At 43.2% G+C, this 144179-nt stretch overlaps 3 protein-coding genes, 1 long non-coding RNA gene and 1 other non-coding gene across 12 annotated transcripts; 2 read left to right on the forward strand and 3 right to left on the reverse strand.

The window, feature by feature from the left end:
* Positions 1-3617: 3617 nt before the first annotated feature.
* EIF4E3 (eukaryotic translation initiation factor 4E family member 3) lies at positions 3618-62188 on the reverse strand. 8 transcript variants are annotated; one of them, XR_005226154.2, is made up of 10 exons: positions 47097-47335; positions 33289-33361; positions 29049-29143; positions 26927-26987; positions 24923-24989; positions 22419-22574; positions 9799-9913; positions 7411-7811; positions 5506-6780; positions 3618-3895 (listed from the first exon to the last, which is right to left on the reverse strand). XR_005226154.2 is itself a non-coding variant. In XM_037904334.2 (8 exons), exons 2-8 carry the CDS (start codon positions 42838-42840, stop codon positions 21380-21382), a joined length of 534 nt encoding a protein of 177 aa, XP_037760262.1. In that variant the 5' UTR covers positions 42841-42921; positions 47097-47321; the 3' UTR covers positions 19982-21379. The 8 variants fall into 8 exon arrangements, 4 of the variants coding, with proteins under 4 accessions (XP_037760262.1, XP_043407414.1, XP_043407415.1 ...); XR_005226155.2 differs by lacking the exon at positions 5506-6780; XR_006292239.1 differs by having other exon boundaries at positions 5506-7811.
* Positions 62189-68178: 5990 nt separating this feature from the next.
* GPR27 (G protein-coupled receptor 27) lies at positions 68179-70785 on the forward strand. Its single transcript, XM_037905506.2, has one exon. The coding sequence runs from the start codon at positions 68802-68804 to the stop codon at positions 69945-69947; it is 1146 nt and encodes a 381-aa protein (XP_037761434.1). The 5' UTR covers positions 68179-68801; the 3' UTR covers positions 69948-70785.
* A 7279-nt stretch (positions 70786-78064) lies between these two features.
* LOC122466600 lies at positions 78065-84809 on the reverse strand. Its single transcript, XR_006292241.1, has 4 exons — positions 84512-84809; positions 83030-83124; positions 81435-82005; positions 78065-78190 (listed from the first exon to the last, which is right to left on the reverse strand). It is a non-coding gene; the product is annotated as an uncharacterized LOC122466600 (long non-coding RNA).
* A 2531-nt stretch (positions 84810-87340) lies between these two features.
* LOC114019871 lies at positions 87341-87529 on the forward strand. Its single transcript, XR_003564847.2, has one exon. It is a non-coding gene; the product is annotated as a U2 spliceosomal RNA (small nuclear RNA).
* Positions 87530-88971: 1442 nt separating this feature from the next.
* PROK2 (prokineticin 2) lies at positions 88972-102710 on the reverse strand. The gene is made up of 3 exons (XM_037905185.2): positions 102599-102710; positions 95875-96000; positions 88972-90532 (listed from the first exon to the last, which is right to left on the reverse strand). Exons 1-3 carry the CDS (start codon positions 102665-102667, stop codon positions 90407-90409), a joined length of 321 nt encoding a protein of 106 aa, XP_037761113.1. The 5' UTR covers positions 102668-102710; the 3' UTR covers positions 88972-90406.
* Between the last annotated feature and the right edge of the window lie 41469 nt (positions 102711-144179).

Below are 144179 nucleotides of genomic sequence, written 5' to 3' on the forward strand. Positions count from 1 at the left end.
CAATGACTTGGTCTAGTAGCTCCCACCTGGGCCACTCACAAACAGCCTTCCAGCATGCAAGTGTCTGTGTGTAACTGCAGCCTGACAGTTACACCCTGGCTCTCACCAGCCTGGGTTATACTGCAGGGTGACCCCAACACACCCCCAGTCCAGGCTTTCCCCCTGGAAATGTATGTCCTGTACTGCCCAGCCCTCTCCTGGACAGTACAAATATTTTAAATCCATTATTCCTTGAAAGGGATCATATATCAGTTTATAATCTTAACTAGAGTTACCCAGACACTTCAATTTAAACACACTGGATTAGATAAAACAAGTTTGTTACTTAAAATGTCTCCCTTTGAAGGTGAGTACAAGCTGTGAGGCATAACACTCAAACGTTTGCAAGAAAAATAAAGATAAAATCCTTACTAGTGCCTACCTTGACAAAACTATAATATATTCAAGCAAAATTTCTCACCACCTACTTCCAGCAAGTTTACTGACCAAACTTCAGGTCAGGATCTCTTCCTCTAAGCCCAACAGCTGTTTTCCTTTATCTTCTTAGGTGCAATGCCAGAAACAGACAGGGGGAGAGGGTGTCTTAGGGTGTTTGCCCTGATTTTTATAGACTCCTGTTCCACTTTGAAGAGCATTTCCAGCTGGAAACAGGTGACTAAGAATCTATGTGGAAGAATGTTCCCTGCTGGTTTTTCCTTCCACCTGTTGGAGTTTCCTTTGCTTCCCCTCCCTGCTTGATGACTCTGTTTACTGCTTAAATGCAAATTAAGGCAAGCACACATTCCTTCTTTTGTTTAGGACAGACTTGAGTTCTGTCTGGGCGGGGCTGTGGAACATGTTAACAACATCATAGAGGGGAATCGTATCATTTCACATAGAGCGTTGCCACACACATTTTACCAGAATACTGACCAGCAAATAAGTTTTGAAATGAAACCTTACAAAGCATACCTTTGTACAAAGATTCTTACAGTAGTGTGTAGGGAGATAATACAGACGGTGTATTCTGCAACAGACACAAAAGAGAAAAAAAGTGTTTCAAATCTGAGGATTCCTTGTTTTCATGGATGTCAAAAGGTTCAGGCTATAAGAGTACCTACTGTGCCACTCATATTCGCAGTGAGTAGCACTGTACTACAAAAATAGCTCCATTTGAATCTGTGGTTGAAGGTTGATCGTGGGTATTTGGAAAGCTACATTTCCGAAGAGCTTCCTTTCAAGAACACAACCTTATTCTTTCTAGAAGTAGAGAATAATTTACGGCCTAATACGGAAGATTTGCAGTGAAAAATGCAAGCAAGGTTTACAAAACAAAAAGGGAGAGAGAAGAAACAGGTCTGTTTTTTTATGTAGCTGTGCATGCACAGTATTGGCCCAGGTGGGGTGTTTTGCCTAAACATCAAGGCATAGAACAGGAAAATAAAACATATTTTTTTCCAGCCACCCCTGAACTCTAGTAAGAAAGGCAAACAACATTGCAATAGACTAGATGTTAGTGACAGAATCTACTCAATAGCTCAGCTGTGTAGAACATTAGTATCAGCTGGGGGCACAGCTCTAAATACAAATAACTTGAGTGAGCAGATGCAGTAATTCCTCCAGGAATCCTGCTGAGGCAATAGGATTTCCCCCATCCCAGTAAATGGACAGTAATTAATTACAGTAGAAACACTGGAGCCAAGAAAATAGGTTTCCCTGCAGCAAACGAAAATTAAATCCAATTTGAGCAAACAATAGCTGTGTGCGAGCTATTGTTAATAATAAACAAAACAACTCCTGTATTCTTTGTCAAAATACTGTGGGCAAAATCCTGACCCATTGAAGTCAACGACAAAACTCCTATTGACTTCAATGGGGCCACGGTTTCAGTGCATGAATGGGGTGTTTTAGAGCAGATTTCCGCAAAGTTACTTTACAGATTGTCTTGCTGTCTTAGGGCCCAATTCTGCCACCATGACACTGAGTGGCACCCTCCGGCCCAAGTAATGGCATCCAGTTCAGAGTAAAGGATGGCTCATTGTAACGCTGGCACCAACACTGCAGAGCTGTAGTCCCTGAGTCAAGACAGCTTCCTTTTAAAAGGACAGAATTTAAGCACACCCTTCATTTTTTGGTTGTCTGGGAGCGGGAAAGTGGGGAAATAAAAACTAAAACCTCAAAATTGATAAGTGAAAAATATTGGGGGGAAAAAAGGAAATACTAAAACATCTTTCAACCCTGAAAAAAAAAAAAAGCAGCTTCAAAATTGTGAACGATTTCATCACATTGTTTTTCAGCCAGCTTTACTTAGAAAGTTATTCCACTGAGTGCAATAAAACCTCAGAGTTACGTACCGACCAGCCAAACACACACAATCATTTTGAACCTGAAGTATGTGATCAGGCAGCAGAGACCAAAAAAAGCAAACACATCACAGTCCTGTGTGAAATGCAAACGACTACAAAATAAATGAAAAGTTTAAAAAAAGATTTGACAAGGGAAGGAAATTGCTTCTCTGTTTGTTTCATTTAAATTCAGATGGTTAAAAGCAGCATTTGTCTTTTGCATTGTAAAGTTGTAAAGCTGTATGAAGTCAATGTTCAGTTATAAACTTTTGAAGAACAACCATAACATTTTGTTCAGTTACAAACATTTCAGAGTTCCGAACAACCTCCATTCCCGAGGTGTTCATAGCTCTGAGGTTCTCCTGTAACTCGGGTCCGCCATGTTATAGGCTACAGTGCAATATTTCCAGCATGTGGGGTGAACATAACCCAAAGGGTCTGGACTGACAATTCAGCACAATTTAGGTCCTGTTAACTATGTGTGTCTGCCTGATGAGCAGAATGTTGGGAAGAGTCAGCAACCTTTTCGATACAATATACAAGTTAAAACTTTCACAGTGCTACACCATCCCAGGAAAGTGACGTTACTGCTATATTGCTTCTCTAAACATCTTTCCCCATAGGGAGTGCCTGTCTGTGTGCAAAAATAATACAAATGTCTTATCCAATTTAAAAATATTTTCCATACGTTCTCTCTCAAACTTACAGACATAACCACTAGCAGTTCCAAGACCAGACCCAAGACAAATATTTAAAGAGATAGTAATCTAACTGCCCTGTCTTTCAAAACAATTTCTCCAATTTGTGGGCCCAGATCCTCACGTCTAACTGCCTGCCTGCCTGTCTGCACAAACCAAGAAGTTAAATGTACAAATCGTTCTGTTTGCACATGTGAAACTGGGCAGAGAGTCGCGCCTGCTTTAAAAATGTTGCTCTAAAATAATTGTATTCCTTGCCTGACAATTTCCTCTGTGATGCTGGCATCATCAATACCAGGGGGAGAATATCAGTTCCACCGCCCATCTAGATTTAACAACTCTAGTCCCAGGAGTCTTATTTCAGCTCTAGTGAAACAACAAGAGTTGGCACTTAATAAATATCTAATCATTAATTAGTGCACACAAACACCCTGTGGGAGAGGGAATATGGTTTAGTCTGAGAAATTGGATGACTTGCTCAAGGCCAGATAAATCACTGGATTAGAATGCCGGAGTCCTGACTCACAGTCCCACGTGCAGCCCATTAGACCAGTGGTTCTCCATGATATTTATTCATATCACATATTTATTCATATTTATTCATATCACATTTATTCATGATATCCACAACCACAAGAGAGAGGAGTTTTCAGCCAAAGACCACGCAGTCTGAAAAAGTAACTGACATTTGTCAAAAATAGATTTTTCCAAGGAACAGTCAACGATGCTTTTTAAAAGCAAATATGATAGGAACTCATTTGTTAGGGTACCGATTTCTCTGGTAACCCAATGCTGCACGTGGTGACACCAGGGTCCTGCCAGGGCCGTGGTGGTGCAATGCCCCAGCAGCGATGGTTGAACTTGCCACTTGACCTAAAATTAAACAGATATTAAAAAAAAATGAGAGAATTTTTCCCCCTTTCCATAAAAGATTCTCATTGAAATTTAGAGCATTTCAAAGTTTTCATCCTGCTCGGCCCAAAAGCCAGACACGGTAGGTCCCTGGTCCAAGATACCCTGGTTGGCACATGCATGATGAAAATTATTCAGAAGAATAATGATCATATACGGAAAGAGAAGAGCACACAGCTCCGGGCAGCATGTGAGTACGTGCCTAACCAAGCAAGGACAGTGTGGATCTTTGTTGCCCTCCATTAGCTACATACAGGTAATGGATTTAGGCCCAGGTCCACAAAGGTACTTAGGCACTTTACCCACAGATGTATATGCCTAAATCCTTATTAAGTGCCACTGCAATCAGTAAAACCCCTGCTCGGCTGCTGCCAAACCCTGTAGGTGCTTAAATTCACTCGAGCCAAAGTTTTTGCGGTAGGTTTCCCTAGGTGCCAGTTTCCGCCTCTGAGCGTGTGCAGTGCTGCCTTCCTCTCGGCATCTGGACAGCTATCTCCCACCTAAGTCCCAGAGCAATCTGTGCGCCGGGGGGAAGACAGGCATTCCTCTGCCTAAATTGCATGCAGGACCCAATCCAGTGGGCGTGCTCAGACGCCCCCTAACTCCATACAAAATAGCTGGGCAGGGGGAGGAGGAGAGAGCAGCCCTAGGGTTGCCAACTTTCTGATTGCAGAAAACTGAACACCCTTGCTTGGCCCTGCCCCTTCCCCGAGCCCCCGCCCCGCTGCTTCCCCCTCCCTCCGTCACTCGCTGCCCTCCACCCTCACTCATTTTCACCAGGTGGGGACAGAGGGTTGTGGTGAAGGAGGGGATGAGGGCTCCGGCTGGGGGTGTGGAATCTGGGGGGGGGACAGGAATGAGGGGTTTGGGGTGCAGGAGTGGGCTCTGGGCTTGGGGGGGGGGTAAAGGGTTCAGAGTGTGGGAGGGGGGCTCCAGGCTGGGGCAGGGATTTGGGGGTGTTGAGGGCTCTGGCTGGGGATGCAGGCTCTGGGGTGGGGCTGGCGATGAGATGTTTGGGGTGCAGGAGGGGCCTCCGGGTTGGGGCAAAGGGATTCAGAGTGCGGGAGGGGGTGCGGGGTCTGGAAGGGAGTTTGGGTGTGGGAGGGGACTCAGGGCTGGGGCAGGAGTTTGGATTGTGGGAGGGGGTGTGGGGTGCGGGCTCCAGGCAGCACTTACCTCAGGCAGCTCCTGGAAGCGGTGCACGTCTCTCCAGCTCCTAGGCGCAGGGGCAGCCAGGGGGCTCTGTGTGCTGCCCCCGTCCATAGGTGCCACCCCCGCAGCTCCCATTGGCCACAGTTCCCAGCCAATGGGAGCTGTGGGGCCAGCACTCTGGGAGGCACCTGTGCCATGGGCAGGGGCAGTACGTGCGGGGCCGTCCTTACCCATATGCAAAGTACGCAGTTGCGTAGGGCACCAGGAAATTTGGGGCATCAAATTTCCTGGTGCCCTATGCAGCTACACGCTGCTCCAGCCCCTGCTCCACCTCTTCCCCAGGGCCCTCACCCCCGCTCCACTCCCCCACCCCTGCTCCAGCCCCACCCCTGCTCTGCCCCAGCCCCGCCCCCACTCACCTGAGGACTCCAGAAGCGGTCGGGCCTGCACTCACCGGTAAGTAGAGCAACCTGGCCCCAGCCTGCTCCGCTCTTCTGGCTCCCAGCCATGCCGCTGGCGAGTGCTGGGGGTAGGTTCCCTGCTGTCCCCCAAGCCTGGGAGTGAGAGGAGCAGAACCTGGGGCTGGGTCACTTCACTTCTGACTGCGTAGAGCACCAAAATAGCTAGGGACGGCCCTGAGTACGCGGATCCCCCTGACCACCTTTGTGCCTAGGAACTGGAGAGACATGCTGGCCACTTCCAGGAGCTGGCTGCTCTAGCCAACTGGACTTTTACTAGCCCGGTCAACTGTGCTGACCAGAGCCGCCAGGTCAGTCGAAAACTGGATGCCTGGCAACCCTAAGCAGCCCTCCTGCGTAAATTTGGGACTAGTGGTTATAGCACTTATCCAGGAAGCAGGAGACACTCTTCTCCCCCTGTAAGTCCTCCTCTGGCTGATGAGAAGGAGTTTGAACAGGGGTCTCTCACCTCTCTAACCACGGGGCTGTTATTTAAGATCTCACATGATGTTCTTTGCTGTCAGGTAGGTATTCCACAAAACCAGCCTGGCTGATTGACTGGAAGGAGTTCCAGGGAGGATTTGCAATAACCCTTTTAAAGCTCTCTCAGTGATCGATAACTGGTACACCTAGACCATGTAAATGACAAGCCAGGTGCTCTTTTACTAGCCCATTTATGGGAGGCAGCAGGTACAGGGGCCACTCTTTGTTTTCATCAGGCTGCTGGTTCCTTGCAGAGGAATGAATCCTATCTTGATTGTACAGGGATTGTACTAGCATCACTATTTCAGTAAAACAATCACACCCTTAATTGGCATAAGCACCCTCATGTGGACACACCTCTACCGGCAGAAAGGTACTTACCCTGGAGCAACCGATCCTAATACATTTCAGGGTAAAAGCTATCCCAGTATATGACACATTCATACTGGTATAACTGTGTCCACTTCAGGGATTGTACGAGCATCACTATTTCAGTAAAACAATCACACCCCTAACTGGAATAGTTACACCAGTACAAAGTCTGTAGCCTCGGCCTCCACGTTCAAGTCATTTCAAGAGATTAATTTTCACTCTCATTGAAAATGACGACGACTTAACGCCAAACCTAGTCGTAGGACAGTGGTTCCCACACCATGATCAGGAGGAGACAACTCCATGTACTTGCCGGTCATCGGTGGAGTTACTGGTGACCTGATTTATTGCAAAGATGAGCCTGCATGCCCAGAAAAGCAACTGCAAAAAAACAGAACAAGACAGCCTAGATGCCTTCACTAGACGCTGCTGTGCCAGCGGGGGGGGGGGGGGGGGGGGGGGGGGATAGAAACAGGGTTTGCCCTTGAAGCCCTGAGCTACCAATGAGAGGGATGTTTGGAGGAGAAAGAGAAGGGCCAGGCAGCATGTGCAGAGGGGGAGTAAGGAAGTTAAGTGACAGAGAAGCATATGCTGGGGAAGAGGAGGACTAGGCATCAGGGAAGCATTAGCAAGTGCGGAGGATGGGAAGGGGAGCAGGTGGCAGTGAAGCAAGTGCCAGGGAGCAGAGGGAGAGAGGAAGAGGACAGATGGGAGGAAGAAAGAAAAGCAGGAGCAAAGCAGGCAGGATGATTAACCGAATCAAGTGCCTTTAAGTCAGCTCCAAATGCATGGAATACTTCCCCACCATGTTCCCACAGGGATGTTATACTACTGTGGGGCAGGAGCAAGCAAGGACAGCTCTCCAGTAACACATTGTCTGCACGGGGGGTAAGGCTGAACACCATCTGACACGCTAACTGGGAGGAGCATTTCACAGCTGGCTGCAGGTTAGAGCTGTGTGGGAGGGCCTGCTGGTAGCTCCCACCACTGTCAGCTACACAATTTACTTACCCTGCGCATAACCCCAGGCAGCAGCAGGGCCTCTGGCAAAGGCTGCACGTTCAGTTTTGAGAGCTCTTCTTACACTGTTCTCCGTACAGTGCTCTGGCCACTTTGTCCTCTGGTAGGAAGAATCGCAGTGGGGGTTTGGCAGAGTCCCACTGTACTCAGCTGGGAGATTTAGAGAATGGTGGAAAGCAGCGTCCTGTTAAACTCAGAGCAGTGAGCACTTCAGTCCTGTACGGATCCTTCTCTTGAACCCTCCTTCACTGGGTTATAAAGGAGTAGCCCTGATCCTGACAGGTGGTGCTGATTGGGTCTGAATCAGGTGGTGCAGAGATGAGTCAAGAGGCTTCCAGGTTAACTGGACTGGGAGATTTTCTTCTATGGCATTCCAGAGTAGTGGTATATTCCTGGTGGGATCTATGACCCTTATTATAGGAACAGGATACAACAGAGAGGTTGACTTCTTTGCAAAGAGAGAGCCAGGGTTCAGCTTGACAGCAAGATGATGTTGCTTCCTTTGGTGTTATTGATTTAGACTGCCCTGAGATCTTGCAGTCAGACAATCTATTCGAGATACTTATATGGCTGCCATCACCATAGTGTCTGAATGCCTAAGTCTTTCGTGTATTTATTCTCACACAACCAATGCTAGGTAGGGCACGTGCTGTTACCATCGTTTCAGAGGTGGGAAACTGAGGCACAGTGGGCACAGCTAAATTGCAGCTGGGAGGTGTGATTCCCAGCACCGGTAGACAGACTGAAGCCAGCATGCTAAAAATGCTGCAGCACTGGTGACAGCGCAGGTCCACTGCCTGAGCTCAGATCCAGCAGACAGGTAGGTTTGGACCCAGGCTGCTGCATTAGCACGCTGGCTCGAGCCGGTCTCCCCAGCCTGGGAATCATATCTCCCAGCCACAGTGTAGGCTAAGCTCCAGGCTCCCATTGGCTTCAGTGGGCATTAGGATTCTAAATACCTTTGAGGAGCTGGGCCTAAGTGAGTTGCCCAAGGTCCCACAGGAAGTCTGTGGCAAAGCTGGCACCCCAACCAAGGGACCATCCTGCTCTCCCCCCCACCTCCGAAAATCCTGGCCTAATCCCAGCAATACATATCAGTGGTAAGAGGAATCAGTATTTTGTGGGCTCTAATTTAATAAGGCAGATGTTATTCAGCTGCTCCTGGAAGGGGTGTGTAACTTTGGAAAGTTCCCGAGGGTTTGTCTTCACTGCCACATCAGCTTGAGCTATAAATTGAGTTTTGCCCCAACCTGATGCCCATTCCCCCCCCCCCCCCACACACACACAAGTCAAAGGGTCTGTCTACACGGCAATAACACACCCACAGCTGGCACACCTCATCTGACTCAGGGGCTATGAAACTGCAATGCAGACATCCAGGTTCAGGCTGGATCCCGGGCTCTGGGACCCTCCAGCCCAAGCTCTGACTTCTGTGCTGCCATTTTAAAGCCTCATGAGCCCAGGACCCGGGCCAGTTGCATGTGTTTTATTGCAGAGTAGACTTGCCCTCACTTGAGTGTACAGCACCTAGCACCTTGGAGTCCTGGTCCAGAAGTGCACACGCATTTTGGGTGCCCCCTACTCGAGAGCCAGGGCTTATCTGCCTGTGGGGCTGAGCACCTGCAGCTCCTGTGGACATGAGCTGGATTTGTCGATTAGATGCTTGGCACCTCTGAAAACTGGACCTCTTTCAGATGCCTCCCATTTGGGCACCCAAACATAGAAGCATCCAAAAATTGAATGAACATTTCTGAAACTGTGACCCTAAATAGTTACACTGGTGCTAGGGAAGCTACTAGCTTGATATTAACTTGGGGAGCGTATGCTGATACAAACTATGCCCCTGACCCTTCAATGGAATTCACTCATAGGGAGCCAAACCTGTATGAAGCCTTACTGAAGTCAATGGGGCCCTGCCTGGGCAAAAGGAACCATGCTAGTCGACCCCTTTTGCAGGACTGGGCCATACGTTAAAATATATTTTAGCTCCCCTCCCCACAACACCAAGCAATCCATCACACAGAAGTGTGGTGCTGTAACTTGGGGATGTGCCAAATCATTGACTGAGGTTTTGGATCTGTACCAACAGGCCTGAGAATCTTTGCAGGCTCCCTGATAATGTAGGAGTTTCAGAGTCATTTGCCACCTGCCACATATTCTAACTGACCCAGGCCTGTTTAGTGCAATTTTGAATCCCTACAGGCACCTGAACCCTGTAATGACTTAGACCTCTTTGTGCCTCAGTTTTCTTACTTGTAAAATGGGGACAATATTTATCCCTTTCCAAGTGCTTTGAGGTCTACGGATGAAAAATGCCCTATGGGAGCTGGGTGTTATCATTAATAGAACAGTGCTTCCCTACGGGATTTCAAGACAAACCTGTCTCCTGCAGTGGGAGATTTCCAAGTTCCTGCCATCTCAGATGATTTCCCTGGGCATCCTCAATCCTGGGAATGCAGCCAAAGGCATCCTCATGTGATTCCGGAGATGCTGCCTGCAACAGGGTGAAAGCTGTCAGTGCCTATGGTGTGTACAGCGGGTAGGGCTTTGCCCATCCCCTGCAACTTTGTATTAATGCTGCGCTGTTAGAAGCCAGTTGGCTTTTGTTTTTTTTAACTGTTCAGCCTCTGCTATGGTATTTCCAGGCTGTGCCAGCCACAAGCAGGAATGGTCCTCCCTGTCCAGCAGCTGTCACGGGATGTAGCAATAAAGGGGGAGCGCCACATACTGTGTGCTGAAGCTCACGGCCTCAGCTCTTTGTCCGCTGGCAGGAGCTGAAAGGTGTAGCCACAGCGGGATCTGGCAGGCTGTTCATATTTCCAGGCCCTTTGAGGAGTTAACACATACAAGCCACACAGACGCTTGGCCACTGTCTTGGTGGCAGGTGCCTGGGCTGGCAGAAGCACAGAGGTGCTGCACTAAAGCATCAAGACAATGAAAATGAACCTTTCACTTCTGCATTGGTGGGCTTCAGCAACGTGGAAGCAAAGGAAGGCTGCAGTGTGGCTTAGTTCCTGGATGCTCTGTTTTAAGTGCTTTCCTCAAGACAATGGCAGTGTATCAGAAAAGAACTACCAGGCCTGGTGAGGGCATCCTGAGCTATGGGGTGTTGTTTTATATGGGGCAGCTATCACTTGTAAACAGGGCTGGATTACCCAATAGGCAGACTAAGCACATGCTCAGGGCACCAGCAAAGCAGGGGGCACCAAAAAAAAAAAGATTTTTTTTGGAAAAAATTTGATATTTGATATTTCAAAAAAAGCATTGAAGTAGTCATCATGGGAAAAATCAGAACTTTGTTAGACTTCTTTATACTCTACTACACACTCTTCTCCCATTTTTCTGTTCTCTTTTTTATTACTTATCCCCACCTAAACCAGGGGGGCATCCTACTAACATAGATTGAAATAATGAGAGGAAATCAGATCCTGTCATGTATTGCAATAAATTTATGTTTTATTATTGATATATTCTTCTAAGTTATACGTACGATTAGTTTTTTTCTTTCATATATATATATATATATACACACACACACACACACAGTGTACATTGTGTAATTTTTTTTTTTTTTTAAGTTCAGATAACTGAGATAAGGGGCAGGGTGAAACATAACCAACTGAGTGGAGCATAGAAACGTAAACTGGTGGAAGAAAAGAAACAAAAAACTAGTGAAATTTTCCAAAATCATCCAAAGCTGACATCATTTTTCAAAGCGAATCCATCAGAAGCAACATCTTCTCACAGTAGCACAGACATCGTTCCAAAACCTGTTGGTGTTTCAGAGACTGACCCTTCTTCTATTGGTGAAACAAACACCATTCCAGAACATGTGGATGTGTCAGAGACTGTAACTGATCATCCTACTCCTGGTGGTAAAACAGACTTTGTTCTAGAAGGTGTGGATGTGTCAGAGACTGAACCTGCTCATGCTGTAAATAATAGGAGAAAAGATCCTGGTATATGGGTTGATTTCAGTACCAATGATGTAGCTTACTGGATAGATTGTGGACCAAATGACTGTCAGCACCACACTGGGCTATTTGAGAAATCACGTTGGACTTTTACCAAAGGCAAACAAACAAGGTATTGTCCACAAAAAATATTTTTTGGCATGAAAGCGAATGGTGAGAAATACACTCAAGAATGGCTACTGTATTCACCATCAACAGGGTCTGTGTACTGTTTTGTTTGCAAACTTTTTCCATATAATCCTTCAACATTCCGGTTTGCTGCAGATGGATTTAGTGACTGTTTTAATTGAACAACATGAAAATAGCACTACTCACAGAGATTCAATGTTGACATATTTAAATCGAAGACAGGGCTTTGGATTGACACAAAAATTGGAAGAACAAATGAAAGGAGAGCGTGTTATAGCTGTTATTCAAACATTAGCTGAACGTGGTCTGCCTTTCCGGGGATCAAATGACACATTTGGATCATTGCAGAATGGAAATTTCTTGGGATTGTTGGAGCTTGTGACTCAGTTTGACCCATTTTTAGCAGGCCATATCTCAAAATATGGGAATGCTGGCAAAGGTAACCCATCATACTTATCCAAGACAATACGTGATGAACTCATTGGTCTAATGCGTGACAAAGTTCGTTCAGCTATTGTGGATGAAGTAAGTACTGCTGCGTACTTCAGTTTATCTGACGACTCTACACCTGATCTTTCACATATTGATCAGTTGAGTATTGTACTAAGACATGTGATTCCCACAGATGGAAAACCAGTTGAACGATTTATAACACTACTCAATCTGAAAAGCCACACTGGTGACGAAATGGCAAATCAAGTACTGCATTATCTGTGCCAAGCTTGCAAAATAGATTTCTCAAAGTGCAGAGGTCAATCTTACGACAACGCTGCCAACATGTCAGGGCGTTATCAAGGAATGCAGAAGAAGCTTTTAGAACAGAACAAATATGCCATATTCATACCATGTGCTGCACACTCTCTCCATCTTGTTGGCCGCGGTGCTGTTGATTGTTGTCCGGTGGCAGTAAGTTTTTTCTCAACAGTCCAGTTACTTTATACATTTTTCTCTGCCTCAACAAACCGATGGGCAGTTCTTAAAACATACTTGGGCCATGATCGTGTGTTGAAATCTCTTTCTAATACTTGCTGGGAGACACACGCAGTGGCAACAGGTGCAATTCTGGAGTCCTACTCAAAAATTGTGGATGCATTAGAAAGTATAGCTGAAGACCAATCACAAAAGGGAGAAACTATATGAGTGGCAGAAAACATTGCAAACAAGATGCAAGAACTAGAGTTTGTGTTCATGTTGACCATGTGGAATGAAATTTTACAACACTTTGACCACACAAGTCAAGCTCTCCAAGAAAAAGAATTGGATTTGAAAACACATGCAGACCTCTGTCAATCATTAGCAGATCACTTACACACTTTGAGGAATGATTTCGAAAGATTTGAAGACATATCAAAAGATATCTTGCCTAATACTAACTACAAAGAAGCCCAGTCCTGCAAGCGAATCAGGAAAAAACAAGCAAATGATAGCAGTGCAACAGAAACAGCATTGAATCCTAGAGACAAATTTCGCTTATCTACTTACTACGCTATAATCGATACACTTGAAGCTCATATGAAGAGGAGAGGTGAAGTGTACAAAGAAGTATCAAGTAGATTTTCTTTTCTAAACTATATGGACTTATCTGATGAACAATATTCACAAGGCTCCCAAAAGCTAGTTGAGTCATACCCTGTTGACTTGAACATGAATCTCTGTGGAGAAGTATGGCAGTTCCACGGTTATATGTGCACAAAGTTTAATGAAACAGGAAAAATGAAATTCAGTCACATTGATCTTCATGACACAATACTGAAAGATGGACTACAACGTGTATTTCCAAATGTAGAGATCGCACTATGTATTTTTCTAACATTGATGATTACTAACCGCTCCGGAGAACGCTCTTTTTCTCAGCTGAAAAGAATAAAAAACCCTTAGAGAACAACAATGTGTCAGGACAGACGTGATTCACTTTTTCTATTGTGTATGGAAGCGGACATGCTTCGTCGAGTCAGCTTCAATGAACTTATCCAGAATTTTGCAATCAGAAAATCTAGAAAGAAGCTATTTTAATTTCAGCATACATGTAAGTTTTGTGTCATTTTGAAAAATAAAATTTTATTTTACGGTATAGTATTGTTTTTATTTTGAATTACATATGCGGGTGGGGGGCACCATAATCTTTTCAGTGTTTAGGGCCTCTAAAGGTCTTAATCCGGCCCTGCTTGTAAAACTAACCACTGTTTTGATGCGGCACACGGACGTCGAGATTTTTTTTTTTTTCAACTACGAAGCATTCCTAGGACCTCGGCCCTGGCTTGTAAACCTGGTGGTGAGTGATCTCTGTAGGAAAGAATGCCCCACTACATTATACAAATTGTTTGATATGCTGATTACACAGATTCACAACCCAAGAGTAAGTGGATTCAGCCCCTCCCTACTGATAACCCTGCCTTTCCTTGCAGACTAGGAGCATAAACATGCTCCAGGCCGCCTTGCGTTTCAACCTGTGGTCCGCAAACCGCTTGGGGTCTGCAGACTAGGTCTAAGATTTCAAAGGGGTCCGCATCTCCATTCAAAAATATTAGGGGTTTGCAAATAAAAAAAAGAGGCTGGAAACCACCGGTCTAGTGCCATTAATATTGTGACTCTCCTGTTCCCATACAAATTACTCAGTCTGCAGAAGCCGGTATTAAAAAACAGACAGCACAACATTTGAGAGAGTTGACTTGGAGGAGACAAGTCTCAGTATGCAGCAGTGTCCTGTTTAAATCCATGATAACTGCAGATGTGTAGGGCCTCCTGTTGAAGAAAATGTAATGTGCTTTATAAGTTGCATACAGGAATCACTTCACCTGGGTTTGAGCCTAGAGATGAGTAAAATGTTTCATAGCGCAAAACACTGCACAACACTTCAGTGCGAATTGTGTGAGAAAACTCTCTCCACCACTGAGTTTACACAGGGTAAGCAAAAAGCAGTTATTCAGACTGAAATCTGGCTAGAACACCAGGGCTAACACCATTAAATTTGCAAAAGATCGGTCAGGATTTTTTGAACAAGGAATACATCCCTCAGTATTAACATCCGATGGTGCAAATAGCTCCGCAGAGTCACTCATAGTGCCTTCTAGCACCATGCTGGGACACACGGTTAAGGAGAAATACTTTCTGTCTACAACTTCCTGCAATCCCCTGGATAAAAGACTGGCAGCCAAGTACTGCCTTGGCTTGATTTTGTTTAGTTTGTGAGATCTGATAATAGCCAGAGGCAGTACTGGCTGCAGGTACCACGGCATAACAAGGCTACCAAGGTGAGCCAGTTGGTAATAATACTGCTCATCGAGACATTAGTGAACAAAGAGGATAACTGATATCAGTTGATGGAGGAAGAATAACTTGTTCAAGAAATTCAAAACCCAAGAACCATTTAAAATGCTGAGAAGAATCCATACCGAAAGCTCTTGCTCCAACAGCGGGAGAAGGGGAATTCGTGGTCAAATAATATTGCTGAAAAAGTATACATAAAACAGACACAGCTAGATACGTTTACGGGGAGGGAGGATTAAAGGATAAGTGACAAGCGGGGAGTTGAGGTTTTGAGGCAAAGTGGCCTTTTCCTGCCTCTTCATTCTTAGGTCTTCACTGATTTCATCAAACAAGTGGTGTTCAGTAAACTGCTGCTTATTTATTACAGTAGAATCCTGTTAAGTAGGCTTCCCCAGAAGACAGCGTTTCAGCCCCATGAAGTGAAACTTACAATTAACAGTCACCATAGTAGCAGTAATGCTGCTGTCTAGAGCGCTGAAGAGTCCCCTCAGAGAGGCCCAGGAAGCTGGGCGGAAGCACGACCAGAGACACAGCTTAGAGCCTGGCCACTGGCACGTGGCTCGGTGGGCCAGCAGCCAATAAAGCTGTGAAAACAACAGCTGTATAAGACAGCCAGGTAGCCAGCGATCCTCATTCTGCACGTATCCCCGCAGGAGGAGGATTCAAAGCTGATAGAGGAGCCCGGTCAGAACAAGCGTGAGACAAACACCAAAAATCCCAACTATCACTAAAGCATTCAGCAGGACGCTCATCAGCTTTAAACGCCGCCACTAAAAACCAGCTCTGCCGGGCCTCCCTCGGTCCTCTGGAAAAAGCCTACTACTATTATTTATTGTTTGTATTATCGTAGCACCTGCGGCCCCAGTCAGAGACCTGGACCCCTTTGCGCCAGGTGCTGAACAAACAGAACAAAAAGACAGTCTGTGTGTACAAGTGACAACAGATGGCTACAGACAGATGGGCGACTACAAGGAAACCCTGAGACCAGATTGTCTACAGTAGTCAGGACAGACACGGGGTGGGGGAGGAGCTGTAACAAGCAGAGTGAACAATGTGATAGCAGCAAGTGTCATGGGAGTCCAGAATTTTCCGGGGGTGGGTGGGGTTTACTTAGGAGGGGATCAGCTAAATGGAAAGAAGAGAGAAGTGAAGAGTGGATGGGGGGTAGGGTAGAGAAGAAGAGGGTAGGAGGGGAAGATGTAGAGTGAAGCTGAGGTGAAGAGATGAGGGAGGGTTGGAGCAAATTGTCCATCAGCACAGGGCAGAGAAAGTCTGAAATTCCAACAGCTCTGCCCTGAATGCCCAGAGGCATGGTATCCAGTAATCCCTGCTTTGGCTGCTCCTGTTCCTACGGGTTGGAGTTTACGCAGATTTCCCAGTTATCTCGAGCGTAACGCAGAGGGACTTCTTGAGCTGCTCATGCATCACTAATGGTCAACAGGCGAGCTCTAGAGCAGGTGAGAGCCTGGACAGCTTCTCAAGAAGGGCCAACCTTCCCTTACAAGTCCCTGCCACCACCCATTCCTGGGGCAACTCCCACAACTGATTATACTTAAAAATAATCATCCAAGGCTGTTCCTCTCACCCCTCTTCCTCTGTTCTCCTCACTGCAACTCCTTCGCCTTCCCGCCCACTTGCTCTGCTTCAGCAGCAGGCCACAGGCCCTTCCCCTGCTCTCTCCCACACCCCTGTGCTCCGCAGCATGCCAGCAGGAGATCCGTGCTCCTGTTCCCTCTGCACACGGCAGTGCATTCCCCCCTCAGAACACTGATCCACCTGGCTCCCTTTCCCTGCCTTATGCATGTGGTTCCACACTTCTCCAGCCAGTGTAACTACTCCCTAGCTAAGCTCTTCTCTTCCTCCCACCCCTGCAGAGATTGCTCAGCTCCTGGGTTTCTCTTCCGTTGGAGGCTGCAGTGGTAACCTCTTATTCAGATGGTAAGAACAGTTCCCAGAGAAGGCAACTCGTCATCACCTCCTGACAATAGCAGTGACTCCTTTGCTTTTGTTTCTTTCCCTTCCTCCCTTTCAAGAATATTTATAGACGATCTCTGGTGCTATTAATACTTAGCTGATCTATCAGAATTGGCAATTCATTTTACTAGGAATTTGTTCATGGTCTATTTTGAGATTCTTTTGAATAGTCTGCGGTTATTTTACAGCAGTGCACTGTTCGTTTAATCGTGTTCAATGAAGCTCAACTCTAGGTACAATAAGAAAAATACTTACGACACTTATGGAGTGTCCACTTTTCTGAACATTACTGTAACATATTTCAGAAAACATCAGACAGGTTAGTCTGAACTAAAGACCAATTGACTCAAATTCTGGAAGCTCGCTCGACTGAGGCCTGGTCTACACCACAGCGTTAGGTCTACATAAGGCAGCTTATGTCAACTTAATTATGGCAGTGTACACATTACAGCCTTGCTCTCCCCAATGTAAGTGACTTACTACACCGACAAAACTGCAGCTCCACGAGAGGCGTAGGGCTTATGTTGGCTTAGTTAGGGCGATTCAGGGTCTGTGGAGACACTGCGTTACTTACTTTGGATGGTGGCTGTCATTCTGGTCAATTTCACGGCTCCATGCTGGAGATGTGAAATTGACGAGTGGGGCCGTCACCAGGGTGGGGGCGGGCTCCAGCTAGAGCCTGACTGCCCCCGGGCTCCCCGTTGCTGGCCGTGCTGTACCTGCTCCGCTCCTCGCTCGGAGCCCAGCTTCCTTCTGAGCCCCAGCTCCCCACTCCCAGCTCCACTGGTGCCTGAGCTCCCCTATCTGGCTTGCGCCTCCCAGCTCCCTGCTGGGCTGCTGCCCGGAGGCTCTCTGCTTGGATCCCCAGTTGCTGCCCAGAGTATCTCCACTCCCTGCAGAGAGCCTGGGTGCTGCCTGGAGGCTCATGACTCCCCACTGGAAGCCCCCCGGACTCCAGGCAGGGAGCTCCCCACCGTGAGCCTGGCGGGACAGCCAGGCTCCTGGCAGCAGGGAGCCGAGAGCCCAGGGCCAGCAGGGCTCCCAGAGGCAGGGAGCTGAGAGGGGAAGCTGAGCTCCCGTCTAAGAGGGGCAATGTGGGGGGCTGAAAGTCAGTGGAAGCGCTCCTAGTGAGGACATGTGCCACGGATAGAATAGGGTAGTGTGGGCATCAACCACTATAGTAATTGCTGCGGTGGTTGTAAGTCGACCTACCACAGGTTGACTTAAGTTTTTAGTGTAGACATGCCCTGAGCATTGCAAGCATAAAAATATACATAAAATGAACATCAGTGTTGTCATGTAGACTTACATTATGGATTTTGATCCAACCCTAATTTTAATTTATAGACACGCAATTTAATGAATTTGAGCCTAAGCACTACATTTTAGAATGAAAGGATCCTTATTAATTTCAGCCCGGGAACCAAAGTTACCCTGTGGATGTTATGGAAGTTATATATAGGGTTTATTAAAATCAGAAAGAAATGTGAATGAATGAAGGTGGAAAGGATACTGACGGTCTGGCTGAAATATTAAAAAACATGGAAATTTATAGTTAATGATTAAGCCTGTTCTAATTAGTAAAAACAGGAAGTAGAATACCCACTTCCTCCCAGCAGTATGCCCAATATTCAGCTATGCTGGACAAACCGAAGATATATTATGCTGCTTGCAGGATAGCTGAATGTCTAACTTCCACATAGCTTCCAACTCATGCTAGCTCAGAGACTCAATGCAATTCCCTAAGTAGAAGCATTGTGCTAGGCTGGCAGTGTTCAATTGCATTATCTTGCAAACACTAATTAGTGTTGTCTCATTGAAATCAATGCACATATGCACTGTATAGAATAAGCACTATGCAGGACTGAACCCTATTTTACCAGTTTATGCAGGACTGAACCCTAATTTATCAATTTATTTAACCTTGTATTAAATAACCCGACGAATTATAATATTATAATTATATTATTTAAGTAACAATAAGAATTTTTGCTACAAATCACAGATCAAGCAGAAAAAACCCAAAGCTGGTAAGTAAGCAGGAAATCATATACTAGGCCATTATATAGTGGGCATTCAGAACAATGCAATCTCTAATAAATTTCACACAAATGAGACACAAATGAGTACACTTCAGAGGGAGAGAAAGGTACATTTCTTCTGCCAGTCAATGCATTTTCAGCACAGCCTCAAAATGCAGTACTAGAATAACGTTGCTAACTACTTTCTTTTTAGGATGGAAAAACAAATAAGAACTGCAAGCACACTTAGGGACTGACATCACAGGGAGTCTTTCCACTGACTTCAGTGGACTCTGGATGGCCCATATGGAGATATGAGATAAGGTGGGCAGAAGTAGGCCAAAATACGGACCTGTGACAATGTCTCTTGCACAATGTGTATGATTTCCAGCACATTGTAAGGAGAGTGATCACTTTAGATAAGCTATTACCAGCAGGAGAGTGGGGTGGGGGGAGAGAAAACCTTTTGTAGTGGTAAACACCCATTTTTTCATGCTTTGTGTATATAAAAAGATCTTCTATACTTTCCACAGTATGCATCCGATGAAGTGAGCTGTAGCTCACGAAAGCTTATGCTCAAATAAATTGGTTAGTCTCTAAGGTGCCACAAGTACTCCTTTTCTTTTTATTTTAAGTTAAATATTGAATTTTAAAATTTCTGAAACAAATTTAAAGATTTCAGACAGATATGGGGTAACCAAGAGAATTCAACTTAATGGAAGGAAATCCTTGAAATTTGTAACTAGACTTTAGAATAGCACAGGTGTTAAAGCTCATTTAGACAAACAGTAACTAGTAAATTTCATATTCTGAGACACTGAAACAATGCGAACTGTAAAATATCAAGTCATTAACGTAAGCACAAAGTCTCTCTGCTTTTATTTCAGATCAAACTACATGCAAAGTTTAATAGCACATATAAAGAAATACAAGTCTTTCAAAATAAAAAAAATCCTAAAATCAGATTTACTACTGAAAATACGAGACAGTTCTGATAAAGATTAATCAAACATTCCCTTTCTTCATATGTTAAAAAAAATATATATATTTGAATTTTTAAAAATAAAGATTTTGATGTATGTTCAGGATTAGATGTATAGTTTCTTGGAGATGATTTTTCATCTGACTATATCTAGTTTAAGAAAGCAGTTCTAGTAACACAATCTCAGAAAGCAATTATTGAAGCGAGTCTTTTGATTTTAGAAAAATTTTGTTTAATAATCCTCATTAACCGCACAATTATAATTCATAAATACAGATGAAGTAAAAAAATTCAAAGGGAATTTTTAATTTATAAGTGTAATTAATTCCAATGGTTGCCTCTTAATATACTAAATATGTGGAAATCAGTGCAATCTGAACAATTTCCAAACACACACACCAATCCAGTAATACTCAGTGGAGTATACATTCATTTTTACTTTGAAGCTTCCTTCAGTAAAAAGAACTAACTCAATAAATCTTTGGTACTATAATAAAACATACTGAAACCTCCAATAATTAATATAGACAAAAACACACTTGGAGTTTAATATTGTAAATATTCACATTCATGCTGTAAAATGTTAATCAACTTCATTTTTCTAAATTAAGAACAACCTCACTTAAGGTGTCACCATATCTTGAAACTAAACACAGTGGGGGTTATCTGTTTGCACTGAAGCCAACAGGAGTTTTGGTACTGACCTTTATGGGTGCAGGTAGAGGCCAAATATGATCAAAGCATGGTGAGAGAAGGATCTATTTAGTAAAATGTGTTGGAATTGACTTGTGAAACCTTTTTTTTTTTAAGTGAGTGCACTGAAAAACTTCATAAGAAAGCATATAAAACTATTTCAATATCATCTCCTCTAAAATAAGAGGTGAAGGGTTTTCTATTGACAGATCTCCCATTCTAGGCTGAATGTGGTTTTTTTTTGAGATAGCTTAAATTAAACACTGGATAACAACTCAGAGAATTTAAGTCAGTCCCAATACAAATGTGCTCTTTGTTTGCAGGATCTCATTCAGTGATTATTATTTATTTTTACAGTATGTGTGCTATTATCAGTGCATGACCACATGACTTGATATTAGAATAATGCAGTGCAATTTCTCTCTCTCGGGACAAAGACAGTGAGTAAATCTTAACATGATAGGAATGTTTCAAAACAAATACTGAAAACACGTTTGACCAAGCCAAGATTCCTCTATGTACAGCAAATCTAGAAAAAGCAGCATATCATGTTTGTGCATATTTGCAATTTACTAAGTACAGTACAACTACTTCAAAAGAAAGGAAAGTCTTCTAAGTTTAACAAAACAGAAATACAAATACAGTCTGAACAAAAGAAAAACAAGCGGCCAATTCCCCCCCCAACAAGGAAACTAAACTGAGACTGTAGAAAGCTAAGAAAGTAAGGAGCACCATGTTTAGTAATCAAGGCAACCATTTTCCTCATTTTGAGTAATAATGGCCCAATTTGAAAGCATTAGAAACAAACTGAAAATGACGAGCAGATGTGGTGCTTCTGCAAGGCTTCTGCCCATCCATCTCCCTGCTTAGACCACTTCCCAAACTCAGACTACAAAGTATGAGTTTTTTACAGGGTGCAGTTAATGTCTTCTACGTCCACCTTCAAAAGCATGATGCTCTCTGTGAGCTAACGGGGAAAAAAGGAAAAAAACTCAACTTTTAAATTGACTATATGAACAAGTACTAAGTAAAAAGATGCTAAGGGATGGAAATTTGGGGACTGAGGTATATTTTAATGGATAAGAAGTATTCCTACTGTTGCTTTTACTATTAGTAAGAAATAGTCTGTTTCCATTAAGGCATTAAGCTTTTTGTTACAAATGCCTGTACGCTTAAGGCATAATGCAAGATCTAACATGACTGTACTTACGAGCCTGGCCCTGCAACCTTTACTCATATGGATATGAGTTGCTATATCAGGTCCTAAGTTTTTTTTGTGCTGCAGCTTGATCCAAAACTCTCATTGACTTCTATGGGCTTTGGATCAGACCCTGGAGGAATTCCCCCATTCTCTTCTCCTTCCCAGTCCAGCACCATGAATTAGCAAAATAGCACCCTGACTTCAACAAAGGCAAGAATTTCACCCAGAGTCCCTACCTGGAAGAGTTTACAGTTTAAATTAAGATGAGAATAACAGGAGAAGACAATAATAAGGATGAGTGGTCAGGGAGGACAAGAGAAAAGACAACAACCATTTTTACTAGTGTGTTTATATAGAGCTTAGCAGAAGCCCCTCTCCTCCCCAAATCCTGACTGTAGTTGCTACAATACCAATAAATATATTAATTAACAATAGCTCACAATCTTGAGGGTTATGCAGGCATTTTTTTTATTATTGCATTTGCAGACCAAAAATACCTTGTGAATCTGACAAACCAATTTGTTAAAACTTAACTACGAAAGCCATTCTCACGATTTTGTACAGAGGAAAAAAAATCTCCAATAATTAGACAGTAAAAATCCTCATGCAACAAGAGATGCTACATTTCTGAATGCTAAAAATTCAGTCAGTCAGTCACTTAACAAGGTTATCCTATAGCATACATCTCATCTGCGATCACTTTCGGTAACAAAAACTGGAAATCCTGCTATGAGGAAATAAATTGACAAGATACTCACGCTTATAAAATACTGCTTTAAAGGAGGTGTGTGGCAGAAGTTCATAGATCTTTTCTAAAACTGTTGCTTCACTTGCCAAAGATGCATTCACATTCCAGACTTGAACAACATCTTCTCGGTCACGAACACTGACACTAACCCCTATTACTTCATCATCTGTACAGAGGAAGAAGTGTTGAAGAAATAATCAGTTTTTTTAAAAGGGAGAAGAGTCTATTCTGGCTAGTTATGCTACTGTGGAACATTTTGTACAAAAAAATAAATAAATCAAACATGAAATGAAAACGAGCGGTCTAGAATGAAGGGAATACCAGTGTAGAAACCATAGGTATGCTTACTTGCAGCAGTTATTGTAAATAGTACCTGACAGTGAAATGGTGCAGTTCATAATCTATAGCTATGGCTTAATTCTGTGTTGCAATAATATAAGGAATTTATGATGAGGGATTTAAAAAAAAAAAAAAATCTGTCATCACTATGTAGAAAGCATTATTTTTTGAAGTATGATGGAGACTGTAAAGTTTCCAGAATGTAAGCTTCAATAGGGCTGCCACACAGTTTCCTCAAGCAGTAGCAGGATGAAATTAACAAGACTATGGTCAGTTTCACACAGCTGCTCCCAGCATTCAGAACTCTGTGTTCTACTGCTGAATCACTGAGATTGGGACAGAATTCTGCACAGAGGATTAAGTGTAAATGGCATACATGCTTTTTCACTTCCTGATGTCAGCTTAACTACGCATATGACTGAACAGGCACAGATTTAAAAAGTTTCTTACTGTGGAAGGATGTGGGGCACCTTTATTCTGTTTCCTATAATGCAAGCAGTCAGAGAAGTTTATTATCTGTATACTAGCTCAACAAACTGTTGCTGGAAAAAAATCCAAGACAATGACCAAGCCAAACACACCAAAAAGAGAGACAAATACTACTTTCCTGCTCTACTGTACTGATCAGGCTGGAGAGAAATTCCCTGGTTTGAAAGGTCTTTGTTGAACTTCATTATGGAATTAAGAAACCAAGTTCTTTTCTACTGAATGATAAATCAGAAATGGAACAACTTCAAAATGTAATATTCAGGGCATTAAATAAACATCTGTCTAACCAGATGTTTGTGTTTAGGACATATAAATGTAGTTATAAACATATATTTTTATTTTTCCTTGATCAAACAGAAAAGTTAGCTTAGTAACAATTTTTGAGCATTTATTTCCTAGCTCAGTGGACTGACAAGTTAGCCAAGCATTTGCCTTCTCCAGTAACTATGGACAATTCCTATAACTCAGCCTTATATTCTGAAACAGACAGATCTCTACCAGTGTTTGATGACTGGAATATGTAAAATATGATAATATGTCTTAGGCAAGGTTACACTCACAATCCCTCTGCAGTCCATTCCTAAATAAAGCATGCAATCTCAAGTATATTTTTAGGGACTAGATTTAGTTTGAAAATACGGTCATTAAATTATTGCATCTGAACAATATCACTTATTGAGTGAATTTAGTGGTTCCATGTAACAGGCAACCTATTTCAAGTACATTTTGTGTAAAATTAACACTAACAACTAATTTGGTTCAAGCGATATCAAATGAGAAAAAGGGTGGTCCACTGATTAGGTTGCTAACCTAGCACTCAGGAGAGCCCGGTTCATTCCCAGCTCTGCCACAGAATTCCTTTGTGACCCTGGACAAATCATTTAACCTCTCTGTGCCTCCATTCCTTATTTGTTAAATGGGAAAACAGTACTTCCTTACCCCACAAAGGTGTTGCAAGGATAAATACATTAAAGATTGTGGGGCATACAAATACTACAGTAATGAGGGCCATAAAAGTGCTTAGGATAGATAGATTCTCAGCAGTAATGGTACAAAACACCCCATAACAAGCAAATGGATGCCTGCTGAGACTTCCAGAATCCTGGCACCATGGCATTAGTATTAAACTATTAGAACACCTGCTGATACACAGATGTTTAAAACCTAGAACATTTGCCAGTCCCCAAGGGATTCAAGCTGGGCCATTGGAGGCAGGCAAGAACAATAATCTAGAGCAGAGGTTCTCAACCGGAGGTGGGAGGGGGGCGTTGCAGCCTCCTCAAGCTCCAGCGGCACCCCATAGGACAGAAGTCCCAAACCCTCAGCCCCATCCCCCCACCCCTCCTGGCTGAAGCCCGGAGCCCTGAAGCGTCCCCACCCCGGCTGAAGCACCTGTTGGGCCCTGGAATTTTTATAGCATGTGGGGGAGAGGGGGGGCTCAGAAAGAAAAACATTAAGAACCCCGATCTAGAGCTAACTCTGTCCCACATAGCTAGCCAGGAAACCTTGTCTGTCCTCTTTTGACCTGTGTTCATGACAGGGAGAATAAGTATGCTTATATACTGTGACACAATTTTTAAGTGTTAGATGTTTTAATATTTTGAGCAAGAACCTACTGCTTGGGACAGGGGCTTAAAATAAATCTACAGAAATAAGAAGAAAACACGAAGAAAATGATCTCTTTACCTGCTGCAGAGCAATCTGTAAACTGTTCCCCAATAGTTGCCAGCAATAACTCTTTCCAAACTGCAGACTAACAAGAAAAAAAAATCAGTTATTATTCTAGGTTATTGATCTTTCAGTGTATGTGTAAGGTTTGCTTGCTCAGCCTTGAGTGCAGTTTCTGAGGCTGTGTGTTATAAGTGCCTCTTATGTTATACTATTCCTTATTTGCACAGAGTTGGAGCAAGAATTTATAATACTTATAAGTAGCATAACTTGACATTCTTCTATTAAATGTTTAAATATAAATTTACCTTCTCTAAATTTGTGTCAACCTAAATAGTTAATTAATGTAAAGTACAAACGTAGATTTCTCTCAAGTATTTCTCCTGCTTATGCAAGATAGAAGACCATTAAACTGCATTTGTGAATGCTTGTTTCTATCAAAAATAAGTACTGTTCATCTAAGAACCAATCTGTACTAGAAAAATTGATAAATTTATATTTAAATCTCATGTCTTACTGTCCTTTGACTATGAAAAAAGTTTCTTTCAACAAATTCAAACGCTAACTAGAGAATTACAATTTTTTGAAAAAGTCTACCTATCACACAGTTGTCTTTGGCTATGTTAGACAGACGATACTGTTATTTCCTTTTTGTTACTATCTAAGCCAAAAAAGCATTCAAAACTTAGAACCCTATTGCTGATAAATCACATGCAACTCTGGGCTAATAAATTAAATAATATGTTCCAAGGTGTGTGCTTACTGGGAAATAATCATATTTCTGGAGCATATGGCAACATCTATCTTTGTCTATACAGCCATAATGGCTTTTGCATATGCTGCTTTTAAACAAACCATGGCCTCACTATTATTTCAATTTAGTTTGTGCTTTTTAGTACTATTAAAAATGATAAATTAAAACAGATAAATTAAAACAAAATAAGGTTAAAACCACAAAGCACAAACACAATGAGCCAAGAAAACTTTCCCTTTGTTTCTGAACATTCTTATCCACCTTTGAGGATGCAAAGAATTAGCATAAAACATTTCATTGGTTCATTATCAGCTAATACAGGGTACTGTATCAATCTATAGTAAGGAAAGACAAATTGGAGGTCATGCAACAAGATGCAGTCTGAAGATGTCAATCTGACAATCTTTGAATTGATGTGTTTTTTCTGTCAATGGAGCGATTCATATATTAATGTAGAGACTGATCCTGCAAACTCTCATTACCAGCGCAGAGCATAAGCCACCAAGCATAAACTCGCTCCTGTGAGTTGTCCTATGGTCTTGTGTGCAGGAAGCATTCCATCCCATAAAAAATGTTTGCTGGATCAGGCTTATGAGAATAAAAAGCACATTAGGTTGTGTGTTGAAAAACTAATATTATTATGCAGTACTTATGGCAGTGAAGAACATGACTGGTTAGTGACAGTGTGGTCCTCGCTATTTAGGCCCTACTCCTAAAACACTTACCTAGATGAGTATTGTTGTGCACGAGTAATTCTACTGAGTTCACGTCAGTGGGGCTACTCACATGTGAGAGTTTTGCAGGACTGGTCAATCATTGCTGCTCCAGCTATAATTAACTATTAACTTTCAATCACAATGACAATTGTTAAATTTTATCTTGTGTATCCGTAAGTGAATAAATCAAGTCTTGAGATGGAAGTTAAAAATGACCAAATAGTAGGTCTGCCAAATGGAGATGCTATATGAAACCTTTCACTATAGCTTTTATTTAAATTAATAAAATATTGTCAAATATTGTTATAAGCAAAAAATAAAAATAAAAAAATCAAGTACTGAATTATCTACACTAACACATTTTCTCACCTTCGTAACATAAAAGGTGTTAGACTTTATAATGGTGTACTGACATCACTCAACACAGTTCAACAACCAAACTAAGAACTCCACGAAAGGAACTTTTATAAAGAAAACTGTCATCATTTTATATATGGAAATTAAGCTGAAACCCTGACTAGTCATTTCCAGATAGAAATGAACATTTCATACCGTACTTTCTTTAGGGACCTTCATTTTCCATACACCTCCTTTGGCGTTGCTTTCCTCTTCCCTGGTTGTGGGAAATATATCAAAGAAAACAAACCATTCAAAACCATATGTAGGTAAAGTTTACATACAGTGTGCTTTTCATAGTATGATAAAAATTTAAACCTATTTATGGGGTTAATTTTTCCAGGACAATCCCATTTGAAATGTGAGCACTAATTCCAGGTAACAAGGCTTGTGCTAGGAATTCTGACACCAGAGAGAAATCATTCATTCTTCGTGTGAAGCACACCTGTCGACATCCAATCCCTCTCCTATGTGGTGTGTGTTAGGAAATAATTTTATTTTCCCTGATCACAGGGCACCTTTGAAATGGCTGCAAATTCTTAGAGAACACATGACCACAAAACATTTCATGGTTTATTGCGGTAACCTCGTACTTCGGCAGTTCGTTTCTTCTCAGGTTCTTACTAGTGAAAACAGGAGCTTGTACATATTTCAGTTAAGTTCTGTGATCACTGGAAATTAATCGTCCTTCAAAAAAAATCAAGTGATCTGGAGTTAGGGCTGACAACATTTTTAAACCATGCTTCGTAATGCTACAGTTATTAGTCACAGCCTTTTCCAATTTGTTCTGTTGCAGCTAATTTATAAACTTGAATTCGTATTTTCAGTCACGGCTCCACAAAAGAAAAAGTGCAAGAACCAGTTTTTAAAAGGTATACACTAATATGTTTAATGTACAATGTCTGAACTGCTGAAAACTGTTTGCAGCCTCTAAAGATTCCCCAGCCAAAATGGACTCCCATCAATGGGGGTGAGTGTTGAGGGAAGGCTTGGGAAGGACATAAATCAAGGAAAGCACATTTTTAAACACCCACAAAAATAGATTGGTATTTATAAAAACATGGCCATAATTAGCCAAAAACCACATTTTAAACCCTAATTAATCTGAGAATCTCAATAAGACCCTTGCTTCCTATGCAATAATTTATTAATACTGACTAAGACAGCGACTTAGTGATGAGATCAACATTGAGCATTCCTTTCCTTAAATATAGTACACTGAATTTCTTTGACAGAGGAGTTTTAAAATAGACCCGCATCATCTTCAGAGAAGGTCTTTGAAGTGCACCCCCCCCAAAATCACTGACCAAATCAAAACTAAAAATAGAGAAGAACAAAACCAGAAAGTTCTCTCGCTTATCCTTTGACATTGCCAGCAAAAATATCAAGGCTGGTATATGCATATCCCAGTGTCGACATTTACTTAAAACCAATTTAACCTACACTGTTCAGCAGTAATATCTTTTAAAAGGAGTTCTTGTGCGGACTCGCTAGTCACTTGAACCTACAGTAGTCTGTCAAAATTCAGTGAAACATTTTATGGTCTATTGTTAATATGTAAAGAATTGTAATTCGATCACAAGCCAAACTAATAGGAAACCGTGCAAAAAAGTAGCCAGCCTAATCAGAAGGTTCCTAATCCATCTAACTAAAAAGTGCATGAACTATATGAGTGGGAAGAGAAATTAAACTCAGTTTATAAAGAAAAAATTGATGGTTTATAGTTTTGAGTTCCATTCTACGAACAATAAGTTATCAAATTGGAATGAGCTGCAATGTACTGTTAAAAAACTTGATAGTCAATCTTCCCTGATCTAAGCCTAAAGGAATGTGTGTGTATGTCTACAGGTATGTGCATATGTGCACATATGGAGCATACTTGGCTCAGTGAATATTACCAACGAATATTAGTCAGTTGCATTAATGTCCCCCTATTTTGTGTGGAGAGAAAAGAAAAATCAGTAAATTATAAATAATTCAAATACAATTAATCAACATAAATGTGTACTATACTATTAGCCCATATTTCTTTTTCTTATAGCCCATATTTCCACATGCTAATTTTTAATAAATGCTCAATTTAAGATAATTAGCTTTTAAGCTAAACAAGATCTTTAGTGATACATGAAAGTTACTTTTGAATCCCAAGTCGAGCTGATTAAAGGCAGTACAGTACAGACATGCAACTCTTTGCTCTCTCCTTCCACCCATTATTTATTATTTCCACAACAACATAAGTGTCCCTATCCCCAGGAGCTTACAATGATAAGATACTTACCAAAGTGGCCGTCTTTCTCCCCGCATTAAATGGTAACTACATCTCAGAGGCAAATTTGTCACAGCAGGAATATTATTATAGACACTCCAGAAAATCTTTAAAGAAAAAAAAAGAAAGGTTCTAGTATCATTCACGTATGACAGTGAACTGTATACAGATTTACTTGCTTTGCTTGTACTTCATAAAATTATCAAGATTCTTGCTCACAGAAAACTATAATTTACCCTTGTTATGTATTTAAGCTCTTTAAAGTTAAAGCTCATCACAATTTCACTTTCAGCTTTTTTGTTGAAGAGAACATAATTCAGAAGTGGTAATATTTTAATTACAAGTCACTAAAACTATGACAAGTTGTGTCCTATTAGGAAGCCACTGTTGCTTAGCAAATGCATATTTCTATGAAGGGTGAAGGTGGAGAGAAGGGAAACAACTGCTCTGTAATGAAGTTCCCAAAGTGCAGAATACTCCACACTCCGTGTCCTCATACGTGAATGTGGAATAGAAGTAGCAGCTCTTAAATCTACTATTTTAACCGAGGCTATGTCTACACTACCACGGTAAGTTGACCTACGCTACGCAACTTCAGCTACGTGAATATCGTAGCTGGAGTCGACGTACCTTCGGTCGAGTTACTGTGGGGTCTACACCGCAGGGGGTCGATGGGAGAAACTCTCCTGTCGACTTACCTTATTCTTCTCGTAGGAGGTAGAGTACAGGGGTTGACTAGACAGTGATCTGCTGTCGAGTTGGCAGGTCTTCTCTAGACCCGCTAAATCGACCGTGGGTGGATCGATCTCAGAGCATCAATCCCGGCTGTAGTGTAGACCTGCCCCTAGTAGCATGCTGTATGTGCTGAAGCGACGTGTGCTGTATCACAACCTCCAACCGACACCTTTTTACCCTAACAACAGAGCCTTTGATACTAAAGCATAATGGGTGTGAGGAAGAAAACAAATATATTAAATATTATCTAAATCTGAGTTACAGTGGAACATATATCCAAAGCAGTTTGAGTAAAACTTCCTTAACATGCTTTTTAAAAAGAAACAAACACTTATTCTGTCCATTTACTAAACAGTATACCATAGAACAGTAATCCTCTAGCTCTTCTGTCTAGAGATTCAGATCACACCACTCGTCATGGTAACTTGTATCACAAGATTACATTACAGCTCTTATGAGCATCATGCCTAGTTGGTGATCCACCTATTTTGTCAGAGCTCAGGCAGAAAGAGTACTGCCTATGACAAAATATGATATAGCATGGTAATGCAAGATTAGGGATTTCTGAACAGACCAAGTAGCAGGGGAACCATCAGACTCTACTTCTCAGAGGCAGGTAAGAGAGGAAGCCACCATTGAGGGGATGAGGTGGAAAAAGAGCAGGAATAATCCCATTTTAGCCCCCAGAAATGGTAGTGGGGGTTGGAGGAGAACAAAGAGATCCCTCCTTCCCAGCAGACAGGTAAAGGAGAAGCAACAAAGATGTTAAGTCATTATGTTGCATCATAATCATGCATTAGTGCAACTTTACAAAACAAACTTTGCAACATTATAATACGATTTTGTGGCTCTCTGCAATTCCATCTGAAAGCTACTTTGTTATCCAGCTGTTAAAAGTTGAGTACTACTACCTAAAGCCATGAGAACTGATAATAGAAAAGTCTGACAGAAACAGAACAACTGGGTGAGTTTAGATTGTCTTCTGCGCCCTCCTTTCACCAGTCTAGTAGTAAGCAATAATCTGCCGAAATTGAAAGAATAAGGGAAACCCTTTGTGTCTCCAAGGTTTTGGCTCACACCTATAATATTCTTGAACTTGTATAGGCTACTATGTTCTGTACCAACTACCTTTGATGAGATAGCAAATTCTAAAGAGTACAGAGAAAGTCACTGAACATTTCTTTTGTTTTCCACAGGGCAGTCTTATCAGATATAGGTTAGTAAATACTGAGGCTAAACCTATCAATAGACAAGTTATAGGCCAAGCTGCTGGCCTGCGATAATTCATCTAGTGGAAACAGCCTTCTCAGGGGACCTGAAGGAATTCTCTAAAACTTCAACAACCTGATGGGAGGAAACCAATGTAGCTCTTCAATATAATAAGGTCCAGTTTAGTTAATTGTGTCTGGATTAAGAGTGGAAAAGGCAATGATAAGTGACGCTATGTACACCATACTCTGGGCTTAAGCAGTGCTCTCTTCAGTTGTCAGAGTAAGATCCATTTCAACCAGTTTAGACAGGGGCACAGTTATCCTGTTAAACTTAATTCCCTGGGGAGAAATCTCTACAGAAATCACCTGAACGATGTGCATATTCTCCTTCGTAGGTAGGGCAACAGACACCTGCAATAAAGGTCTGCAAAGCACAACCGCAAGCTACCCAATTGCACCCTGTTTGCCAGAGCTCTGACCGACACCCTCATTTTCTGAACATTTCTAAAGCTAATTGCCTCAGAGTGAACAGAGGGAAAGTGTGGCTGGGAAGGGACAACTGATACAAGGCACAAACAAAACAATACAAATGTCAAGGCAGTTTTATTTCAAAACATAGCCACCAAGACAGTGCCCCTTTAAAGTCAGGGTTCTAGCCTCATCTCCAAATTGCCTGGCTTTTGTCACACAGCCCTTGTAAAGCCTTCTCTCCTTGACATTCACCAGGCTGCGATGTATGGGTCCCACCACACTGGGCCCAGATATTCTTAAGCTTCCCTTGGTCTGAGGAGGCTGCAGCGCTCTCTCGCTCTCTCTCCTTGGTCTCTCTGGCGTACTTCCTGGACACACGTGCTCTGTCTCTATCCCTTCACAGAAATTGACCCTTTTGGTCCAGCTGGCCTAGGCCTGCAGGACAATGTGCTAACACTGCTCCCCCTCACCCTGCTGGATGCCCCAACACATGATAGTAGAAGCAAACCGACACACACGATTTGCCAAGGGTTCAAAAGCTAATCCCTCTTCAGGTAGCACAAGAATATACAGACCTAGACAAAACAATAAAAGAACCCTCTCTCTGAACTCAGCTGTCAGTGCCCAGCTTCCCTTACTGCCTGCCAAAAAAAAAGACTGATGAGAGACCCTTTCTTTTATAACCTCCTGTCCCTTATGTCAGGTGACCCTCTCATCAGCCTTGTTATGCGATAAAATCCCCTACTAGATGGCCCTTTGTTTCACTACTACCTCCTGGAGTTCAGACTTGAAAAAAAAACTCATTTGCCCTGAGCGGTATCCACCTAAAGGCACTCCATTTGAATGGGCAATCATCAAAGTTTAGCAACCATCCATTGTTAATCTTGTACCAGGTGCAAGAACTTCTCCTGCCACCTCCAGTGGGTTTTAGCTCTATATGGAGTTAAAAGACAGCAGAAAAGGTGAATAAGATCCACATTCAAAAGGGAATTTGCAGTCTGACACACATACGCAGAGTCTCCAGTATCAACCAGAAGTCATAAGCTGTAAATAGATCCCCCAAATTGCCACCACAGAGTTTTAGCCTCATATCAGAATATCCTGGCTTTTTGTGAATTAAAGCCAGACTTTTAATATTATGTAAGAAAAACCCAACAACAGATACTTCATGCCTGCTCCAGCACTAATATGGACCCACACTCCTAATAAGGTTATTTCCATTCAGAATACAGAGTGCATGTGTTACCCACTGACTTTCTGCAGATACAAAGTTATATGACAGGTAAAAGGGAAAACACGGAATGATATTATGCAGAATCTCTCATCTGCTGCAAGCGTTCTGGAAAAAAGACAAAGCCTTAACATAACAAATCAGTTCACAAGAAAAAAAGTCACAAACCGGGTACTCAAAGAGAAGACTTCAGTGTACTATATCTTCCATTGCTCATATAATAATTTATTACACTGGAGAATAGCTGGAGAAAAGGCAGACAAATACTTAAAGTAAATCAAGTTTCATGATCCAATTTAGAGGCACAGCCTGAGGCTCTGAAATCTTCTAGAAAGACAGAGTATCTGGCAAAAACAAGTGTATTACCCTGCAACTCACCCCTTTATGAGCCTTAGAAACCACCCAGGAATCAAACACGCCACCAGTGAAATTCTAGGGAAGCCTAAGGAACAGCATATACTATCAACTGATACTTACATTTTGTACCTCAGAGAAGTGAAAGCATGAGAATTACTCATCTGGCACATGGTTGCCAATATAACCTCATAACTTGAGTGTTATTTCTCGTGTGTAGCAATTTCTGTAGTTCTAACTTTAATCTTACCTGTACTGTCTGTACTGTATAGATCTTCTTGAGATTTGATGCACATTCAGCTGCTGTGGTACCTGGAAGTGACCTAAAAAAAAGTTTATGTTAATAAAATACTTTATCCAAAAAATGATTACTTGATTGTCTTAGCAAATGACTGACACATTTACAAACATATCAAAGTTATACAATCAACTCCAATCACTATAAAAATTACTATAAAAAGTTTTAAAAGTAAAGGCTGAGCATTCTTATGTTTAGTTTAATTTGAGAGTTGTCAGGATATTTTAAAAATATTTATGTTCCAATTAAACTGTACATTAAATATTTAAAACAAAGATCCAGCTGCTTGTTCTAAAAAGGGACCCACCCACTTTAATTATGCAAGAACACCGGTCTGTAATTATAGGATTGTTCACACTTGCTAGATTACTGGTGTGGATTTTGAGAAAGGGAAAGAGTAGCTAAGTGGGTTTTCTATTTGTTTATAATCAAAAGGAGTCCTCGGAAATAAGAAAAAATCCAGATCAAATTTTGAACCATGGGTACTGAGACTGTTCCTTTAAATCAAATTTCAGGGTTAATGTTTTTAAATTTCAACTAGATTTACATCTGATTTATCTTTGAATACTTATTAAAATATTGAAATGTCATACTTTAATGTTCTCTTATTAAGGAGTTTTAGCTGTATTAACAATGCAGTTCAAAGCAATAATTATGTTTTTTTTTTTTTTTTTTTTTTTTTTTTTACAGAAATCACCTTTAATTTACATACACACCCCACTAGATGGCAACATATTACAAACTCTTACAGCTAATATAGTACCTGAAATTAAAAAAAAAAAAAAAAAACAACAACAACAAAAAACGACACCACACTTTAAAAAAAAAAGAAAAAAGGCAGCTAATTTTACCAACTGTTAGCTGTAATTTCTCTTAGGGGAAACAGAAGCACTTTTAGTCAGATGCCACTTTTTAAAAATGGCATTGATTACACAGAGATCAAACAGGTAGATCCAGCACATAGGGCTACCTCTTTGGCTGCAATGCCAGCAGTTAAAGTTGCAGAAAATTTACACAGGGTCTTGTTAGCGTTACGCTTAATTATTTTGAAAATACGCTGACATTCCACCAAAACCTTGATACTTAAATTCTCCCTCAATTGTGCACAACCAAATGAAGAAAGATAAAACAGACATACATAGAGAAAAGTGGAAAAGAAACAAATGATACAGGAAGTCTCCCTGCAAAAACCAGGCAGATTTCACATTAACAAGAAACATACAGTACATATGCACCGATGCAAGTATAAACCCTAAATGGTCAGCTCTCTAGTTTTTCCTTCTTGTGATCCATGCAATGCATTCAGTCTGTGTCTACACAGAGAATTTCAGATAATTCTCCCACCATTGGCCTAATGGCTGATACAGCTCCAGCATCAACACCACAGACTAGCCCACTAGCATTTCACCCCACCCCACCCCCCGAGTTGTCTAGCTCTTTATGACATGGAAGTGAAACACCTTAGCCCTGCATATGTTGGTGTTTACACCATTGCTATCACAGATACAGTTGCATTGTTGATAGCAGTTGCAGTTGTAAAGGCACTATCTTCATCTAGTGAAGCCACAGGGCAAGGTCCTCAGCTGATAAGAGTCGGTGTAACCTCACTGTAGTAATGGAACTATGTTGATTTACATCAGGTGAGGAGCTGAACTAATTCCTCTCAGCTTCTCCAAACAACTTCCATACTATTTTCATTCCCTTAAAATAGCCTTAAGATTTTATAAGGTGAAATGCATGCAAACTCAGATGCAAAAGACTGCAGAAACTTGAAACAAAACAAGTAATCAGGAAAACAGGAGACAGTGAACAGAGTAGTCAATTGGCATGGCATAGGAGACTGTGGGCCTGTACTGAGAGGATCAGTTACAACGGTGCAAATTCAGCACTAATGGTTTTTGTGTACATTAGCACCACAACAATGCCCAGTGACTTAATGCAAAATACGAGAGTGGTGGATCTTGCAGGCTGAGCCTGAACAAGTGAATAGTGTAGCTATTATTTCTTTGCGGCTCCACAGCGTAAAACACTCAAACAAATATCACTGAATGGCAGGTGTGTATTTTCTGATATTGCTACTGCCGGTGGAGCTGCACAAGTGCTGTGCAAAACTGCAAACAACTGTGTGTGCGGATGACACACGTTACAAGAATGACAGGTGCGTTCAATGGACAGAAGGCAGAGAGAAGACAGCACATTGCTCTGTCTGTGCTTTTGTCTATCTTGCCTCCCAAATCCTGAAATGCTTTGTCTTCTTCTTTGATCTGGACAACTCAAATTGGTCTCTCTCTTCAAACCAATGAGTGCTGTCAAAATTCTTATTTCTCTCTTCTTACTGGCAGTAATACATTTTACATTATTTGTGTCTTTAATCACCACCGGGTTAAAATGGTAACTTCATGAAAGTCATACTGAGAAAGCAATAAGGAGAAAAGAAAGATTGTACTTTGTCTCTGTTTCAGGAATACATGCTGAAGATACAGCTACAAAGCTGAATTTTTTTTAAAAACACACAAAAGATAGCTTAGAACAATTATTTATTTCTTCAATGCAGAGCAGATAGCAACGTATGTTTGACTCTTTTATCTGTTGATGACAATGGCATAGACATTGCATTGTGCTGATGGACCCAATGAGAAAACTGTGTTTAAATAAATGAGTTAGAACAGTTACACTGGTGTCGCCTTGTTTCTAAAGTAGTCATGGATTCAGTACAATGTAGATTATTTCTAATGGCAGTGTGTTTTATACACTATGAAAAATTTACTGGAAGTGACATTCTGTCAGCAGATCTGCTAAATTAAAAAGAAATATTTGCCCTATGTCCCTTGAATGAATTATTACAGTGACAAATGAAGATTTGCTTCACATACACACACCACAACTTACTTCTCAAGTATTTTAAGTCCAGTGAACCTGCCTTAATTGAGCAACAAAAATCATTTTCATGACAAAGATTTTTCTAATAAATGGAGAGTAGGCTGACAGCAATATATTTGGCAATACACAGAAGTAGTCTCTGAAGCCACAAGATTGCTTAATAAGGGTAGTAGTCCTTTCACAACTTTTACTGCATTCACACAGCTCTTTAATAATCAGTGTAAAATACTGTGGCTATACATTTGAAACAATGCTATTTTGTCTCTTCTCACATCTTAAGAGTCTCTAACATGTTGTGTTTCTTATATTGTAATTCCGTGGTCAAAAGACATGGGTGGATTGTTTTGTTTTTAAATGCATCAGATAGATAACAGTCGGAAAAATTAGTTTTGACATACTTTCCTTTTGCCTGTTTCCTAACTTCACAGTCATACATGGACATAATTTTGCCTTACTATACATTACATCATCATCCCCACGTACGTTCGCTGATGTTGCTGTTGGAGCGTTGTGATAAGATGAAAACCTATTCCCATGAATGGTAAATAAGCATTATGAAATAGTAAACTTCAAAAGCCAGCAGGGTGTCAGCAGTGGATATTTATCACATTTTTATGCCACTTCAAGAATCTCTTGGGGAATAAAGAACAGAGTACTCCACTTTGGGGCCATAAAATCATTCATTTTGATAGCTACAAATCACACGTTCCAGAGAAACAACATTCACAACATTACAAGCTGGCAGAGAACAACCACCAACCACCACATTACTCATTTTAAGGTTTAGGTGGAAGACTATTCACTGCTTATTTTTAGCAACTTGACTGACAAGTACTACAGGTGCTGTGTGGACAAGCTTGCATAGCATATTTCAGCATTACACCCAACTCTAGCAAATGACATCAATCTTCTGTCATGAGCACGAACACAAACTAAAGAACAGAAAAATCTCTGAGCTGCAAAGAAAAAATTAACACTTAAAGAAAAGCGATCACCATAACTATATTAAAATGACCCACTAATCTTGATTGAGTTGCTATCTAACTCACTTTAAAATAATTTTCAAAGTCCTTAAGAATACGCCTCTGTACTTCTAGATTGTTTATTTGTGAAAATTTTGTTTTTCTACAAAAAAGCATTATTGGATTAGTGAGAAAAAAAACTGCTGAAAGTCCTAAAATGCAAGCAATGGTCAATCTGGAAGTTTTAGCTTTGCGCTAGTTGCCACACGAAATGGAATTACACATTTGTTTATGGGACAGAAAAGAGTAGCCCAAGCCACAACTTGGAGAAGAAGAAAAAGTATCCAAAATACAGACAACAGCTAGAAGAATGGAGAAATGTCTAATTTGCTGCAAAATGTACAGAAAACACTGACAGAATTTGGGGTGCCTTTTATAGTGTTTCAATACCCGGAAGTGCAAGAGCTCAGTCTAGATTATCAGAATGGTTCCTCCTGGGCCTTAAATCTATTAAACTATTAACTTTTGTTGTAGAATGCACAGGAAGAAAGTTTAGATCATTTATAAATTGGCACAAACAATTATGAAAAAAACGAACAAAAAACTTAGAAAACTCCTTTTTCTGAATTCTTCCAAGAAATGATGCAACATACAATTATACTGATTCACAAATTCACAGATTATAAAGCCAGAAGAGACCAGTGGGATCTAGTCTGACTTTCTGCATATGAACTAATGGAGTCTACATACAGAAATAGGAGCCCTAAGGAGATCTAACTGCCCCTTTCATATAAAGAGTTTAATTCTGGAGCCTAATGTTGATAAATTAATAGCTATTAGTTACCTTTCTACAACTTGAATAAAGTCCCACCAATTTCTCCTCCCTAGTTCTTATTAACCACTGCTCCAATCACAATCCTTCTCTATACAATTTTAAAATTTCCCTCATGGAATTCTTCAGTTTTGCTTCATGTTTGTTCTCACACAAGTTAATATAAAATTATCTAGCCCTTTAGTTACCTTTCTTGCGCTTTCTCTTGATAAATAAGGCCCTTATGCCAGAGAAGTTTAAATAGCTTACATAGGAAATTACTTTTCCTTTCTGTGAAAACACAGAAAAACAGCTGGTCTAACCATAAAATTATCAAGACTATTCCTATAACACTGAGGTCTTTTAATTTATTTAAGGCTATCATCAAGTATTGAAAAAGAGGAGGTCATTTCCCTGAATTCATATGATAAATGTGTGACCCTTAGTATAGTTTTCCACAGCACATCAGAGACAGAAAAGTTTTGTATCAGCTGACAAATTCTAATTTTAAAATGTACCCTTGACTTTCTTTGAGGTTGCTATAGTAGGCTCAAACCAGGGCTCTCAATCATCTCCAGACTCCCTCAGGGTGTGTAATGGATGGTCAGAGCCACGGTAGTCAGGTCAGTCAACAATGTAACAGATTTATGATGAGTACCTCTAATGTATCTATGTTATAAACTGGACAAATTGCAAAAATATTCCTATGCTGGATAGGGAAGATGTGAGGTTCTAGTCAGAGGCAATGAGAGCCTCTATTGGTGTTCCAAGAGTAGGGCAACTGTCATATGCCAAGACTCAACATATAGGCCTCCTCACTATCCATTCAGGTAGACTCAGCACATCGTATTCTGATCAAAAGGTTCTTAGACACCACAGAGATGATTACAAGATAGATTAAGTTATGTTAGTTATATGTTATAGGCTTTCTTTAGGATCATAGAATTGTAGGATAGGAAGGGACCTTGATAGTCACCTCGTCCCCTGTCCTGCACTGAGGCAGGACTAAGTATTATCCGGACCAGTGATACTCAGACTGAGGCTTGGGAACTGTAAGTGACGCTTTAATGTGTCTCCTGCAGTTCTTTGCAGCATGTGATATTAACCAGTCAGGAGGCTTTTACTCTGTTATTAACCAATTGTAGTTGATAAAATAATAATACAGGGTCAGTCATGTTGCTATGAGATATATATAAACTAAATATTTCCCAGCCATACTATAGTAAATGAAACAACGAATTCTCACTACTGTGGCTCTTTTGGGTAAGGCTGATCACTAACTTGGCTCCTGAACCACTGAGGTCTGAGTCTCACTGATCTAGACCAGTGATTCTCAAAATGTTTTTTTTACTGGTGACCTCTTTCACATAGCAAGCCTCTGAGTGAGACCTCCCTATAAATTAAAAGCACTTTTAAATATATTTAACACCATTATAAATGCTGGAGGCAATGCGAGGTTGGGGTGGAGGTTGACAGCTCGCAACCCCCCCATGTAATAACCTCGCAACCCCTGAGGGGTCCTGATCCACCATTTGAGAACCCCTGATCTAGACCATTCCTGACAGGTGTTTGTCTAACCTGTTCTTAAAAATCTCCAAGAATGGAGATTGCACAACCTCCCTAGGTAATTTGTTCCAATCCTTACAGTTAGGAAGTTTTTCCCGATGTCTAACCTAAATCTTCCTTACTGCAATTTAAGCCCATTACTTTTTGTCCTGTCCTCAGTAGCTAAGGAGAACGATTTATCACCCTCCTCCTTGTAACAACCTTTTATGTACTTGAAGGCTGAAAAAATTGGGGAGGGGGGAATATGATAATCTTTCCTCATAGGTCATGATTTCTAGACCTTTAATAGTTTTTGTTGCTCTCCTTTGGGCACCAATTTGTTCACATCTTTCCTGAAGTAGGGTGCCCAGAACTGGACACAATACTCCATTTGAGACCTTATCAGTGCTGAGTAGAAGAATTAATTCCTGTGTCTTGCATACAACTCTGCTGCTAATATACCCCTAAATGATGTTTGCTCTTTTTTGCAACAGTACTACATTGTTGACCCATATTTAGTTTATGATCCCCTATAACCCCCAGTGCATCAACAGCCACTTTCTGAAGCATACGGCAAGAGGGCTTATCAGGCTTATTTACCACCAAAAAGCTCGTGGTTTTTGTGCATGTGGTTCTAAGAAGCAGTGTATTTTATATAAGACATTAATGCACTGAGATATATCCTTGTGCTCTCTATCGTCCAGTTTATGCACCAACTTATTATAATATATGTGCATCAGTATTTATTTTGTTTTAGGTTAGTACCACAGTAAATATCAATTCTAAAAAATGTTTGTGGGGGTGATTTTGCTAGTTATCACAACTATTATTGCTGTTCAATATGGGGGTGGCGACCGATTGCCCACTGTTATCTCCCCTAAATCTTTGATGCAAGACTAAAATACAGGACAGCTTTCCAGCTCTTAATGTCTAATCACCTTAACATTTTCAAAATAGGTAAAGCAAAAGTGCCATTCACTTTTCTGTGAAGGCCAGAAATTAATCTTTGTAGCTCTTCATTGCTAAATTCTATGTATTAAGAAACAACATAATTTTTAAGCACCGAATTACAGAAGTTGAAGGATAAGACTAATATTAGGCCATTCAGATCATCTATCTGGCAATGAAGGATTTATCCTAATGTTAATAATACATACAGACAAGAGCAGAGATTGACAACAAATGCCTTGAAAATTGTTTGCGATGGCAAAACAGTGCCTTTCATTTGCACCTCTTACGGAAGTAGTTACAACATCCCTTGCCCCACTCCTATCGGTTAGGATACTGTTTTATTCCCTTATAAGGTGGCATAGACAAAAAGTCTCTCTCATACTTATGTGAAAAAAAAATGTACTATCAACAATATTATCATTAATAAAAAGTCAGTAACTAAAATATTTACTTGGCCAATAAGACATCAACTGTTTAAACATAGGACGTTTCATGATTTTTGTTTTTGGGTCTGGTTACTATCTTATTTCACTTCTTTATATATGCCATATAAGTGTTAAATCCACAATTGTATTATTTCAAAATGGTCACTAAAATACAGATTTAATTGATTGGTGGAAATATTTAAAACTATATTCTAAACTCCTTTATTTGTAATTACAAAGCTCATAATAACGTTTAAGGGAAAAGGGAAATCTAAATTTTTGACAGGATAAGTGCTGGAAATAAAAGTTTTCACTTCCCTGGAGTGGACTAACAACACTGCACTAAATTTGTCTATGTTTAGTCACAAGAAACTACAGCCACTGATATTTTTTCTTTTTTTAAAACAAAAAAGGTTTGTGGTTTTTTTGGTTACAGTAGTATTAATCTATGCTTATAACATAAGTAATTTAGCTCAAAACCACTGCTTTTGCAGTCATGCAGGAACAGAATTAAGTCATGATCCTACCATCTAACCTACATAGCGGATCCTTGCACCCATGTGGAGTTCCACTGAAATAACTGGGGCTCTGGAGAAGTTACCCACAGATCAGATTGCTGGATCCAGCTGCAGTCTTTTCCTAGCACAGCTTGAAAACTAGCAGCTAGTGCTACTAGCATATTATTTTAGTTATTCATTAGAAAGGCTTTTACTCGGGGTATGTTTACACTACCCACTGGATCAGCGGGCAGTGACTGATCCAGCGGGGATCAATTTACTGCATCTAGTCTAGATGCAATAAATCGACCCCCGAGCGCTCTCCCATTTACTCCTGTACTCCAGCTCCATGAGAGGCGCAGGCGGAGTCGACGGGAGAGCGGCAGCAGTCGACTCACCATGGTGAAGACACCATGGTAAGTCGATCTAAGTACGTCGACTTCAACTACGTCATTCATGTAGCTGAAGTTGCGTAACTTAGATCGATCCCCACCCCCTAGTGTAGACCAGGCCTCAGTGTAGCATTAGCCATAAATTGTTGTACATTGGTCATATTATAGGCTGTGTTCAAGTTTTCTGGGGCTTATTAACTGCTATAAAATTTGCTCAGTACTGACATATGAAATTGATATACATGTGTAAATGGGTATATATATTAGTTTCAGTTGTAGCTTTGTTTTTTATACAAAGATGATCTGCAGATCTAAATTCCAAGATCAAATGAAAAAATTGTTCTGAACACCTCCAGCCACCTTAGTATTGGGGGCATCCATGCTCCTTACTTACTATTTTCTTTTCTTTTTCTGCAAGACCCAAATTCTTTGGAACTGTCGAATTCTCATTTAACACAATAACCCAGACATCACATGCACCAGGAAACTGCTAACTGCCTAACGAGAGTCTTCAGTTTTTAAAGCATTGTTTTTAAAATGCTTATACCCTATGGAATATGATCATTTTTGAAAACTTGCAAGACTGCAGATTATTGTAAAAACCACAAGACTTCCTTTCACTCAAAGGCTCAAGATCCTGAAAGCTGATTCATGTGGGCAGAACCCTACACCTGTGCAGAGCCTCGGCCCCATGTGGGCATAAGGGTGCATTGCTGAGTTGGAGTGACAGGCATCTGTAAGACCCAATGGAGGTCCATGGGCAATACAATGTCACCAACACAGTTCATGCTGCAGCATTGCAACAAACAACAAAAGCAGGTAAACTACAGCAGGTGCAGACTAGGGATCCTGCAAAAGGAGGAGGAAAACAGTTTAATTTTCATGTGCTAAATGCTCCTCTCTAGTTTCGGAACACTTAGAACATAACCTAAAAGTAGAATTTAGCATCACTTTTTAAAAAGTTATATCGTCTTTAAAAAAAAAAAAAAAAAAAGCTGGAAGCTACCTTGATCTTTTATGATGCAGCTGAATTATTAACATTTGAAGATCATACACATGACCTTCCTTGTCCGACTGCTGAATAATAATTTTCTCCAAGATACTTCCATCATTCTCATTTTCCTAAAATAAATATGGGGCAAGATATCAGCACACAATATCTAATGAGGAATACTGTAGTCAAACATACTGAAAAAGGCTTACTGCCTGTGAGAATTGCAAGTGTACAACTTTACATATATGAATGAGATAATACTCAGCTTCTAGGCGGAGGCGTGGCCAGGCAGCTCTGTGTGGTATCTCCGCCCAGAGCGCTGGCTTCGCAGCTCACGGCCCGCGCCACCCTCCTTCAGACCCCCCGTCCAAAGTTTTAGTTAGGGGTATAGTAAAAGTCATGGACAGGTCACGGGCCATGAATTTTTGTTTACTGCCCGGGACCTATCCGTGACTTTTACTAAAAATACCCATGACTAAAACGTAGCCTTACCCATGTTTCAGCTACAGAATAAGGTAAAGTTCCTAAAAACGGTCAAGTAGGTAAAATGTTAGGTGACCATTAGATATTCACTTTGCTTAACTAATGTAAGATTTAGCTACTTCCTCAAAAAAGCTCACTTCTGCTGGACCATCTAGAAGAAGTGATACAGTTTTTAAAAGATTACAAATTTAGGCCACAGTCCTTCAAATAACTCAGTGTTGGTAGATCCCTGCACCCACATAAAATCACGCTAAAGTCGGGGGAGGAGGCATTGCCCATGTTGAGTCAGTTTTTCAGGATCAGGGCATTAAAGAAACTATAAAGGTGTGTACATGACTTAAGTGAAATAACAGCACGATCTTAAAAATATAACCATTAGCCTGCTATTATTTCCCTTACAACCATTATGTCTAAATTTAGGGCTTGAAACAACACTATTACCTGAATCAATGTTTATTATACTACGAACAAAAGGCATTTCTGAAATGTATTTTCTTAATGTTATGACTACAGTATTAGAAAATGTTAAAGCTACCCAACTAGTGGTATATAAAAATGTTTCATTTATTTAATGTCTATACTACCTACATATAGAAAGTTTTCCCATGTGTAGTACACATGAAAGTCAGGGTGAGACAAATAACCCATCATCGTTCAACCTGTGTTACAAGAGACACTGGTGAAGATCAGAGCTGTTTTTGAAATGTTTTTATGCTTATTTTTAAAAAGAACATCATATCAAAACCCTAGAGTATTCTGTGAGTAATAGCAGTGATCAATGGATACCTATTTGCCAAAATACTCTAGGTTGTTTACCATAAAACAAATAAAACTTAAATTGCTAAAACGTTATATATAGACGGCCTGTAGCATCTGAACTGCATTGTCAGTACTCAATTTAGATCGTAAACACTACGGCACTGGGACAATTTCTTCTTCTGTACTGCACTCAGTGCACTGCAGGTGCTCAATAATTAGCAATAAGAGTATTTCAGGAAACTTGGTGAGCTCTTACTCCTTTAAAAATTCATTTATGATCTTATTAAGTGTCAGCATTACAAACAAGTTTTGTTTTTATTACTGTCGTCCTTCACTTCATGTTCTAATTTGTTGTTCTGAGAGCTGTTGTGCACATGTTAAACAGCTGCCATAAGCATGGCAACATTTCAGCAGCAGCTGAAATGATCCCTGCATACAGGTTGAAGATTCGTTTGTAAAGCCCTGTGGGGGGAAATGTGCTAATGAAATCCAAGATGTTGTAAGAAATTGTATTAGTTTCAGGCCACAGCTGACTAATAGGAAGAAGCTTTTTATTTATGGCTCCTGGACTCATTCTCTGTTTACAACCCAGTTCTGTAGGATAACAAGCCAATCTCACATTATGAAGTTTGGGTACAGATGTGTGTATTAGAGGGTGGGTTTCAGGATTTCATTCTGACATGGGGTAAAAGCAGTGAGCGTGAACCAGTTAGGAATGGGGTGAAGGGATCAAGCTTTGACTTTAGGGTGAGGCAGTCAAAAATGGGGGCAGGCATTAAACTCTGACTCTAAGCTGGGCAGTCAGGAATGGAGTGGTGTCAGGCGGTGGGTCTGGACTGGGGCAGTTAGGAGTGTGGGGGTGAGTGGGCTGGGACAGTTGGGAGCAGTGGGGTGCTTGTACTCTGCACTAGGAGAGGTCGTCCCTGCCCCCCACGGCTCAGCCCCATGTATTTGGGGTTGGGGGTTATGGAGCTGGTCTCTCCCCCCCGGCAGAGCCTGCAAGGCAGAGAAGACCAGACCCACCACCTATCCCCGGTCTGAGAGACACAGCAGCGCTGGGCCCTGGGCCTGGGGGTCTAGCAAGGCCCCGCTCAGGACAGGGGTCTCTATGCTGGGGGGGGGGGGGGGGGTCTCATGGGGCCTGGCGGAGAGTCCCTGGGCCCGGGGGGAAGCGGGGAGTCAGGCAGAGGGTTCCTAGGCCCAGGCGGATCTTGCGGGGGGCCGGAGGAGGGGGGATGGTGGTATTGCGGAGGGTTCCTGGGCGAAGAGTTCCTGGGCCCCAGGGCTAGGGATCAAGCAGACAGTCCCGAGGCCCAGGTGGGTCTGATGGGGGGTATCGCGCAGGGTCCCTGTGCCCTGGGGTGGGGGGGCTCATAGGTCCTGGCCAGGGGGTACCGCACAGGGTCCCCGGGCGGGGGGAGAGAGGGGCTCATAGGGCCTAGCTAGGGGGTACCGTGGAGAGTCCTCGGGTCCAGAGGGGCTCATAGGGCCTGGCTAGGGGGTACCGTGGAGAGTCCTCGGGTCCAGAGGGGCTCATAGGGCCTGGCCAGGCGGTAAGGTGGAGGGTCCCCGGGTCCAGGGGGGCTCACAGGGCCTGGCCAGGGGGTACCGCGGAGGGTCCCCGGGTCCAGGGGGGCTCACAGGGCCTGGCCAGGGGGTACCGCGGAGGGTCCCCGGGGGCTCCTAGGGCCTGGCCAGCGGGTACCGCGGAGGGTCCCCGGGGGCTCCTAGGGCCTGGCCAGCGGGTACCGCGCAGGGTCCCCGGGGGCTCCTAGGGCCTGGCCAGCGGGTACCGCGCAGGGTCCCCGGGGGCTCCTAGGGCCTGGCCAGCGGGTACCGCGCAGGGTCCCCGGGGGCTCCTAGGGCCTGGCCAGCGGGTACCGCGCAGGGTCCCCGGGGGCTCCTAGGGCCTGGCCAGCGGGTACCGCGCAGGGTCCCCGGGGGCTCCTAGGGCCTGGCCAGCGGGTACCGCGCAGGGTCCCCGGGGGCTCCTAGGGCCTGGCCAGCGGGTACCGCGCAGGGTCCCCGGGGGCTCCTAGGGCCTGGCCAGCGGGTACCGCGCAGGGTCCCCGGGGGCTCCTAGGGCCTGGCCAGCGGGTACCGCGCAGGGTCCCCGGGGGCTCCTAGGGCCTGGCCAGCGGGTACCGCGCAGGGTCCCCGGGGGCTCCTAGGGCCTGGCCAGCGGGTACCGCGCAGGGTCCCCGGGGGCTCCTAGGGCCTGGCCAGCGGGTACCGCGCAGGGTCCCCGGGGGCTCCTAGGGCCTGGCCAGCGGGTACCGCGCAGGGTCCCCGGGGGCTCCTAGGGCCTGGCCAGCGGGTACCGCGCAGGGTCCCCGGGGGCTCCTAGGGCCTGGCCAGCGGGTACCGCGCAGGGTCCCCGGGGGCTCCTAGGGCCTGGCCAGCGGGTACCGCGCAGGGTCCCCGGGGGCTCCTAGGGCCTGGCCAGCGGGTACCGCGCAGGGTCCCCGGGGGCTCCTAGGGCCTGGCCAGCGGGTACCGCGCAGGGTCCCCGGGGGCTCCTAGGGCCTGGCCAGCGGGTACCGCGCAGGGTCCCCGGGGGCTCCTAGGGCCTGGCCAGCGGGTACCGCGCAGGGTCCCCGGGGGCTCCTAGGGCCTGGCCAGCGGGTACCGCGCAGGGTCCCCGGGGGCTCCTAGGGCCTGGCCAGCGGGTACCGCGCAGGGTCCCCGGGGGCTCCTAGGGCCTGGCCAGCGGGTACCGCGCAGGGTCCCCGGGGGCTCACAGGGCCTGGCCAGGGGGTACCGCGGAGGGTCCAGGGGGGCTCACAGGGCCTGGCCAGGGGGTACCGCGGAGGGTCCCCGGGGGCTCACAGGGCCTGGCCAGGGGGTACCGCGCAGGGTCCCCGGGGGCTCCTAGGGCCTGGCCAGGGGGTACCGCGCAGGGTCCCCGGGGGCTCCTAGGGCCTGGCCAGCGGGTACCGCGCAGGGTCCCCGGGGGGCTCATAGGGCCTGGCCAGCGGGTACCGCGCAGGGTCCCCGGGGGCTCCTAGGGCCTGGCCAGGGGGTACCGCGCAGGGTCCCCAGGCCCCGGCCCCGCACTCACTTGTCCAGCCAGAAGGTCCACGGCGAGTGCAGCGGGATCCCGCCCGGCTCGGGCTCCAGGCTGCGCAGCTGCTGGTGGTTGATGGGCACCGGGTCCTCGTCGCCCTCCTGCTCGGGCGGCGGGTGCGGGGGCTCCGGGCCCGGCTGGCTCTCGGGGGGGCTCAGCGCCATCGCCCTGCGCTTCCTGCCGCCGGCCGAGGCTGTCAGGGCCTCCGCTCGCCGGCGCCAGCCTGCCACCCCCGCGCCGGGCAGCAGGGGGCGCCGCGCCCCAGGGACACACGGACGGGGAGGGGAGGAGATAGGCGGGCGGGGGCAGCCATCGGGACCCATAGAAGGAGGGGGACAGACACACAGACAAGGGGACAGGCAGGCAGACAAGGGCGGGCGGGGATGCCGGGGGAAGAGGCACACAGACAAGGAGGGAGACTCAGACAAGGAGAAGGACAGACACCCAGAGCCTAGTAGCGTTGCCAGCCCTCCAGGATTTAAAAATTAAATCTTTCCTTAAAGATTATGTCCTGTGATGAAACCTCCAAGGAATGCGTCCAACCTAAATTGGCAACCTTAAGCCTAATGGAAGGGGACAGACAGACAGACAGGGGAAGGGGGGAGGACACACCGACAGAGGGACACAGACCAGTCAGTGCACCACGCCAGGACACCGACCCCTACCGAAAAGGAGAAAGACACACAAAGACACCCCCACAAAGGCAGGGACATCGAAGGGTGCACACGTCACTGTCCTCATAAATGAGGGCGAACCATTGTTTAAAGTACATGATCCATTTTCCATTATGGCACTTCCTATACCTGGGAAGTTTGCCAGATGCATTACAGTTGGAGAAGACAGATTCCCTGTCCCAAAGAACTCCCAGCCTAAGGCCCTGATCCCGCAGTAGGCTCTGCGAGCAGGCCAATTCACACATGTTGACCTCATTGTCAATGGGACTTTAGCTCCTAAGTCCCCTTTCAAAAATGAGACTTGGGGTATGTCTAGACCCTCATAGGGCAGACAGCCTACATTAACAAAAGGATTTTTCCTGTTAGTGTAATGACACCACATCCCTCAACGATATTAGGTATAAGTACATTGATGGAAGAACTCTTCCATCAACATAGCTGCATCTGCAATGGAAGTTGTCAGCATAGCTACAGTCAATAAGAATGCATTTTTTCCCACACCTCTGATGGATTGTAACTATGCAGATATAACTTTCAAATGTAGACCAAACCGTAGGCTCCTAAATCACTTAGATCTTGCAAGGCTGAGCAGAGCTGTGCCTAAATACCTTTAAAATCTGGACTTTAGGGCCTAATCCTGCAAACACCTGGGTAACAAATGCATGTTTCATCCCATGGAGTGAAAGGGGACTGCTCATGTGTATCTTCAGGATAAAGGCATAAGTAGACCACATATAGGCAATGGGAGGGATACAGCATATGACAAATCTTTAGTTCATTTTATTTTTATTCTCTATATACCTTTTTGATCACCCTTTTTTATTGAATGTATTTACCTTTGTCTATGGAAAGCTGTTCCTTATGTTTCAGAAAGCACACATGCTAGAACCTTACTCTAATAAAAAGTAAATACAAAATAATTTTACTCATAGTAAAGTTAAGCAGGTGCATAAGCAATAGCACGATTGGAGACTATGAATCATATAGGATTCTTCGAAAGCATATTTAATGGGCTGAATAATTTCATATATACCTCATCCTAAAAGATCAATAAAACCATTTTCCTTTTAAAAAACGAACCCATCAGTAAGGTCACCCATAAAAAACAGGATGTACTTTACCAGGGAAACAAAGTTAATGATTATACTGTGCAGATGGAAATTGCTAACTGCTTTGTCAAATCAAATAAGATCTGGAAAACTAGTTGCATCATCTCTTGTTATTTAATTTACTCTTCAAATAGAAGGCAGAAGATAATGACCATTTGGAATAGTTTGGATTCCTGTATCCATAGATATGCCTGCTGTGGACTCTCCTTTTATTTTGGCACTGAACATCAAAAATTGTAATCTTGCAAAAACAACACAACATGGGGCTTTATCCAGCCAAAATAACCCATGTGGTGTTTTTTTCCTCAGAAGGAGTAGGGGATGGGGAAGGGGCCAATGTCTCTTGACCTAGAAGGACCATATCAAGGCCCTATGACTGCAGTAGTTCAGTCACCATGCCTATTAAATTATTGGTATGCCTTTCTGAGATTCCCATCAAACATGTCCATCGGTGCCAACAGATGTGGTGATTTTCTCATATGCACAGCTGTTACCCTAGAAACGAGGCTGAGACCACCAACTCATTTCACAAAATCCAGCAGATTACTAGTTGTTACTAGCCATCAACCTAGACCAGACTGAAACCAGTGGCCTCATCGTGGTGAAATGTTCCATATTCCATTAGCACTGAGCTATCCAGCCTGCAAACCCTATTTCTCAGTTTTAAAAGAAATTGCTGTTATCATGAACTCTGTAAGTAACAGTACACAAAAAGACTCCAGAAATAGAGAGAACCAAATCACACCAATTCAGGGCTTGTCTACGTGGGAAAGCTATTACAAAATAAGCTAGTAGTGAATTTAAAGCGCAATAGATATTCTGCTACAACTTTCCTTCTGGACACTGGCACGGATGCTGTTTTATGGTTTAGCTTAATCCCCTTCCAAAATTGATTAAGCCAGGGATTCTCAAACTGTGCGTTATGACCCCAAAATGGGTTGTGACCCCATTTTAATGGGGTCGCCAGGGCTGGTGTTAGACTTGCTGGGACCTGGGGCCGAAGCCCGAAGGCTAAAGCCCTGGGTGGTGGTGCTTAGGCTTCAGCTTTAGCCCTAGGCAGCGGGGGCTCCGTTTACAGGCCCCTTGCCTGGGGCTGAAGCCCTTGGGCTTGGGCCCCCCACCTGGAGTGGCGGGCTCAGGCTTCAGTCCCCACCTCCTGAGGTCTTGTAGTAATTTTAGTTGTCAGAAGGGGATCGGTGTGCAATGAAGTTTGAGAACCGCTGGATTAACTTAAATCACAAAAAGACACTCTTAGTGTCCAGAATAAGAGCATCTACCGGGGGAGCTCGTGCAGATTGGCTATTTCCCCATGCAGACAAGCCCTCAGCCATTTTTCCAAGATGTGTACAATCTAAATTCACCCCTAGTTTATACCAGTGCAAATGAGGGCTGCCAGTGACAAAAGTCTACTGTGGGGGACAGAGGATACAACGAATGCTGGAAATCCCATATAAGAGGGTGAATCTGGCTGGGGAGGCGGAATGCAGTCAGATGATGCACTGGATTAGCGCATCCTTTATCTACGAGGCTTGTATGGAGCCTCTGATAGAAGCTAAAGCCACCTTCCTGGGTTGGATCAAACAAAGAACAACTATGAAAACACTCCACCGAATAAGTTTTTTGTTATTTTCCATGGCAGTATGAAGCCACTGTAGCGCAGCATGGTCGGTTTGCAGGTGGAAACGCCGTCCACAAACATATGGGTGTAGCTTTTCCAGAGCGTAGATAATGGCGTAACAGTCTTTTTCACTGACTGACCAGTTGCTTTCCCTCTCAGACAGCTTCTTGCTGAGAAACACTACAGGGTGGAATTCTTGATACGGTCCTTCCTGCATTAAAACTGCTCCCACAGCACGTTCGGACCCATCTGAGGTTACTAGGAACAGTTTGTCAAAGTCTGGGGCCCTTAGCACAGGGTCAGACATGAGTGTCGCTTTAAGCTGGTTAAAGGCCTTCTGACACTCTTTGGTCCACTGAACGGCATTTGGCTGTTTCTTTTTTGGTTAGGTCTGTCAGTGGGGCGGCGATTTGGCTGTATTGCGGTACAAATCGCCTGTAATATCCGGCCAGGCCTAAGAAGGATTGGACCTATTTCTTTGACTTTGGGACAGGCCACTTTTGTATAGCATCCACTTTGGCCTGTAGGGAGTTGATAGTTCCTTGAACCACCTGGTGTCCAAGGAAAGTCACTCTGTTTAGGCTGATTTGACACTTCTCAGCCTTAACTGTTAGTCCTGCCTCCCTTATGCGCTTGAAGACTTTTTGTAGATGTTCCAGGTGTTCTGCCCAGGAATCCGAAAATATGGCCACATCGTCAAGGTAGGCGACTGCATATTCCCCCAATCCTGCTAGCAGACCATCTACAAGTTTTTGGAAGGTGGTGGGTGCATTCCGCAGCCCGAAAGGGAGTACATTAAATTCATACAGCCCAACATGTGTGATGAAGGCTGACCTTTCCTTGGCGGATTCATCTAGCAGTACCTGCCAGTACCCCTTGGTTAAGTCCAAGGTAGAGATGAACTGGGCCTGTCCCAGTTTCTCTAATAGTTCATCTGTGCGTGGCATTGGATAGTTGTCTGGGTGAATTACAGCATTTAGCTTACGGTAGTCCACGCAGAAATGTATCTCCCCATCTGAATTTACGAATTTACGTATCATGGCCCCCAAAGTCCCATTAAATTTCTCTACCAGGCCACTTGTTTGATGATGGTAAGGGGTGGCAACCAAGTGATTCACCCCATGAGCTTCCCAAAGGCTTTCCATAGTTCCTGCCAGGAAATTAGTTCCTGCATCTGTGAGGATGTCGGAGGGCCAACCTAGCCTAGCAAAAATTGTTCGGGGGAACCAGACTGAGGCGCTGGGACTTGCTGGGGCGTCTGAAAAAGTTAGAACTGCCTAGGTCACCATCAGGTGATAGTAAGGCACAGACATGCGTAGACTGTTTTAAAAAGCCTTTTTTCTTTAACGCTTTGTTCTTCCTGCTAAAATAACTAATAGTTTGGTTTTAAGAAAGCTGCCTTGATCGCTGTACGTCACAGATGTTGAACAAGTTAGACCAGCTGAATAAGCACAGCTGATACACAGGCTACTGTAGCCAAGGGCGAGACTGAGAGAACTTCAAAATTCCACCCTGGAATAGGTAAAGGCCAAGGCCTGGCACCACTCAGAGAGATCCGGGATGCAATAGAGGTGCAGCTAGCTCTGTAACTGTAGCAGCGTGCCTCTACCATCACTTTCCTGTGCCTAATTTGAGTTCTTGCACCTCTCTGCCATAGCAGAGCCTCAACCAATTTCATGCTGCGGGCAGGTGATTAGACACACACAGTGCTGGAGTAGGCTCTTTGGAAGCATCAGGAATGACTGATGTACAGTCAGTTGGGAAAGACCTTTTGTGATAGACAAATGTAACCTAATTGTGAGCTCACCTGTAAAAAGTATATGAACATTCATTAGATTTTACAATAACCTACAAGAAAAAAGTTGATGGAAAGTAGGTCAAGTTTTTTTCAGTAATGAATGTTATAAACAGGTGCAAGAGAACCAGACAGAGACTAAATCAATTCAAACAAAAAGGGCCACATTGTTGTAATTCAAGACTATCTTGAAATCATGCTTGGTAAAAACAGAAGATGTGGAACCAGAAATTAATGAACCAATACTAGTGTGCCAGATTGTACTCTAGCTAATTGCTAGAATGATTACTGTAATACTACCCTATGTATTATTGTGCATTCATTTATTTTCCCCAGCACATATCTAGTAATATTAGCACTTAATTTAACTAAAGACATATTATTAATTTTACATAACATATTTAAGGACATGAATATTATCAATGATCTAAGGACATTTATTCTACACCATTTATTCTACCGTCTATAGACATGGTACCAAGTTATTTCTTAATCTACCTAATCATGAAGGATCTTCCAAACAAGGGTTGCAGATCTAACATCACTAGTTTCAGGCCCATTACATGATGGTGGACTACATTTGATCTATTCTGGCCTCTGGTTGTTTTTTCAGGCACATAACACTATATAAGTTCATTAGTTTCTTTTTAAAAGGCCTCTGGTTAATGAGTTCTATACTATTCAGTTTCTAACTAGACATTAGTTGGTTTTACTTGCAATATACTAGTTCTCTTTTCCTCTTTGTGTTCTCAGGCCTACATAACTGATACCTGCCAACTAACTGAGGCTGAACCCTCGTTAAAATTGCTTTAAAAAAAAAAAAATAGATGTCACCTCCATTCTAAGCCAACTTGGGGTCTCCTATCATCAATGGCCTGAAGTCAAAGAAAACATCCCCTGACTCCAATGAGACTTGAATCAGGCTCCAAGTTGAATGGATCCGCTTGCTGATACCGCTTACAATTCAGTTGTTGATTCTGGTATTCTTGAGGCTCAGAGAATGGGCCAGCAGCCATGAAAGCTAATTTCTACTGGATATAAACCTTATGTTACAGTCACTACTGAATCATTGACTGCGACAGTGCTGTGGGTTGAGGCATTGTGAGAAACAAAAGACTTGCTGATGGTAGGTGGAAAGAGTGACAAGCAAACCGTCCAAAAGCCAAAGCAAAGTTTAGAATATAATAAAAGCATCCTTTATAGCCCATTATATTTACTTCTAAAAGGTTAAAGGAAATGTTTTTAAATGCCTAAAAATATGTATAATGTTGAACTGCACTGTTTTTGGCAAGAGATCCCCCATCTAGGAAAGATTTCATAGCCAAGCTGTTAAGCAGAGGTTGTCATAGAAACAGAATGTATTCAAGTGATATGGGCAGTGATATACTCTATTTAATGTGTTCTTCATTTGCTGCAAATTGGGAACATGGCAGAGCTAAAATCCATTATGTAACTTTATTTTGTTAAAAACAAATGGGCTTCCCTTTATTTTGTTACAAAGTATGGACTCAGTCCTGCATAGTGCACTGTTTCCCATTGGTATATCCAACCAGAGGTGCTCAGAGTTACAGCCAGGGGTGAAAGTAAGGCGGTACAGGCCGGTACAGCGTACTGGTAAAAAGTAGCCGCCAGTCCCGGCCCGTGCTGCGGCAGTGCTTTAACGTTGCTGCCCCTTTTGCACCCCCCATCGGCGGTCCTGCCAGGTCCCTACCAGCAGCGACAACCCAGCAGGGCCACCGACGGGGGGCGCAAAAGGGGCAGCGATGTTAAGGCATTAAAGTTAATGTTGTTGCCTCTTTTGCCCCCCCCCGCCCCCGGCTCCCGGCCGCCAATGGGGGGGGGGGGCGGACTGCAGCAGGGGTGGCCGGAGCCCCGGGCCCTTTTAAATCGTGGCCCTGGGTGGCACGGGCCAGGCAGCTCTGATGGGTTGGCTGGGGGACGCTGACCCCAGCCCCACCCCTTCCGCCCGAGGCCCTGCCCCTTCCAGGGGGGCCACAGCAGCCCCATACCAGTAAAAGCTCAATTTTACTTTCACTCCTGGTTACAGCTGTGGTGCAACCTTAGTTATGGCATTTCCTGACTTGAGTACCTAGCCAGGCATCCTAAATGTAGTTTGGAATTTACTAGTTTTTTTCCTTAGGAGAAACTAAGGATGCTCACAGCTGGGCTCCCTCTTGCAAAATTTGTGATGTGCCTAGTACTCATCTTTGACCTTTACATCCTCTAGACTAGTGGTTCCCAGACTGGGGTTCATGAACCCCCGATACGGGGGGTTCTCAGGAAAAAATTCCCTAATGGTGGGACCTTAGGGACCCCGGACAGCACAGGGCCAGCAGCCCGGAGCCCCTGGACTTCCAAGAGCTAAGCAGATCAAAGCAAGCATATCTATCACGCTGAGGAGATTTAAACTTCAAGACTCCTTATAAGAAAGGGAGGTGGTTTTTTTTGCTGTTTATTTTTTATTTTTTGCTGTTTTTAAAATTAAATAGGCAGCTAGTATTGTTTTAAAAATTATTATGAAGAACAAGCTTAAGCTTTGTTGTAACATACGTTGTTTTCCTGGACTGCTCAAGACCTGAACGCTTGTGTAGGGGGAACTCTTTGAGTTGGCTTCTTAAATACCTTCATGCTGTTTCACATCTGATACTACTTGATGAAAAATAGGAGCCTTATTCAAGGTGATACAAGCTACGAAAGTGAGATCTTGTAAGAGTGTTGCTGTTTTCATAATGTAATTAAAATACTGTAATGATAAATAATAATTAATAAATGGTGCGTAATAAGCATGTCATTAAAACAAATTTTATATTTCCGGGATCACTGCTTTTATAATTTATACTCAGGTAAAGGAGAAAATCCCTGGAAATATTCATTTTTAGGAGGGGGTTTGCGAGACTTGACATTTTAGTGAAAGGGATTCACAAGTTCTTAAAGTTTGGGAACCACTGCTCTAGACCCCTTGGTACGTTACAGAGCAAACAGCAACCCACTTCTCAGAACCCACGGCTTCTTCAGTACATTTTTCACTATAGAGCATTTAAAAAAAAATCAAAAATCACAACTATTTTTTTAAATACAGTGAGAAAGGAAATATACATATTTAGAACACAGAAAAGGGACTGAATTGGTTTTGTTCAAATTTAAAAAAAAAATCACTTTTGGGAAGGATAGTAAGCTTGGAAAATTTCCATCTGGAAAAAAGGTGACCCAAACTGACCTTGCAATGGAAACCATTATGGAGTTTTTGCTATAGCAGTTGCTGCCACTTCTATTATAATTGCAAAGAAAATTGCCCATACAGTTACACTATGAAAGCCATTAACATGCCACACATAGATTATAGAAGATAATGCATTGGAAAGCATCCAGGGGAAAATGTCTTAATGTCTTAAGTGATGACACAAGGGAGCGGGAAATTCTGGTTGCCTGGTACAGGTTGATCTAAAGGTAAAAGGTTAAAAAATTCTCTCAGCATTTCAGTACTGAAGGTGTTACATAAATGAATACAATGTAAAATGGTCAGTGGAATGGTTATGGTATTTCACAATCTCCTGCTCCTGTGGTTATGAAAACTGGCTGAAAGTTTCTTTTTTTCCTGGGGTGGAAGAGCCCGTCTTTCTTTTTGGACTTTCCCTGTCGTTTAGCTCCTGGAGGCAAGGCCTAAGGTGAAAGATGTGGAAGGCCAAACAGTTTACATTGGCTGAAAAAGGCTCTGCAGCTAAAGAAGAGGTTAGAAGAGTAGCTATGGGGCAAACATCTTGGGTTCTAAACAGGCTAGCTCTTCCAAGCCAGCATCCTAATTTGAGCTTCTGATACCTTCTTTCCATCTACTATAATGTATTATCTATTGCATGACTCACAACTGGTAGAAAAATATGCCTTGATATAAATCTATCCTGTACCCTTTTGAAGACAAATATCTTAATGATAAATAATGACCATTCTTTCCTGTTCTAGATCACCTTTGATTCAAGGATCCCAAAGTGATTTACAATGCATTAAGCCTCAGTTCCTATGGAGCAGATTGGAAGGTTAGTACTAAGAGCATAGATAGTGCCGCTATAGTATTCTCCTAAGCAAGATGCTTCAAAACTATTTTGGGAATTTGCAACTGGACAGAGGGAAGGTTGAGACTATAACAGGGGAAAATACCTTCCCTTCCATACTCCAATGGAAAAGGTTATGGAAAAAATTTGGCCCTGATCCAAAGCCCACTGAAGTTAATATAAAGACTCCCGTTGACTTCAGTGGGCATTAGATCAGCTCCTTAATCCTCCCATGACCAGTTCTACTGGCTTTGCGGCAACACAGCTTCAGCACAGCACAGAATCTTTGCCTCAGAGTTAGAGCTTGGTATGGAACCCAGATCTCCAGACTACTGTCACTGCTAGACCACCAATGCTCACTTATAAAAAACATCTCTGCTCCCACTGTCATAAGGCACTGGATCAGGCCCTGAGACACTGAAAGGAACAAGTACTAAGCAGGGCAGGAATTTCACATGCAGAAATGCAAAGAAAAAAATTTGATCCGAATAGTGCCTTAAAACCAGGATTGGTTAGAATAGTGCCTTAAACCAGGTATAAAGAAAAAGACCCTCCAAGCATCTTTCCTTTGTCTCATGTTGCCAAGAAATATCTGTAATATGCTTCACTTATTATATGCATCTTCCCAAATATGTGTTCTTTATTTTGTTACTGGTGTCCTCCGTTGGAGCAAAGATTTGACTTTTTTTTTTTGGAGAAATGCTGTTGGCACTGCAACTGACAGCTCCTGAGCTGGTGTCAGCATAAAGATGGAAATCTTTTCATGTTGTATGTAGTATGATTCATAGCTGAAGGGAACAATATGCAGGAGAGAGATCCTACACAACGGGCAAAACATTTCAATTTGTGTGCTAGAGTGGATTTGACCTGGGAACGGCAAAGTTTGGGAGCAGCATCCGTAACTTAAATAGTGAAGAACTAAACAAGATTCCACAGTAAAGGGAAGAATATGAAAAAGGAAAAGAAAAGATATGGTGGAGTCTATTCTCATCTTTTGCAGATTATGAGCTAGAATCTGTTTGATGATTCAGCCAACAATCTTCTATACCAAAGTCAGCAACTTCCATCCCCTAGGCTACACCAATATACTTAAGAAATACAATACAATAAGAAAGCAAAGCCATGGACCTCTGTGTAAGTTAGCCCCCAGAGGCAGACTATCTTCATGGATGTAACTGAAACATGCAGATTTTTTAAAAAAATTATAAATTTAAAAAATAAAAACTACAGAGTTCAAACAAAGTGTGTTCCTTAGTTCAGATCAAGATTCTACCTTATGAAACACAGACTTCGGTGCAAACATTTTTTCTTCACATAAAAAGGTGAGGCTAAATCAAATGGGTCAAATTTTGCTCAATTGTGTCGATGTAAATTGGGGTTAACGTCATTGAAATCATACTGTAAATGAGATAAAAACAGGACCATAGCCTCCTATTAAATATTAAAGGTCCTATTAACATATTGTTTGTATATTAGAATGAATCTATTCAAACAAAAAAGAATACTAATGGTTGTTAGTATCCTGGCAACGCGACAGATTCCATGAAAACTTGGATTTTAATAGTAATTCTGTTTCACCAATATGGTAATGCTTTATTTCCAGCTTGTTTGAAATAGTTTTGTGACTCTCAATACCATCAACAGCCAGATAAAACTTATTTAAGTGCTTATCGTATTACAGAAATGGATTTGGCACATCAATCAACATAAAATGGAGCATTGCATGCTAGGACTCAGTCATCAGGGAGTTCAATCCTGCTCCGACTGAAGTCAATGTCAAACTCCCATTTTCTTCTATGGGAGCAGTATCAGATCTTGGGTGCCTTATTGAACTTGGTGAGCCAAATTCTGCTCACAGGACTCAACTCACCCCAGTCTCAATGTCCCTTTCCACCATGTAAGCCCTTAAGGTGAAGCTTAAATGGGCGTTAAATGGTATGGAAGGTTTTAAATGGCATGCACCCTCACTTGAGGGATGGATTTTACTTATTGGGCGTACTTGATCCTCCCCTTTTTAAATCTAACTACAACATTTAAAGGGCAAACAAAAAATCATAAATCTATTTAGGTCCGTTCCCACAGCACTCACTCACCACAGAAGTCCCATTCTCTCACATGAGTGAGGACTGCAGGATTAATACATAAGACTCTCAACCATTAAAAATAATATTCTGAAAGATTAAAGTACCCTGTTTTCTACGGCACTGAACAAGCTGCCTCTCCTTATTTTTACCCATGTGTTTGCAAATTTTATGCTGGCTATTTTAAAGAGCTTCCCCCCCTTATTCTGACACAGCTCTGGCCTCTGGGTCATCCTGAAGTGGAACTTCTGTTCCAAATACTCCCGTCAAATTGAACCTACTTAGACAGAATGTGAGAACCAAGAATAAAAATAAAAAGTCCCAGTACACAAGGGCTTAAAACATGGGTAAGAGAACAAAGAAAGCAATCCATTATGTCTGACAACCCGAATGGGCATCTGGGAGTTCTGGGGCATTTTGACATTTAAACTCCGCTCAAATTTTGGTTACGGACTTCACTCGTCTCCATTACATGTCACAGCCTTCCTGTCAATTTCTAGCTGACATTTCAAGTTCTACTTACTTCAGTAAGTGAGTAAGACCTCTTACCAGAGAGTGAGCTATTAAAATAATAGATTCCCTTTCATTAGGCAGTCTTAAAAGCTAAAATAATAATATAGCATGATAAAAATGTTTTAAAAGCCTTAGTTAGTAGCCCACAAAAGCTCAGTACAGACCTATGAACACTCATAAAAATGAGATACCCTTTTTCTGCACTGTTTTCATAGCATAATTTTTTTTTTAAATGAGATAATGTTGGAGTAGTCGTTTAAATATAAAAAGTGCTGGATAGGTTTACTTAACCCCCCATACATGAAAGCAATAAGGGCGAGATTCTACCCTAGGCACAGTCCTGAGCAAACTGCACCATCCCAGACGTAGTCTCTGGAGGCACCCTAGCTCAGACATACACCTCTTGAGTCCCAGTTCTTTCCTTATTTCTTCTTTTCTCCAGGGGGTCATAGCCTATAGCAGCCGATGCTAGCCCACTGGCTTAGGTCTTGTTTGAACACAGAAGCTGCACCAATTTAACTTAAGTCAGTTTAATTAAACTGGTGTGACTGTTGAATGTGCACTCTCTAGTATTGGTATAAATCTTATATTAGTGTAGCTTGTGCCTGAAAATTTACCCATTTCTCACCCCTCCCGTTCCATTTGTTCCAAGCATCTTGACTCAAGATCTGGGTAGCCTGTCCAATGATGTAAAGGATGTATGGGAGGTGCAGGGCAGTGTCTTGCTTTCTTTTACTCAGGCACATAGGCCACATGAGACTTTCTAAACCCAGCTTGTTCACAGTTATCATTCATAAATCACTTGAAGCCTAATATACAAAGTATAGTCTAACAGTAATATCAGATTTCAGGTATTATTATTTGTTCAAGTTAAATGATCTTATAACTTGAGAGTGAATGAGAGAAGTGTAGCAATTTTGAAGAAGTACAAATAAACTCTCAGCCCTTTGATGGTTTAAAATGAAAATATTAAAGTTTTAATTTGAAGAGATTCCCAAAACGCTTTCTGAATTCTGAAATCAATAGGAATATAGAAATTAATGCCCGTAAGAAGACTGATGTCTGAAAGCATTTCTTCTTTATGACAACAGGATTATCAGTAGAAAGCATTAAGCTTTTATCTAAACAATTATGTTGTGAAACTCTTACCAGAGCACTTTCTGTATCACTGGAAAAGCAAAATTTATCAGTACCACAAAAACACCGTATAAATATATTTAAGTAATTATTATTAGGTGGAATAATACCCAAGCAATTGTAGTGGTTAAAGATTCTTATTTGTGATATGCCGCATTATAACCTAGTGACAACGTACAACTCCATTATTACTGCTGTCATGCCAAATAATTCAATTAGGAGATCAAATCTACAGGTATTCCACGGAGAGCAAGTGACTTCAAAATTTAAAAGACACATGGGGTGTGTTCCAAATTCTCTTCTCAGTTATACTAGTGCAGCTAGTCAGAACTGGGCTCACTTATTTTTAAGCTAAAATAAGGCAAAACACAGAATAAAATAAAGGAGCTTTGACTAGCCAATTAGAAATGTTTTTATTTCTAAAATCCTGCACCCACAAAGAGTAGCAATTACTGCCAGGAGTCACCCCATTGATTTAAATAAGACTATTCATTGTAGTAGGCATTAAGCTTAGTAAGAAGTGGGTGGAGAATTGGGTCCTTACTATATTGCTGAAGACTTGTGTACTCATTCCCTCTGGAAAAAAAAAAAGACTTTGTTGAGGTTTCCCTTTTTTAGCTAATTCTCCCGTGTGTGGAAGTTTGTGGTGATTCTTTCTGGTGGCAGATGAAGGAATAATTAGTGTTTCCTATTTTGGTAAAACATGATTCTATGTTTTAATTATGGAAATTTAGGTCAGATATTATAGTAATACCTAGAGATCCCAATCAGGACCATATTATGTGCTGTACAAATAGAATGATAAGAAGCACATCTTACATTTTTAAACAAATAATTATTACTACAGTATCCAAAAGAAAAGTCAAGCTATATATTCAGTGTTGTAAAACAACTTCCATTTTAACCTGGTTTCCTACCATGTGCTCATAACGTTTCAAAAGGGTTCTCTGAACCCTTCCATGCTTTGTCCCTGCTGAGAAGTGAATTTGTTTTCGCGGAAAGCTTGAGCAAAACCTTCTGAGCCATTAAAAAAAAAAAAAAAAAAAAGCCCTTTTCACATGATAAAATTACGGTGTCCACTTGCTTTTAACAGCAATATCTCAAAGATTATGGTAACACACTTGCTTTCTGTTTCTATTCCAATCAATGGGTATTTTACCATTTACTTCAATATTAACAGGTTCAGCCCATGGTCTCTAAATGGACCTTTCTGCAGAGAGAACACGTTTTGCTAAGTCTGAATATGGAAAAGGTTTGACAAAGTTAAGAATGTGGAAGAGGACATGACGCACAAGGCTATATGCTAAAAGACAAATTCCCCCTCAGACTCCCAACAGGTGAGGAGGGCCCTGAATTCAGTGGTCAAAAGGGTCCTGCTACACCAAGGACAAAATTCAGGGAGCTCACAAAGGGGGTCTATTCCTTCAGACCATACAATACAGCTCCACGGGAGCTTATGGCACCCCACCTCAAGGGCCTGGTTTGGAGAAGGACAGAGGTAGAACTAGATCACCAGTTACCCATATGCATTGTTGTTACAGGGGGACAAGAATTCCTTCCCTTCTCAGCCCCCTATTTCACAGCCTGTATGTTCATCTCTCTGCTCAGGTGACATCCAGTCCTTAAAGAAGGATGCAGATAATTAATAGCACATCTATTTAGTCACAAGAATTTATAACCTCACCTGCTGAAGGAGGGGATTTTGAAGTTGAGAGGCGTAACAGCTTCAGAACAAGAGGCTGGTGGAGCGTCTAAGTGCAGCAAGCTACTTATCTCTGGACTAAGGAGCTTAAGCACCATCGTATCTCCATAAGCTCATTAGCTCCAGAATAAGGAGCTGAGGCTTTAGGCGCACAGGCAGAATAGCCCTGATTCAAGGTAGTTAGGTTGCTACTGACAAAGTCTGTGGGGTTGGTATGTTGAGGGAGCCAAAGAGTTATGGTTCAAGGAACTGGAGAGCTTCAGTTATTTCCTCTTGTGGGTCATTATAAACAGATAGTATCTTTACACTGCTCCAACATACCTGCTGGGAGGTTCAGGTAGTCCTTACTAGCCAGTTCTACTAGCATAAAAACACCTTGCTAAACCCCAGACTCAGCCCTTTCTCCTCTGACCAGGAGGGGTGTTGCCTACCTCCCTTATACTCAGGGTGAGCCAATGAGCCACATCTGCCATAATGATCAGGGCTCAATTAGCTTTTCCTTGCAGGCTTCCAACACCTGTTTAATATGGCAGGTGCCAGACCAGCATCAAAATCAAGACACTCTTTCAATCAAATACAGGGCCTGAGTCCCCACTATCTTACACAGTGATTAGTCAGTTACACATGTGCGAGGAGGGTAAAATGCTACCAAATCAGACAAGTTGTGGCCCAAAGAGAGGGTAACATGGCAAAGTGGACTGAGGCAGGAAGAAAACTTGCATGCACATAGAAGTTTCCTTAGAGATTTTCATGCGATTACTTTTTGCAACTTTCTCAACATGTGTCTGGCAGGGTCTGGAAGAGCCACCAAAAGCTCATACAGAAAGACTTCATGGTGCTGGTATTTCCTGCCTTTCTACTGCTGTGTCCTCTGTCACAGAGGAACTGATCTACAAAAGCTCAGTTTCTAAAGAACAGCACGTTATCAGCAGCACAGAATGTCAACCTTAGAAAAGACAGTGATAGAACTGAATTCCAAATGCCTATTCTTCCCGCCTCCTTTTCTTCCCTCTCCATTAAGTGAGCTCTTAAAAGCTAAGGTCTGTTGTAGGGAACGCGAATGCTAAAGAACTTTTAGCAAGTGGCATGCATGGAAGCAATCACCGTCCTGGTAGCTGGGTCTGTCTGGTTATTTCCAGTCAAAATAATCTTCTGTTCAATTATGGAGAAGAATAGAGAAGCCAAGCCTGACTCACAATCACATGGGGGGAAATGCGAGTAGCTGTTCTAGTTCAAAACATCCAGCTTGCTGTGGAGGAGGATTAGTGTCAGTGCAGAGCTGTGCTCTCTTTTTCTATTCAACAGCTACAGGAACTCAGTAGTTAGAGATGGAATAGACCCATTAAGTCAGAGACTGTTTTCCTGTCAGGATAGAATATACTCCCCCAGTATGGAAATCTCAGGTATTAAACTGTCAGGGATAACCCCTTCAAAAATTGGATAGCTCATCTCTAACACCTTTGGACCAGACCTGCATAACTATATGCATGTTTAGTGGCTTGGTGGAAGGGTATTGTGCTGGATTCAATAATACTCAGTCATTCTCCATTATCTCAGAGACACTGAGGGAGAACCTCCTGGTCAGGTCTAACTTGCGTGTTTTGCACTAGTGTGGCAATACTTCTATGAACAGAGACAAGCCAAAAATGCTTAAATCTAGTTTTACTGGCTGCAAAGCTTTCCTGCGCTAATCTATTCCACTGTCATGGCAGTCCTGAATATGCCACCTCTGTGACCTGGCAGTTGGAACTCCTGAAAGTGGAGTTAGGGACTGATGTTGGGAGGAGCTTGTTTTGCTTTAAATCACCATTTTATTCTCTACTCGTTAACTATTTGGGAGCCAATGCACTGTGCGTTACAGGCTACAGCAGGGAAGTATGTTTGCTGTGCAACCCACTTAAGTGAGGTAATACTATCAAGGTTTACAATTCTTTACACTATTGTCATGGTAATGTCCCAATATTACTTCAATGTTGTGTCACTTTCTGTTTTACAGTTGTCACAAAGTATTATTCCTTGAGGGGATCTCCCCATAAACATCCACAAAGCTACTTCATTATCCTCCTTCAAAATCCCTCCTTAAAACTCTTTGCCATCATACCACCAAAAAAATTGACACCGGTTATGCTGCCTTTGCATGGATACCACTGCTATCATGCTGATCAACACTGTCTCGTTGTTTCCTTATACTCCCCCATCTATCTATACTCATCTGTTGTCTCATCTTATACTTGGACTGTAAGTTCCTTGGGGGCAGTGACTGTCTTTTTGTTTTGTGTTTACATAGCGCCTAGCACAATGGGGCCCTGGTCCATGAACAAGGCTCCTATAATCTGAATCCTGCCCACCGTATCAGATGGGTTTAGATTATGGAAAAAGCTTCACCATCCCTGTCTAGCCTGGGCTGCTCTTTTCATGTATCAAGTCCTAGATATTTTCCTCTCAGAGTAGTTTCTGATGGAGTTTATTCTTTCAGTATGTCACTCCAGTTGCCCAATTATTTGTATTTCGGTAGTGTCTGAGAGCACTGGATAACTTCCCCAGTAAAGTTATCCCGGATTCCTAGGTGCTACCCGAATACAAATTATTCTTCTCTCTGAACTAATCCAGACAAGAAGCTGGAAATATCTGGGACACGTATTAAGGATCAAGCCAGATCATCTGCTGTCCTGGGAGGACACAGCTGTGTGACTCAGGATGAGATATAAATTCTCAGGGCCAGAGTCTGTGCCAGTGGAGAGGCACCGCACAGAAAGCAAAACCCAGAAGAAGAGGAGACACAGGTAGCTTTTTAAGCCCTGATGACTGCTGTAATTCACACCAGCCCCCAACAGATGGCACTACAGCCCAGACTCCCCATACTGCTCTGTGCTACAGGCATGCTCTCTCCAACCCACAATCCACCCCCAACACCAGGGTAATGTATGGACTCTTACACCATGGAATTCTCCCCCAGCCCTCTGTGGCCCCTTTGCAGCCCCTATACACCGCTGGAGTGGGGTGTAGCAGTGAGGGCCAGAATCTCCCCCTCCATTTTGCCCAAAGAGAAAGTCCCACCCAATTCCTTCCCTGTCTCTCCCCTACCCACCACCTGCTTCATTCCAGGATCACTGAGCACTATGGGGATTCTGGACTGCAGTGCCACCCATAGGCATTGTTTGGAAGCTGGTGTAAATGACAGCAGCCATCAGGGCTGCTCTAACTCCATGTCAGCCCCTGCAGCCACCAGGCAGTGCTAAGATATCTTAAAAGCCACCTTTGTTTCCTCTTCCCCGAGCTGAGCCTTCTCTGCGGTGCCTTTCAGGAGGTGCGGTAAAGAATCTGGGCTTGAGAATTTACATCTCACCCTGTGTAAGGGGCACCACTTAGCTGTGTCATCCCAGGAGCAGCACAGGGAAGGAATTGTTCCTCTGAGAACCATAATTCCTTTCCTGCCTCCCCCTTGCTCTGGGGGAGAGAGGCTAGCAGGTGTGCGGTATCCATTTACTCTTTAACCCTGAACCCAAGATTCAAGTAGCCTGCACAGACACCAGAGGTTTTAACTCCTTCTTACTCCCCTGCCTAGCCCTGTAGTTGCACTTGGGAAAATGTTTTGTTTATCTCCTGACAGCCTACACTTTGTTGTGCCAGAGTCCAATAGCTTACCCCTTTGTTGTACTGTGGAAAATTAGGATATCAAGTGCCTTAGCTCCCTCCTGGAAGGCACTGCTCCTGCTAACTTTGGAGCCAAGGAATGCAGGACCATTTAGGCTCTATAGGGGAGACTGCACACCATATACTCAAGTAAACTGCCTGCTGTACAAATATGAGAAATGCCTTGAAACCTGTGCAGAATACTAAACGACCCATAGGCACAGTAAAACTTCTGTGCAAATGAGAAACCCAACAGCTGAAAACGGCTTGGATGTATCGGTAGTAAGCAAAACGCAGACTTAATTATCTGCATTTTGCTATCAGGGTTTCTCTGCTTGCCTAATGATAGCAATATATAAAAATACAAACCAGAACAAACCCACGGGTCAACAAAATCTATGTGATGAATTAGCGTAAATTGCCCCGGCCACTTCTTTTAGTGAGCTTAATCTCAGTTTCACCAATCATGGGATTTCAATAGAGTTAATCCAAATGTACAGTGATGTAACTGAGATCAGAATCTGATCCTCTGGGCACTAAACCCAACAGTAAAATATTAGGCAGAAAGTTCTATTCAAATAGATTCTGTCTAGCCTAATATTTTAATTTTCTTGGGCTGGTATGAATGACTAACTATTTTCTATGGTTTTTGACAGCCTGAAAAAGAAATAATACTGAATAAAACTGAACTGATTCCTATAATTTGTTTACACTTTTCAGGAAGTCTTTGACAAAGGCCCTCACAAGAGGCCATTAATAAAACTACATAATGTTGTAATTATTTATATTAAAGTTGAACCTATAGGTCCCATCCGAGAACAGGGCTTCACTGTGATAGATGCTGTACGAACACAAAGTGAGAGAGAGAGTCCTGAAGCTTACACTAAATAGAAGAGGAAACAGAAGCACAGCAACTTGCCCTAGACTACACTGGCTTCCCAAGACAACACTAACCGAACTAGTACACATTTTATATCAATTGTCACTAACAGTTCAGTTGTAGCAGTGTACGCACATCTAAGGTGTGTTCACCACCTTGTCACAGAAAACTTTCTGTGACTATTCTGAGCTGGTGGATGGCTCCAAGGTTGCTGTAACTTAACTCTGGAGCTGAGCAGGACCCTAGACGTGAAAACAGCAATCACCAAGGTGTTTTAACGCCACTTTTGCCCACCATTCCTGTCCCTCAGTTCCTGTGCAGGAACAGAACCTTAGCCCCAAGTCTTTCAAAGAGCACTTGAACCAGATTTCTGAATTCACTCCCATTACTAGGGAACAGCCTTTATTTTGTACCTCCATTTACCTGTTTGCCACACAAACCTGTTATAAATCTCACTGTTTTTTACCAGCCAATAAATAATGATGGGCCCCATTCTGCCAGCCCTACTCTGGTAGAGCTGCAGTCACTGTCAAAGGTTCCATTGAAGCCAACGGGCTATCCATGGAGTAAGGTACTAATCCGTGTGTGTAACGCTGGCAAAAGCTAACTCAAGAATATTTTGCATGGACATGCTTTCATCTGAAATGGACACTTTATAAACTGTATGTACATTAGGGATCACTTCACCCCACTCTGACATGCAGCTACGTCTGGGGTGGGACCTGGAGGCTATTAACAGCCCACAGCTGTTAGGCCAAGAGGGGAAGGATTTTCTACTCAGTATTGTATTACTGGGAATGGGGATAGGCGGTGCCTCAGTTGGAATTTGGCCAGGGCAGTGGGATTAGCATCCCTACACCTATGTTTCATTTCAAACATTATTTATTTTGGGCCAGATTTTGACATTCCTACATATTGAATAGTACCGTATTCTTTGCATGGCCCCAGAGAAATCAATGGGGCTACCTGAGGAGTCAGATACTAATCAACATGTGCCAGGGCTGTGGAATCCAGACCTGTGGTTATTAATTGTATTTGTATACTTTCTTTAATGTTGCAAATGATTTCTGTCAGGAAGCCATGAAATCAAAGTTCCTGAAAGTATTAGCTATCATATTAAACAAATGTACCCCATGCTACTTTACATTTCAGGAACCATTCTTTTCCATAGTGTCCCTCATTTAGGATGACCAGACATCCCAATATTATCGGGCCCATCCTGATATTAGAGACTTTGTCTTATATAAGCAACTATTACCTGGCTCCCCAAAAAGTGTCCCGATTTTTCACACTTGGTCTCCCAACCCTCATTCTGGGTCTTTCTGTCCCCACCTTTGAGTTATGGCAGGCAGGCGCTCATTAGTAATGGATAAGGATCATGTTCCCTTGGGAGGAGAGGTAAAATCCACGCTGACGGGTACAGCCTCTGAATTTAAGAGTGAGTGGGTGAGTGGATAGGGGGGGAAACGTCTCCCCCCTTTTCTCCCTAGAGATTTTACATGACAGCTGGTCCCTGCTGAAGGCAAAGGAGCTCCAGGGAGGGATAACCTCCCCCACCCCGAACAATTTATCCGCTGGCAGGGAGGGGCGCAGAAAGGTCCAAGCAGCGGGGTGAAGCCCGCCAACCCTTTACTCCCCACGCACACTCGGGACACGACTCAGCTGCACCAGGCGATAAGCGCCACTAAAGAGACGTGGCCCGTTTCACCCCCTCGTTAACGCCTTGCCCCACGCGTGGGTCCCCTCCCACCCCGCTGTCCTGATTTGGGGGCGGCGGCGCAAGGAGAGCGCGAGGGAGCGGACAGCTCCGCCGGCGGCTGGGGCGGGCAGGGAGGCCCCCCCCAGTCCCTTGGCTTGCATGGCTCCCGCTCCTCTGCGCAGGCTCAGCCTGCCCCTAAACTTGGCTCCGGAGAAGCAGCTCGCCGGAAATTGAGCCCGAGCCAGCCCCCAAAAGGTAGCGGCCGCTCTCGCCCTCCTCCAGCCCCAGCGGCGAGGTAGAGCCCCGTGGGAAGGGAAGGGGACAAAAGACGAGGGAGCGGGGCCATGCAGCGGCACCATGCGGGAGCCGAGGCGCCCCCGCCCGCCGCAGCAGCCCCCGCCCGCCCCCGGCGGCGCTAGGAGGCCGCGGAAGTTGGATGTCCCCCGATGAGGATCCCGCCCCGCTGCAGCAGGGACAGCGGCGGGGGCCCGCCCGTGCCTGGCCCCGGCGGGCGGAGGAGGCGAGGCGGGGGCAGCATGCCGGCATGGGGGCGCCGCAGCCGCGCTCCGCACCCGCTCAGCCTGGCCTGCGCCTGAAGCCGCGGCGCCTCTCCGGCCCCGGGACCGATCGCGGAGCGAGGTGATGGGGCCGGAGCGCATCGCGGGGCGGGGGCTGGCAGGGAGGGATGCAGCCGCCGCCGCCGCCTGGGTCCGGGGGGGCGCCGTGGGCAGCCCGGCCGGGCGGTGAGCGCTGAGACCGGAGCCCGCGAGCGAAGCCAGGAGGAGGGGAGGCGCCCACACCGCACCCGACCGATGGCGAACGCCAGCGAGCTCAGCAGCAGCAGCAGCCCGCACCTGCCCAGCCCCGGCGGCCTGCTCAGCGCCTCCGGCCTCAAGCTGGCCACGCTGGGCTTGATCCTGTGCGTCAGCCTGGCCGGCAACGTGCTCTTCGCCTGGCTGATCCTGAGGGACCGGCACTTGCACCGCGCCCCCTACTACCTGCTGCTGGACCTGTGCCTGGCCGACGCGCTGCGCTCGCTGGCCTGCTTCCCCTTCGTCATGCTGTCGGTGCGCAGCGGGGCGGGCGCCTGGCCCCACGGGCCGCTCAGCTGCAAGGTGCTGGCCTTCCTGGCCGTCCTCTTCTGCTTCCACGCCGCCTTCCTGCTCTTCTGCGTGGGGGTGACCCGCTACATGGCCATCGCCCACCACCGCTTCTACGCCAAGCGCATGACGGGCTGGACCTGCCTGGCCGTGGTGTGCATGGTCTGGACCCTGGCCATGGCCATGGCCTTCCCGCCCGTCTTCGACGTGGGCACCTACAAGTTCATCCGGGAGGAGGAGCAGTGCATCTTCGAGCACCGCTACGTCAAGGCCAACGACACGCTGGGCTTCATGCTCATGCTGGCGGCCGTCATCGCCGCCACCCACCTGGTCTACGTCAAGCTCCTCTTCTTCATCCACGGCCACCGCAAGATGAAGCCGGCCCAGCTCGTCCCAGCCATCAGCCAGAACTGGACCTTCCACGGGCCGGGAGCCACCGGCCAAGCTGCTGCCAACTGGACGGCTGGCTTTGGCAGGGGCCCCACCCCGCCCACACTGGTGGGCATCAGACAGGCCACCCACAGCCAGATCAAGAGGCTGCTGGTGCTGGAGGAGTTCAAGATGGAGAAGAGGCTCTGCAAGATGTTCTACATGATCACCCTGCTTTTCCTGCTGCTCTGGTCCCCCTACATTGTGGCCTGCTACCTGCGGGTCTTCATCAAGGCCAGCACCATCCCCCAGGTCTACCTGACTGCTTCGGTGTGGATGACATTCGCTCAGGCTGGAGTCAACCCGATCCTGTGCTTCATCTTCAACAAGGAGCTCAGGGTCTGCTTCAGAGCCCACTTCCCTTGCTGCCAAAGCATACAGAGCACCCAGGGCACCATCCTTTGTGATCTCAAGAGCTTTGGGATTTAGGGTGGCTTTTCTTTTAATGAAAAAATAGATCATTTTCCATATTTCTGCATATGCACTCGAGTTCTGGTTCTGAGGAAATTCAAATCACCACCCTGCCCCCAAACTTTCAGCTGTAAGAAGCTATTTTGTTTATTTTTCTATACTCTGCATATGCTATCTTCAAAACATAAGAGATTGCTGCCTATGGGCCACTTACATGAACAAAATACCCCAAACCTTAGGCTGTAAGAAGCAGTTTTATTTATTTGTCTTTGTGTAGTTTTTAAAAAACAAAACAGGGCTCCGAGTTTCTGGTCTTGCTTCTAACCTTTGTAGGTGTGATTGCACCTGATATGGATAAAATTCTGTTCCTGTCTGTTTTGATAAAGGCTTAACAATTTTATTCAAGATTTGATAAAGGCCAAGACAAAATTTTATACTAAAGTTATTTTTGATGACCTCAAAGGGTGTTGTTTTATTATTTGTTTTGAAGTCAAGAAGAGGAAGTTCCTAATGTGTTCAGAAGCAGTGTTCAGTTTCTTTGGGGAGCTGTTGGGTTGACATTCTCAAGTGATTTTAAGTATTGAAAGTAGTGATGTAATTTTTGCCTGAAATGCAAACACAGTGTAGAACTAACTTTAATTTTCTTGTTGCACTACTCATTTGGTAATATTTCAGAATTCTTTGTGAAATGTGATTTTAAAATGAATATCAACTTTAAAAATGATCAATTATAGCAGTTTTTAAACTAGGTTGAATTCATATTTTACTGATTTTGTAGGAAGTTATCTACAAAACTGGGTCACATACTTGTACATTTTGACTGTTTTCTTTAATAAAATACTGAAACTTTATGAAATTAGAATGGCAATAGTGCTTTTTGACATAATTTGTGTGCATACAAAATTGCATGTCTCTTATGTCTGAGTATAATTCACAGTTTAGGATATCATGGAGAAGTACAGAGTTCTCCTTTGCTGTTCAATCTCATTTTAGGTATTTATACCAATAAAAGTCACTAAAGTATTTTTAAAGAGACTTAAGTTCATGATGGGTGGCAGGTTTAAATAGCACAATTCTTTTTCTGTCTGCTAAAACTAATTACCATGTAAAAAATTGCTCTATTAATGATGGGAAAATTCTGGATAATTATGTATCACTAATTTTAGTAGGCAAAGGAGTTTAACACAGTTGCTTGGTTTAACATTGTGCTCATCTGTAGGCTCCACTTATCAGGAAGGTTATTTTGAATTATTAATGGACTAGGCATTTTTATATTTTATTATTGTGGGTTATGCTGTAAAAGACTTACCTAAAGGTATTAACTGAGTTGCTGGGAATGGGATCATGAACCAACCTATCCTATCCATGCCAGGAGGTAGCTTCTTCAGAGATATGTAGTTAAAAACATTTGTTTGGCAAGGAAGCTCTCTCTGATGTAAAATTTAGCAAACAGTAATATTTTCACTGTTTTATAACAAGTCACATACATGACAGAAATAAGGGACTTAATTTCTGCAAAGAAATTTCAGTGACTGCTACAAGAGTATTTCCATAAACACTAGTCCAAAATTATTATACATCCACTAGATGATATATCTGTCCTGAGTGTAAAGTTACTGCATAGATGTATTTGCTATATCTTAACAACTTTGTAGTCTCTTCCATTAAGGTTAGGTGTGACAGTTAAATTAGAGGGCTGAGAAGACAGCCTCAGATTTGGATAATGAATGGTGAAACCAAATTTTTGCTGTAACTCCGAGTCTAGAAAACTTGAGACAAGATTTCCTGAAGTATGTGGTACAGGCTTTGAGAGTTGAGCTTTCACTTCAGTAGTAATGTACAGAAAGCAGATGAAAAGGTTCAAAAACAGGAACATGAATTTAAATAATCAAAGTGGCTGGATTTTGCCAAAGTTTGAAAAAGGAGCCTGATAGCGACTTAAATAGTTCAAAGCTTTGAACTACAAAGTGAAACTTAATCGACATTTACAGAATTGCAAGTGGAAATATGTTGGGGTTTTTTAGGGTTTTTTATGTTACAATTCTTACTCAGTTAAGGCTTATTCACAGACATCCATACATCATTGGTAATTGCCTTTTGGGTATAACTTGTTTTGTTTTACTGTTGTTCTTTTCAGTTGTATTCAGGTTTTACAGAGTAACACTGATGTTGAAAATTTAAAAAAGTCTTGTAGAGATACAAGAATGTGACAACCGGGGATACCCTTTAAGGACACACTAATAGTCTGAAAATGCACATCCAAGTTCTCTTCCCTTTCCATACTAACAGAAATAAGAAACACGGTATATTTTTTTTCCCCCTCTAAGCTTGATTTAAAAAGCTTTTCTGGTGAGTGCGGAGCGGCGGGGAGAGGATGAAGAGACCACTAAACATAGCTTCTAAACTCTTAGGGGGAAGATCGCTGCTTTTAAAAAAATATAGTGGTAAGATGCAGTTATTTAAAAGTGTTCTTGCCACTGCAAGAGCCAGATTTCACTTCTTGAAAGACTAGAGGCATGAACAGAAATCTATAGTCAACATTGGCAGAAATGAAAAATCACCTCCAGGAGAATGGTGGTTCTGTTAATATTTAGGAACTCAGACAGCAGCATCAGATCATTCTGCTGTAAAGGACAATGTCGCTGTGTGACAGTCTCACTAAAACCAGAAAAGTTTCCACCTCAGTACATGAAATCCCATGTAGGGACAGTGAGCCTGATCCTGCATCCTTTGAAGATGGTGGTGGTTTTGCTGCTGACTTCAATGACAGCGAAATCTGGCTCTGATATACTAAAAGGCTTGGATAAAACAAAAGAATGTCAACAAATACGTAAGGCTGTTTAGTACTCCTTATTCTTGTAGGCAATTCCCAGTGCTATCTAAAGGAATTCTGACATGGACCAAGGGCAGAGTGTGGAAATGCTTAATATATTTCATTCTTAACCCACCTACACAAAAAATACTGAGCTGGATCTCAGTCATACAGTTGTAAGACCGGACTGACTCCTCTGACTTCAATGGAGCTATTTTGGACTTACATCGTGTTCCATAACAGAATATAATTTAGGTCCAGAAAATACAAAATTAAGCACCAAAGACTGACACAAATGAAGAAAGCTGTATTGCTTACAGTTCATGTATACCAACTAAACCGCCTTCACAAGTTATATACGATTGGCAGAATCAATCACTGCCCTAATTATACACAAAGCAATTTATCAGGAAGTAAAACAGAACAGCAAAAGAAATGTAAAAACAGTGAGATGAAGACTATTCTTCCAGAGGTGGTTATAAGGGTGAGAAAGTTACTAAAATCAGATGCACAAACCATCATATTCAGTAATAATTGTAATGAACACCTTCAAAGCACTTTACAATGTTAACTAATTAGTTTTCACATCGTTCCTAGGAAGTATTATACCCATCCTACATATGGGGTAACTGAGGGAGAGAGGTTAAGTGACTTGACCAAGGTCACAGAAGGAGTAAGTGTTGTCCTTTTGCTGTCAATCTCAGATGGCATGCAAGAGTGGTAAGCGGGCTAACAACTGGATACCGTCCCTCTGAACAACCAGATGAGAGAAACATACATAAGGCAGCGTGGGTTAGTGGATATGGCACTGGACTGGAACTGAGGACCCTGGGTTTTATTTCTGATTCTGTCACTGGCGGGCTGGGTGACTTTGGACAAAAACCTTTCTCTGTCTGTACCTCAGTTTCCCCATCTATAAAATGGGGATAATTATGTTTACCCTGGTAAAGGTTCTTTGAGGTCTATGGGTGAAAGGCAGTAAATAAGAATTAGCTATTTGTATTACCTAGCCTCTTCTACCAAAAGAGGTATTCAGTTTCATGGCGTTAGTACTGCATTCACAACAGACATTTCAGAAGGTCCTGCAAAGTAATTTAAGGGATTTGGTGAATGGCAATGGGGCTGTGTTGACATACTGTTGCTTTCAAAGTTAATGTACTTAGGTAGGATTTGTATCTAGCATTCTTTACTTGATTAATATATACTGTATACAGTACATTAAAATAGCATTCCTTTTCCAGGGAACATTATTGTTCAGTGTCACAGACAATATTAGCATCAGCTCATGGTAGCATCTTACTAGCCAAGCTCATATACTGTAGTATACCTTATTTTGCATACATTATGGCAGGTTAGTTAAAGTTATTTGTTTATATTGGCAATAAATCCCTAACTTTGAAGTATTTCATGCATTCTTTTCAGATACTCCCGGTGACATCCTCTCTGATGAAGTCAGTAGAAGTTTTGCCAATGACTTCAAGAGGGCCAGGATTTCACCCTCTGCATGAAAGCAAATAATTGGTCTGAAATCTACACAAATACTGAGTATAAGGATCTCAGCTCTGCAAGACAAAGTGCGGTCTTGCCCTCAGAGGCCTGCAGTATTACTGTGCCGAGGGTCTGATGCTGTCAGAAAATGGCTGTACCAATGAGGAAAATGTTCTCTAGTAAAAAAGGGGGGAGAGTTTTGCCCTAGCTGTCATGCTGGGGAAGAGAGGCCCCCAGCCTTGTGTGGCCACGTAAAGGCTGCCAGGTTTGCAAAGCTGGAGAAAGAGCAGGGGCTGTACAATCAGCACTCCCCTCAGGGCAGGGACTAGGAGGAGCAAAGTCTCTGTTTCCCCACTCCCAGCAAGCAGAGCTGGCCAGGTACAAAGGGAGAAAAAGCTGCATCCCAGAAAGAGGGGAATAACTAACAAGAGGGCAGGAATTATGACTGAGTCAGTGCTTTCCTGAGGCTTTGCCTGCGGGCGGTGCAGTTTACATGAGACAAAGGGTTGAACCTACAGGCTGCTCAGACTTATGCTGGAGGATTGGCACAGCATACTTCTCTAGGATCACCGGTGTGCAAAAATGAGCTTCACACCACGCCCCTACTCTTCCCTCTCACACACCCCACCACTATGCATGCAGCTCAGGACCTAGCCCACTGTACTTACATTTAAAATCCTTCCACGGCTGGGGCCCCATCCCACAGCCAGTGCTTATCAAGAATTCCCACTGGAGCTTTTGACCACAGAAGTGGCCTCACGGCTTTGACAGTGGAATATTTTTGCCTTATAGAGCATAAATCTAAAATATCTCAGGATACTTTATTTGTTTAGATTTCAGCTCAGCTGGTAACAGAGGTGTATAATCCCACCTTAAAAACCCTTATTTAAAGTTGACAGCTCTGTTTCAAAATAAAATATATCATCAATCTCACTAGGGCTCTAATTTCTAATCCTCCCCGCGCAAGCATACACAAAAATAGACTATTGTGATGCATAATCTGAGCCAGAAAGCTATGATGCTGGCACTGTTCAGAATGTCAAAGAATATAATGAGGCCCAGGAAAAATGAAACCTGTCTTAGCCACCACTCAAGGGAGTGACAAAAATTGGTTGCTCAACAAAAGTGGTCTCTTAATAAAGATGGAATAGAATTGTACTCAGTGGGGGAAGCAGTAATTTTGAGTGGTCTCTTAAGACAGGCGGTTGCCTAATAAAGGTGATTACTGTACATTTAATAAAGATTACTAGATATGCAGCCAATCAAGCTAATTAAGTTCGAAAACAGCAGCCTCTAAGTGAGGCAAGTCGCCAGAGTGCAACACAGGTCACAAAAGCTTGGTTTCATTATGTCATAGTGCATATGGACCTTTACAAAGATTTTTCCTTCAGGAAGACTGGAGTCAGTGTATTTCTTTTATGAAGTCCCTCGGGCTAACTTTTTCAGACGTAGTCACTGATTTTTGAGGACCCAACTTGGGCCTGGGTTTTTTTTGTATTTTTTTTTTTTAAAAGAGATAAGCATCTAAGACTCCAATTAAAGTCAGCCTCAGAAGAATCAGGCCCAAGGTGTCAAAATTCAGTAATCCTTACTCATCCTTACTCATACAACAGTCCAAGCTAAGGGTTGCAGAATTGGACCCCAAAAGTCTGATTTTCAAAGAGTCTGAGCAGATTTCTGGGTGCTAAGCGCCTCTGAACATCAGGCCCTATGTGACCTTGTACAAGTCAATTAACCACCCCATGCCTCAGTTTCCCTATCTGTAATTATCTTTACCCATCTTTGTATAAAACAGCTACTGATGACAAGTACTACTTCTTATTATGGGTGAACAGTCCGTCACTATGCAGGGTTTCATCAATTAACTATGGAAATAAAGCTAAATGGTTTTTAAAGTGCATTTTTCTGCACTCTATTTGTATGTAATGACCTCAGTACTTGTAGCTCCTTTGATTTTGTGGGTCAGGCACATTTGTACTGTGAAATTTTACTGGAGAGCTCTTGAAGCCAGCACTGCTCCCTTTGGTTCACACTTTTCACCTGTGTTGTGGCCAGGTTGATAACACTCTGCAGTTAGCATGGGAAAGTTTTAAAATCGTCTTGTAAGGTTATGAGGAAGTTATGAAGTCCCAGCTGATCTTAGGCAGTCAGCATAGTACACTACAAGGAAGTGGTAATCTAGAGCCAGAAACCTTCACTAGGAATGACGAATAAAAGAAAATCCTTTCCTGAAACTTCTGGCTTGTGTTATTGGTTTTGTAATTAAAATAAACATGTTATATGTTAAAAGTGAGGATTAACCATTGGAACAAGCTGCCAAGGGAAGAGGTGGATTCTCCGTTTCTTGATGTTTTCGTATCAAGACTGGGTGCCTCTCTGGAAGATCACTTGTGTTTACCTAAGAGCCTATTGGACTCAGGACAGGAGCAACCTGGTGCAGTTATATGGGCTCAGTTAGACCAGATGACTGAGTGTTCCCTGCTGGCGTTAAAATCTATGAAAAAATGTCACAGGGCCAGATCCTCAGCATAGTCACTGGAGCTACACTGATTTGACCCAGCTGAGGATCAGGCCCATAGTTTTCATTTCCCATACTCATACAGTGAGGAAAGACCGATGATGATGGCCTCTCCCATCAAGTTTGACAGATGAGCTATGGTCACTTATTGTGGGTCCTGAGATGGGGCCAAAGACCAATTTTGGAGCTGCAGCCCTGTCTGCAATTGCCAGAGGTGAAGACAATTGTCGATGAATGTGAGCTGCTTCCAGTTTTATGCCTCACACGTCTCTCCTTGGTTGTGGCAATCTACAAGCTCTCAAAGTCCATCGGCAGCAGCTCCATCACCTGAGACTATCGGGTTTTGTCAGGGGCTTAAAGCTCCCAGGTGTTGAGATCAGCACTGCAAAACTGGAGGTTAGTCTTGAGAGTGTCTGTGGAGCATTTTCTTGGTCTGCCCCTAAAACAAGTTCCAGTCTCTAATTCTCCGACGGCAATAAATATAGGCCAAAAGAGAGCAAACCCCCTTTTTCCTCTTGAACCCACTGTCCTGGCTTCCAGGCATCTCTTTAAAGCCAATCAACCTGAGGAAAGGGAACAGATTCTTACTATGTTAATGTAATTAGCCTGTTTAAGGTTAACAATGTCATCTTCCGTGACTAGCTGAATTATTAACAAGGCTCTGCTGCATTGCCTCTGCTCAGCCCAGCTAGGTCCACCACCTGCTATTTTGGTATTCTGCTTCCAAGGATGCACAAGACTTAGATTAAAGACAACTCTCCTCTCTCTCCAAAAGCACAAACAGATCTCCTATCGCAGGTGACAGAGGCTCATAAACATTCCCGTCTATATCTATTACATGGCCTAAAAGGGTAGACCAGGTGTAGAAGACAAGGCTGGATGCTGCTGGCCCACGAGAGCTCCCCATTGAGATTTAGATGGAAATCCAGCAGGGGCCTTGTAATTTCCTGTAGTGATCTATTTCCTGAAGCTTTTCAGGAATTGCTCAGTCCCCATTTTGTCTCTCTTTTTACAGTGGTCCGTAGGTGCTGGAACTAGGGGTGCGGCTGCACCCCATGGCTTGAAGTGGTTTCCAACATATACAAATTAAATGACTTTCAGCATCCCCACTGTACAAATTGTTCCAGCACCCTTGCAGTGGTCAGTGCCATCCACTCAAAGACACAGCAGAAGAGAATGCGCAGTGGCTTACTTTAAAAGAAGTGTGTTTTGGTGTTCTGATCTCTCACCCCAACGGAGAGAGAGTAAATTCCCAAACACGTAAGACAACCAAGAGACCATGAAAAAATAAATCTTGTTTTTTGTTTATAATTTGTTGCCATTTTTTAGAATCAGGAAACAACACTCTAGGGACTGATCCTCTGCTGGTGTACATTGGTTGAAGTCACTGACGATCTGGCCCGTTGTCTTTGGTTAGGTCAATAGTGAGACATGCTCCCCGGCCTGAAACCATGAGAAACACAGAGAAAAAGAATAAGAGGGACATCAACAAACATTAGTTCTCAAGGCACCGATAGCTCCGATTATGCAATGAATCACCCTCTCCTTTTTGCTAAGTTTTTAGAACACTTACTCATCTAGTATAAATATTATTGCTTGCTTCTTAGTCATTTTAACAAAAAAAATATCGTAAAAGAATTCCAAAGGGGAAAAATATGAAGGCAAAGATTTGAGGATTGAAGGCACGGTGCTTTCTGACACTGAGAGAAAGTGGAATGATTTAGTGGAGTATTACCTCACTCCATCAGACAGTTCAATCTGTTCCCATCTGTCACCCTCGCACTAGGAGGAGGAGGGTGGACGGGAAGCTGTTGAGCAGTTTGATAGAGTGAAATAGATCAAGTGGGCTTCCCTCTCCCTGCATTAGGCCTGACATACTAGTGCTGAGCAATATTGCTGTACGCCTCCAGTGTATTACGTCCCACTGGAAGGGAGAGAAGTAACAACCATCCCTCTCTATCCAGCACTAGTGAAACAGCCCCTGGAGTATGGTGTTCGGTTCTTTGCACCATATTATCAGAAAGACACAGCCCAAGTGGAATGAGTTCAGAGAAGAGTAGTCAAAAGGATCAGGGTCTGGACACACTGATCGATGAGAGCTTGATATGTACGGCTGAGCTGAACTATGACTAAGGGGAGAGACTGTGGGTGTAAGTGCCAAGAGCTATAACTAGGAGCAATGGTATGAAATTAAGAAAGAAAAAAATGTAGGCTGAATATCATTGGGAAAAAAAGAAAATCTTCCTGACAGCAATATCTATTAGGCTGCAAAATAGTCGTTTCTCAAGGGAAGTTCTGGATGCTCAATCACTTGTTACATTTAAAAGTCAGCACAGACATAACTCTGAAGGAAATGGTCCCACTGTGGCCAAGAGAGGGACTGGATAATCTAACAAGTTGTTTCCCTCTCCAATCTCTATGGCACACGTTGGATCAAAATCTCTCCTGCCCTTGGGCTGCTTCCTCTGGTCAGACTTGTAAGCTCTTCAAGGCGAGGACTGTCTCTTTACTACGTGTGTGTAGCGCACATAACACAAAGGAGCCCTGGTCTGGGCTGGAATCCCAAGGTGCCAATGTAATACACACAATGTAAAAATGAGTTTGATCCACAGCCCCCTGAAGTTAACAGCAGTTTTGTCATTGACTTTAATGGGCTCTGGATCAAGCTCTGTGGGTGAAATCCAGGCTCCACTGAAGCCCAGGAGAGTTTTGCCATTGACTTTAATAAGCCCAGGATTTCACCCTAAAAGCTTCACCCATGGGACAGAAGAAGTGAGAAAAAAAATTACTGATGTGGAGAAATCACTAGGAAAAAATAAGAGTGAGAGAGAGAGAATGCATGTAAGCAGTCACCAAAGGTTCCACCCCTGAGTTTGCCTTCCTGGTAGACTGTGCTAAAGACCTCAAATGCTCTATCTCAACACAGCAGTAAATTGAATGTGGGTTTGATTCTACACCCATTAAAGTCAATGGCAGTTTTGTTTGCAAACTTCCTGTATGACCACGGGCAAGTTGTCTCTGTGCCTCATTTCCCCATCTGTGAAATGGGAATAAGACTGCCTTTCTCCCACTTCGTCTTGTCTAGTGAAACTGTAATCGTTTTGTAATCTTTTTGAGGCATTGCAGAAATACAAATAGTAATAATTGGATTCCTAAGCATGTTAGTTTTTGTCATGTCGATGGTACCTTGCCTCCCTTTTCCATAGCCGCTGCCAAGTTTTCCGGATACCTTTGAGGGAATTTTCCCCCTACCCCATGTCTCCTTCAGCTATTTGAAGGTAATACTGTGATGCACTTAGAAGACTTAGAACAGGCCTGGCTTTTCTTCCCTGTAGTTATAGGAATAGATAATACCCCTTTCATTTGTGAGCCTTTTAATGGTGCTCTCCACAATCTCTGTGTTAGAAGCCACCAGACCCCAACCAGAGCAGCAGTGCGTATATGTAGCTAGGCCTCGCACATTGTGTATTTTCAGTAGATGTGGTTATTTGGATCCAACACTGCCCCTCTATTTCCCTCATATTTGTTGCATAAAGATCACGAGACACAACATTTTCTATCTGTATTCATTCTGCAGCTTCCAAGAAAACTCATCATTGCCTTTCTACCACGAGGGCCATAGCTTGAATACTGCAAACTGAAGAACAAACAATAGAGATGTGCAGCATCTTGCAAGACCTACTCCACCAAGGCTGCCATCTTGGATTCCTTTCTCTAAGGAAAAGATCACTCATGTCTGTGTTTGTGAGATTTAATCGCTTCTTTTTGCATTTAAAATTCCTCCTCTTCTGCCAACTCCCCAACAGTCCTGCCGCTCCCTCCTTGCTACTGTAAGAACTGCAGTCTATTCTCATGACATTGTGTCAGAATTTATCCACAGATAGATCTCTGATTGTGGAGTCTGGAGTCCAGAAAAAAACCCCAAAACAGACTCAGCCCTCCGACCCCATTAGATCTGCATGCTCCCAGAACAAAAAAAGGAGTGGCTATGGAAGCCAATGGCATCCCTTTTACAAGGCTATATCTATGTCTGCACCTTATTCAGTCACAGCATTTAATAGATACATTTGTGCACTTTACAGTTCAAACCACATGCAAGCCTTGGGCCAGTTTCTGTAGGATGCTATGGCTCCATTCTGGTGATGCAAAGCGGCTGATGCATACCAGTGAATTGGGCATATATATTACATATGACCGCTTGCACATTATTGGCCTAATTCTGCATTGTGCAAGCACCCACAACTCCCATTGAGAAGGAACAGAGGAGTCACCCTGTGCTAGATGTGCATTAAATTTTCTAGATTCCTGGGTCCATGTTACTGATTGATGATGATGACAATGCTACTCACTGAGTTCGGTAACTAGTTATGAAAAGCTTTTTCTGTCCTTAAAAAGTCCTGCCACTCCTTGGGATTCTTCTAACGCCTGCTGGAAAACACATTATGCGTTGTCAAGATCAAACTCCTGAGACATCTTGTTTAAATCAAGGGATTCTGAACACCTTCTGTTTCTTTTGAACAGCCATCTGGGCAGCAATAATAAGATGTGGTGCTAAAGGGGGCCTGCGAACAAGGCCTTTAATTTGAAGTCAGACTTGCTGGTATTGTACATCATTAAGGCGCATTATGTTGGCAAGGCAAATTAGTAAAAAGCCTTTTATAAGATATTGTAATGGGGTCACACTCACCTCATGCGAGCGCCTCCCGGTCAGATGTGTGTCTGCACCTCTCTCAGTCTGTAGCGACCCCTGTCGGTGGGTTCTCAGGCGGCTTCGGTGACTCAGCCCTCCGGCCGAGTCACACACAGTCTGTATGTGAAACACAGCTCAAGCAGACCCCTTCTGGGGTATGAGTCCAACAGGGCCTTTCGGGTGTCCTCAACACGGACTTTAACGGTCGCCTTCCCTGGACTCAGTCTTTAATTACTCCTGCTGTCTTTACACAATCCCAGCCCTGGTATGGGGCCAGGCCTCCAGGGCGTCCTCCCTGAAGCTGATATTTTCACCCCCTCTGTGCCTTTCACTGACCCCAGCTTTCCAGCTGAGTTAAGTTCAAGTCCCCTTTCGGTGTATCAGAGTCCAATAAAGTCCAGTACCACCGACTCTCTTCAGGGGTTTTCAATCCCCTCTCTGAGTGCTAGGCCACTACCCTGTGACCGGTGGGGGGAACCCAGGCTGCCCACTCTTCTGAGTCCCAGCCCAGGTCTGACCCAGTGGTGCCTAGGGCAGCTATCACTAGAAATGCCAAGATCAGGGCAGGCTGCAAGAGTGAGAGCAGATACCCACCAGTCTTGGGAGTAAAACTGAAGTTAAATTCCCCAGCTAGTCACAAATTGTGTTCCTGATCCCCCACACTGGTTATCAAGAAGAAAACTAAATAATAATAATAAAAAAATCACACATCCCTCTTTTATTGCATTCCAGTTCTCTGGCTGCCAATCAGCACATAGGTCCAGTACAGTGAGAAGTTATTTGAAACTCTGCGCACTATACAAAATGTCTACGTTACCAGGTCAATATGAGTCTGGTTATTACCCAAAATATGACGCTGCCAGCCAATCATAGAATCATAGACTATCAGGGTTGGAAGGGACCTCAAGAGGTCATCTAGTCCAACCCCTTGCTCAAAGCAGGGCCAATCTCCAACTAAATCATCCCAGCCAGGGCTTTGTCAAGCCAGGCCTTAAAAACCTCTAAGGAAGGAGATTCCACCACCTCCCTAGGTAACGCATTCCAGTGTTTCACGACCCTCCTAGTGAAAAAGTTTTTCCTAATATCCAACCTAAACCTCCCCCACTGCACTTGAGACCATTACCCCTTGTTCTATCATCTATTACCAGTGAGAACAGTCTAAATCCATCCTCTTTGGAACCCCCCTTTCAGGTAGTTGAAAGCAGCTATCAAATCCCCCCTCATTCTTCTTTTCTGTAGACTAAATAATCCCAGTTCCCTCAGCCTCTCCTCATGCAGAGCTAGCCAGTGCACAGCCCTCAACTCAGGATGATCCCTGGCTCTGTTGCCCCATACCCACAGCGGCTCCCAGGATAGGTACATGTATTCACTGCAGAAGCAGCACTACAATGCACCTGCATTCTAGCTGGCAACAGCCCTCTGTGTAGTTCACTACCACCCTCGCTCACACACAAACACACACACACATTATTCCTAGCTCCGTGGCTATCATGATCCTGACAAATTCCTGCAGCTAGGAAGATTCTATGCATGGGCTTGTGAGCAGAAGCCATTGCAGAAACAGGGTGGACTACATAAATATGGGCTCTTACCTTTCTGATGCTCCTCTGGAAAATCCCTCTGCACTCCTGTTGCTGAAACCTGTGGACTGGGTTTCTCATGGTCCTAATGCTCCCCTGTCTTACACCTGCGCAGAATGAGTACAAAGTGGATGTAAGACTCTACCCAATCAGAATTCTCTATTGATGTACCCCAGTGGGAGTGTTTCACACCCACTTTCCCCAGATGTAGGTGGCTAAAGCAGGTGCAAGACAGTGGAGATGCAAACTCACTGGGCCAGATCCTTGTTCCCTATCCCCTCAACATCCTTTCCTCTGTGCCAGTAGCACACTGCCTGGGGAATTACACTAGCTATATGCTAATCTCCCTTGTGGTTAGCATAGGATGTATGTGTCAGGGGCATAACTGATGGAAAGGGAGAATAGCTGGAGAGCTGCTGTGGACTCCTGATCTGCTTGTGCAACAATGACTCGGGGGATATTGCACCTGGGTGCAACTTAGAGAAGCCACAAAGTTGATCTGAATTGTTCCAGGGGTCACACTGGGTGCAGGATCAGGGCAGCTGCACCAAGATAGCATGTGACTGGGACATTCGAAGGGACCAAAAGGGAGTTAGGTGCCCAACTGCTCCTGACTTTCAGTGGGCACCTAACTCATTTAGGCCCCTTTGAAGATCCCAGCCTTTACCCTGCTGGGCCAGGTGCAGCACCAGTGCATCTGAGGACCTGGAACACATAGAGGCGGGGGAAGGCAGCATAGGGGTGAGACAGCTTGAATAATGGCAGATGTAATGGCAACTGAGAGGGGAAGTGGATAACTGTAGCAGTTATAAGTTATGTATGTAAATAGATGCTGTAGAGAGCCGGGATGTCAGTAACAAGAATATGTAAAGCTCAGAACAATATGCAAGTTAAGCAGTGAGGGCCAGGTTGTGACCCACTGTATGTGCCTGGTCAGGGAAGTAAGGGAGTGAAAGGTGCCCTCTTACATTCTACTCCCTGAAATGGGCTATATCACAGCACATGGGGGAAGAGAAGTGAGGTTCCATATTCCACTCCCCTTCCCCTGATGTACCAGCTCAGTGGCAGGGGAAATAATCTGCACAAACATGGGGCTGGCTCACATTGATCCCTTCTGGAGCAAAGCAAGTGGGGGAAGCAGGGAACAGACTGTGACCCTATAAGCCATGATCTGGTTTACTCCTGGAGCTGTGCAAGATGCCATAGATTTGCCAGTAGGTTTTGTCCAAAGAGAGGGAAATTGACATTCTAGCCCTACTAGATATTATCACACAGAGAGACATGGAATGGGAACACTATTCACAGCTGGAACCTGACAAAGTAAGTACATTTCCCTAAGGGTGAATTCAGCAGAAGTCCTTCAACTCCTACCTAGCCTTTATAGAGCATGTTCCATCAGTTCTCATAATGCTACAATGGAGGGTAGTAGCATCACCTCCATTTTACAGATGGGTAAACTGAGGCACAGAGGTTAAATGATTTGCACATACTCACCTAGCAGGTCAGTGACAGAACTGGGAATAGAACCCAGATCTCCAGAAGCCCAGTTGAGTGGGCTGTCCACCACAGACCATCCCCTCCTGCTTAGATAAAGGTGATCAAATCCAGGTCCTGTATATGCTATGATTCCACTGCCTTGGAATTCACCTCTTAATTTGCCAAGAAGGCCCTTCTAAGCTCATCACTGACATTACAATGAAAGTCAAACCATAAGACAATAGGATCTGGCCATTTTCAAGCTTTCGGTTAAGCTACAGAAGCCAAACACTAGAGTGCAAAATAAATAGACCACATGTTTTTCTAAAAGTCAAGACTAGTTACCATTGACAAAGCATGTTTGAGGTTTTCCTGTTAATGAACGTACCCAAATCATAAACAAATGCACAGTAACACACAAAGACATGCTGTCAGAAGAATTAATTATCTATCACAGGGGAAGATGGGGGCCTTTCTTGCAGACACAGGCCTGGGAAGCAGATAGTCCTGGCCTAGAATTTTTACCCAATGTTATGTCAAGGCAAATAGTGTAGCATAAAAGTCTGAAGCAACGTCTTAATGGCAGGGCTGGCTAATCACTCTCCCATTTTCCCTGCTGACTAAATTTTGATATGGCCCTCAGGTAAAAAAACCAGCTAAAGAATAGCAGGGATGGAATGCATCACCATGAACATTTTGAAATACTTCTTTTGGACCTGGCTCACCTGTTATTGCTGGTGTCAAATGAAGCAAAATTAAAGTGTGTCATGGTTTTGGGGTGAGAGGTGTTCCACTGCAGAGAGAAATTGAGGGAACTTTTCAGCTGTAGTTTATGCATGAAATATTAACGGGGACAAGTAAATGATGTTGACTAAGGCAGAGTTTAGAAAAGAATTTGAGTTGAATAAGCCATATCTTTATGTACAACAGTCATTCTAAATGATTATTCCTGCCAAACTAACCTTCATTTAACATGTGAGAATTAACAAGGCTCAAGTGGCTAAAATCAGTGTTATGGTAATATTAAGACAAAGTGAATATTCCATGGCATGGGAACATAGGTATTACTATACCAGACTAGTGATTCATTTAGTCCAGTTTCCTGTTGCTGACAATGAGCAGAACAAGATGCTTCACAGGAAGGTGCAAGAAATTCTGTTATGGATAATTATGGAATTAGACGCATCTTCCCAACCCCCTCCCACCCATAATTAGTAAGTGATTGGCTCTGAAACATGAGAGTTTAGAGCCCCTATACATTGCTACAACCTTATCTAATATAATTATGGATGGTCTCATTACCTGTATAAATCTCTAATCCCATTGCAAGTTAATTGGCATGAGCTAACTACAGAGGTTGGTCTGCTTCTGTGTGATAAAATCTACTAGGATTGCTATCTGATGGGCAGATCTCTAGTAGTCTTTGCGTGGAATTGTCCACTCACTCACACTGATGCATAATGGGAGTATTGGCTTCAGGTGAGCTACTTCTTATTTACGTGAGTGTGCGATGAGATGCAGGCCCTGTGTCCTCTTGTATGTTTTCACAGTTCTGCACACAGTATCAGTAAGAAATAATAGCCCAAGACTGCCTGGATATGTGCATAGACTACAGTATATTTTTGGGGTGCCATGGACCTGATTCTTTTCTCATGAGTGTAAACTAGGGGTAACTCCACTGAGGTGAGCATGCCATTGAAGTCAATGGAGTTACACCTGTGTAAAACTAGCATAAGAGAAGGGAGACTCAGAACCCAGATTTCTGAGGCATACTCTCATCTGCAGCCTTGGGCTCAGTTCCTTGACCTTGTGTGTATTGCCAAGAGCTTTACTGAGTTCAGTGGTGCTACTCTGACATCAGCAGGATTTGGCCTCTGGTTTCTGACTGTCCTAGAGTTAGCCTTTACACTGGCAGAATCAGGCCCATGAAGAGAAAAACAAAAACTAATCTGGTTATTGGATTTGAGCGGTTGTGCCCTTAGGGCTGTTGGCCTGAAGCTCACCAAATTATTCAAACCTGAACGAAGTCTGTTACAAAGATCCCGTCTATAAAGGCAGAACAAATTAAGACCCTCGCAGACTTCAGGGTTGAGTCTCCTCTGTGTTGCATAGTCATTTACACCTGCACCACATGGATGCAAAATGGTTCTAGAACAGTCCTGTTCTGACTGGGTAGCATCTTAACAAGTGCAAAGTAGGTGTAAGGTGGCTATACAAAATGCAAGCCAATGGAGAATGATGTGATATGGGATATGCCAGTGAGGTGTGATATGGGAATAATAGTTGATGCCATCAAATGACATCCTTAGCCAAGGCCATGAGTGCGCCCCTGCTGAATTCTCCCTTCTGCTGTCATGCTTTTGGGGGATACAACTGCGGGAAGATAGACTTTTACTTGAGCTATGCTTGGACATTGCATTTCCTAGAGTGGAGCTTTGATTTTCTGAATGAGCATGCTATGGCAATTATTTAATTAGGAGTGTCCTTGCTCTTGGATCCTCCCTTTACAACTGGGAGTAGTTGATGTCTTGGAAATATGAGTCAGGGATTTTACTGTGGTGGAACATGGTAAGGGACTCTTCCACCTTCTGGCTGCACCAGTAATTCACAGATCTGTTTCTTGGCTTTGTGATAAAGGAAGTGTAAGCACTTGCTGATGTATCAAGTGTTACCATCATTCTGTGCTTTGCTGACTCTACACCTAGCTCCTCTCAACTGGCATAGAGTTGAATATGCTGATTATGCACTATATGTATCTGATGACTTTAAAAACAAACTTTGTATTTGTGGATAATCTAAGCACTACACCCAGATGTACAGACACTCTTTTCTCAACCTGGGTATTGTATAATTTTAACATTAGCTTAATAATAAAATTTTTAAATTTGTTCTTATCAGTTTAATAGCTGATATGTCCTTTATTTGAGGACTGTATATTAAGTTGATTTTTGAAACTGGGGGTGGAATAGGAGCTTGCTCTGTCCACACCATGCATTGACCTGGTATTGCAGTGCCTTTGGGAACAGTGCATCTCCTTTTGGGGAGAATAATCTGGTTAGAAAAGCAGAAAGAGTTTCACTGTGAAGATGCTCGTTTTGTATGGTTTCTTCAAAATGGGAAAGTAACTTAAATACTTTCCTGATGGACTGTTTTTTTCTCTAAATGGACAACCTATTCTAAATTCTCAATTACTGAGGGACAATCTTCACTCATTGATATATTTTACTTTCTGCCACCAACTCTCTGTATAACTTTTTTCATGAGTGATGTACCTGAATGCACGGATGTTAAATATCTAAACTATATTCTTAAATTCATTCACCTAAATTTGGGTTATTGCTGATTATGCACTATATGTGTCTTATGACTTTAAAAACAAACTTTGCATTTGTGGATAATATAAGCACTATACCCAGATGTTCAGACACTCTTTTCTCAACCTATGTATTATATAATTTTTTAACATTAGCTTTAATAAAAAATTTTAATCTGTTCTTATTTTTAAAAAAAGGTATAAATGTCTTCTTAACCCTTTTTACCAGGGTCAGTAAGAGGTGATTGCCAGTCAGCGAAAGGTTTACTAAGTACTATTAACCACTTTTTAAAGGTAGTTTTACCTCTTACACTCATGGTTTATGTGAAATGCTGCCAATGTCTACGTTCTGTCCTTTGATTAGCTCCAGAGCGACCAAAACAATTATTTGTTTCCCCTGTCATATGTTTATTGTAGGCTGATGCTTCTGGATCACCTCCTGAAATCTAGAAAATCACTCATCTCTGAAGTTGTAGCGTAGCATCACTTAGGTGCATCACATTAAATCATGTATCAACTGTACATGAAAACATGAAAGCTGAGTCAAAATCATTTATCAAAGAGCAACACAACAGTGGTGTGTTTTCAATGCACGGGTCATCAAGCCCATGCCCTTGCTATACACATTACAGTGGGACTGAATTGAAGGCAGAAGTCCTGTCTTGACTTGCAAGACTGATCTGGAAACAAATAGGACAGCTGTACTTCTGGGGTGACTAACACATTGCAGACATCTATGCAAATGAGGCAGGTGGAGCATTCTGTTTTGCAGGGGTGGAAATCCTGTACCAGCTGACCCAACCCCACTGTAAGGAGAACAGGAGGGTGGTATAAAGTAGAGCTCTCAGCTACACCTAGTATTCCACTGCGCAGGGCTGGCCTTACCATGGGGCCGCCTCAAGTGCCAGACTGGGGGGGGGGGGCACCACTAGGACCCAGAGTTTCAAAATTTTGACCCAAGCAAGGCGGCATGGGGGCATCCTTTGAGCTCCCCACCTCAGGTGCCAAAATGTTGTGGGCCGGCCCTGCCACTGGGAGCTTCCAAAGGGGAAAAACTAACTTGTACTGGTGTCAGGCAGCTTTGAATCGGGGAGACGCAACCGGCTCTCAGTGGCTCCCCCTTCTTCATTCCATCCAAGCTTCACACAGAAGAAATGGAGGAGCATCAAGACCATAGTGTTCCTCTCCTGGGGGTCCATGACAGTGCATGGAAAGATATTTGTTGAAGAGGCTAAGGTATTTCCCATCCCCTCTAACTTTCATAGACCAGAACACAACTCCACAAACTTGTCTCAGAACATGAGGAGCAGCAGAAAAGGAACTGATGGTTGGAAGATGAACGGCTCCCTTTTTCTCCTTCTGTGTCTGTATACACCACTGGTGGTAGGCCAGTGTGAGAAACTCACACAAACTATAGGAATTCTTACCATAGCCATTGACAAGTTACATGGTGTTTCATAAAAATCACACTCTCCATACACATCTGACAAGCTTAAGAAGACCCTTGTGGGCACATGCCTAGCAAATGCCTTGATGTTAGCGCCAAGAAAATTCCCCATTATTCAAGTCACATCAGCTAAGAATCTGCTGGAAACTTGCGTTAGGGAGCTCTTAGCATACGAACCGTGGAGTTTCCTTAGAAATATATAAAAGTGTGTACTCTTTTATAGACCTACTTTTAGGGAACTTTGCTAATTTTGGTCTGTGATATATGTAATAGCAGTTTACATGGAATAAAAATTGAAGACCAAAGTAACAAAAATAATGCTATAATATTAAAATAAATCAAATGATATAGTGCCATTATTCTGATACAGAATTTTTACACAGCAATATTAATACATGCACATGACAAGAAGTCAGGTGGCCCATTAGAATAGATTTTAGGGTTTCTTTTTAAATAGAAACTACATTTTAATACATCGTTTCAGGTGAGGAGCACGTTTTACGGCAGATTAAGTAACAAGTCTTTCTTCTCTTTGAACACTAAAACAACATACAGAATTCTCTGAACACTTTTTACACTTAGATGCTTTGGTTTAATGTGACAGTTTAAAAGCTACACCTATTGGTTAAACTGTTAATGTCGCGATGCACCTAACCTACATATACTATAATAATTACAATAAAGATACCAAATATACACTTCTTTTGGCAGTCATCTTATGCTTTGCTCTATACTCCTGTACAACACCCCTTCCCCCCTCCACGCACATCACATTTTTAATCAAGCTTATTCAAGTATAAAAATACTGGCCAAGAGTTACCAAGCGACTTGTGATTTTGGATGCTTCCATTTCTGGGCCCTGTAGTTGGGACATTTTTAAAGGGGCATGATTTCCAGAAAGTGCTATGAAATTGCCTATCACTCCCCTTTAAGATATCTCAGTTTGAGCATCCAAAAATGGAAGCATCCGGCATCATCAGACCCTTTTGAAAATCTTGGCCATAACACCACAGTATCTCAATGTTTGTTTTCAATGTTTACGAGTCAAGAAAGTATGTTAAAGAATTTCCTCTGGCAAATAACTTGTTCATCACAATAACAAGGGAAAATGTAAATACATGAAGTGGCTGTTTATGGTTAAGAACCGTTCCTGCTAAAAAAAGACATCTTCGTTTCTGAACTCTGGTAAACATTTGAATCTGCTAGGAGATATCCGTAGGCAGGCCAAGCTAGGCAGACATGGGCAGGTGTGATGCATTCTTCTTCCAAGAAACGGGACCTGGAAGCAAGTATTGAAAAGGTCAGAAGTGACGAGAGGAAGCGGCGTCAGCAGCAGGTAGCGGCAGTACGCATTGGTATGCTGAAATGGAGGCAGTGACATGAGGTCATCTTTTCCTCCAATTTTATAAATATGTCTATTGTAAAAATGCATTAATCTTAGTCATCAGGTCCCTGTTTTTCCATCTGTACTTCACACTGGTATCGGCATACAGTGAGCTAGATGGACCCCTGGCTTCATGACTCTTCTTGCTCTGTACTGCCGTTACAAAGCAGCATAACTGGTCACAAGAAGATCACCCCACTGGAGAAGAATTACCTGGAGGCATACAGAGCACATAATGGCTTGTATGTGTCACCCCTGCTCCTGCCCCCACTGTTCCCTGTGCCCAGCAATTCCTGGCTTCCATAATGGCTTGTGGGCCTTAACAGTGCTCTCAGTTGTGTCCAGAGAACAGCTGGATCAGGATTGGAGGAGTTCAATGGAAACTTAAAAGCCAGCTTTGTGCACCATTTCAAGTTGTGCTGTGCTTTTCTTGGTGCGTATATCTATATTACATATCGACAAAAACCCTGCATTAAAAGAAGGTTGCTTGTGCCAACTTAACTCAGTTCCCTTGTGCATATGCATTATGATACAGTCTTTGGTTACATGCCTTATTCAGATCTAGCAAGTATCTACTGAGCATGTGTGAAATACGATTTTTCTAAGGCTTGCAATTTGGCCAAATTTGGGCATATTTTCATGGGGACAGCAAAAGGCACATCCCTGAGACAAAAGCCCTGCTCATAAGCCTAGGGACACTTAGCTTTCCAAGAAAAGATCACTATATATATATATTTTTAACAAAACACATTTTTCCCCAGACTTATTCTTGGAAACAGCTGAAACATTTTAGCTGAAACCTTCCAAAAACCTCAGCCTGAGGCAGACACCTGGCATGGGAAATTTCAGCCCAAATAGTTAAAGTTTGACAAAGCTACAAGCCATTGAAAACAGGGTCTTACAATAGGAAGTGTCAGGCAATGTTAATCATAGGCAGTGCTACCAAGCTTGCCTATAATACAGACCTGTAGATTTAGAACATAGGACCATCTTTTCCTTCCAGTTCTATTATTTCACAAAATTAAATGAAAATAATTTGACTCTTCCGCCATAAAGCTCAAATATGTCCGTTGCATAAATTACAATCTAATATTTCTATTATAGTAGTGCTCAGAGGGCTGTACACATACATATGAAGACATTGGGGGATGATTCTCCTCTTACACTAAGATAAAACTGGTGTAAGTAACTCCTAACTTATTTATATCAGTGGGAAAGGAGATTCAGACCCAGCGCCTGTGTCCCAAAGAGCCTGCAGCCTAAGAAATCCTGTGATGTGTCTCGTGTGTTACAGAAAAAAGCTTGTCTTGGAATTGTTCTCTGCTATGGCCTAGAGGTGTATGTGAAAAAGAATGGGATTAATTTAAATTTAGAGCTACTGAAACTCCCCAAAAGGCACGATACAAACATATTTCTCTGTCTAAAAACTGAGGAACTCTCAAAACAGATACTTACCATGTGATACTCTCACCACAGCCATACTATCCAGAACCTAACCATGGGCCCAATTCCACAAGTGCAATCTCCAGTGAAATCAAAGGGAATTTCATTTCCACATAGGATAGATTCAAACCCAAGGAAACCAACACTTATATCCTTGCATGCTTGTCACTAAAACTGCACATTGCACTTGGCCAATAAGGATAGAGGCAAGTGGAATGTGACCGAGTAGCTAAAAAAAATTATTAAAATTTAAAAAACACATACAAAGCAGCTTAAAGGCACCTGTCCTGGTGGCAGTCAGTGACTGCAGGGAGGGCAATGTTCACCCTGAACTGTAGTGGTCTCCCCCCATTTGACACTCAAGCCCAAGCAATTTAAGTGTCCTGAAGGGCCCTCACAATTTCAAGGCCTAACCAAGCAACGTCTGTCAAGGAGCCCCCAGTGTGGGGAAGACCCCCAGCTGGCAAAGAGCCAGCATAGATGGCTCCCATGCCTCCCTGATGCTGACTGAGAAGAGAGGGAGGGTGGCTGGAGTGCAGTGCTCTCAGACTATGCCCAGTTGGCATATGGTCCCAGGGAGCTTTTGCCAGGCAGCACAAGTTAGAGCAGGCCCTGTCCTAACCAGAGCTGGGGCAGAGAATCAGGGAGCCGTAACTGTCATCTGCTTCCCTTTCCCCCCCTTTATTAGGCTGCCTCGTGTCGGGGACTGGAGCCACCCTTTGCTAGGCACTTCCCTAAGCTAGGCAGAGCCAGCTTTTTCCCACAGCTCAGTAAGGAAGCAGGCAATGGACCAGCGACTCTCTCCTCCCTCCCCCCTGCAACAGAGCAGGCAGGCAGCAGGGGAACTGCTTACCAGCTGCAGCTGGGAAGGAAGAGCAGCTGCTCAGAGCACAACTGGCTCACACCAGAGCGGCTGCAAGAGCAGTGGGATGCAGTTGGGAAGGCGGCGCCCACTGCTGCCTCCTCCGAGCCATGGGCCCGATTCAAACACTTCCATTTCAGAAAATTACAAGGGGCAGCTCAGGGAGCACGTTTTCCATCCACAATCACGACATTCTCCACCTAATACAATTGACCTGAAGGGCCACCATTTAGTGGGAAGGGCCACAGATTGCACAGCACACCAGAATGCATCCGATGAGGTGAGCTGTAGCTCACGAAAGCTTATGCTCCAATAAATTGGTTAGTCTCTAAGGTGCCACAAGTCCTCCTTTTCAGATTGCACAGCATTGCCCTAGATAGATGATGATTGATGCACTACAAAGGGAGAGAGAGAGATCTGACAGGACAAAAATTCATCTTCATAGTCACAGGGTGTACATATTTGGGTGCATCCTCAGTGAAACAACAGTTTAAACCTTTTGCTGTATAATATGTATAGAAATAATATTTTACTCATTTTATACATGAAAAAGTATGTTGGTGTGTGTGGGGAGGTTAGTGCTTAATTTGGGAGGAAGGACTGCCCAGTGATTAGATCAATAGCATAGTATTTAGGAGACCTGGGTTCCAGTTCCTGCTTTACCACAGACTGCCTGTGCGATCTTGGGCAAATCAGTCTCTCTGTTCCCCACCTGTAACATGGGGATAACAGCACTGCCCTACCTCCCAGGGGTGTTGTGAGGATAAATATGATAAAGATTGTGAGGTGCTCAGACACTAAGCAAATGGGGGATGGACTTTAGATAGAAACTAAGGCCTGGTCTGCACTAAAAAGTTACATCAACCCAGCTACGTCACTCAGGGGTGTGAAAAATCCACAACCCTGAAAGAGGTAGTTAAATCGACAATCTCCCGTGTAGACAGCACTAGGACAATAGAAGAATTCTTCCATCACTGAAGTTACTGCCTCTTTGGAGGTGGATTAACTACAGCCATGGGAGAACCCCTCCCACCGCTGTATTGAGCATCTACACTGAAGTGTGGACATAGTCTAAGGAACAGTTTTCTGCAGTAAGTGAAATGCTTTTAGTGGTCTCAGAACAGTTGCTAGCAGTCAGGAGTCCACCACACAAACTCATCACGTGTTATTTAAAACAGGTGATAGTTTCTGCCCAAGTGGGAACAAGGCTAATCTTTCGTGTAGACTAAATTGCCTTGCAATGTAGGTTAGTCTTTGCAGAGCGTGTTTAAATTCAATGGCAAAACAGTGTGGGAAAGTATAAACTGAAGGTGTGTGGTTTGCAACTGACCTGCAGGCAAATGAAATGTTTCAATATCAACACTACTTGTCTCTCAATCCGCACGCACAAAATATTTAAAGGAGAGGAAAGAAACCTTGAGAAACACCTCCACCACTTTATCTTTGAAAATATTTAAATTTCACAGAGTACAGTAAGTCAACTTTGCTTTCTATCGGTCAAGTACAGTAGCCTGGTCAAGAACATGAGTTTAAAATTAATCTTGTAAAAGTTGTAAACTTCAGTGACTCTAACTGTAAACTGGATCTGGATATTCCTCTTTATTAACTGTACCACTGTGTACAGTCAGCTAAAGGATATAGTGGACATTATAAATTATTGTAATAATAATAAACTCATTGAACAACTAGGTCCTGATTCTCATTTACAGTGAGGCTTCCTTACATCCCTCTGTTAATGTAAAGGGGCCTTAAAGTGGGAGTAAATTACATTATTTGGTGCAATCTGGTTCCTAATACCTTACTGGAAGATTTAAGGGTATATTTTTAGCTAGACTGAGACCTGTATTTCCCTTCAGAAAATGAATTGCAGACACAAAGTTGTGACGTTGTGCCTACAATCAGCTAGTAAGAGATGCAACTAATTTGTACTGCACTCACAGATCTGAAATTAATATCTTCCACACATGGCTACTGTTAGGTCACATATTTTCTTCGGCATGACTTTCAAGATCACCAAGATTTTAAATTATGGTCTCAAACCTGTCGGTAAAACCACTTTCAAATGAATATATGGTTCTGATTCCATACTATGTCAATTTCTCTTCCACCAACTTCAATAAAAGGACTACACCCTAACAAAGTTTAGCTCAATGTATATAGTTGAAAGTAGTATTCTGGGTTACGTGGATGCTGTTGATTATGCTTGGAAAAGACTCGGATCATGCTATTAGATTTGCAAGTAAGGTTAACCATTGTGACAAGATATTCCAATGTGGCTTGTACTGTATAGAAAAAAAAGTCTGTCAGAGCTAGATGTTCAGTCATATGTTTTTGAGCATCAGTTTAATAAAGGTAGCCTTTCATGAGAGTTCTCAAATGCAGTTTTTACTTTTTTGGAAACCAGTATCTGTTTAAATGGCTTTTTGTGGCGTCAGTGGATCTTTAAGAGTAAGAGCACAACTGGCATTGATGTGGTATATCACATCCAATGAATATACCAGGTGCCTACTGATGTTGTATTTATTTGTGTGGATACTGTAGTTCTTACTCACTAGAGTAGTTTCACTGAAGTTACTGGCACTTACTTGTATTATCAAGGACTACTTGCATGAGGAAGTATATCAAGGGTTGGGCTCTGGAACTGTAAAATACTGTTTCTATCAAATAATGCAAAAGAAAAATGTACAGTACTTTTGACCTTGGGTTTTCTTCAGAATAATTTTGACAGTAATATATTTCTTTACGTATGTTCCTTCAATGTTGTTTCCATAAAGAAGCAAACTGCTGGGTATTGTAACTGACACTACGGATCCCTACACTTTTACCACGTATAATTTTTTTTATGCAATTTGACTTACAGCAAAATAGATTCACATTTATTTCTGCCTTGTCAGTTTCAGTATCATAAGAACCGCCATTAGTACATACTAACTTTATTACTCAAAGGATGACATTCTTCTCCCAAGTCGCCCATTGGCGTGCACATTCGGAGACTGCGGATCCAGAGACTAACAGCGCAGCACATGCCACCCCCACACTGTAGATCCCTGTCGCAAGCCTGAAGTTTAATAAACAGATAAACAGTATTAGGCAAACAAAAGCATTCCAAAAATAGCACAGTCCACTGCTTTTTGCAAATGTCTGAGCTACGCTTTTATGTGGGAACCTTACGATACATTGAAAAGATTGCAAGCTACGATGGCTCATTTAACATTTATAACAACAGAATCTAGACTTGTATGTTTAAACAAGCCATGACTATGTAGGGGGTCTGGATCAGGGCTGAAGGATCAACTCTGCCACCAGCTACCCCCTCACATGTATATGTGAGGGGTAAAACTGGAATTAGTCTACAGCCCCCATTCAAGAAAGCTTCCCAAAATGCTGTCCTGAATAGTGATGGACTTAAGCATATGCTGATGTTCTTTCCAGTTCATGGCCTGAGGTATTTGACTAAGTGTAAAAGGAGTAAAGTATGCCAAACTGATAAGTGGCCCTGTCTTGAAGAGAAGCTAATGCTGAGAAATTCATAAATGAATTTAAAGATTTTTGAATCACTTTTCCTTCTAGATTCTAATTCTAGTATTTTATGGTTGAGTGCCTTTGAAAATGTAAGACTGTATTATACTTTTATCACAAAAGTCCTCTTGGAACTAGGTAAAATAAAAGCTTAATCAGAGATGTTATGATTATTATCTAGACCATATTCTGCATCTAAATTAAGAGGGGTTTTTAGTATCTAAGAGAGTGGCTTGGCACAGTCCACACCCAGACAGGTGCTGATGTGAGATGTAGAAGGACGTGCTGTCCATTGTAAACTTCAACCATTGGTTTAAGACATACTTGTATAAACACAAAAAGAACTAGGAATTGCTTTGTGCATTTTGAAAACCAAAAATTTAAGAGCAAGTGAAACACTGGGGTCAGAAGTGTATTACTACACATGTTTATTCCTGTTAAAATACATTTTAAAACCCCCCCAAAAGGTTATAAGGATTTTAATTATACCATTATAGGGGCAAATCCCATTCTACTTGCTCAAGTGAGGAGTCTCACTGAAGTAAATGGGCCTTATCACATAACTAAGGAAAGCTGAATCTGACCTCTTTTTTTCCTTCCCACCTCCTCCTAGTCTCCCCCGCCCCTCCCCAGTATCTGACAGCAGGACTGACAGGCAAAAAAGGGTTCTGATCAATTGTCTCCAACAGGCAAACTGAGAAAAGGATGCATAAGGAATCTTAATTGATCTGAGGGAGACATTACCGTCTATTGAAACAAGCTCTTGTTTTAGAAATAAGGGCTTAAGTATCTTATACTGGGATTTACATGATAAATGCCATTCTGTGTACTCCCCCAGGTAAATATTATGCCATTTCAAACAGCAGAACTCACATCAAAATACATATTTACTGAACAGACAGTAACTTAGAAAAAGCTCTTGGGGCTAGGGACGAGCAATGAAATAGCATATGTAACCAAAATGTGTAGCACTCACAGTAAGATATATATTTAATAAATTCAACAGCTATTACAAACAAGCCTAAATACATACTTACCCAAAAGAGTAATCTGACTCTAAAACTGCTGTTAGAACCTCTCAGTTAGATAATGTTTGTTTTCTAACCTTTCATAAACAACAAAATAAATCTACTGGTCAAATTCTGCACTGGTGACACTGGGGTAAAGGTACAGTAACACCTCTGATTCAAAATAAGTTCTTTTGGCTTTACAATGGGGTTTAGCAATGGTGCAGCCACATGCAAAAATTTTGAGGAGGACAGAGTAGTCTGAGAACCCATTGGGTTTACAACCCCATTGAGTGCACATAAACAAGACAATTTAAAAAAAGGGGGGGGGCTTCCTCTTTGTTCTCCTGTTGTCCTGTCTCTGGAATTTGGTCCTTGTTTTTTGTATACAAAATTAGGTTATTAAGTCTGTCACTTGAGGCGGGAGAGGGAAGGTGCTTACACTACAACTGCACAGAATCAAGTTTTAATTAGCCCGGCATCTCTGGGTGCTTATCAGACCCATCTTGTGCTGGTGCATTTTGAATTCATCAAATGCATGCAAGTTTACAGCGTCCATTCCCCCGGTCTTGTGAATGCTGTACAGCTCGCAGTGCCTTCTCAGAAAGTAGGGAAACTCATGCTATGGTGATCTAAAATCTGCTCCGACTATCATGCTACTCTTTATGGGTCATATTCTCGCACCCATGCTCACCCTGAGTAGTACCTTACTCCCCAAGGAGTCCCATTCATTTCAGTGGGACTACTGGCAGAGTGAGATGCTACTCAGTGTCAGTAAGGATGAACCTAGCCCTGAAAGAACACTGAATACATTCTAAATAATAATGACATTTAAGACATTGTGCTAGTCAATATTCCTTTTCAACCTGGTCTTCAGCTATTTACTCTGGAACCCATTTAAGGTTTTCCCTCTAAGAATTAAATTACATTGTCCCAAATCCTAGAAAAAGGGATGGCCCCGCCATTCATTTTTTAGCTCCCCACTTTCTCTTATCTCCAACCTTTAACTTATACCAATACTCCCCATATTTGGGGCAGAACACTGTGGTTACTTAATGACATTCCTGCTCCTCAGTCCATGTTCAACTAAATTCTTGCGGAAAACCCTGGTAACTTTCTGTACGCTTTATTTGCGATTTAGTGTCTGATCCAAAGCCCATTTTGGTTAACGGAAAGACCCTCCTTGACTTCAATAGGCTTCGGATCAAGACCTTAAATCAGAGATGCCAAACCTATGGGGAAAAAAAAAATCACAGAAATTGGGCTTGTTTTTGGCTTAATTAGCTTGTTGCTTGTTGGCTAGAGTTTGGCGTGTCGCTTGTTGCTTCTTTTTTTTTTTTTGATTGGCTCCCGGCAAGAAGGGGCAAGGGGAGAAAGAGAGTCAGGGGTGCACAGCGGGCCCCCCACAGTCCCAGAGTGCACACCGGGGGGGATCTAGTCACAGAGTGTTGGGGTTCTTCGGGATTGGCTTGTTTTGAAATGGGATTATTTTGATTTTTGTTTTCTTGTGATAGTGGGGGTGCTTGCTTACTTACTGCATGCAAGTTGACAACTGTGCCTTAAATCTGCACAAGGAGTAGTATTCACAGTGCTCATGCATGCTGAGTGAACACTAAAAAGAAAAACTAACAAAGCATTCACCTACTGTATGAGTATTTCACATACGCAAAAGTACATGGTAAAAGGATTAGTAAAAATACACTTCAGTTTCAAGCAAATAGTATTTTATAATTCTAATACACTTTTCTGTTTCAATCCATTTACTCCCTGTCTACTATTCTGTTCTTTTTTACTGGGTTTTTTTAATGTTTTAAAGGTGTAGCTAAGACTTTATTGGCAAATATTTAAACTGGACCTACAGCGTATCTGGAAATATTCTTAATGTAAAGAAATCTTCAAATTCTCAAATATTTCAAAACTCCTTCACAGTTTCTCATGTGCAAGTAAATTGGTTCAGAACCAGTCTTCCCATTGATTAGACCAGAACCTTGGAGAACAATGAAATATCTGTTGCCATGAATACAATTTCTAAATGAAAAAAGAAAAGGAGTACTTGTGGCACCTTAGAGACTAACCAATTTATTTGAGCATAAGTGAGCTGTAGCTCACGAAAGTTTATGCTCAAATAAATTGGTTAGTCTCTAAGGTGCCACAAGTACTCCTTTTCTTTTTGCGGATACAGACTAACAGACTATTCTGAAACCGGTCAATTTTTAAATGGTTACATTATGTACTGAAAATACACTTTAAGATGTCCAAAGAATGTAAATGCTTAACTATTAATCTAAAGCAAACCTTGAAAAAGAACAGTTTTTACTTAAAATAATCTAACAACTTTTATTTAAACAATGAACATATTAGAAAAATTGTATTTTTCACTCCCCAAAGTGTATTCTAATAAAAAATAGCAGCGAACAATTCGCTATCAACTCATGGCCAGTTCAGGAAAGGAAGGGGGAAAAAAGGAGAGAGAAAGAGATACAGCAAAGCATTGTTTTCTGAACCTTTTAAAGCAGGTGCATTTCATCGGGTGAAACCAATAGAATAATCTCAAAATGTAAATAATAAAGGAAATAATAAAGGACCACTCAAAATAATAAAGGAAATTAAGCCTGTACAAACATTAGACATTTTTAACATCAATATCTAAATTGGGCACTAGGAGACAAGTTATAGGGGGAAATTAATGGACAGTAGAGTTTTAAAAACTCTAAATACATTAACACACAATAAACCTGCTCTTAAATAACCACTCAAGGGATGAATAAAAATTGGTTTCTTAACGGAGATAGTTTTTAACGCTAATTCTCTTAACTATGATTGAGGATAAGTTTGAGAGATCTTTTAGGGAAAATAGGATGTTAAATGATCAAGTTTCACTGCATAATAAAAGTTTAAACTGGAAAGTACTGTGGCTAATTCTTTCAAGGGTCAGGCAGTCTACAAATCTCAGGTATAACTTCAAGGGAGAAACTGACAGCTTTCAGTCCATCTGCTGGAAATGAGCTAAAGAGCTGAAAGGAGGTGGATTTCCTTGTGAGAAAAGTGGAGTCTTGTGGTAAGTTACGGAAGAAGAAAAGCAGAATCAAATGGGGGCATTCGCTATTACTGGAAATCGGGCTCCAGCCCCTGCTTTTCATTTTAACCAGTTACAAATAAAATGTCAGTTGCAACTAGTGCGAACTGTCTCCCCAGGACCAATCTGTCTGGGCTAAGACTATCATCTCCATACTGCAGGCTTCCGTGGGAGATCTGTGTGAGGCAGGACCGCAGGGTGGGACCCTGGGCCTGGACACAGCTTGGGGGTGAAGATCAAACCAAGGGCAGGGATTTTCACTCCCTGCCTGATGCAGGCCAGGCGCGGGCACCTCTGCACTGAGAAAGGCCAGAGAGTGTGCAATAAAACCCGGCCAAACAGGGGCATAAAGGAACTTGAGGGGGAACAGAGTAAGGGCTGAGCTAGCTACCGGATGGAGCAGATGCTGGCAGAACGCAGTGCGGGCAAGCTCGGCACCCAGCACCCACACAGTGTAACAGGAGAGACCCCATTACCTCCACAGCCCCCCAGGACATGGGACCCGTTCACCCCCATAGAAACCCCCAAACAGTAGGGACCACTGATCCCCAAACATCCCCAGGGACCCCCAGGACCTCAGATCGTCCCCCTCCCCCCCCCGAAACCCCCAACCATCCCCACAAGTATCCTCAGTACCTGGAACCATTAACATCCACAGAGACTCCCCCCCCCCCCAGCACGTGGGACCATTCATCCCATAGGAACCTCAAACCACCCTGCAGAGACCTCCAGTACCTGGGACCACTCGCACCCCCCCAAACCTACTAGGACCACTCACCCCCCAGATACCCCCAGCACCTGGGGCCATGAACCTCCCACCCCCCCAGAGACCCTCAGCACCTGGGACCACTCACCCCCCCCCCAAAACCCCCAGTACCTGGGACCACTCACCTTCCACTCCCCAGAGACCCCCCAGCACCTGGGACCACTCACCCCCCCAGAGATCCCCAGCACCTGGGACCACTGGCACCCCCCCAAACCCACTAGGACCACTCACCCCCCAGAGACCCCCAGCACCTGGGACCATGAACCTCCCACCCCCCAGAGACCCCCAGCACCTGGGACCACTCACCTCCCACTCCCCAGAGACCCCCAGCACCTGGGACCACTCACCCCCCCCCAAAACCCCCAGCACCTGGGACCACTCACCCCCCCCCAGAGACCACTCACCCCCCAGACACCCCCAGCACCTGGGACCACTCACCTCCCACTCCCCAGAGACCCCCAGCACCTGGGACCACTCACCCCCCAGAGACCCCCAGCACCTCGGACCACTGACCCCCCCCCAGAGATCACTCACCCCCAGAGACCCCCAGCACCTGGGACCATGAACCTCCCACTCCCCAGAGACCCCCAGCACCTGGGACCACTCACCCCCCCCGAGACCCCCAGCACCTCGGACCATGAACCTCCCACCCCCAGAGACCCCCAGCACCTGGGACCACTCACCCCCCAGAGACCCCCAGCACCTGGGACCACTCACCCCCCCCCCAGAGACCACTCACCCCCCAGAGACCCCCAGCACCTGGGACCATGAACCTCCCACCCCCCAGAGACCCCCAGCACTCGGACCACTCACCCCCCAGAAAACCCCCAGCACCTCGGACCACTCACCCCCCCCAGAGACCACTCACCCCCCAGAGACCCCCAGCACCTGGGACCATGAACCTCCCACTCCCCAGAGATCCCCAGCACCTCGGACCACTCACCCCCCCACAGACCCCAGCACCTCGGACCACTCCCCCCCCCCAGAGACCCCCAGCACCTAGGACCATGAACCTCCCACCCGCCCAGAGACCCCCAGCACCTGGGACCATGAACCTCCCACCCCCAGAGACCCCCAGCACCTGGGACCACTCACCCCCCAGAGACCCCCAGCACCTGGGACCACTCACCCCCTTGCCCCCCGTCCCAGGAGCCGGCTCAGCCCTGCCCCGCGGCGCGGCCGGAGAGCCGGGCGGCAGAGGGGCGCTCCCCCGCGGCGCCGGGGGCCGGGAAGTGAGCGTGGCGCTGGGCGGGCTGCCACGTCCCCCCGGGCTCCCCGCGGCTCTCACCCCGGTGATGACCGCGGCGTCCCCCGCGGAGAGCAGGAGCAGCAGCAGCAGGAGGGGGGCGCAGCGCATGGTGCCCGGTGCCCGGTGCCTGGCCGCGCTGGGCTGCGCCGGGAGCGGGGGTCCGCCCCGAGGGCAGCAGCGGCAGCAGCTGGAGGAGCAGAGCCCGGAGCTCGGGCCGCTCCCGCCGTTATAAAGCTCGGGGCTGCCATTCAAAGGCAGCGTGAGTCACCCACCCGCCCCGGCAGCGCCGCCGGGAGAGCCGGGGGGGGGGGCACTCCCACCCACTCACCCACCCACGGGGGGCAGGGGGAGCGACACACCCACCCACGGGGGGGATAGAGAGAGGCACACCCGCCCCACCATGGGGCAGGGGGAGTGACACACCCACCCACCCACTGGGGGAGCAACACACTCATAGGGAGGCAGGGGGAGCGGTGCACTGGTACAGAGCGGGTCACGAAGTGACACGCTTGGGGACACGTGAAACCGACACACAGGTTGATGCGGAGTCACACAGGTGCTGATGAGAGAATGGTGTAGTGGGGGGACACAGGGCAATGCCCACAGAGTGCCACGGCTCAGAAAGAGAGGCATGAAGGCCAACACACTGGGCTACATGTACAGTGACCAGAGGCACCCACAAGGGGACAGATGCAAACACAGGAACACACACACACCAGTACAAGATATACACACACACTGTCATAGAGGCACACACGTGTTAAATGTGATGGCTAACGGCTAGTCCACATAGAAGAAAAAGAGCCTGGTAGCAGTTTAGGGGCCTGTTTTTTGTAGCTGAGGGTCCAGCATTCTACCCAGCTGGTAGCGTGTGTGTGTGTGGAGGGGAGGGAATATCTAGACACAAGATATTCCTTCAGGGAGGCCCTGGGCAATACACATCCAGTTGGGTCCTATCTGTGATTTGCCATTTGTAGTAACTGGAGCTGCACAGGTGCTGACTTGCATGTCCAAGTTTTGCCAGTGTCAGTGCAGCTATAGGGAGGACTCTCACACACCCTCCCTCTCGCTCAAGGGTTTTTCTGAAACAACAATATTTCAGGATTGTTTCTTGAATGCATTCATCTTATCTCCACTATGTCTACACTACCACTTATGCTGGTATAAGTTATGTCGCGAATGGGGTGTGAATAAGCCACCCCCTGTGCTACATAAGTTACACCAACCTAAGTGCTGGTGTACACAGTGCTACGTTGGTGGGAGAGCTTCTCCCGCAGACATAGCTGCTGCCACTCCTTGAGGGTAGATTAATTAAGTTGACTTAGAGTGTCTACACTAGAGAGCTTAAAGTGGCACAGCTAACTATTCTAATAGCAACTCAGGAGCCTTAGGGAAGCACCCTCTCTCTCTCACTCACACTGTCCCCCTTTTTTTCTCCTCTCTCTCCATTTTCCTTCCCTCTTTCCCTGCCCCTTTTCCTCACTTTTGTCCCATTGCTTCCTCCCTCGCTACCCCACTCTTCTCTCCTCTACACCTTTTCTGCCTCTATGTCCCCACTTACCTCATGTTCTCTATTGTTCTCTTTCCCCATTCTCTCCCTGACCCCTTGCCCTCTCCCTTTGTATTCCCGTTTCCTTCTCGCACATAGGGCTTTGTTCTTTCAGATTTCTCAGACTCTCCATTTGCAAACAGGAAGGCTGATCCATTGCTACGCCCACCTTTGCATGATTCTTAAAGCAGTCATTCTTTGACTGCAGTGATTTTAAATGCATTGAGGTGGAACATATAACACATTTACTGTTTCAATGTAATCTGGTATAGTTCAATTCTGGTCAGGATCTGTCAAATCAATTTGTTGGACTGTGTCCCCTAAGGGGGTCAGTCTGGCAGCGTTTTCATTATAAACTTAGGTGGCTTTTTGGTGTTTGGTTTCAGAGTAGCAGCCGTGTTAGTCTGTGTTCGCAAAAAGAAAAGAAGTACTAGTGGCACCTTAGAGACTAACCAAATTATTTGAGCATAAGCTTTCGTGAGCTACAGCTCACTTCATCGGATGCATTCAGTGGAAAATACTGAATGCATCCGATGAAGTGAGCTGTAGCTCACGAAAGCTTATGCTCAAATAATTTGTTTAGTCTCTAAGGTGCCACTAGTACCCCTTTTCTTTTTGGTGTTTATAACTTGGTCATAAAAATGCAAGGAGGACAAATATGGTCTCAGTAAATAAAGTCTTATTCCAAGAACAATTTAAAAGCAAATTGTGATCAGCCATTTTTGAACTTCAACAACACGTTGTGAATCATTGGGCCAGTTCTTCAGCTGATGTAAATGTGCACAGCTCCACTGAAATTAGGGCCAGTTTGCACCAACTGAAGATCTGGCCCATTATTTTTGGTATCCTAGAAACTTAAAACTGCCTGATTTAATGAATGAATTACTATTTTCTTAGTTCAGATGTCCAGCATTTGGAGAGTCAGACTAGCAATTTGAACACCAAATCTGTTGAGCCTTCCAAAACCCAACAAACTCCAGATCAATTCAAGAGGGGAGAAGGGAAGAATTTTATCATGTCTTATGTGGAGTCAGTAATTTCTTTTAAAATATTTTCATTTACAATTTGGTGTGAATTTTATTGCTCTGTGAAAGGTTCCCAGTTACCAGCCCTAAAGGTTGATATTATATCCATGGAACAGGTACTCATCCATCCCACGCTACCCTATAATGTCCCTCCAACTATGATCTTCTAGGAACACATCTAGAGTAAGAGGATAGTTTAAGGCCATTCATTCCTTGGCCTTTTAGCTGAGACTACTGACAAGAATGCTAATTAGTACCACATTTGATGGGGACACATATCCAGTGTGAAATGGAGTGAAATCATGCCACTCATTTCAGATAGGACATTAAGCAGCTATGATACATTACCAACTTTTGGTTGCTACTGACTTGTGTTGGATCTGGACTGATGATCCAGAGGTGAAAGGCTCTCTATACACCATTGCAAATTCCCTGCACCAGTAATTTCTTGAGAGTGCAAATTAAGAACTATTTTGTCTGAAGAAATGAACTCAGTGCAAAACTATACGGGGTTTTAGTTCATCACAAAACCATAACTTTTAATCAAATTAAATTAAAATTTAGTGCCTTTCAAAGTAAAAGGATTTACCATTTTATTACTAGTATTTAGTCAACTTTGCAAGGAAGAGTGCCTGGACACCCGTTGACTTCAATGGACCTTGGATCAGGCCCATAGTGGCTAGCATTTTATCTTTGCAAACCTCTGGACAGATTTGCTGGTTCCTTTCCTTGTCCGTGTCTAACCTCACAGTCAGTATTGTCCTGATGTTTTACAGTAGAGAAAAAAGTACCTGCAGCATACTTATGTCTCTCTCTCTCTCCCCCTCTCTTTTTCTTTTAAACCAAATATCTGCTTATCCTGTAATTTCTTTGCATTGTCCTCTAACTACTAACATCTGGAAACAGTATCATTTTACAGCACCAATCAACCTTAAATGAAGTAAAATTTATAGAAAATGTTAATAAAAGAATATGTTTCCACATCACCCATCTCACAAAGCGTGTCAGAACTTCAGAGTCCTTTTATTTCTTAAAATTAGTCTTGAAGAATAGCCTTGTACTAGTTCCTATTGTTTTAAGCATTCTGGATGGCCCTCAGTCAGCACCCCTGGAACATGTGGTATTTCTTACAGTAGTGGTGTCAGAGGGCATGGCTCCTTTCTCTCCTTCTTCCTGCAGAAACTGGATGGACTCCAGTGGTTGTGCCTTCACCATATTCTTTTATTTTAAGTTCCCTCTACCATTTCTACAACAATCCCCATGCAACAGTCTATTTACAGTGCCGACGACACTTTCGGCCCTCTCCCTAGGACCTGAGGGGAACAGAGGTCTCTCTCCCTGGAGGCCTCCATGTTACTGAGCTCAACTAGTTAGTCAGTCAGTCAGTCGGTCGGTCAGTCTGTCCACCCTCTCTCTCTCTTCCCCACCATTGGGGCTTCCTTCCTGCCTCTTTATCAGTTTTAGGCTGACGAGGTAATTGGCTCCTTAGATCATCCAGCCAGCTAGCCTGATTTTTCTCAGGGGGAAATAATTAACGTCCGAGTGATCAGAGTGCATGCTCATCTGTTCCCACCCTGCACTCTGTTACAAGTGGATTCTCAGCTTGAGAAATAACACAAATACCGCCATAGTGTCCTTAGCAAAGTAGCTCTCTGTGCTCTTTCCTTCTGCCCTGAGTAGCAGTGCTGAGATCTAGGAACAAAACAACTGTACTTTATTCATCAGCCTTTGCAATATGTCCGTGTTTCCCAAGTCAAACAGGATGATGATCAAAATGGATTTATTTCTCATTCCTCCTCAGAGATAACTTTTCAACTGACTATTTGCAGAGTAAAAGGATATCAGAATCTAGCCCTTCAGCACTATTGTGTCTTCAATATTAACATTCCAAACTTCTGCTAGACCCTTCATGATGATAAAACCTATTGCATCCACTCCTTCTATACCAGGAAACACAATACTATTGAGCCGTCGACTCCGGTCTCTGATAGGCCCAGAATGCCATCATCCACTTATGACACTTTCAAACAAACACCTTCATGCTTTTTCCCCCATGCTGCCCCTCACACTTGGGAGGTGCTCCCCACAAAGATACCCCATTATTCTCCTTCAAAACATGCAACTTTCTCCTTTGCCATGAGGCCTACAAAAAACTTGACTGTGGTTAGGCTGCTGGTGTCCTGAGATCACTGCCTATTATGTTGATCAATATTGTCTCATTGTTTCCTTGTACTCCCTGTCTGTCTGTCTCCATTTGTTGTCTCTTTGTCTTATAGAATGTAAACTCTTTGCGGGGTAAGGACAGCCTTACTTTTTTTTTTGTTCTGGGTTTGTACAACACCTAGCACAGTGGGGTCCTCGTCCATGATTAGAGCTTCTAAGTGCTACAGTAATACAAATAAATAAAAAAGTGCCTGTAGAATTATACCCTTGCCTTGTTTCTGGTCAGTTCGCCCTCCCCTCATAGTAGAAGTGTGTGATTATATATCTGTATGTATCTCAGATTAGAATCCTGATTTTTTTTTAAAGCAAGTCACTTTAGATTAAAATGATTCCTTTACAACCGTTCCTTTCAATCTGCTGACTTCAAGCACTTGAGGTAAGTGGGATTAACATGCTACAGTATAATGCTATAGTTTGATCCACTTGCAGACACGTGCTACATGCATTCAGGTTGGGAGTTTCAAAGAGGCCTCAAGGTACCCAACTTCCTAATGCCTTTAGAGTCCTTTGAAATTCTAGCCAGAAGGCCATGATACCTCCATGACTTATCTTTTTATTTAACCCTGCTTGCATTTTACATCACCCTCCGCAATCCATTAAACGGTAGCTTTTTTAATCACACAAACTCTAATACCAGAATTGGGAATACATCCTAAATTAATAATAATACTTTAAATGTGATACAATAAGTTATTGTTTGTCTAAGAGATCTCAATTGCTTTTAGAAACCTAAGTGAAACCCTTATTTTTAGATTTTCCATGCAGTTAGTAACTGTCTTTTTTTAAATTCCTCTATAAACTTCAGTTTTACTGAAAGCTAATTGCCTATGAGTAGGCACTCTAATTATTTGGTCTATTCAAGTGATAATGTGCAACAAAGTTTACAGATTTTTAAAGAATAAGAATACGAATATATCTGTTATCTAAAAAGACCATTTTCTCATTAAAGAAATAACTAAATGCATATAATACAATACAAGACACGAACATTAACTTTTTGTCCTGAAAGCTCTGTTAATACCTAATGTGTCTTATTTGTTTAATCTCTCTTAGTACACAACAAAAGGTCTGAATTCATCAAAGCTTAGTCCAAGTTCTGTGAGTTCTAGACAACAGGAGGAATAGTCATGTAAATCAGATGCTTATAGGGATTAGTGTAGGGTTATGAACAAAGTCACTAGAATATTATGTACCTTTCTCTAGCATTGCATATAAGACATTTTTCCTCTGAAAGAAAAATGGTCAGCTGATCTTAGCAACTGAAACAGCTGCCAACCAGGGAGCTCAGAGATGGCCCACTGAGGCAAAGATACACTCACCCTAGGCAGTTTGGGGTGTAGAAAGTCATCCTAGTGGAACATTCCTTGAAATGCAGAACAGTGGAGATATACTGTATTGCTACAGCCTATGCCCTCTTTCTTCAGCACTTTGGAGCCTTGCATTTTCTCTGCATCTGTATGATGAATCAGTAGAGGCTGAAAAATGGGGTGGGATTTTTTGGTGAAAATTTAGGAAAAAATCGTTTGTTTTTGCTGACATTTTCTGTGGAAAAACGTAACATTTCATCTAAATATTTTGGCTGAAAACCAAAATATTTAATTTCAAACTGGCTCCAGGGTGCCTCACAGGAATTGTAGGTCAGGTCTTATATTCCCATTGAGCTCTTTGGGCTGGACCTTCTAACTCAGTGATACCCAGACCTGAATGGTTCAGGAGCCAAATTAGCGATCAACATTACACAAAAGAGTCACAGTAGTGTGAATTCATTGTTTCATTTAGTATAGTACTATTCATATTCAGTATGATGGGAAATATTTAGTGTGTGTGTATATATAGATGTGGTGTTCTCACAGCAAATAAGTTAATAACTTAGTGCAAATTGATAACTTCATTCGTTATTAACATATTAAAGGCATCCTGATTGGTTAATAATTATATCACACAGTGTTTGAGCATTGTGTGCTGTAAAGAGCTGCAGGAGACACATTAAAGAGTCACTTGTGGCTTGTGAGCTGCAGTCTGAGTATCACTGCTCTAACTGGACTACATCACCCATTAGGTACCACAGCCAGGAACACCTATGATGCACCCTTTCCCCTACCAAGACAGCAGCAAGTGTTGCATCATGGGAAATGTAGTCCAATCTGAGGTCTTAGTATATGGTGGAGAATGGGAGCATAAGGCACTCAAACTACAATACCCATGAAGCACCATGGTACCATTTTGAATTTAAATATTTTTGGACAAAATATTTCAATTTTTTTGATTAAATATTGAAACTTTCTGCAAAAAGCAGGCACTTCTTGTGAAAAATGTAGTTGAAAACCCAATTTTCCATTAAAAAAAAGTTTCAGCAGAAAATGTTGAACCAGCCCCAGAGCAGAGAAACTTTTGAGGGTGATAAAAATAGCAAATTCCTGTGACTTTGCTTGACAGGAGCCAGCAGAAAAACCTACTACATATATAAAGAACCTGGGAAAACATCTTTTTTTCCATCCACAAACTCTACAGTAGAGAGTATAGGTTGTGTTAATTAATCACAGTAAAGTTGGCCTTTCATGGTTATTTGGAAGAAAGGCTGTAAAACATGCGAAACTAAGTTCTGATGCTATGATGAGTGAAAAAGTTCATATCTTTGGTGTAGCTAAGCCTCCAGATCTTGATTCAGCCATCCACTTATATTCAGCAAAGGATTTAAACATATGGTTTACCTTTAGGCATATTCTTACATCCCATTGACGAATCCACATGGCTTAAGTGCTTTGGATGTATAGGAATGGAATTAGAACATTGTCAAATGATTTGCTGATTTATGACCTCAGAAGCTGAGAAACTCATTCAGACCTCTTGAATCTGCAAAATTAAGTTGACTTTCCTGGGGACTTCTCAGTTCTAGTTTTTTCCAGGGTAGCCAGAAACATGATGAGAGACAGTATTATGGAAATAGGGCCCCAGATACACATTTACTTTGAAGATGAAAATAAAACTAAAAAATAGAGACTGGAGTCTTATTTGTTCAGGACAGTTTATCTGTAAATATATATAACGCTTATAAAATGTTTCTAGCCCTCATAGTTGTAGAGAAAAGCTTGAAAACAGGAACCCTAAAGGCTCAACACGAGAAGGCAAATAAAGTGAAAAAATTTCTTTAAAAATATCAAGATTTTAAATCCAGTTGCATGATTTGGGGCAGGGGGGCGAACTCATAATTTTTGTCTGCTTGGATTTGGCAATACTTAACAAGCTAAATGCTATAGATAAAAAACCGATCAGCATTCTCGGATACACTCTACCTGTAGATGTGTGACACAAAGGTTTAAGTGGGAGCTGCACTCACGTAGCCAGGGATGGAATCTGTCATATGATAATAGCAAAGATTCCAAGAGACCGTCACTTTCTTCCAACAGTGAACTAAGAACTTTGTTAGACAGTATTAACCTCATACCGTTAATTTTCCACTCCCACTCTGCTTCACTGTAGAGCTTCTGCCTAGGACCTTCCTACACAAATCATTGTAGTTCCTCCCCCACCCCGCCTTTTGTATATATAATCGTTAACAAGACTTCATATCTAATAATGCATTATAGATCAAAGTGCCTCATCACAGTCACCATTTGCCACGCCTCATCATCGTCTAGTCTTGAGGAAGGTTCTATCCATGCAATTCACTTGGATTATCAAATTCTGAAGACGTAGACTCCTGATTTATCTGAAATATGGGATTTATTTAATCCGGCAATGATTGAAAGCCCAGCAAACTATTCATACTAAGCTAAATCCTGGAGTCTTTACTCAATTTTCATTCATTGCTTATGTAATCCTGTGTGTGTTATGTGTCCTCCTCTGTGCCTGAACCATAGAGATCATGGGTCTATTACAGCTCTGAGATGGAGCCGGACTCTTTAGTTGTAGAGATTCATGTTTCTAGCTCCACAGGTTGTCTGTTCAATTCCCTGTATTGGCCATTACACATGTAAAACTCCAGCTAAAGTCAATGGGCAGACTGGTGCTTTGCCCCTTCTGCCCTTAATGAAGCCAAAGGGCCATATTCTGATAAACCCCTATTGACTATAAAGGGAGTTTTCACCTGAGTAAGGACTCCATGATATGTCTCAATAGGAACTCTACTAGGGTTTGTCTACACATGAAAATTAATCCAGGATAAAATAGGGTGTGAATTTAAAGCAGAATAAGAGTGCCTTATTCCAAATTAGTTTAATCTACTTTCAAAGAAAGAAAGAGTGTATCCACACACTGAGTGAATTCGGAATAGCCCCCCATGTAGACAAGTCCTAAGTAAGAACTTCAGGGCTTTGCTCATGACATGTAATGACAAATACTTTAGGACTAGTAGGAAGACTGTTTTCTTATGTAGTTTATTTTATTTTGGATTTACAAAGGACCTTGAACTTTTCTCAACAATTCAATGTTTTCATTATCTAGAAACAGGTAATGAATAGAAATCAGCCTTTTTTCTCCCCCATTAAGATTAACTTCAGTATATCCTGATCTTCCTTAGTGTGTTCCGTTTTATCAAGGCCTTGTCAACAGTATAGGGACAAATAAACATATTCCGTCATGAATGCAATTGGAAGGTGATCATGCATAAATGTGACCCATAACCTTGACTCATACAAGCAACACAAAATATTGTATAACATTTCTAAAGAACCTCTGAATTTCTTCACAATGTATGAAAGCTTTAAATATCATTTCTAGATATTCCTCATGTAGTTGTGTCCTTGGAATGGAAGGACATTTATTTATGACAGGACACTCTTCATTTTCTATCAAGCAAGGTGGGAGCTAAGGTGTAAAGAATTTAACAAGGGTGGAACACTCAATGATGTTATTTTAGTTTACTATAAATATTTGGTTTGTGTGTATTCATATATTGACAAGGAAGTTAAAGTTCATGTAGCAATGCTACACAGCATTTGAGATGCTGATATGATACAAGGGCATGTCTCACATTCACCTCTAACTTCCTTCCAACTGCATTCTGAGTTGCTCATGCAAACTGAATTTGTATGCAAAACCGATAGCTAAGCATCTATCTGCTCAGTTCGCATAGAAGCATGGGTGTCCAGATGCGACACTTTAAACAGACAAGCAGGTAGCGTATGCAGTGTTGTTGTAGCCATGATGGTCCCAGGATATTAGAGACAAGGTGGGCGAGGTAACATCTTTTATTGGACCAACTTCTGTGGGTGAGAGAGACAAGCTTTCAAAGAACTATTCTTCTGAAGAAGACCTGACAAAGAGTTCTGTGTAGCTCAAAAGCTTGTCTCTCTCACCCACAGAAGCTGATCCAATAAAATATATTACGTCACCCACCTTGTTTCTCTAAGAAGGTAGTGTGTCCACCAGTGTAGCAAAAAACTAACAAAAAAGCACAACTGTATGAAAAATACAGGGAGGTGATTGTTAGTAAGGTACCACTCTCTATTTACGATTCAAAATGATTCATTGTCTTGATTATTACTAGAATATGTGATGAAGTGTGTCCTCTTTTGACTTGACAGAGAGGATAGGACATTAGGCACCAAATAAAGGATGTCTCAAAATAAGAAAATCAAAGATTCACCAATTGTAGGGTGACAAGGGCCCATTGGAATCATTTACTCTGACCGTCTACATAACACAGGCCATACATTTCACCCAGTAAATCCTGCATGTAGCCCAACATCTTGGGCTTGAACATCTTTTAGAGACATCCCATCTTGATTTAAAGACTCCTAAGCAATGAAGAATTTACCAATTCCCATGGTAAGCTATTCCAATTGTTAGTTACCCTCACTGTTAAAAATTCTTATTTCCAGTTTGGATTTTGCTGATTTCAACTTGTGGCTACTGGATATTACTATGCCTTTGTCTGCTAGATCAAGGAGCCCTCTAGCAGTAGAAATCTTCTGTGTAGGTAATTATAAGCTGAGAACAAGTCACCTCAACCTTCTCTTCGATCAATTAAAATAGATTCGAGCTCCTTTAGTCTCTCATTGTAAAGAATATTTTTCTAGACCTCAATCATTCTTGTAGCTCTTCTCTGAACCCTCACCAATGTTTTAACTAACTTTTTAAAATGTAGACACCAAAACTGGAGCATTGTTCCCGTTGTGCTCTCACTAGTGCAATATATAGAGGAAACATCACATCCCTGTTCTTGCTAGGTATTCCTAAAGCCCCCAGAAAATTCTTTATATATCTATAACTTTTCATTTTATTTTTCTGAGATTTCTTGTTATTTTGTTTTATCTGTTACCTCTCTCCCCTCAGGTGTCAAATCCTGCCCCTGAGGTGTGTGTGGGAGACTCTGGGGCATGGGGTGTGTGTCAAGTTTTGCACCCCCCAGGGGGTGTATGGGGCAGTGTACAACAGGGTGCAGCCCTGGTTGGAGGCCCTGGTGCAGGGTCAGATTCTTTACCTAGAGTGTGGGAGGTCCTGGGGGGTGGGTTGCAGAGCGAGTCTTCCCCCTGCAGCAATGGCTTCTGTTCTGTGGGGATGGGCCTGGCTCCCCTCTCCAGGTGCTGCGACTTGGCACACTGGGTTGCAGGACCACTCAGGGTTGGCCCGGCCACCCCTCTGTCATGGTGATGATGAGGGGGGAGGCCAGGCCAAATTTGAGCCAGCGGCGTTGTGACCTGGCACACACTCCAGCATCTTCCATTCCCCACTCCTTGGCCAATACTGGTTCCCTGCACAGCCCTTTCCATGCTGTGCTGCCGCTCTGTAATGTTGGGTACCCAAGTAGAAACACAGAGAAGGCATAAGCAGAAGGGTCTTACCCTTTTTCTGGTCTCCCTTTGCCTTCAGCGTCTATCTGCAGCCTTGTTTCCCTTTGTATCTCTGCCTGCTTTCTCTCTCTCCCACTTTCTTCTCGTGCTTTCGTTTCTCTCCTCCTCCTCCTCTTTCCCCTGAACTCTGTGCCTCTTCTCTTCTCCCTTGGGCCGAGCAGCAGTAACTGCCATTGCTAGCATGCCAGTTTGTTGAGGTGCCTCTGGGGCTGGGAGCAATACTGTGTTCCTTTTTCACTTACACATGAAGATCTGCTCAGAAAGGTGAAAAATTCCAAGGAAATGGCACATTAGCAAAAGCACACACCCCAAAAAAGCCTTGTGGGGACACCTGCAAAACGTTTCACCTTGTCAGAGCCATCTCCAATGTGCAAACTTTGCCTAATTTTCTCCTAAATATAGACTTAAAAAATAGTAACATATCTCTAGTGACTTATGTCTCAAAGAATCCCAAAGCCCTTCACAAGCCACAGATACGCGAATGACTAACTGCCACTGACATGCACCCAATTCTGGGGTGACACGTCACAGCTATTTAACTTCGCACAATAACACTGCCCAACAGTTTAGGACAGGAAGTGAAACACTGTCTTCAATTCAGAGTGTAGTGGGGGTTTTAAAATAAAGGATGCAGAACATAAATAGCTAACATGGAATTTGGCTGATATCCTGAGGCTAATACTCCTACTCTTAGGACAAGAGCTAGAAGATCTTCAATGACCACAAAAGGTCAGTATCTCAGCTTTACAACAGAACATCAGAGTTATGAACACCAGAGTTACAAACTGACCCATCAACCACACTCCACATTCGGAACCAGAAGTACGCAATCAGGCAGAAGCAGAGACAAAAATAATATCAAATACAGTACAGTACTGTGTTAAACGTAAACTCCTAAAAAAATAAAGGGAACGTTTTAAAAAAAGAGATTTGAGAAGGTAAAGAAACAGCTCCTGTGCTTGTTTCATATAAATTCAGATGGTTAAAAGCAGCGTTTTTCTTCTGCAGAGTAAAGTTTTGAAGCTGTATTTAGTCAATGTTCAGTTGTAAACTTTCGAAAGAACCATATTGTTTTGTTCAGAGTTACGAACATTTCAGACTAACGAACAGTCTCCCTTCCCGAGGTGTTTGTAACTCTGAGGTTCTCCTGCATCACTCCCCTCAATGATGGAGCCTCTGGCAGCACAGTACCAAAGCTACCGGACGGGGGTTAGTCAATTCTGCCTAAGAGGAAAGACTGCCCCCCGGTGAAGCATTTTAAAGAGGAAACATTCTGAAGAACAATTTTGTGTCCTTCTGCTTCTCTCATTTTTTCCCTACTTTCCAGCCATCTCTTTCAGCTGCTCTGCATTTCATGAGCCACTACAGCCACTACACTTAGTTATTCAACCCTAAAATCTAAAATAAAATTTTAATTCCAGGATAGCAAATACACGTTTCTCCTTCTCTTACCAGAAAGACTAAATGAAAGGGGGGAAAAAAAAAAGTTCACTGCTGCTGGCTCTGTTAGTCTTCTGCACAACCAAGATAGCTGTTGGAGGCTGCATTTTGGGTCTCAGGCAGGGAGGGCCGAGAACAAGGAGGCAGACAGAGGAAGTTTCATGGCGGCTGGAAGAGGAAACTGAAGAAAACAAACTTGATAGTGTGGAAAGCTAACACGGCACTGGCTCCTCTTCAATGCATCTGGTTGCACCTGGGAAGTCAGCACTGAAGCAGCTCTATCACGAAAAACCACTTTAATTCCTCTCATGAATTCCTCTTGATCCTGGCCCCTCGGTGCTACTTGGTGCATGAAGAATGCCCCTCAGCATTCATACTGCACAGGCTACACCTTTAAAGGGGCATAAGATAAAACTGCAAGGGAAGTCAAACAGAACATAAGATGGAAATCAATTAGATACGTTCTAAAACTTACAGATGGGCACAAGAGGTGTTTTTAATTGATTCAAACTGAATAGTGCAGAGGGGGGTTTCCTGGTGAATTTTACTTCAATCAAGAGACTGGGGTTTGAGCTTGTGCTACTGGAACCAAAGGAAATTACAAACAAGGTAATTCACAGTTAGTGTCTGATTCTTGGCATGCCTGCAAGGTCAGTAAGGGAAAGGACAGAAGGATTCTTCTCTGATGCAGTTGCCCCAGGAAAGACAAGTCATGCCTTCTATCCACCTAGCCATGCCTCTTTGCAGGAGTAAATGCCTTTTCTCATCCTTCTCCCCTAAGTCCTCCAGAGGCATTGTGCCTGCCTCTGCCCTGCACTGACTTAATGCCTTCCACTAGTACCATCTTGGCTGTACAAACACAGGCCTGCCCCACCTATGTGAGTCCTCAGCATTTAGGTGCTCAGATACAGGCAGATAGTTCAGTTGTACAATCTGTTTTCCCTTTTTCCTGACTCTTGCCAAAACCTGAAAGCGCTACCAAGAACATGCAGTGTGACATTTCACACTGCACCATTCCTATAAAGCCGATTTCTCCTGTTACCATAGAAGCCTGTCTACCTGGGAATACAATTTCACATACAAACCTTTGCCCAAGGGTAACAAGGCTGGAGTGAATGGCAGAATAAAACCTTACTGTATTTTCTCGTTGCCTTGACAATATGCTTGTACTCAAAGAAATCTATTGTAACCCTCATGCTACAGTAAGCCTTGTTGATAAAGCCTGCTGGAAACATGACAAGTAACTATGCTTGCCCAAGCCAGCTGTCACACACACAGTAAGCTCATCATTAAGATAAAGTACATTGCAGGATGGATCGGCTATATGCCAGAGAAAGATTTTGCAGCATTAGAGTCTAAGGGCCAGATTTTCCAAAGTGCTCAGCATCCAACGTGCACCCCATGCACTGAGCTCTTTGGAAAATCTGGCCCTAAAATACAGCAATAAATAAGGATTTATGAACTCCTAAGATAGTCTCTGAATGGAACCTGATCCAAAGCCCAGTGGTGCTCATGGAAAGACGCCTGTTGATTTCAAAAAGGCTTTGGAACATCTTGGATTTACAACTTTCCTCTTGTGCCATATGGAGTCACAACAGATTGCTGCTCACAGAAACCTGTAGTTGCTGTTTCCCAGACGGTTGGTTCTCTTTCCCTGTTTATTACCTCACATCATGACACATTTGATTTAAGAATTCTCCAATGACCAATACATTTCACTCTGAGGACAGCAGCTTTCAGCATAATCAGACAGTGAGAAATCAGTTAAGCACAATTCCCTAAGACCAATCCCTTAGGTATTCTCTGGAGTACAGTCCCATTCTCTAAGGGGAGCCCTCTCTTTGATAACTGACATAATTGCACAGTCCATAAACGGCAGGTGGGCTTGCTCATGATCACATCAAAATGACCATCGTTCAGTGAGGCTCTCCATGAACAATTTGGGAGCAATTGCTCGGTGAAGCACAGAGAAATCTGTCAGAAGCTTTACTAAATGTAGCGTCACTGATAACTCTGGCTTTTTCAGATCTGTATGATACCTGCAGAATCCACAGCTGTGCGTGAAATTTAGGAGACAGGTCAAGTATTTATGGGCTTCCTCATCTCTAGGGTCATAGAATAGTTACAGCACTATTGATTAGTGTGGAATCTAGTGGAAAGCGAAAAATGTCACAAGACAGATATGCTTAATAGTGTTTATTTGTCCCGTCTTTTAAGACTGCAAGCTCTTTGGGGCAGAGACCATCTTCTATTCTATGTTTGTAGAGTGTTTAGCACAACAGAGCCCCACACTCACATGGGGCCTGTAGGGTCTACCAAAATACAAATAATAAATAATAGTAATATCACCTCAGACCATTGCTCCATCCAGCCCAGTACCCTTCCTCCAGTAGTGGCCAATACCTGATGCTTCAGAGGAAGCTGGCTTATATGGACTGTATGTTCAGTGGGACAGGGACTGTGCATTCTTCTGTGTTTGAAAAGTGCCTAGCAAATTCTGGGCCCAATGCAATCTAAATAAATAATAAGAAGAAACAACTGTGGAAAGCTATGCATAGGGATCAGGAGAAAAGCCTTTCTTTAGTCTTGCAACAGATCATTTATGCATGTGGCAGGTCATCTGTGTATGAAGACTAATGTGCCTTGTCTTAGCATGCAGACCCCATGGAGGCACAGTGATGAACATAAATACCTAGACCTGTAGATGGTCAGAAAAACAGAAAGGCAGATACTGTTAATGGTTCATTATCCAGCTCTGTTCTAAACTGGGCCATAGCACCTAACTTCCAGTGGCAGTGAAGATTGCCTATGTGCTAAATGTGAAGTAATATTTCTTTTACTTTATCCTAAATTCCCTGGTGGTGACCAAGAAGGGTTGATCAATTTTCACTAGACCATTGAGAACCTTCAATACCTCACTCAAATCTATTCTATTCTGGTTCCCCCTGCACCCATCAGCACAGCATCCAAGTGCCTAAATATTTCTCCTTTTCAAGTTCAGCAATCATAGATGTCACTGTCTCTTCTCATTTCATCAATCTGCCTGAGACAACACTTTTATCAGAAGGGGCTTTGTGTTTTATCAGCTTAATGTCAAGTGACTGTTACCTTTGATAGCCAATGATGCACAGTACATCCATTTAATCAACTTTCTGATAAATGGCTTGTCTATATAATTAGGATAATTGCCCAGGAACAGATTCAGGGGTATGCATATGGTATGCATTTCAGGGGAGAAATTGAACTTCTGGTGCTGTATGCTGCCCAGGTGTCCCTTTGGCTAGCTCTTTGATTATGGGTCAGTATGAAGAGTTGTTTGACGGCCAGAAGAGGAGTCTGAAGAAAGATTTCATTCAGGATGGGGTCCCCACTGAGTATGGGTAGTAAATGTTTAATGATAGCCCATATGGATTCCAGTCTGGGGTGATAGGTGTAGCTTCAGCTTAAGTAATGGATTCTGTGATGCAAAGTGCCTGAAGTCAACGTAACTTGGGCTGGAGCTGTTGTGAACTGCAGTGAAGAAGCAATAAAAAAAAAGAAACAGCTTTTATTCTGACCATCAAGCTTAAGTCTGCCCTTGCTGCAAATAAAAGGCAAACTTTAAACAGAAAAACAATAAAGGGGAAGGATTCAAAATATCACACAAACTTGGTTGTCAGTGGAATAAAAGCATTTAAAAAAAAATCAAACTCCTAGTTCCTTTTTACAGGCTAGAGTAATTTCAGCACCAGCTATTTAAACTCAACACAACTAACAGATGCAACTTAAAGTAGCCCTAAGGCAAGGGAGTAGATTGGGTCCAACTCTGTCATAGCAATTAGAGAGGGCTGGGAAACTGCTTTCCCATCCAATGAGAATTGAAAGTGAGAGACAGACTCATACCAAACCTGCCCCAGGATGTGAGAGACACGGGTTCAAATTCCTGCTCTTAATCAGGCTATTCTGGGGTGGGACTCTCTCTCTGGTTTTCACCAGAAATCTCATCCTGGACCTGAGAACCTTTTGCAATAAAAGTTGAATCAAAACTGACCCTTTTCCCATCAAATTATTTGGTTTTGATGAATCAGCATTTTCTGATGGAAAAACCGCTCTGTGGACAAATCCCTGACCAGCTCTATTAATAATTATGTGGGGAAAGTTAACAGAATTGCATTCTCTGTGACTGTTGCCTCTTATCTTCATGAGTCATAACCAGCAAATCCAATTGCTCTCTGTCGACAGCCCGTTTTACAACTGCCAATATCCATAGCTACACCTTTGGACCTACACTGGTAATAGATACAGGAAAAAGTTCTTATTCCCAGCTTCAATTCTTGCCTGATGGTTGACTTCAGCCCCAAAAGTTAGCTTGCATCTGTTTTGTGCGCACAAACAGACTGGCTGGAAATTGAGAAAAAATAAAGTATTCAAACTAGATTTGATGATAATTAATTTGATTCAACTTTCCTTTCCAGTGGGCATCAGATACTGTGAAATAAAACTTAAAGTAACACCAATGAACTGTTGATAAGGCATGAGTTAGAGCTGAAATTCATTTTTAAAGCAGATATTATGCTTAAACTGTAATGCATTGTGTTTCACTTGAGGCGGTGCAGTCTAGTGGCAACCTGAAGCCAGGAAATCTCAGTTCTAATCCTGACTGGCTGTGTTTGGCTGGGAGTAAGTCCCTAAGTTCTCGCTGCCTCAGTCCTTGTGGTATTTTCAGTGATGACAGCGGCGGGTTTTAAGATAATTTAACCAACAGCAAGAAATCACTTTTAGGGTATGTCTACACTGCAAACCAAAGGAGAGATTGTAGCAGGGGGAAGGTGTCCCTGTGCTAGCTCTACTCTAAGTAGCATGGGTAATAACAGTTTAGATGTGGTGGCACAGGCTTACACTGGTTGCTAGCCCATGTTTACGTCCCCAGGCTCTCTGGAGAGCTTGTACTGTTGTTGCTAAGCCACCATGTCTACCCTGCTATTGATACCAATGCCAGTTAGGTGAAAACTAGCCTGGGTAGGCACATCTATGCTATAGTCACATCTTCACCCGCAGTGTAGACATACCCATAAAGAAAACAGAGCACTGATGCTGCTGTCATCTAGCCTGGCTGTATTCTCGGTCCGAGTCCCTGCAACTTGTTCCCATCTACCTGTGTGTGAGAGTCTCTATGAATCAACAGTCAATGTAATGCTGCAGAGGGTTCTGGAGAATGTGTACAACTTTACACTTTCTGCCGACTATTAACCCGTGACAACACGGTCGTCATCCGTAGCTGAGATGGTACTGCCTCTCCATTTACTGAGGATGGTCCAAGCATTAACTAGTTCATGCTTTAAAATCCTTTGAACATTAAATGCATTAGATAAAACCTCATTGTCACACTTCTGCTTCAATCACAAAGAAATGCTGAAAATATAAACGAGTAATATATATCATTAAAATATCTGATTTAACATTTTGCCATGCAGTATAAAACAAAATTGAAGTAATTTCAGTTCAAATATATTTCAACTGTAAGCTTAATTTTTAGCCATGATTTTTAAATAGCTACATAATACATGCATGTTCATAATTATGTATTAAATATGTCACTATATGTTACATAAATAATTAGACTTTTACTGTAGCAAAACTATAAAATATTGTAATTGGTCATTGCATACTTACAAGAGACAGGAAAACCCTGTGCTCATATTCAAAATGCCTCTGGTGAGAAGAGATCATTGGGAAAATGGCAAATTGGAGATGCATACAGTACATGTGCTGCTCTCTGACTTCCCTGTCATGTTTGCTCAGTTTATTAGCAAAAACCATATTTTTGCCGCACTCCTTACTTCAAATTTAATCTACTTCAGGAGACTCAGACACACAGTGTGTCTTGCTCTTTATAGATCACAATTTGGTACCAATCATTCTGAAGTAAGAGCTCCCTTTCTATTACCAGGTCGGTGATGATAATTCCATATGATGAGACCGGAACTAAGAAGAACAGCATGTTACCATCATCGCAGGCTAAACCTATTCCGTTAGTTAACTCAGACTGGTGCAAAGATATTCAGTACAAAGATCCTTTTGGTGTAAAGAAAACCTCCGATGTGTTTGAATAAAGCATATGTAAGAAAGATGGGGTATAAAACAAACCTCAGTTAATCAACTGCTTAACTGATTATCGGTACCACCTTTCTTAGGGTTTTAATTTCGATTGTGTCACTAAAAAAAAAATCTCAAGAGCTGAAATTAGTTTTATAGAGTTCATTAAATATCCTTAATAGCAATTAATACTATAGGATATAAGAAGGCAAAAACAGTATTAGACCACAATTTGGTGCAAACTAGAAAGTTGGTTGATATAACCACTCAGGTCTTCAGAATCAAATCACAGAACCACAATAGGATACAACACTTATGTACAGTCAGGTGGCAAAATTTGTGGATGATACAAAACTACTCACGATAGTTAAGTTCCAGGCAGAATGCGAAGAGCTACAGACAGATCTCTCAAAACTGGGTGACTGGGCAACAAAATGGCAGATGAAATTCAATGTTGATAAATGCAAAGTAAAGAACATTGGAAAACATAATCCCAACTGTACATCAAAAATGATGGGGTCTAAATTAGCTGTTACCACTCAAGAAAGAGATCTTGGAGTCATTGTGGATAGCTCCCTGAAAACATCCAATCAATGTGCAGCGGCAGTCAAAAAAGCAAACAGAATGTTGGGAACCCTTAAGAAAGGGATAGATAATAAGACTGAAAATATCTTATTGCCTCCATGGTACACCCACATCTTGAATACTACGTGCAGATGTGGTTGCCCCATCTCAAAAAAGACATATTGGAACTGGAAAAGGTTCAGAAAAGGGCAACAAAATGATTAGGGGTATAGAATGGCTTCCGTATGAAGGGAGATTAATAAGACTAGGACTTTTCAGTTTGGAAAAGAGGTGACTAAGGGGGTATATTAATATGACTGAGGTCTATAAAATTATGAGTGGTGTGGAGAAACTAAATAAGGAAGTGTTATTTACTCCTCATAACACAAGAACTAGGGGTCATCAAATGAAATTAATAGGCAGCAGGTTTAAAAACAAACAAAAGGAAGTATTTTTCCACACAAAATACAGTCAACTTGTGGAACTCCTTGCCAGAGGATGTTGTGAAGGCCAAGACGATAACAGGGTTCAAAAAAGAACTAGATCAATTCACGGAGATTAGAGCCATCAATGGGCAGGATGGGCAGGGATGGTGTCCCTAGCCTCTGTTTGTCAGAAGCTGGGAATGGGTGACAGGGGATGGATCACTTGGTGATTTCCTGTTCTGCTCATTCCCTCTGGGGCACCTGGCATTGGCCACTGTCGGAACACGGGATCCTGGGTTAGATGGATCTTTGGTCTGACCCAGTCTGGCCGTTCTTATGTTCTTACACTGCAGCCGACCAGCCAACCGCGGAGATGGACTTAGATACTGAGCTGCTGCCAGCCGAGAAGATGTCTGAGATGGGCCTTGCAGTAGGAAGTGACCCAGTGAATGTATTACAAACTGATGCTTGAACCTTTACCTGGGAATTTCCCAGCTTCATAGGGCCCTAGGTCAGAACCCAATGGAGTAAGGTGGGCCTGGGTTCCCCTACCCTCCATCCCGCATTTGCCACTAGGTGTGGCTCCTGCAGGGCTACAGCCATAGATCGACTGTTTGCTCTGCCCCGCCCAGGGGCTACAGATGGATTGTTGGCGTCACCTGCCCAGAGGTCAGAGACCCTCAACTGCTATTGCCTGCCCCAGTCAGGAGGTTCGGGAGACATAGATAGAGTGTTTACTGGGCCCCGCCAAGGGCCCTGAATCCCCCTAACTGCAATTTCTTGACCGATCCAGAGTCCCAATGACCATGTGATGGGGTGTACCAAGCTGGCACTGTGGTAATGGGGGCAGCCCTGCTCGACATGCAGGAACCTTTCATTTGAAGATCCCAAAGTACTTTACAAAGGTGGCAATTAGGTCAACTGAGACACAGAAAAGTCAAAATCCTGATCCAAATCCCAGTGAAGTCAGTGGGAGTTTCCCTATGGACTTCAACAGCTTTAAGGGCCAGGCCGTCAGAGACTTGTTCAAGGTACCGCATCAAGCCATTGGCCATGCTAGCAATAAACTGAGCTCAGTTTTCAGACTCCCAGTCCTATGCTTCAATCATTAGCCCATTTTTCCTCCCATTGAAGGGAAATAGAAGAAAGGTGAAATGAGAAGCGGTGATTCCGTAATTGTTATTCTAGAATAAGCCCCATTAACTATTATATATTTAAGAAAGATGATAGAAGAGAAAGGATATTACATGGGTAAGTGAACTATAAAGCTGACAATACACCACACACCTTTAGGAGCTCTGATTATTAACCATTTACAAGAGTGTACATGGTGCTGCGTTAAACCTAGGACAAGACACAAACCCTGCCCCAAGGAACTGGCAATTGAACCAAGGGCAAGACAGTGATTTTCCTGAGGAAGAGAACTGAGAGGCACTGGGGAGGTGCAGTGTGCTGGGGAAGGATTGACTCTGATGTTTCGTCCCTGTTTCAAAATACTCCCCACTTGCCCATCCTTGCTGATGAGAGGGAGGGAGGCATAGTGGTCCCGTAACACCTGCTCTCCTCTGCATGTTACATACCCCCCTGTATATAAAAACCCATAGTCAATGGATTCAGAAGCATCTGACAGATCTCAACATGTATCTGTAAGTGGGGAATCATCACTGAATGGTGGTGTTTCTAGTGGGGTCCCCCAGGGATCTGCTCTCAGTTCAGCGCTATCCCATATCATGATCGGCAATCTAGAAGAAAATAGAAAATCATTGCTGGTAAAGCTTGTAGATGAAACAAAAACAGACGGAAGGGTAAATAGTAAGAACAGGTCAGTCACATCGAGTGATATGGATCACTTGGTAAGTTGGGCACAATCAAATGTGCATTTTAAGACAGCCAAATACAAAAATATTTTTTTCAATAGTATCTGTCAGCTGTAGTTGTAGATAAGCCACTGACCATTATCTGCCAGTGTGGAGATATGATAAAGAGGCCACCATGATTCTTGGCTCTATACACAGAGAAATAGAGAGTAGGAATAGGGTTGTGGTATTACTTCTGCTTTCAGCAGGTGCAAGCCCACGGCTCAAATACTGTGTCCAGTCCTGGTGTCCACACAAGGTTGTTGAAAAGCTGGAAAGGGTTCAGAAAAGAACTCCAAGAATGACTCAAGGCCTGGAAAATTTGCCTTACAGGGAGAAACTAGAAGAGCCAAAACTCCATCTCACCAAAGGGATGGTACTAAGATGAGTACGGGGATCACAACCTAACCCTAGATTTTAGATCTGACACAATGAATGAGGTGATGAATGGTAGGGAGGGGATGGGTGAGAACGGACTAGGGGTTATCACCACGAGGTAACTCAGCTTAGGCGGGTGCACATATTGTGGGTTTAAGTACGAAACCGTCATTAATTCATTTCCTGTGGGCCTTGTGGAAGAGTGCCTTGAGAGCTACAGATGAACAACGCTATATAGGCGTGCCCCAAAGCCCACTGAAGTCAATGGAAAGACCCCCACTGACTTCAACAGGCTTGGGATCAGGGCCTGGTAACGCTAGATCTATAAAGGAGGGATTTGAACACAGAGTGCAGCTGTTTGCAGAACAGGATTTGGAGGGTATGAAGAGAGGCATGGAAACAGTTAGGAGAAGTGGACAAAGAGCACAATCCTGAAAGGGGATGAGCTTTTCTGAGTGCAGAGTATCCTTGAGGACCTTTGACTTTAACATTTCCCATCCTTGAGCAAGATTTGCAGCTCTGGCTGCCAGAAATCCCTCATCCATATGATCATCAACTGTTCTCATCTTAATAACCTGAATCTCTGTGTCTGAAAAGCAAACAGCATCCCAGAGCTTGTAATGTAATTGACAGCTATACCCTCTGGTTCCACTGAGACAAACAACTATGTAGCAGCAATGTCCTGAAACTGTAATACTGTGGGCCACGTTCCCCTTGCATAGGAGTCATCAGCATGGGGTGGAGGGATGTGTGTGGGGAATACACTGTAGGTGGCCAACTTTCCCCCAGCCCACAAAGGACCCAGTGCCACCCCTAAAGTCTCTTTCCAGACACAGTTTTATTTGTCAAACTCGGCAAAAGGACCACAAAACCAGCCCACCCCGGGCTACAATTCCCAGGGGATTTTCTCTCTCAGACTCTCTTGCTTCATTGCTCTTTTAACTGAGCATTGTCTACCAGGCTTTCTCCCTGGAGGTCCTGTTTCCTCAGCACATTCCCATTTCCTCCCCTCCCAGGGGACTCAGTGTTCATCTCCCTCTCCTGCTTCTGCCACTTCCTTACTGACAGCATGGTCTTTATAGCCCCACATGCTGCTCGGTCTCTTAACTGGCAAAATTGGGAGCACCTCTTCTGGCACAGGGGACCTGTCTGTCCCTGCTTCATATAAAGGGACCAGCCACCCTGTGACACACATGTGATGTCCTAATAATTATTTCTTTACCACCTCGCCTCCTGTAGAAGAAGCCAGGGGCTCCACCCCGGTGGCAAGGAGTGTCTGCACAGAGGCCTCTCCACTCTGCCCAGCAGTTCTCTTGGATCTATGGGCTGCATGGCTCCTGCGGGTGGCATACTTTCAGGGGCTCCCCCCGCTGCAGCTGAAAACAGAACCCACCAGAAGGGTACAGTGCTGTTTCCACATTACTGGAGCAAGCAGTACAGATCGATATAGTCTCAAGCTGTATTAACGTGCATTGGGAGCCCCTCTGGGTTGGGAAGAGCATCCCATCAGCTCCTGTAGAGTCGGGAAATTGTGGAACTTTCACAGGGCTGGTATGTTGTAATGGTGGAACGTTCCCATTCCGTGGCGACAAGCTCCACTTCAAAGGCCCGATCCTGCACCTGTTGACTCCAATGGGAGCAGGATGGCGTCCCAATTGTAGACTTGGAAGCAAGCATGAGTCCCCATAGTTTTATTATTCCACAGCCTGGAGTGCGTCACTGCTGTTACAAAATGGAAATTACCAAAATAAATAAATAAATAAAAATCAGACCTGTGCATTTACTCAGAATTAGGATGTGTCAAGTATCACAGGAAGAACAGATTGGGAAGGAAATTTTAAAATCATTCTTCTGACATGTAGTTATACAAATAAGCTATTGAAAGTACAGTCTAAGGCATTATATTTAGCAAGAAGCACGTAGTGCTTTTATGCTTCTTCCCTTTATAATAAAACCAACCCATAAGGAAGAATTACACTAATGAAATTAGTCTAAAAGTGACATAAATTTAATAATAAATAATGGCCATTATCTATAAAAATATGAAAAACCATTTTCAAAATCATTAGCTCTAATCACAAATGAATTTTGCAGTGTTTCTTGATATTTTGCACCTTTGTAATGAACCCTGATAAATTCATGGGACTACATGTTAAATAAAGAGATAGAAAGGCCTAATTTGCTGCTTCATTAAACCAGCTTATTTCCAGGCACCTTGCATATTGCTTTGAATTTCGTATCTCTGAAAGCAGAGACAATGGAACTATTCGTCTCTAATGTAGTGTGGCACACAATTAGGGGCTCAAAAGGATGTGAATCTCTTTCCATCAGAGATACACACCGAGATTATTTTATTACCAAAGACTGTCAGCGTTACATATCTCCAACAGCTATGGAGACACCTGACTGGCATGTTTAAATTTGTGCTAAGCATTGCAAAAGCAGTAATTTGGAACTTCTTGTTTCACAGCGTTATTCCTTACAAAGTGCAGCATGTAGATCTTGAAAGGGCACAGTGCACTTCAGAAACGTCTGGGTGGGGTTCAACACCATTGCTAATTTGCAAGCTGTTTGAAAATTGAAGCCAGTGTGGGACTTAAGCATGTGTGCTGTCCTGGGTCAGGGGCCTTAGGCTTTACAGGATGGGAGTGTAACATTATTAAAGAGAGAGCTCTGTGTTTTTACTGCAACTTTATTTGTTCAAACCACAAACTCAGAGTTGGGGGGGGAGGATGCTAATCCTAAAGGGCCCTATCTTACAACCTGTACTTACACAAGAGTTCCTTAGGCACGCATGGCCCCTCAGTGGAAGGGTAGCAGAATCACGGCCTGAATTTTTACCAGGTATGTAGATCCAAATCCCGCCCTGTAATGTGACCATGCAGAGGTTCTGCTGGTCTTAACACGAGGGCAGAATTCATTCTGCTGTCCTTGAGAGTGGCTCTGTTGAGAATCTGAACAATAGCAAAATGAAATGACAGAGATTTAGGGCCAGAGTCTGTCTTCAGATGTACATGTATTGGGAGGTAGGAATTATATACATGCATCACAGAGTAGAACTTGGTCAGAACCTTCAGTATTCTCTAACCCAGGGATTGCAGTAGTTTTTGGCAGGTGAGAAGAATATATATATTTTCCCATGATTATTCTCAAGGTAAAGGGCCTGATCCAACTCTTAATGGCGTCAAAGTGGGAGAGTGAATTTTGTACCTGTACTGGTAACTTTTCATGACAGTTTTGCAAGGCTCTTTTCAAATACACCCGGGGCAGTAACTATTTTATATGACCTTTTCCCTTTGCTGTTAATTTCCAGGTAAATGAATGGGATGCAGAACCAGTCTCTTTAATGAGATACGAGGTAGCTCTACAAGGAACTTCTTATGCAAGATTCTTCATTACATGACCCTTCTGATAGAGGGGGAGGGGGAAGTGCTGTAGCACTTCCGTATAGACACCACAGTGATGGAAAGGGCTCTCCCATTGCTATAGTTAATCCACCTCTTCAAAAGGCAGTAGCTAGGCTGATGGAAGAATACTTCCGTCAACTTAGCACAGTCTACGCTGGGCTTAACTAAGGGCTTGTCTACATTACCCGCTGGATCAACAGGCAGCGATCGATCCAGCGGGGTGGGTTCGATTTATCGCATCTAATCTAGACACGATAAATCGACCGCCGAGCGCTCTCCCGTCAACTCCGGTACTCCACCAGGGTGAGAGGCACAGGCGGAGTTGACAGGAGAGCATCAGCCGTCGACTTACCCCAGTGAAGACACCACAGTAAGTAGATTTAAGTACGTCGACTTCAGCTATGTTACTCACTTAGCTGAAGTTGCATAACTTAGATCGATTCCCTGCCCCGCCCCCCACCAGGTTAGACCAGGCCTCAGTCTCCCAGGGATATGAATTTTTCACACTCCTGAGCAACGTAGCTGGATCCACCAAACTTTCTGGTGTAGGCCAGCCCTGAGTACAACTGAAATGCAAACTTCTCTATTGACCCTTCCTTGCCATGATCTTTCAGGCTGGTCTATGCTAGAAAATTAGGTTGACCCAGCTGTGTCTCTCAGCGGTGAGAAAAACTCACACCCCTGAGAGACATAATTAAGCTGACCTAAATCCCAGTGTAGACACTGCTGAGTCAACAGAAGAATTCTCCTGCTACTGCCTCTCAGAGATGTGGATTTATTGCGGTGACGGAAGCACTCCTAGAAAGCGTCTACCGCGATGCAGCTGCACAGCTGCAGCTGCGCCTCTCTAGCCTTTGTAGTGTAGCCCTAGCATTAGTAAATGACTTCCAAGTGCCTGAAAACCTCCCACCAGGGAAAATAAAGCAGGGATCTAAAGGAGATTAGCAAGGTTGAGTGTACTGGTGGTACACAGCCCAACTCTGCCCTTTTGGAGACAGATGTATTGAAATGCACGTAAATGTGGTGGATCTGTGCACCATCAGATCTTGTATTCTGCCCTGGGATTTTCACGGACATGTATGTATCTAACTGAGGTTGCGTTATCAAATCTGCACATCTGCCATACATGATTAGTGCTTAAGCTACACCCATTTACATACACAGGTGTCTATTTAAGCTTGCTCATGGTTACCATGTAAGTAGCTAACACAACGGGCTTCTTAGTTCTATCTTTTTCAGATATAAACGAGACAGACCAGTATAGTGGCCTGTATAGGAGATCAGATGAGATGATCTAATGGTCCCTTCTGGCCTTAAAAATCTAGGAAGCGGAGAATAGTAACTGTGATCAGCTTCTTGTGAAGCATAAACAGTCTTTGGCTATTTAAACTGCAGAATCCAAACTGCTGTGCCAGCATATGGGAGACCCGGAGCTCCAATACATTTTATAGCCGCACAATGCAAAAAAACCCTAGTACATTAGGCCTGAGAATTTAAACTCACAGGTCAGGACATTCAGAATGATGGTTCTCACAACATCCATAACTCAGCCCCTTGCACATATGTAGCATGCTTTAGTGGAGATGTAGTGAAATTTATGCCTTACTATATATGTGTAAGGGGCAGAGTTATGGGTTTTGGGGGAAGCCATAACTTTCTATTTCCTGACTTTTGTGCACTGATTCTTTAAGAAATGGAAAGAAGATAAATAAAGGCCCATTTTGTACTATGGTGAATGTTCCTCTTTCTTCCTGTTTTCCTTTCCCTTCCCACATGCCCTCTGCTTCCTCACACACATTACACCACTGCTTTACACACACACACACACACACACACAGTAGTTACCATTGAATAAAACAAGCAACCAGTAAGCTCTTTGGGGCAGGGACTCTCTTTTCTTCGCTCATGTACATTGCCTGGCGCAAGGCGGCCACATTGCACTACTGCAGTATAAATAATTGGTCACACTTATATTAAAGTTCCACTGATAAATAATTTTAAAGGCTTAATGATTGATAGATGTTTTATTTAATTTTTAATTGAATATTCGAGTCTCCAACAGGTTGCGTGTGACCTTGTTTTGGAATGAGCTGTAACACCTTTGACTTATGTACTTATGGTCATCCATAACATAACTACTCATGTCTGGAACATGCTTATAACAATTTATTTATTAACTCTTTATATCTGGAAACTTTAATATAAAGTGTGAGTAGTGTGAAAAAAAAATTAGTAATAGTGTGCCAATGGTTACCACACTGCAGCAGTGGAGATCCCACGATCAGTATTATTTGAGGCAGAGGGTAATTGTAAGTGAATGTTGATATTTTGCTGGTGACTGCTGCAGGGTGCTGAAACGGATTTTTATTGGCCCACAGCTGGGCAGACTGTTACCAGTACCAGTGAAAATTTGGATTCAATTTGCTCAATGCGCAGCAATTTGAGAAAGAACCACCCAAGCAGTAAAAAGTTATATAATACATCTCCCTAATAAGCCTCAATTCCCTAAGCATAATTCCTCAGTAACTATGTTGCCTGTCCACAGTATCCTGATTGGCAAACAAAGCAGGTATAGCTACCAGTCCTAGATGGAGATTTTTCTTTTCTTTTCTTTTCCCCCTCAAGTACTTGGTCTGTCAAATGTCCCCCGAAGCAGGGTCTTGGTTACCCTGAGGCCCTCTGGTTCAAAAGTCCTACAAAAGTCCCTCGTAGCAGGGTCTTGGCTACACTGAGACCCTCTGTCTTACAACATCACTGACCTCTTCAGATGTTAATTGGGGAACTAACTAATTAACTAACTCTGCTTAGCATTTATACCTTTTGTTTTCAAAGGAATCACATGTCCCAGAAATATGCCCTGTGGGCGTTTCATTACTGTTTTTTTCTAATTAATATTTTAGAAGGGGGCTGCAAAGAGACACAAACCAAAGATCAGTTGACGTTTACCTTCTTATCAGTTATGCACTTGAGCTCTTAGTGTGGTGTCATCCAAAAGGGGTTGGGGCACGGGACAGGGTGAGGCAGGCTCTGGGCGGTGCTTACCTTGGGGGGCGGCTCTCTGGAAGTAGTGACATTTCTCCACCCTCAGCTCCTAGGCGGAGATGTGGCCAGGCAGCTCTGCAGGCACTGCCCCTGCAGCTCCCATTGGCTGTGGTTCCTGTCCAATGGGAGCTGCAGAGCTGGAGCTCTGGGCGGAGTCAGCGCGCAAAGCTGCCTTGCCACGCCTCCGCCTAGGATCTGAGCGAGTGGGATGTTGCCACTTCCAGGGAGGCATGGAGCCAGGTTGGGTGCCTGCCAGCCCCGCCAACACCCCCTCCCCCCAGCACCCGCAGTACCCCCAGACCACCTCCCTCTACGCCCGAGCAGCAACGGCTCCCCCTGGGTCATGCCCCTCCCCCAAGATTTATTCAGGGGTATATAGTAGAAATCATGGACAGGTCACGGGCCATGAATTTCTGTTTACTGCCCGTGACCTGTCCATGACTTTTACTAAAAATACCCATGACTAAAACGTAGCCTTAGTTATAATAGTGGAAGGACCAGGACCTTCACCACAGCTCACGGAAATGTAGGGTGAGCTTCACATTGACTTCAGGGAGCTTCGGATCAGGCCCCAAATCACTCCATCTCTTTGGCTCCCCCTGCTGCCTGTCCATGTTTTCCTCAATTACCCAGATAACATGGATTTCATTCAATGGTAGCAGAAATAGTAAGATATATGATTAAATGCTTTAATATATGTAGCTATTCAGAGAATAATAAGTAGCAGTAATATTATAAACCTAATAATACATGACATTTTAACATTCAATAGAATACCATTGACATGTTTCTGGTTGTAGTGCAACCAATATTTCTCCTTCTAAATTTCAGTTTCTTCATTTATTTGAAGGAAAGAAGGGAAAAAAACAAACAAACAAACCTGTATTCCACTACTCTGCCTTTCATATTTTTGTAAGCATTAGTGATTAAAAATATTTGTTTGATTTGGTCTCCTGAAACATTACGTTATTTTCAACTTCAATCAGGGTGCATTTCTGATATACTTCAGATGCTTTGAATGAGCAAAGATGCAAGGAAATGTATTACATTCGAGAAAATCTTACAACTGGTAAATGTCTTTTCAAATAAGTTATAATGATATTTCAAGGGCAGTTTAAACCTATTCATTTTCCATATTCTCATTACCATTCTTAGCAACAGGCCTAAGTCCCTCAATTCCTGTGTAGTTCTGTTAATCTCTCTCCACAATGTTCAATTTCCTTACAACTATTCAGCTGATTTATTATTTCCCTTCTGTATTTTAACTGCATTGTAACCCCATAAATTTGTTTCACTCTCTCAGCTTCAATACTCAAGGTCATTAATACCCCCAAAATATCCTTTGCTTATATCACAACCTTAAATGTGCTCTTTCTTGCCCAGTGGCTTGCTACATAATTACCAGTGGCAAGATCATCTTGTTTTTAGAGTTTTATGATTAAAGGAGATAAAAATTAACCAAATTGAGTGAAATGTAAAAAGACACATGAAACATACGTGACAGTGTTGCTGCTATTTAACTCACAGTAACGCTATACAGAGATCCAAAATTATTTTTTCTTGGAATGTTGTAAGAAAGGGCTACAGTAAAATTAATGCTTGGTTTGGGATTGGATGCTGCATAAAACATGGGCAGAATTTTTTCAAGCATATGGATGTGCAATATCTAATGCAAATGTGCAGGCCCACCCTACATGCATGCTCTGCTGGAACCTTTCTATTCCCCTTGTGGTGCTGTATGGAATCTGGGGGACACTTGAGGATATTTTGAACATGAATATTGTAAAATTGTAATGAGTTATGCCAGATATGCCATGTAAGGTATCTGCAAAAATGTTATAACTTGCCAGATATGATAATCTCATTTATGTGTTTGTGTCCCCTTTGTATTATATGTTATATATATGTATGTATGTCTGTATTTCAAACTTGTGCTGTGCTTTTGGGTGTCACCCCCAGACTGTTTGGGTGTCAGCTCTTCCTGGCCTGCTTGATGGCCCATTAAGGACCATCAGCTATACAACTGACTCATTGAGAGAAGGCAGATATACCTCATGACTCAGCAAGGCACGCAGGGGCATGTTTATGGACAGAACTCTAAGGCCTCCAAGCCATGTGCTGAGCAGTTATTTGTTTGAAACAAAGGAAACACAGGCTGCATGGCAAGAGACTATAAAAGGCAGCTGCATCTTCTCCATTTTGTCTTCAGTCCTGCTTCTTACCTCTGGAGGAACTTTGCTACAAACTGAAGCTCTGAACAAAGGCCTAAATGACCCATCCAAGCTATGGTTTATTATAAAGAAAAAAGAAAGAACAAAAGGAGAGATGTTAAATGGTAAAACAGTCACATACATACAAAGACTTCAAAGTCCATTTATCACCACTACTGCTAGGAACCTGATAAATGAACTCTGAAGTCTTTGTATGTATGTGACTGTTTTACCATTTAACATCTCTCCTGTTGTTCTTTTTTCTTTATAATAAACCTTTAGTTTTAGATACTAAAGGATTGGCTGGCAGCGTGGTATTTTGGGTAAGATCCAAACCTATACTGACCTGGTAACGTGGCTGACCCTTTGGGGTTATATGTGAGTGGAGTTTAAAATAACTTCTCACTGTGCGAGACCTAGGTGCTGATTCGGAGCCAGAGACTGGAATGCAATAAAGGGGGCTGTGTGATTTCTTTTTATGTTTCTTGATAACCGGCGTGGGGGGATGAGAAGCACAGTTTGTGACTGGTTGGGAGGTTTAACTTCAGTGTTACCCACCAGTCTTGGGAGTATCTGCTTTCCCTTTTGCAGCCTGCCCTGATCTTGGCATTTCCAGGGAGAGCTGCCCTGGGCACCATGGATCACACCCCTTATTCTGGCTCCAGCTGAATTGGGGATTGGTCCTGCTTTGAGCAGGGGGTTGGACTAGACGACCTCCTGAGGTCCCTTCCAACCCTGATATTCTATGATTCTATGAGGGCTGGTTCAGCTTCCATATCTTAGACCATTCTACCAGCCTCAGATCACAGGAGCCTATGCTCCTTTCACCCCTCTTCCATCCCCAGCACCCTGGAAGAGAGGAGAAGTAGGTGATGTAGAACTGGTTACACTGGTTCTGTGCGTCCACCTATGCCAGATCCCCTGCTGGGCTCTCTTTTCTTACCCAGTTCTCAGACTGCTCCTACTTTTGCCAGATTCCAGAGAGCTCAAAATCTTCCTTGAATAGACCCCTTTAAAGGATTTCTGACACCTTTGCCCTCTTGGTCATGAGAGTCCAGAGGGAGACATGTAGTGAATCTGTTGCTTAGCCGCTTAGAAAGGGAGAGTGGGTCAGGCAAACAAGGCCCTGGATTGGGAATTGGGATAGCTAGGTTCTATTCCCAGTTCTGCCACTGACCTGCTGTGTGATCCTAGGCAAAGAGGCCAGCATGGGACTCTCCCTGACTAGGTGTTTGTACAGAACCTAGCACAACAAGGGCCCTATCTTGATTTGAAAAAGTGTCATTCAAGCTGTCTTCTGACTATGCCAGAAAGAAGCAAAACAGGAAAGCTGTTTGTCTTTTTTTTAAAATAAACTTTGCAAGAAAAGTTTGGAGAAAATCATACTTCCATTGTATCAAAAGGGAAAAAGCAAGATATGTATGAGAGAGCAGGGCTGAACATGGGATGTGCAGGGCAATAAGCTTATGTCTATCTAATGGATTTTTAAAAGTGTTTTTTGTGAATTTAGCACCCATGAACGCAACCAGCATATTTATATGCTAGGATGGCAGGCAGAGCCCAGCCAAGCAAAGGACAGATTGCCCCCTTCAGATGAGGGAGGGGTCACTGAACTCAGATATCAGCCAAGTGTGGGGAACAAAAAAATAAACAAACAGAGATAGGGTTCAGATCACAGGGTCCAAATGAGGGATCCAAAATGGGACATAGAGCATAGAACTTTGGACAATGCCCATTACCCTAAGGAGGAGTTAAGAGATGCTACTCAGGAACTCTGTGTTGATGCATGCATGGCTGAAGGACTGGAAAAAGGCCCCAGCCACCCAACAGTTGCAGAGGATCCCCCGATCCTGCCTCCTGCTGGTATGATGAATGGCCCAACGTTAGGAGGAGGTTGATGAGGCAGTCTCAGGATCTTGTGTGGCCACAGACAGGAAGCGTGTAGGGGAATAGGTGTGCAAAGAAGTACAGCCAGAACTTCAATTCTAGGTTCTGGAGAAGATGGAAGCGGGGCTGCAACTGATCGACAGCCCTGTGGACAGACGGTGTTACCTGAGCACTCCCCAGTCATCTTCTTGAAGTACCACCCCATGTCCAAAGCTGCACCTAAGAGCCCTATATCCCTATGTGTTTTAAAGTAAAACCAGTATTCACTGTAACTGACAAACATGACCATGAAGACACTCCCAAATTATATAGCACTCATTCCTGACAATGCTACTGCTGTGTATTATGGAAGTGTCGGTCATGGTTCTAAAATTAAGGTTGAGTTGAGTTTGCAACCAGGGCTGGTGTTAAGGGGTAGCAAGCAGGGCAATTGCCTAGGGTCAGGCTTCGTGTGGCAGGGCTTAGGCTCAGGCCCTGCACAGCGGGTTGCAAATGTTGCAAAAATCCAATGTGTAAGCAGGTAAGGGAGGCGGGTGGGGGCCCACTCCCTAGTTTCTGCCCTGGGCCCCAGCGAGTCTAACGCCATCCCTGGTTGCAACTAAAGCAGGATTTCAGGCACTTCATTACATATGACAAATATAGCTCATCCTCCTTGTGAGTTCAATCCTTGAGGGGGCCATTTAGGGATCTGGGGCAAAAATTGGGGATTGGTCCTGCTTTGAGCAGGGGGTTGGACTAGATGACCTCCTGAGGTCCCTTCCAACCCTGGTATTCTATGAACTTCTATGAACTCCCCAAAATTATAGTACTTATTCTTTGAGCAGAGAATGGATTTTCTGAGAATTCACAAGTTCATGGGTTAAGAAGACATCCTTTTATGCCTAATGCTGACCCCACAGAGCGAGAGCAGAACATCCATACTGGGAGTTCAATTTTCTTGGCCCAAGAAGTATTTCTCCCAACCAACTGGTGGCAGCTGCTAACCAAAGGGCGTAAGCATATCTAGCACAGGATAATCGATCCTGTCGATTGCCATATGTTAGTGTGAAAAGATTATTATTTTCAAGGAAACATTAATACCTTGGAACTTTTCAACATCCTTTCTTCCCCCCATCCCCTTTTTACCATCCATGTATACTCTGAACTGTGACTCGATCGGTAAATAAGGTGAATTCCCAACTTGCTCACAAGTGGTTTTGCATTGTTCTTTAAGGTGAGAAAATGCATGGAGTTCTTGGATTGACAATGGCTTCAAGTTTCAGGCTGCTGTTAAGATCTGGGGCTCATTGGACAACAAGATTGCCACAAAGAATATGAGCTGGAAACAGTTTGACGCTCATGCAGCTGCTACGCTCATCCCAGTAGCAGTGCAGTGCTAGGAAGCTATGAGAAAAGCATGACTACTGAGCTATGAAAATTCTGCTTCCCTCCCTCACTCCAGATGGGGAAGAATTACATGAAACATAGCTAAAATACAATGTTTTCTGCATGTATGAATGTGTGGGACAGTTATTACCAAGACAACGCAGGTCAACTCAACAAACCCTGTGCACCGAGTTGCTCCGTGATGTCTCTGCACTGCTTATAGAGGGAGAGGAAAAGGTGGGCTGGCAGGTGGACCATTGCAAATATAATCCACTGCCCCCAAATGGCAGGAGGATCAGGCTGCGTCTGCCATTCACCATACCCAGTAGTAGTGATCGCGGTTTGGCAGTGCAGGTGCCCTAGACCCTACTTGTGGGCTGAGGGGGCAGATTTTGTATCCGTTAGCCCACATAGTCATTTCACTTGGGCTTTGCTTGTAGGATCAGCATTTGGGCTGTGGTGTCTGGATTATACGATGAGCAGGTTGCTCAAAAAAGGGAAAGGGGGAAATTAAAGCTAGACTTCTTTAAAGACACTGAATATTTTACAGTGGGGAGGGGGTTGTGCAGAAAGCAGCTATGTTTTATTCTGCGGTAGGTGGGAGCAAAACGACAAAAATAATTAACCCAACCTGTGACAGTGCTCTGTGTGTGTGTGTGTGTACACCAGGGAAGTAGAGTATGGAGGTGTTTAAAAAGGCTGTGGGTCCCTTCCATTTTGTGGTGTAATGAGTGAACGATAACCCTTAATTGTTCCTCATGATAATCATTTTTGATTCAAAGGCAAAATACTACTTGTTATACTTTGCTGTAATGTGATGAATTTATAGAAGGTAAAAATATTGTAGGAGGCACTGACTATTCCCTACCAACAAAGAAGCCAAACAGCAACCTTGTAAAATATATCAAGAATGAGAGAGCACATTTCCCAGACTCTAACCACCAGGCAGTGAAGGAAGTAATTCAACAGAGAAACACTGATATGATGCCGTCATAGAATATCAGGATTGGAAGGGTCTTCAGGAGGTCATCTAGTCCAACCCCCTGCTCAAAGCAGGACCCAGCCCCAATTTTTGCCCCATATCCCTAAATGGCCCCCTCAAGGATTGAACTCACAACCCTGGGTTTAGCAGGCCAATGCTCAAACCACTGAGCTATCCCTCCCCCCAAGTAGACACCAGACAAGTAACTCAAGACGTTGACAAAGCAACAAGAAAACCAGATCAGCTGTAGGCATGATTAAAGTATGATTAAAATAGTAAAAAGAACAGAAAACAAAAACTTCTGAGCAGGGTAACCAAATTATATCCACAGTTATACCCACAGCCATGTGTGTCCAAACTAGCTGTTCCTCTCTAAAAGCTGCTCAGCCCACATGCTAGATCCTCTTTCTGTTCCCATCTTCTTTATAACCAGTGTGATAATAAGCTACATTGCTTTGGAAGAAAGAGGTCTGGTATAATAATAAACCAGGCATATTGAAGAAACCTGAAGTTACAACAGAGCTGTGAAGGAGGAAACCTAAAACCACAAGGTGTCTCCAACTGATTAGACAGCTGAACGGGTCAGGGGAATCAGCAGGAAAAGAGAAACTCTCCATGCAAATGTGAGGTGTCCTTTATTCACTGTACCTAAACCCTCAGCTCTATGACCCAAGTTAGATTTTACCAATAAGCCTTCTCTACATACAAAAGTTGTAGAGATGTAACTATAGTGGAAGAGGGAAAGTGATACAACAAACCCTGGGGTGAGTGCAGTTAAGACCAGTATATATGTGCTTATCTTGCTAAGGCTTAAGGGGAATATGAGTGAAAGGCACTTTGATACGGACCCAACTGTCCACACTAGAGATTGTACTTGGTTTAAAAAAATAATTACCCCTAACCAGTACAAAACCCTTGTGTACTACATGTGCTGTGTAAAGCATTTCTGTCTAAATCATTTCTTTTGCTTTAAAATTGACTTCCCTCCCTACTTTTAATAAATCCTCTATTCAGTTAGACAACTCGAGTCTTAGTCCTGGTCTACACTACAGAGTTAGGTCGACATAAGGCAGGAAATGTCTAATGGCTGTGGGGAGAATAGGGTAGGGCGGTAACACATAAAATTACATATTATCAAGTGAGGTTACGTATGTGTCGGGAAGGTTAAGGAAGTCTGCGCTGCTTTAATTTCTGCACTGTATGGCTGGAAGAAAAAGCATGTAGCAGGTCAAGAAAGTACCTGTCAGTCACCAGGATGTGGGCAATCATTCTTAGTGGTCAGAGCAGGAGTCAGGCCTCGTGGTCAGACCCAGGTTACCTGGCATGAGGCAGGGCTGGAACAAGGAGGAACAGGAGCCATCACAGCCCTGGGCAAATGCTTTGAGTAGCCACGGACTTGCTGCTGGTCTTAAGAGCTGGTCTGCTGACTCTTCCAGCCAATCAGGCAGTGTAGTTAATCAGGCAGCCTACTACAGGCCAGCTGGGCCTAGAGACTGGCTCTGCTGCAGACGCTGATTCCTGACAGTACCAAGACTCCCTGCGACATTCACATACCTGCACTTTTTGGATCCCACTGATGTGTAAATTATAATTTAGACTCCTTCAGGCACCCTTCCTGATGGGTAATTCCCAGCTTGGGAGCTGGGACTGAAAGGCTGAGAGCTGGGCTGGGAAGCAGACAGCTGCTTGCAAGTAGGCCAGTGGTAGCCAGGACAGGCAGATACTCGGGAGTGACCTGCAAAAAAAGGGGGTCATGCAGACAAACTAAAGGATTGAATTCTGGCCGGGGATCTGCCAGCCAGCGCTTATACTGGACTGCTCCTAGTGACTGAGATTGGAACTGTTGCTCATCTTTTGTTTGTGATTGGTAAAGCAACCGTGTCTCGGCTGCTTGCAGTTTATTCCGCGGGAAGGAATCCTTTGTTATTCATCAGAGTCTGTGAGCATTTATGGGAACCCACCGTGGGCTAGAGCCTGCAGAACCTAGTGCTTGGAGCACCTACAGGTCTGATGGGGTACGCCCAGCATGCTCCCAATACAGACTGGTGTACCATACCATTTGCAGTCAGACCCTGCAGCATGGTTAAGTCCAGCGTTATTATGACCAGTCTGGCACAGCACTGAAGAATGCATTAGCAGGGACAGAGGTGCTCCACTGGGGATAGTTCTTTGGAGCAGGGGTTGGCTTTTCTTTCTGTTCGTCTCTAGCACATAGCACAGTGGGGCCCCACTCCCTGACTGAGGGCTCCAGGCCACAATGCAAATTCATAACAATGTCACCTCAGACAATCCAGATACAGTCTCAGAAATCCGTTAGCATCCAGAAATTATTGCCAAAGTCAAGGTCACATTTCTGAAGCTCCAGTTCAGTACAGTACATTGTTGCTTTGTGACAGTTGGTTAGAGAATGATTAAAGGAACATTGTAGGCAAGTGTGGGTACTGGGGTCCCATCTGTCGGAAGAAGAGTCAGAAGTTAATTTAAGTGACTCCTACAACATGTCGCCTAATTCCAGCAGCAGTGGGGCTAATTAAAATGGAGTTGGTCCAAGAGCACGGCAGAGCATCAGTAGTAAGGCATAAATACTGTCTCACGGGCACCAATAAAATTGCAGGCACAGTAATGAACAAGACATGCTGGAAGCATGCAATAAGTGTTACAAAGCCGGGAAGGAATGCTAAGCAGCATAATTAACTGAAAACCTGGTGCCATTGATAACTCCGTGAATATTTCATAATCTCTTCCCACAAATCTGTACTGACAAACAGGACATAGAACTGGTTACAGGAGAATGTCTTTAATATGCATGTATGGTACAACTGCTATATAAGTAACTATGAATTTATCGTTAAACCTATTATTTTTCAGATACTCCTGTAGGAGACTTACCGGCTACAGAGACACAGCCAACCTCCAAAGTCCACACAGAAAGTGGAAAAGACTTCCTCTAATGGACATTTTAAAGCTCCTAGCAGTATGGGTCACTTTAGCCACTTGGTACTAACCTTATTCAAGGAAAATCAGAATAACATAAAACAGGTCTGTAAAAATAAACACCAAGCAATAAATACTAACCCTTAGTTACACCTAGAACACATTATTGGTGTCAATGAAGGTATGCAATTTTACCTCAGGAAATAATTATACCCTGTCGCTTTACAAATAATTTCTTATTTACCAACCTTGCCAAGTTATCATTAAACTTTGCCAGGCTAGGCACAAAATCTACTTGCCTTCCCATTACCATAAATGGTCTTTGGTATTTGAAAGATAGACTGTCACTGTTCAGAGACTCAGTTACCTCTGGGGCCTTTCCCAATGCTAGCCAATTACAGATGAAGATATTGCAAGAAATGTAGGATACTTAGGCTCTCCTATATATGAAGAAGGGGCTGAACAGAATAACAAACACTCAAATTCCACAAGAAAAGCTGTTCTCACATTATTTGCTACCTAGAGCAATCCATAAGTGTCCAGAACTTTGCTGGGAAGTCTGTTCTAGTGGGATTTTTATCTTAATTTCTAGATCAATCTTCTCTTTAGCCAAGGGTTTGGATCCAAGGTTGAGCCTCTCTCTCTATCAAGTATTTAGATGAATTGATGCTTAATATTCAGTGACCGTTCTGAGGTTCATTCATCCACTAGGTTTTATCTAGAGCTGCATGGAACAACCTTAGTACCTTTTTTTATGATCTGATTGATTTCATTCTTATGGTTTCACCCCTTAGGTTTGCTTTCAAGTTTCAGTGTCAAATAATCCCCAGATTTCAAAATAAAAAGTCATCTGATTCCACTGAGTTTTCCTTTGTTTTAAGGGCAAACCATGCAAAACTAAGGAGTTTTGTGTGGATTCCAGTTCCACTCAAACCTAGATGTTCCTTCTTGACCTATTGTACTGCAGATATGTATAAAAGACTATTTCTCTTTAAGGAGCTATTGTGCATATGTACTGGCCTGAATGCAGGATTCAGGGTAATTTGCTTGTTTCCTCTGAGGTATTTCTCCCAGGATACTGGCACTGCAGTCACTCATTTTTGGAACTATATCCTCTTCTTACAAACACGATCATATCATGGTATTTATAAAATTCAGCGCTGAGACCTCTGAAAAGTGCTGCCTTCATTAATCATTTGAAAGGTTTCAACTAGTTGATCTCATTAAATATACATTTTTGAGTTGACAATAGAATATGTGTCACTAGATTTCTTTCTATGCCTTGAAGGTGTAGTGAGGGCTAACCTAAGGTACTGTAGACACCTGAATCTTTTCCAGATTATTTTCCTCTTATTGCAAGCAAATTAGGCCCTGATTCAGCAAGGGATTGTAGCAAGGGCTTACCATTGATTTGAATGGGAGTTAAGCATGTGCTTAAGTGGTTTGCTGAATCGGGCCTTAACACACCAGAGTCTTTCACTGGTACCAACGAGGGGCCTGGTCTTACAGGTGCACAAGAAGTTCAGCAGCTCGCAAGATCAGTTTCTTGGTTACCCAGAGTGGGCCCAGTCTTGCTCCTACCATTGCTTGATCATTGGCTTCATTGGGAGCTAGATTGAGCCTACTAACTGTAACCGTTTTATGCAAACCTTGGAAGGGTTTTGGCTATCTACCTGAAGTTGACTCAATGGCCAAATCCCAACCTCCTGCTCTTTGTTTGCACATGTTAACAGTATGTGCATATTCACACTCATGGCTGTGTGTTTGCCTCTTAAAGTATTCTCTGCTCTGCTGAATAAGTAAATATTCACTTATTTGCATGCTCCCAAGTCCATGGAGGTTACTGCACCTAGGTGCCTCTGCAAGAGATCTCATATTATATACATATGTTCATACAATATATAGCATGCATACACACACAAACCTCTTCACTTTTACATTGTTCCCGTCCCACTGTTGCTTTTACTATGCCAGCTGCCTCACCTAAAATGAGAGAAACAACTTTTCACTCCACAATAGTACATAGATAAGGACATGATTAAACCATACTGGGTGCTGCTGAGGGGCAAAGTACTGCACTCCGATGTTCAAAAAGCCAGAGTAATGTGATGGTTATCTAGACAGACAGCTCAGGCAAAGATTGCCTAGAGCATGGAATGATTGTCAGGATGGGCAAAAATGTTGAGAATCATGTGAGTGTGTAATCTGCCAAAGCCAATTAATCCAAAGAACATTTTGCAACCATTAGTGTTGTATTACTGTGCATGCATCATAATTGCTACAGGTCTATGTGGACAAGATTGCAGATCTGAAACGATATCGAGTTTTCATGTGACCTTTAATTATTTTCATTGTGTTTATTTGCATTGAATAGCTGTAGTATCTCATGTTAAAAAACTGACTCATTTTTAATTTGCCGTTCACGCGGTACTGCAAGAGACTACCAGGATCTTTCTAAAGAACACCAGGATCGTTCCAATAACAACGTACTAGAACTTGCTCTGATAAGGAGTTTGGAAGAAAATCTATAAAGAAGAAGACACAATGTATTAGACAACATCAGAGGAAAAGAGAAGTGTCAAGGTGCATTTGTGTCATCCTTTTCTCACACACGCTTTATTGACATACCACATGGTTAATACCCTGCCTGAAAAAACACTAGGAACTTAAAAACATAGTGTCTAAATCAAACTATATAAATCAAAGCTACAGACTGCACTTCAGCTTTGATGTAATCACACTTCCCAAGGTTTGGAATGCAGGCACCATGAGTTAAAAGTGGAGGTGAGCCCAAACCAAGCTCCCAGCTCTGAACATTTCTGGAATTTAAGAGGACGGGGTGGGCTTCAGCTTTTGAACTTGGATACACATTTTGCAGTTGGCCCCGTCTCTGGCAGAATTAAAACCCTGGATCAATATACTCTACATCTCTGGGTTATGTGAAATCTGGATCCTACCGTTGTGGTCTGGACCCAATTCTAGCCAAAAGACAACAATATGGGATCATGCCCAACTTGGTTCAGGTGTCTACTGTAGCTGAAGGCCATATCCAGTAAATAACATAGAAAATACCTTTTTAAAATTAAGGGCTTGATACAGTGTTTGCTGGCTGCTTCTACTGCTGGCCTTGGGAGGAGAGGCCAAATATCTGCCACATTCAGGGGTAAGAGGAAATAGGTCCAATTTTTTTCTTTCTGATTTATTTTGTCTCCTATCTGTGGGATGTTAAATTAGTGCAAAGCACTTCACTACCTCAGCCTTCACTATCTTCAGTGTCATAATTCCTATAGCATGTGCCCACACTCTAGATTTTGGGTAAAATTTTCAGAAACACCGAAATGACTTTGGTGCCTAAGTGCCACTGAATTTCCATGAGTCTTAGGCCTCTAAATCACTTAGGTCTTTCGAAAATGTTGCCCCTTGACTTCAATACAGTTGAAGTCCACTTCATACAAGGCTGAAAT

The sequence above is a fragment of the Chelonia mydas genome, chromosome 7, assembly GCF_015237465.2.
Source record: "Chelonia mydas isolate rCheMyd1 chromosome 7, rCheMyd1.pri.v2, whole genome shotgun sequence".
Lineage (NCBI taxonomy): Eukaryota > Metazoa > Chordata > Testudines > Cheloniidae > Chelonia > Chelonia mydas.

What these genes read in the sequence shown, in the direction of transcription:
- EIF4E3 (XM_037904332.2), bottom strand. Translation starts at nt 47,266, where the DNA reads ATGGCGCTGAGCCCCCCCGAGAGCCAGCCGGGCCCGGAGCCCCCGCAC. An exon ending in TGGACCTTCTGGCTGGACAA is followed by an intron (nt 33,362 to 47,096) that starts GTGAGTGCGGGG and finishes ACTTTTTTTTAG; the next exon opens with GTCACTTCCAGGTACCACAG. An exon ending in TACAGATTGCTCTGCAGCAG is followed by an intron (nt 22,575 to 24,922) that starts GTAAAGAGATCA and finishes TCCTCTGTACAG; the next exon opens with ATGATGAAGTAATAGGGGTT.
- GPR27 (XM_037905506.2), top strand. Translation starts at nt 68,802, where the DNA reads ATGGCGAACGCCAGCGAGCTCAGCAGCAGCAGCAGCCCGCACCTGCCC.
- PROK2 (XM_037905185.2), bottom strand. Translation starts at nt 102,667, where the DNA reads ATGCGCTGCGCCCCCCTCCTGCTGCTGCTGCTCCTGCTCTCCGCGGGG. An exon ending in ACGCCGCGGTCATCACCGGG is followed by an intron (nt 96,001 to 102,598) that starts GTGAGAGCCGCG and finishes ATTAAACTTCAG; the next exon opens with GCTTGCGACAGGGATCTACA. An exon ending in GTCATCCTTTGAGTAATAAA is followed by an intron (nt 90,533 to 95,874) that starts GTTAGTATGTAC and finishes ACTTGCTTCCAG; the next exon opens with GTCCCGTTTCTTGGAAGAAG.